Source organism: Apteryx mantelli, chromosome 4, assembly GCF_036417845.1.
Source record: "Apteryx mantelli isolate bAptMan1 chromosome 4, bAptMan1.hap1, whole genome shotgun sequence".
Lineage (NCBI taxonomy): Eukaryota > Metazoa > Chordata > Aves > Apterygiformes > Apterygidae > Apteryx > Apteryx mantelli.
Window position 1 is genome coordinate 73,707,649 of NC_089981.1, and position 112,146 is coordinate 73,819,794.

The window sequence follows — 112,146 nt, forward strand, 5'->3', positions numbered from 1 at the left end:
CCCAGACAAGATGGATGTGAGTCTGGCTGCTACCGGTTAGCAGCCACCTCTGCTCACTGCTCCCCACTGGAGCTGGCAGAACAGCACTGCTGTGCAATCTCAGCCAGCTGGTGAACTGCATTTATGACTGCAAGGAGATGTGCATCCTTACAAAGGAAAATTGAACAGGTCTCTCTCATCAAGGTGTCAAAAATGAATGTTTCAAAGCAATGAAAGTGAAAGGTCTTGGAAACCCTTGCCACCAGAGGGCAAATAGCATCAGCAGTTCCAAAAAGAATAGATTCACACTGTCCATAAACAGATACCAAAGGGAAAGAAAGGTAGGAAGATACCTCCTAACATCCTTAAGTCAATGACAGTGGAAGAAGAAAGGACCACAGGAAGTGGTCAGGTTCTTGTACTCCCAACACAGCACCTCCTTTTGCCATTGCTTGAGACAAAGTATCAACTAGCTGGACCACTGGTCTCACTCCAGTTTCTTGTGGACATTCACTTGCTTAAGTGACATTACTAATGACAACTACATTAAAAAAAATGCCCTGAAATCTCTTGGATTAAACAGACAGTTGATGAAGGGTAACTGTTTCTCCACCATCAAAAAGCCTTTGTCCACAGATGAAGAACCCAAGATAAGGGTAATGTATGGTGCTGAAACATTAGCAGAACACAATTTTTCTGATTTCACATACTGCCATTTTCTACCTTTTATTTCCATGACACTATTGAGATCAAAATCTGTAAGCTGTGCCCTCTAAAAACTGAGGTGAAACTTGCCAAACAGTGAAAGAGCTTTGAACAAATAATCTAAAGTCTAAGTTGGGCCGCAATGTAACCAGACTGCCAAACATCTACTATCTGGTATAGGAGAAGACTCGGTAATAACGCTGAAGATTCGGTCAGTGAGGCAGGACGTAGGAGTTGAATGAGTCAGTTTATGAGAACTAACACATCTGGAGCTGCCTTAAAGTTTAATTCCAAATCCCAGATAATTAAAACTAGTTCCACCTCCCATGGCATCACCTGCCAATACCATTCTCTTTGTGACTGATGAAAAGACTGAACTCACCTAACAGAGATGTAGCTAACAGTCAAACCTCCAGGCTTGATTACTGCATGACTTATATCCATAGCTACAGCCTCGACCAGATGCTTATTAGGGGAAGTAATGTATGCATGGAAAGTAAAGCATTAGGGAAAGTAAGGATAACTCATAGATTCAAATTTGGAGTCCGAAAGTCCTTCAGCATAATGTAAATCCTGGTGAAACATCAGAGAGTTGAAATGCAATAATCACATCCCATTACGGTCTGGCCACATCCCTATATTGATGGCAGTTTTATGGAACCAGAGAGGAATCATTCTGCTGATTTCCTGGTCATCAATTACAAAAGTCACAGAGAACAAAATTGCTGCTTCACTCCTGAAGAGCTATGCCTGGAAGTGACCATGAAAAAGTTTCACCTGGCTCAAATCTCAAGACCCTACCCATTGTTCAACTCATTGTGCTCATCATTTGCAGTGTGTGACATTCAGCTCTAAGACTATCCTGTTACTCTCCACGGATTTAATATCTCATCTTTTTTACCCTGATGCCCTTCTTATCAGGGCTTTGTTTACATTACGAACAAATGAAATCACCAGCCAACTGTGCTACAAGATGGATGTAAGCGGTGCAAATCTGTACTGTTAGGGACCACAATTTGCTATGGCCTCGTTTTAACTCCTAGATGCAAAATTCAGTTTTCCTGCTTAACTTTTTTTCCATGTCCTTCACCCATACACATATTCAAAAGCACCATTACTTTCGAGTAACTTTCTTACTGTCTGTGCAGGAAAAAGTGTGTATTTTTTACATCAGGTGTACTTTACTGTAGTGATAGGGGCAATTAAAGCTCAGAAGAACAGACTACAAACCTACCTATAGTGCTAATGAACAGTCAGGTCTGTGGACTACTCATACATCACCACACCAACAATGTAAAGATTTAGCCACATGTGGGCAATGTGGTCATTCTTGTGCAAGGAAATCTTTAAATAATGTAAATTTACATACCTGGCTCTGTTTTGCCTGCTCCTGGCACCTCCTTTCCGCAGTGGATAGACTTGGTTGTATACTGTATTTCACTGATCCTGTTGGCTCTGCAAAACACTGCAAGCTGTTTCAGGTGTGCAATTGTAGCACAAGTTAAATTTGTAGTTGTCCAGGTGGGCAAGTTAGGACTATCCTAAGATCACATTTACTTACACAGGGATTGGAGATCCTCCTGGCTGCCTAATAAAGAGACAATAATAAGATCATAAATGTAATAAAAAGCTGCCTCTGGCCAACCACTCTCCTTTTAAGTTGTGCTAAATACTTTGCATATGCAATGGAAGATGTGGCACTGGAGACGCAGCCTTCTTAATTCCATCCCCACTCAACCAGAGATTTACTGCCTTCCATAACATAACTATCTGTGCTTACAAAATCAGTATGAGAAGGTAAAGTTGGCTGGAGCACTGTAAGGTTTAAACCTTAGTAAAATGATTTCAGGAGAAAAGTGATATATATGCCTAGAGTATTATCAAATTAAGTGTTTTCTTTACTTGGCTCAAACTTCTGTTGCCATTTAGAACTCTTCTTTTGTAATGCTAATGTTATTAAATATTAAAGTATTAAGTATTTTTATAGCACACAAGGGGCATCCTTCTGTTTTTATGGATGGAGGAATAATTCTATCCCATGACAAAACCTTAGGAAGAGAAGCAGCTGCTCAGTCTTATCCAGTGGGAGCTGTCAGAACATGTGTCTATTTTTCCAATTTTAGCTGAAGTACTGAAGGAAATTGGCATTCTCTATTATTTCTAATGTAAAATAGAGCAGAAAGAAACCCTCCCTAATCCTTTGCAGGCCATGATTAAATAATTAATTTTATCCAATTCAAGTAGGTTCAAAGAGAAGGCAAGCAGAGTACTTAAAACACAGAAAACAATACACATAAATGGCAGAAGAATTCTGGAGGTTATTTTCATATAAAGAAAAGGGTGTCTTTTTCCACAGCTACTTCCTCCTTAAGCCTGCTGACGGGAGTTTGTGATTTAAAAGCACAGTTAGGATCAATCTTGTGCTGTACTTTGTTATTCTGTCACCACAATCTTCTCTCCTTTGTAAGGAATGGATATTTTATGTCATATGCTTGTATTATGACACGTAACTGTTAGAGTTTAACCCCAAATCAAAAATTAATTTTTATGTTGATTTCACAGATTTCTGTAAAAGATTTGTAAAGAAAGTTAAGGTGAACTTACCAATGCAATACAAAATTCTAAAAATCCCACATATTTCAATCTACTTGATATTCAATGTTTCATTTAAAAAAAACAACAAAAAAAGGTTATTGGGTAAAAGGAATAGAATAGCTCAACTAATTAAAATCCAGAACAGAATAAATAGCTCAACTAATTTAAATCCAGAACAGAATAAGTGATAATGCACCAAACTGTAGCTATCCCCTTTTCGTTTAAACTGGAAATATTGATAATGGGATAACAGTTGTAAGACAACAACAACAAAACAGAGACATTCTCTCCCTTCCCCTTTCCAAAAATCAAATCAGTAAGGGATGCTAGGTTTTGTTTCCATTTTTTCATGTGGGATAAGAAAAAAACCACTCTTTGTGTTAGAAAACAGCAAAAATGCAATTTCTGCAAAACTCACTGTTTTACAGTAATTGGCCTTGTTCATGCTGTAGAATTTTGAAATTATGCCAGCAGAAAATAGGGTTTGTGCTTTTTGGTTTGATTTATCTCCTCAAGTTCTAAAATGGATTCTGAAGATACTCCTTCCTGCAAGTCAATGGTGACCTCTATTCTCTGCTGTTGATACCAGCCGTGACATTGTTTTGTCACTACATCACACACTATTTCAATAATGTACTTTGAAATAAGCTGACAGTTATCCAGCAACTACTGTAGGCCAGAGTGTTTTAAGCAAGTTTCTGGTAAGGCAAGGATGTGACTATTCTGCACCCAGTTTCAGAAAATTTAGCTTGAGACTTTCCTCTCAACCAGCCCTTGTCTGGCTACCGTTTTTTTTAGTTCATAGTTGTGAACTCCTGCAGAAAACAGTTACAAATATTTGAACCACACTGCTAATAGTAACATCTGTAATGTGTTATGAGAAAAAGATGCAGGTATGATTATGGAGGAGGAAGTTGGAAGAAAGAAAGAACCTATATTTTAACAGAATCCATTCCTAAAATTGGAGCTGAGATTTAAAAAAGGTGTCAGGTTTGCACAAAGTTTGGTCCCCTCTAAGATGTTATTTGCAGTCTTTTTTCCCAAGTGCTTTCATACTTCAATGACCCAGACTTCATAACTCTAAATAAGGATGTTTTCCGTAGTGCAAGAGAAACTTAATATTTTTAATTGCTTTAGTGTCTTTTTTGACCTCTTCAAACTGTTTTTTACCATTTCAAATTAATATAAAAATGTGATATCAACTGATTCACTCTTTCAGTGAAAGGACTCAGCATTTGATGACTACTGACTAAAAACAATGTTGCTGTTCCTTATTGCGGAGAGCCCTTGCTTAGCAGAAGCATAACTGGAAATCTCTTCCTATCCATCGCTGACTTAAGGTTACTTTAGGCAAATCATTTAATTTTTGCATTTCATAAGCAGCTGGATTTCACAATGACAGTACAAAAGATCTATTATACAATAATTAACAAAGGTTCCTAATACCCTTGTAAAATACTCTTTTATGCTCATTTTTTGCCCAAGAATCAAGAAAAATACCATTTTGCAAAGTATAAAAATACTTAGCTGCTACACTTACGCTGATTCTTGCTAACATGCAGACAATATATATCAGCAAAGAGATAAATCAGTAAATCAGTACAGATCAGCCATAAAAAAGTAATCCAAAAATAATCAGTTCAAAGTATTTACAGCAGATGGAGCTATATATTTTGCTTTGATCATATGTCACATCATATTCCAAGGTAATGTGTACAGTTTGGCCAGGACAGAGAACTGCCAGTGGTACCATCTAACCAAGGAATGGAATTAGTCACTGGAAGGCATTTCATAAATTATTGTAGTGAATTCTCCTGGAAATAATCTTTGTAACATCAATACAAATAGGAACTCAAGAAGATTATTACTTTATATTAGCTGGCTGCATGTTATTGCTGTCTTAACAGAAATCACAGCTCAAGCCTAAGATTTTGTTGATATCTGCCCAGCAAGTTGAAGGTACAAGTACACATGTCCCCTCTAGCTTTTGTTTATCAATCAGGTAAAATAAGCAGTGAAGACACATCACAGGTTTCAGTATACACTAGCAAGCAGAATATGTTCGTGATGTCCAGAGGTTATCCTTAGAAGGCTTGGGCTCCCACACACCTACAGTGTGCATACTGGTCCCTTGTCTGAAATGAACCCTATGCTTGTCTTTATTGCTATCATGATCCATATGGCTATATTTCCTATGTTGCACTTGCATCTTCTTTAAGTTACAAAATGTTTACACAGCAAGGAAAAGAGAAATTATCTTTGTAGTGGCTAGCAGAATGACTTTTATCCCTCATTAGAGAAAATAAATTAACTACAACAGTTCCTATTCTGTGTTTAAATTCCAACTAAAGTTTGGATCCCATACTCTTGCAAAAATTTATTCTGCTCCCAAACTCTGAGGTAACCCAACTTGCCTATTTGAACCTCAGCCCCCATAATCCAATTGCAAATTCCTAATGACAGTCAGCTGCAAAAAATTTACTCAATTTTTAAAAAATCACAAACTTTTTATTCTTCACTTAAGCATCATTCACTACACCAATAAAAGCTACCAGTCTCAAATTATATCTAGAGATTTTAATGTTATGGTACTGAAGTCAGCACTGCCAACAGGACTGGACCCCAATATGCCAAATCCTCAACAGCATTATCAATAATCTCTAACTACCTACAAGCCTTAGATATGGGGGAGGATGGTCCAATATCATCCAGTACCAGCTACTTCAGGGGTGGAGATAAACACATTGAGAGTATGCAAAGTGACTTGATTTTGTAGCAGGAAATAGAATTCCTGAAGTATGATACCCACCAACCTTTAATTATAATTAGAGAAGAAGCACTTCTAACTCCATTCCCCATACGCTGTTTTCTTTCTCTCTGTTTATCCAGTTTAGATATATCTTTAGGAGACAGATCATAGGTCTGATTCTAAACTGTACTGCATCTCTGTTGTACTTTGATTATTTTCCTTTGCTTATATACTTCAAAGGAAACTAAGGTGTAGCGGGGAGAACACAGTAAATATGAATCAGTATTGTGTCTAGTAATTTAGTAATCCACTAGTCCAAACATTTAGACACTTACATAGAAACAGGCCAGAAAAATTGAATGTGAGAACAGTATATAATTCAACACAATTGTTTTTTCTAAGCTTTCCCATGAATCACCTATACAATGCCAATTTCTATGCACTAATAAATAAACAAATCTTCACCTCCATAAAAAAATTGAAGTTCATTCTGTTTGTTGATTGGAAAAAAGTTTCGATTCTTCCTCTAAAATTAAAAGTCACTTTTGGGGTAGGTGCGTAAAGAATGAACTTTATGAATTCACTCTGTTTACTGAGATCTTTCTGCTAGGTGAATATAGTTTCTGGGAATGAAAATGCATAATAAGAAGAAAATAGTGATCTCTCCTGAAATCAGATGTTTGGAGATATTTTCTTGGGGGAAAAGGACAAACCCACAAATAACAGATTATATAAAGGAAGCCTGTCCATTTATTTCAAAATTGGAGATTTTATAAAATAAAGTGGAACTATTCACTAGTAAATACTATTCGTATTACAGAGTAACAATTTCTAAAAACAATTTGTTTTCTATTATACCAACTATACACAAGTATACATTTCTTTCTCACAAAAATTAGCTTTGAGCAACAAGTGCAAACATTCAATTTATACCACTGATTGAGAGCATTCAGAAGAAATGTATTTGAAAGTACTCAAAAATAGACCTTCTTCGGTATGTCTGTGTCTTCTGATACCACTCAAATCCTCCCAGCATTTTTTCTCATTTAAATAACCATCATTCCTGACCACTTGCCAAAGAGAAGCATGTATTTTAAATAGTACATTCCTTACTTACAAATGATTTCTTCACCATAACAGTCCCTCATTAACTCTTTAGCAAACAAGCACTTTACAAATTAAATTTTAACTGGAGAACATTAACAAAAAGGATGAAACAGTTTCTTCAGCATTTACACAGAAGAATATGATATCATGAAGTGGTATGCCAACTAAAATAAGCTTTGCTCAAGAGAAAAGCAGAAGCTGAATTTATCTGGTTACAACAAATATAGAAATATTTGACTTGTATAAGTTATTCAATATTAAAAAATGATGATTTCATTATTCTTCTCAAAAAATGAGCGGCACATAATTTAAAAGTTACTCTACTTAAGGTCAGACCAGTCATTTCTAACTAAATACTAATGATTATTTGTTATTGTCTAGTAATAGCCATGGATCAGAACCCCAATGTATGAATTATTGTTTGGGCACAGAGCGAATATATTCCATGAATCAGTGAGGTTTCAGGAATGCCCAGTGAAAGTAATGAAGCTACTTTGGGAATAAAATACTACGTGACCTGAACACAGCAGTGAAGGCCAGAACCTAGCCTTTCTTGGAATGTTATGTTTTAGTATTTCTCAGAGAGGTAAGGTTAATTATTTTATTGCCCCTTCTAACCTTATCATGAAGAAAGAAGTATACTAATCACCCAGGGGCCAATTTTATGTTCCAGACACATAAGCTTAGACATTTCCCTCCTGGTGAGAAAATGTCACAGTTCTCATTTTCCATTATCAGCAGTAGCAGCTGCCTGGAAGGGAGTCATCAAAAATGCCACTGAGGCAGAAGAAAGTTTTCCATGTCTCACATTCAGAGAAAGAAATAAATACTTTGATGTTCTACAGTTTCAGTTATGATAACCCCAAAACAGACATGGCACTTGAGAATAAAAGGGTTAAATGACAGTTCTACCTCTTTTAATCCTCAGTTAAAGGAGATCATCAGCCCTCTGTGGGCTAGAGTTGTGTGTCTAGAGATGGACAGGGGAAGGAAGCTATCCCCTTCAGAATATGTCTTTTTCATATCATTTGAAGGTGTGTATAAATCCCATCCTCTTGCCTAAATAGCTTCAGCAATTTTGTGCTTTTGGGGGAAAAAAAAAACAAGCTCTAGTGCAATTCCTGTTTCTATGCAAAACTGGAACATGAAAAACTGTAAGCAGGGCAGTTTTAAATTAGCTTTATCAGTTGTTATGCAGAGGGGAAGAATTTGATGTTATTTACCTGACAATAACTGCACAACATGGAAATACAAAAACTTGGAGGGAGGTCCTCCATTCACCTTCACTGTTTATTAGCCCAATTAAAAACAAAATGGGCAACTTATTGTCAGGGTAAGAGCTTTCAACTGTAAAGGTTTGGGAACTTTCACAGACATATTCCAACCAGTAATCTTACCATTGAATTCCAACCATTCATTCCCCCCTCTGTTGCTCTCTTAATGAAAAATGGAAGTACATATTAATTTGCTGGAAAGAATAAGGGCTTGATCCTACAGAATTTATGCAAGCAAATCCTATTCATAGAAAGGGATTAACTAAAGTCAGTGGCACTGTTTGTATAGGTTGTAATTGTTGGGATCCAGCTCTATGGCAATACATAGGCTACTTCCTGGCCTATGTGTTTAAAGCTGATTTAAATCACCTCAGGACCAGATACTGTGGTGTGTGCTTAGCACACAGATGGGTCACATTGACTTCCACAGAAGTCAAGGAATTGAACACATCACTGGATGCATTCAAGTCTGTGCTTGGCAAGAAGGGACTCCAAGTACTTAAAGCTAGCATAAGTCATAATGCACTATTATCTTTTAACTATTACCTCGCTAGATGGCTGAGTATGAGAGCATTTACATTGGTTCAATACATCTTCTAAAGCTCTGATCCTGCAGGGATCAGTGCAGAAAACCCTAACATCTGCACAGCACCCCAGTAAACTCAATGGGACACTACTTGGATAAAGAAATCACAGTCACACTGAGCTAGAATAGACAGACAGTCATGAAAAGATGTAGAGGATTTAAATGTGTTTAGATATCAAATATCAACATGTAGAAATTTCAGCCTTAGGAAGTGAATTTAAGGGGAAAAAATAGCTTAATCACTCAGTATGTTTTGCAACTTTAGCTGAAAGTTAACATCACAAAATGATATATTGCTATGCAAGAATCACACAATTGTACTTGATCATTTCCCATATTTTTCTAGTCTACTGTTCATCAAGAAATCTCCTATTTCCAGTTTCCAAATGGATGATGCAACTGATGAATAGCTTAATGTTTATACTCATTATTCATAATTAATAAATAGGCATATCACATACATAGAATTTTACAGGTACTTTTAAAATGGTTTTACAGTTCTATTAAATATATAGATAAAATAATCACTGCTATATAAAAAAATCTCTTTTAAAACAGCTGAACTCTGAAGCTTTGCATAAAATTCTGTAGATGCATTCATTACAGTCTAGAAACTCAATAAAAATACATTTTAGAGCTCAATCCATCAAAAATATTCATGGCATTGAAAAGTGATTGTCATTTTTTACTGTAATCTGTACTTGCCCTATCCTCGTCCTGATCATTTTCTGCAATTTGGCAAAGGCTACGTTCATTTCCAGTTTACGCGACTGTTGAACTCAGTTCTTCAACTCTGCAGCATCTGCCCCGTAAATGTTTAGGGGTTTTCTATCTTTAATAGTATTTCTTTTCTTGCACTTTCTATAAAATTTCAAAAAAACACTTTGCAGTTAAATTACAGTACTAGAATAACATTGAACCATACTATTATAGTCCTCTCAGAGTCTTTAATGGTGCTGCTGTGAATATCAAACACCTTTTATCTAGTGATCCTCAAGCACTTCCCAACACTTACACTTCACAATACTCTGCTATCCGTAAGTTTGCTTAACAAGAACTGGTTTTAGAAAAGGACTTAACAGATCAGTACCCTTATATATGTGAATTCTGCTGCTAAATCAAATATCAAATGAGGTGAGTTACAGCTTAGCACTTTTCAGAAAGTGAGGCCTTTTATTCAGAAAAACCTCCCTTATTCAGACAGGGCACAGACCTGGTGGAAGATGGATACATGAGTATTCAAACTGACCACCAGCCTTTAAAACCTCAGATACCTGAAGACAGTCCTCTAACAAGCAAGTTAAAAACAAGAGGTTTTGCCACAGTGAACGTTTCACAATCTGGCTTTTAGACTCCAAGCTAAGAATAGGACACAAAGTCCAATAACAGTGTTTTCCAACAAGCAATGTTTTCAGAATAGGGCATTTGGAATGAGGGATAGGGACTTGCACTGTGGAAGAACCACTCATTCGAATAGATGCAGGCTTACAACTCAAAGTGCACATCTTGTTAAGTGGGGGGAGCTGCTGCTTATGCAGGTGTCATTCGTGCAGTTCCAGGTAATGGCAGAACTCCTAAGGAGTACAGTATCTTTTCATCCACAGCTGACTACACCAGTATAATCACTCTTACTGCTTTACTCTGGATTCTCTTACCCATGGCATGGCTGAGTAAGGTAGACTGGTTCTGTTATAGCAAAAAAACAATGAATCAAGCAAAAAAAAAACACCCCAAGTATAGAAAGCTGCTAAATGCCAAGTATAATGGACTTATCTAGAATTATTTTCATCTATTTTGCACAGAAGAAACAATCTCCATCTCTTCATGGGATAGACCTGAAAACACACTTCAGTCTAAACATTGGGTGAGATAATCAAGGCAATTGCTGCATGCTGTTTGACATTTAAACTGCTCATTCCACTGCTTCAATCACTGTTCATCAATGGGAGGGAAGAAGGAAAAGCCTGGGTTTCCTCTTTGTTGGAAGAAAATATTGCATAATGAAATTGCTGGCATCAATGCATTCCCATTCACTTTTTTACTCTTTATGGACATCAGTTGTTTGTTTAGATGAGACACCCAAAGACCTCCTCATTATGATTAATATTCTTACGAGAAAGGAAAGAAGACAGAAGGGAGGTTCTTTTACTTGATTTAACTTTGATAGCTTTAATGTTTTATGAAGAGACTGTAATCCAATTCCAGATAATTTCTCTTGAAGACTAAGAGAATTGCAAAGACCAGAGAATAGGACACAAAGGCTCAGAAAAAGTTGTCAAAAACCAATGGAGCCTATGAAGAGTGGCACATAATGAAGAGCTATTAACACTTTGCCATTGCTACTTGCTACTACTAAAGAGCTGCCATGCTTCAGCATAGTATTCACTGGATTTCAGGATGAAGCTATAAGGATTCTGTATTAAGTTCTGTTCTTTGGGAGAAAAAGCACTAACACTAATGCTTCAAGGATCTATTTTAGCCAAAACATTCCTTTTATGAAGCACATTGAAGTCAAACTTACGAATTTTCAAGAGGAAGCAGCAGCATGACATAGTTTCATAAAGCATACTATGAAACTCAAAATGTGCTGATGACAAATAGTGACTTCACTAAAAGTTGCATGGACAAAAGTTATTGCTATCGAATTGAATTTGAAGATTTCTCTTTCCTCCTCTGGCTAAAACTCTAAATATAATATCCTAAAGTAATCACTGATCTGAATAAAAATTAAAAGATGCCTAAGTGGCACAACTGTGTCTATGGACAAGCCACAGAAGTTTCTTCAGTTGTACTAGAGAGTAAATACAGGCTGTCAGCATTTTTCTGTATCAAGTTTTACATCTGTCATTTCTTCCTCTATTGTTTTGGGCACCTAAAGGATATTTCTAATCCTCTTACTATGACTTGTGCTTCAACATTGCCACAACAAATTAGGTTGCCTATTACTTTTCATATCTTCAAAAGAAAGAAATCTTCATATGATCTGACAAGGGAAAGATGCAAAGAAAAAGGAAGCAGATGCAGTCTCAGAAGTGGGGAGGTACCTTTGTAAAAAAAAAAAAAAAAAAAGAACAGCATCTGTTCCTGATAAAATTATTAAGATTTTGAACACCTTTTCAAAGATGGCCACCATCAGTAACATACAAAAAATATATTTCTTCAGGTATTCTCTACAGAAGAGTCTGGATTAAGAATTCCCCTATGATCTTAGAAGCAGCTAGAATGTATGTTCTTCACACTTCACACCAATTTGTTACTGCAAATTAAACATGACAGGTGCAGGACAACAATGAATTCAAGTCCTTAAAAAACAAACTCTCCTCCCCAAATAAAACCCAACCTGATTTTGTTACTCCACTGGATTGCCATTAGAATTACATTAAATATCCTAGGTTAAGCAAATTCTGTACCTCCATCTCTATCAAAAAAATCCATGAAAAATGTGAAAGAGCATTCTAAGACCTGCCCTTTCAGGTGGGCCAGATTCATAAGCAAGTCAAAAACCACCCATCTTCCACAGCTGTAGGGCCCTATACCAGTAAATGAAGCCAGAAGAATCATTTTTGAAGACTGGAGCTCTGAACTATTCATATTTCTACTGACAATTATCCATTTTTATTTAGCATATTATAAAGCAAGGCACAAATGTACAAAATAGCATCTACTAAATCAGTTTTTTTTAATATATATTTACACAATTGTCATAATACAAAATGTGCTTAGACACAGTCATAGCACAACAGTAGAGGAAATGAGGAGAGCCTGATAATAACCACAAATACCAGGTCCTACATTTATAGTTGTGCTTCACCTGAAGGAACATATTCATATGCAGGTACACAAAACAATCAGACCACTATCTTTTATTTTCCACACACCTCACAGAGATCAAGGTATGTTGTTGACAAGCTGTGGAAGAAGTAAAAGGCAGTAGACCAGCACCCAGAGGAAAACAATGAAGTAGAACAGCTCTCGGTGTTCGACACTCAGAGTCTGCTGAGTCGGTGCTGGAGTCCTGCTTGCTTCCAAGTCCTTCTTCTTCCTGAAAAGAGACAGGACAGAATTTGGTAAGAGGCAGCCAAAACAAAACAAAACAAAACAAACCCAAACCACTGTTAACATGGACTGTAAAGACCAGAAGGCAAACTAAAAGACAGCAGTTTAATGAACCCTTTCAATCCAATCAGTTGGAGACCAAGCAAGACAATGAAGTGCACAATGGGCTTTTGCAATGTGTCTCCTTACGAACCAACATACACAGCTCTTACTCCACTGAAAACTCTGGACAAATTCTCAGGTATTTAACTATATGACATTATAGTAAATTCTTCTGATATAAGCCAATTCCCATCAGTCAAAAAGATAGCCTTTTACTTTCAGAACTATAAACATAGCTGTGGACAACACTTATATTACACTTCTATAATTTTTCTTCTACACTGTTTGAGTATCTGACTTGACAGTAGAGAAAGATTAGACTTGCAGAGGGAAGGCATTCTCTTACTTTCCCCCAAATCAGCTACTTTTATAGCTTCTCATGTCAGACATCCAAAATGTTAAACAGAAAAAGCCCTAGACTTCCAGAAACAAACTAGCAGTTGGGTTTTCAAGGACAACGCCAAAATTCCAACTGCAGTTCATAAAGGCAAAGCCCTATGGACTCTGTCAGTATTACTGAGCACTCACAAAGATAAGGAGAGGGCTTATTTTAAATGGTGCAAGATAGTACACTCATTTTACAATGCCATATGCATCACCTTCTGGGATTTTATTTACCTTTGGAGAAAATTGGCCTGTTTTAGCGAGTCCTTTTTCTGGCTTAGGGCATCCTGCTCGCTCAAATCTTATACTGAATATATCACTGAGTATTAGACAAAACTTGCTCAATATCAGCAGTCTGCAAACAGGCATAACTGTGACAGCTATTCATATTCTTTTTAACAGAAGCATAAGTGAGACTAGGACACTGGGCCCTGATAATATTTTGTGTGTTTTCTGCAATTAGCTGCACCGCCATTTTAACAAGAAGTTCTAGGAAGTACTACTTCACATCAACTGAGAGGGAAAAAGTAAAGCAATGCTGGCTTCTTACATAGATACATAAGACCTACTTCAGAAGGGATACATGCTTTGGGTTCAGCACCATCACAGCTCTAAGTTTAATATATGGTAAAATGCAAAGTGCTTTATCTGAGTTGGAGGCACCCTAAGTTCAAGCTGACCACACACAGAAATTATGGAAGCTCATGGGTGCTCTAACAGAACTACGCTGAAATATCATCTACCCCTAGCACTGACCATGCCATACATTGTCTCAGCAATCTTGCAGACCTGGAAACAGTCTTGGCCAGCACTGCCAGAGGGCCTCATATTTGAACTCCTCCCACTCCTTTCTTGGTCTGAAATGTCCATGTGGGGAAAATGCTTAAAATTTTACTTAGGCAGCTCGAGCCAGAAAAAGGCTGTTTAGCTAAGGTGAGATCTAGCAACAAACAAGCTTTGTATCTCACACCTATGAGAAATATAGGCTTCAAGCTAGTACACAAGATTTCCATTCCAGTCTCCACCATTATAGTTAATTTTCATTTCGCTTTTGTAGCACTGTTAGAAGTACCTAGAAGTTACGGATTCCTTGCAAAAGCATTTGTCTGCATAAAAATCACTCACCTGATGATTATGAGCTTTTCATCCATATTTGTCGTCTTCTGCTCATTTTCACCAGAGGTTTCCTTAAACAAATCAACAAACACACAAACATAAGGGAACACACAGGAATATATTTTATAAAAAGATGAAATTCAGTGTCTCACAAAGACCACTGTGCATGCATTCTATGCAGAGTATGTCTAAAGTTTGCTCAAATTAAATGAAAGTGGTGCTTCTAAATTTATTTCCCACCCGCACATCCACCACGTCAGTCTGATACACAAAAAAGAAAAAAAAAGCGTCGTGAAAAAACAGGATTTTGGTGCTTTCAACTGCTTTTATTCATTTGAATAAAACTCTCCTCATTCATATATATTTCTAGTAGCACTGATAGCATTACAAGACTAAAGCACCTGTGTGAAATCTCAATTTCATTAAACATCAGTGACAAAATTTCTTTAAACTCTAAGGTTAGAATTTAATTTTGTGCTGGGAAGAGACATACTCTTATCCTTGCTCAGTGTGGCCTGACTGCTGTTGCTGCCTCTTCCCTCAAAATTAAAAAAGAATGCATTCAGATGTCAGTTGTATAGCATGCGCTCAAGAAACCAGTATGAATTACATCTGCCATTAAGGATGCAGTTTCACATTACAACTGAACTACTTTAATGGTTAGCTGTTGCTGCTGAAATAGTATAATACACTACTGCTACTACAAAAGAGAGGTAAAGAGCCCAGTTCTGATTAGTAAAAAGTGCATTTCAAGAGAAACTTAGCATTTTGGCAGGGCTGTGACAAGGATGCCTACACACATACAGAAAATGCACAAACTAAAAGAAACTGGAGCAGCAAATAAAGGCAGCTTCAAAGAAGTGAAAAATTGCAGCTATATAATTATGACAAAATAAGCCTAAAAATTACAATAGATTTCATCGTAGTATTAGTTACTCCTTTGTAGGTTTGTTCAAGGTTCAGTAAAGTTCCTATATACATATATTTGACTATACTATATATTTGGGATAGTTACATATGTTTGGAATAATTCAATAAAGCTTTTAAGCTATTCCTGGTTTTGGCACTAAAATTATTAGAAGTTGTAGAGCTATTGTGTTATCACAGAGCTTATACAGAGAGCAATTATTTTTATATAGAGAGCTTATATACACAGTATTTGAATTTTTGGAGTTAAAGGGAAATAGTGAAATAGTGAGAAAAAGATAAATTTCCATATTCTTACCTTCTCAGAAGTATTAGGAAACCTTTTTCGGAGATAAATGCTGGAATCACTGTAACTAGTTCTGAAATGCATGTAAAAGCACAGTCTTTAAATTAATAAATATAAGTTTTGCTTTGATTTCAAAGAGAGCCACTGCAATTGTTTATGTTAGTTTTAGGTTATGCAAAACCACAAGTAGGCATTCTTGCATGCATTAGAATATGGATTTGAATTAATCAGCAACATTATAAACAGTAGTTTTGAGAAAATCTGACCCATAACATAAAAATCCAAATGCCCAAATTTGAATCTTTTCTGAAAAACAGTATTCAATAGGGTTTTTGCACCTTTGGCATCATTTACATTTAAGTGAGACCATATCCCAACTTACCAATTTGATGGTTGACCATTTAAAAAATATTGAAAGGCATTCCATGTCAAAGAAAGCTTGAAGAAGGAGATTACAGGTTTTTGTAAGCAGATTCTTTCAAATTTATTAGAGTGGTTCACTTACAAGCACTGACAAATTACAGTTCATGTCCCACTCAAACACATTGCCTAAGGACTAAATTAGAAGGTAAGAGGGAACAGAAGTGAAAGAGTAAAATGAGCTGAGTGTCTCATTCACTTTTTCACAGATAGAAAAAAGGCCAAGAAATATCAATTAAATAAAGTAGTTCAATGGACTCATAGTCCATGGACTTCATAATCAATTATTTCATCTACATCACAAAAACTCTTTCTTGGAAAAACAGTTAGAACACAGCTGTGTTCAAAATGCTCTGGGATTCCAGTTGGTTTTGTGTGTTTTGACAAACCAAAAAACATCACAGCAAGGTCAAATCAAGTCCACTGGCACTGAATTGCTCGACATGTTTGAGAGCAACACAGGAAGAAGCCAGTGAGTCCAAATACACTACTCCCAAAAGAAAGCTACAAGAAATATCCAAAGGTCAGGGCACGCTTTTTACGACTAGACTCTCATATCAAGGTTAGGTGTATTTAAGACTGAGCTAATGGGAAATACCTGGTAAATTCCTGACAATCAGCAATTTCTTCCAGTTTATCTAGTGATAGAGTAGTAGCCCCAACTTTCGAAATCCATAAGTCTTTGATCACATTTTTTCTTTTTTCCTTCCTTTTACTACTTTTTTCTGGTGTCTTCACAGCTTTTGATAAATCATCTAGATGGTCTACTTCAGCCTGTTTAAATTAAGAAACATTTTCCATTAGACAACAAAACTGATTCCCCACCCCTTGCAGTATCTTAGTGGCATAGTCTACTCAACTGGTAAATTGCACATAGTACAACATTGAAGGTCTCATTAAGCAGGATAAAAAGCAAATGAAAAGCCAAACAGTGCTTCCAGCAAAAAAAAAATCATTTCTTGAAAATTATTCTCAAGTGGACACTTATTCCTGAAAAACACTATCTAAAGTTACTAAGCTGGAAAACATTTAAGACAAAATTCAAAATCAGTGTCTGCAAGAATAGCTACAATAGCACATTGCCTAAATCCAATACACAGAATAGTTACCAAATTTCCCCCCTTCTCCTCCTCCTCCTCCTCCTCCAGTGTAGACAAACCTTAGCTTTACCTACCTGACCTTTCCTACTCAGATTGGTTTAAAGTTTTCATAGGCAAACTTACTCAGATTCAGACAGAAATTGTCTTTATCTGTATCCTTTCTATATCAACAATATTACTTACTGTTCATCTCATTACAGAGCACTATTAAAAATACCCTCTGTAATAATCTTTTAGGCTTATGGATTATGCAGAAGCCTCAAACTGTTTTTAAAACAGCAGTAAAATTCACATTTCTGCAGTATTTTTTGGGCTTATGCTCTGTAGGCTGAATCTTTTAATAATGTCAGATCTCCTCAGGTATCTGTGATCCCATTCCTTCCAATAGAGGGCTGTGGCAAATAGTGTTGTGGGACAAGAAACCAAATATATGTTACATAATTTCTCTAATGAGCTTATACAGCAAATGAAAAGCATTGAATTCAGGTGCTAACTGCCCATATATACACAAGAAATGCTACCATTAAGAAAAGAAAGTACCTCAGGATGTTGGGAAATAGTGGAATCTTGAGGGCTGGTGGCTTTTTTGCCATCTTTTTCAATTTCTTTCTCTTTTCCTATAAGTAAAGCCACTTCCTTTTCATAGGAAGAATTCATGTGATTGTTAGCATCCATTTTTTCCTCCTCTAGGTTCTCAGTACTCATTTCTGATGGAGAGACACCTAGCTCATTTCCTAAATCCGCCTCTGGAGGATCTTCCTTGTAGTTCTGCACTGGGATCCCCTTCTCATGTAAAACATCTGTTACTGATTCAGAATAAGATTTGTCATTTCCAATATCATAATCTTCAAGATGAGGCTCAACATAAGCATCCAAAACTGCTGATATGGGGACATTATAATGTGGATAATAAAATAGATCATGGGGTATTACAGATACTTTTGAAGAACTGGGTAACACTTCAGCTGAAGACTCAACTTCATCACAGCTATCCAGGTCCTCTGGATTTTTAGGTACATCTGAGGGAGAGTCATCAGCTGTTTCATGCAGTGTAGATAGGTCTTGGCTTTTGAGATTAGAGTTATTCAATAAACAATGGTTAGTTTCTGTTGCCTCAAAGACAGGTGATTGCTTTGTATGTTCATTTTCTGGAATTTTCAGTATGTCCTCATTTAGAAGATGAAGAGCATATTTATGCATATCTTCTTGTTTTGAGGTATCTTCTGGTAAAAAACTTGAAGCCTGGGGTTTGGTCTCTTCTACTTTATTTATGGATTCATCTGTAAGAATACCTGAAGTCCAAGATGACGGACTCAGAGAAGAAGTATTGGCTGATAGGCTCTTAGTTTCATTGTCATATTCAGTAGAGGTCTCTCTAGTTAGTTCTTCAGAGTAATCTTCAAAAGAGTCTACAGAATTTTTCTGATCTGTCAGAACAGCTGGAGAAAGGTCATTATTCTGTTTCAGTGGATCATCATATATGCCCCCTTCACTTGGGATCAATTTATCACTAAGAACTTCCCAAGAGGAAACGGATTCAAAACTGACAGATCCTGAAATTTTCAGAGAGGTAGGCCTCTTAGGCTCCTCTTCAAAGGTTTCCTGTGAATCACCTAATGCTTTGCCATTACATTTTTCAGGAACAGTTTCTGACTGGATTCTCTCTGGGGTATCATGAATATGAACCTTTGGAGGAGCAGGATGACTCCTTTCATGGTTAACAGTATACATATTGTCTTCACTTTCACTTAAAATCAAGATTTTGCTCTCCTGTTCTGAAGGTGTGTCTTTGATGTGGACATATGTAGACTCAATTGGAAACTCCTTGTCAGGATCTGTAAAGTCTTCCTGTAAGTGATGACACACCATTAAAACACAAATCATACTTTTTACATTTTACATACATTTTACACTTCCTAAATGCTACAGAAAGAATAATTAACTGGCCCATCACCCCATTACCTTGTGAATAACCAATTAATGACTCACTTATCTTGAAAGTAGGGAAACCAATTTGGCAAGTCAAGTGAGTTGAACAAAGCTCAACATCAAGAAGCCACTTGTACAAGATGATTAGAATGCAGACAAGCCTACTCCTCAGCAGTCAATGTATTAATCTCTCCCTGCTGCACCTACAGAGACAACTGACTTGGCTTTTTTGACACAATCCCAAACCCTGGGAATAAAATAAATCTAACAAGTCCAATAAATCTACTGTGAAACATACTAATCTACTGGTTCAATTATTCAATTCCAATATGACTATTATTATATACAGACATATAAATACACACACACTATACACACACACACACACATATGTAGGCTTTTTCTTTGTCCACTAAAATGCCCACAAGTCTTAATGCCAATAAATCTTAATGCTCACCCAAAATAATAATCTTAAATAGATTATTACAATAATTTTAATTCCCATGACTCTAATAATGACCACCGATTTTATCAGCTAGAAAACGTATACCAACTGGAACCTTCAGTCAACAAATGAGATGAAATAACTTTAATGTATGAACCATGATGTATATGCATGTACTCAAGCACAAAAGATTACCCAGCTACTCAATGGACACTGAGTCCCCTGGGAACCCTTTCAAACCAAAAAAGATTATGTTGAACTAGGTTTATAAGTACAATCAGCATCCAAAATGTTTTTTCAAATTATGTAGATCTCTTCCCCAGTCCTGATATTTCACATTTTTCCTCCAGTTTTCTGTCTCCTATCCTTTAATTTCTCAGTAAGTTTATCTTCTGTATCTCCAAAAGGCCTTTACCAGTCCCTGTTGAGGCCTACTCCTCAAAAGGGACACCTTATTTTTGATAAAGTCCACATTAAAGTTCTCACCCTTTAAGCTGCAATTTACTTCTTATAATGAGTGTGTTTGATTGCTGTACAGACAAGATTCAACCTCTGATATCTTGTGCCTGACACAATATCTGCTAAATTCAGATTGATTGTGGCCCTCAAACTTGAGAAGATAGAAGTCAAAAAAATTCAAAGCCCAACAAATCACCATAGATGAAGGGATAAACTTCAGCCTTACTCTGAGGTTAATATGCCAAAGCAATAAAGTCTTACTTAACCTCTGAAAAGTAGTAGAGTCTTATGTAACCTCTGAAAATTATGACTGGACATAAATTTTTAAATGCATAGTTCTACCTACAGCAGTTTAGCAATCCCCAATGAATGCCCATTTGACTGGATCTGACAAAAATGTGAAAAATTAAAACAGAATATGTAGTTTATTTTAAATAGCTTAGAAAGAAAACCTAGAAGATGAACACAACAATATCTGACTTTAATAAGTACACCAAAGCCAATGAAAAAAATGACACAACCTAAGAGTAAACACGTACCCCTTCCAGCTCTGGGAAGTGTTCCAGAAATTGCGCCACATACGTCACAATTGATTGTTCATCAGGTGATTCCACCATTATATCTATGGAAATAGTCACAAAGTACTTAGCCCACAGTGCTTTAAAACAGGCTTCCAGAGGGACAGACCTTCAGACATTTGTCCTGCCTTCATGATTAGAGAATTAACAGCTACAGACACGCATCTTTTTCTGACAAGACCAGAAAGGTGGAATCCTTTTCACTACTGATGGCATTCTAAAGAGTTCTCTCCATCTCATTCACACCACTTTTTTTCCCACTTCCAAATGCATACTGAACTTCAATCAGGGTCACTTTTCATCCACCTGGATACTTCCATTTACAGCATATATATGTTGCTGTCACTGGACAGTGATCTTGAGGACAGCACAGAGATTTATTTTTAGCGGGATGGCCCATTCTTCTAACAGGTGATCCATGAAAGCACAAATAACCAAACTGTGCTTTCAGTTATAAAAATCAAGGCCCAACACCATAACAGAGCGCAGGAAAAAACACTGCAAGAAGCAGCTCCATTTATATATATATTTATAAGCACATGTATAGTATATATGCTTATATTTATGTATATTTCTATATTTGCACATATATGCATGTTGTAAAGGAATAACTGGGACATGCAAATACATTTGAATAGGTATCTACCCATTTTCCTTGGTATGGCAGTCATACATTTCATCCTGGAGTGATATTTAGTCTTTGTAGACTGTAGGCATTATGCAATGGTGGTAAGGCACTAAGACACCTCTCAGCACATCAGGATGCCAGTTAATGCCTGCTAGTGATGCAGATATCACACAGCATCTACTTATTAACCAGGACCAGTGTGTATAGCTAAAACTAAGGTAAGATCTCTGCCCCAAGTAGCTTACAAACATGACTAGAGGCACAGGACTACAGGCCAGTGACCCATTCATTTTTCTCTTTCTTATCGATCAGCACAACACACTGATCACATCAGCAACCTAATCACTGGGAGGTTTTTGGTAGGTATAACAATGCAATATTCATGAATTCATTATAATTTGAACACTACCCAACAAAGCTGATGTAAGTGTTTTACCTTCTGGCTCTAGGAGCCTAGGAACACCAAGCTTATTTTGCGCTATGCTGAAAGCATCCTCCAGGTTTTCCCGAGCTGATTTCTCCAGTGCTTGCTTCATGTCTACTAATGTAGAATCTATTGCTTTTATGACAGCTAAGAAAGCGAGGCCACTCCTCCAGCTGCTGGCAAAGTCCTGAACTGCAACACCATATCTAAATGGAATTACATACAGTTTACATGAGAGTTGTGCTATAAAATACAAAGTACAGGCACTCATCATTTTCAAAGATTCCTGAAAGATACAGGTAATGTTGTTGAGTTACACCAGTCACATTTGAGATCTTTTTGGATATGGAAAAGCACAAAATACTTTCATAAAACACAAGGATTCACAAACTGAATCAGTATGGCTAACAACAGACATAAACCTGCTTGTAGGAAGTAGTTAGTAAAAACAAAGCTCTCAAGTACTCAGCAACCACATTTAACATTTGCAAAACCAAATGTCTGTCTGATTCCCGATTCTGTGGTGCTCCAGCATTTTAATGCAATATCTTGGGAAGACTGCCAACACTTAAGTATTTAAAAACATAAGCATAAATAATTCACATCTCTGTGTACTTGGCCTTCTATAGCAGAAAATGGTGCTCTGCAAATGCAAATGGGGCCAGTACATGTATAAACCACAAGTGTGTTAGGTGCCCAAAGCTTTGGAGGAAAAAATGATGACCACACTTGCAATGAAATACAGCCCCAGAATAGAAAATTCCATATAGGTCATTGGATAAAAGGATTATGATCAAGTTATGTTTTTAATACAGCAGTTGCAAAATCAGTTTTTCTCCTATTATTTATTTTCAATTTGCACCATTAGACTAGACTGAAAAAGCCTATGGCCTTTACTGCTCTGGTCCTCACTTTCCTCGTGCCACCTTCCCACTAATGATATTATCAGCTTTATTTTGGGACTAAGATTGTGCTTCCTCTGCAGTCTGCTTTGGCAGCAATTAGCTGCAGATCTCAGTGGGACAAGTTTATCTGCATAACGAGCACCTCAGCTTCACTGGAGACAACCAAAGGATGATGTGGCCCACAGGACTAAGTATTTAAGAAGTAAATTTGCATCCTCAACACTATACACAGAGTATTTGTGTTCACAAGCAAATTTGAGCATATAAATCTGTCAACAGACAAAAATACCAAATATCCAGCTATCCAACTTGTGTAAGTTTGGCCCAAGCTCTTTAAAAGCCTCTGGAAGTCATTCCTTCACATAATAGGTAAAATACAGGCAAAGCATTTACACATGCACTATAGGACATCTTATGTTAAAGTTTTTTAACCTGACAATAACTCTGCCTTGTACTCTAACACAAAAGGCTTTGGCTAAAGGATTGTGTTCTTTATTAGAGAAGAGATGGACATATTTGTCAAAGGAACGTTCCCAAAACGTAATACATTCACAAGAAGCAATCAAAGATTCAATTCCTTCCCTTCTCAAATTTGAGGAAACAGGAATTGTAATATGAACTTTGTCCTTCAAAGCACTCTAGAGCACACAGAGCAGCTCTCTTGGCTCTGCTGCTGAACTTAGAAGGCATTCTTAAAGTCTTCCAATATTTTTTGTTTTCAGTTCAACCCTTACTTAGGCCTACCCTCTAAGTAGCACAAAATACCTAATAGATTGCAGAAAAGTCAGGGGTAGGGGTAAGAGGAGCAGAGAGCAATTCTGTTTTAGAGAGTGCCAAGCACATTAGTGCAAGTTAACATTTAACACTCAAATCATGAATCCAGCAACGTACACAGCTTGAAGGTCAGATGGTCTCTTTAGATGCACGTGCATAGTTATATACCCAGTTGCAGTTTGCGCCTGCAAACTTCAAATGTAAAAGAAAAAACAAAAAACAAACAAAAAATAACACCCCCCCCCCCCCCCCCCAGTTCATGGTAATATACACATTAGCCAGGAGAGAGAGAAGACTTTCGGCTTCAAAAGGACAGCTGGTAAAGTACAATTTTCTATGACAGTTCACTAACTTACTTTCTGGTTTTCCTCTGAACCCAGGTTAAAAGGGCTCTGATGGCTTTTCGCTGATCTTTCACTGTAACAGACATGTTTCTCTCTACATTTGGAGTGCTTGGGTGAGATGTGTCCGACTCCGGCCCGCTGGGCCCGGACGACAGGCTGGAAGAGGACGAGTTCCTGTTGAGGTTGCCTGTGAGTTCTTTAATCTGCAATAAAAGATGAAACATGCAGCACGCCAATTTAACACAGGGCCAATAGAGAACTGAATGTTTGTTTTCAGGCAGCCTAGCATACTTTTAAGATAACAGGCCATAAATGAACTTTAAGAGGTAATTATAGGACTGTTCACTGTAACTTTCAACTTCTATTGCACAGACCTAAGAGCCAGGAGCAGCAGCAGCCCAGCTGGCCACCCCAGGAGACATAAAAGGGCAAGATTATCAGATAAAACTGAACTGAACAAATTCATATTAAACAAACAAACAAAAAAAACCATGTTCCTGAAAGAAAAGTGAATTTAACCAAAATCACTCTTTCTCTTCAACAAAATTCATTGAGTGAAACATTTTTAGTCAAGAAACTGTGACCTGCAACAGCACTCCTATCCTTGGTCAGCATTGATATTTGATCCAACTTATTGACTATGCTGCTTTTAGGTCCCTCATGCCCTTTGCTGCCACCTCTCCTCGTGAGTCCTTCTGGCCAAATGGGTGCTGTGCAGCACTGGGTAATTTGAAGTGCTCAGCCACAGACAGATACAGTTCAGCTTGCAGATAGAGATTGTTTTTCAAACCTATAGCCAGTTTAGAGTCGAGTCCAAGAGAATAAAAGAGCACTAGAGCCTCACATTATTTTACAACAGTTGCACAACGCCTTCATCTCTCCCTGTTCATTAGTATTGGGTATTGTCTAGAAGGTCCTTTTCAAAACACACGTAAATTTGGGAGCAGTTTTAATCTGACTAAGACTGGGGCTAAGTAAGATTTCAGATTTAATTCAGTTTTATCAGTTCCAAAACTTCAGGCCCTTTAAGATCTTTTATTTGACCCTCTAGATCAGTGGTGAATTTCTGCCACGCTGAGTAAGTCTCAAGAGATCAGTGATGCTAAATGAAATTGCCCACCATATTGGACCAAATCCAGAAAAGGTTACTGAAAACAAACTGTGACCTGGAACCAAATGCAAGAATTTGGTTCAGATCCAGGGAATCTCAAGTGGAATGTTGAGAAGGCACAGGAAAAAAGGAAAAGGAGCAATTTGAAGCTCTAATTCTGGTCAAAGTAAAACAACTAGAGGCTAAATGGTCTCTTATTTACACCAAAATAATTCCAATAAACTAAAATGAAAGCAGCTGCAGGTATAAAATTAGTGTAGATTAGGAGGAAATACTCAGGTTTAGCGAGCTGAAAGGTGTTCTTTAGGGTTAAAAATCAACTTTAAAAAGCAGTATTCAGCCAGAATAGTTTAATACTATGAAGATAAATCACTTATGATTAAAGTATTCAAGTTTATTACCTGAAAAAACAAGATTATATTCCATATTAGTCCAAGTACCAGAGAGGAATTTCCATCTGCTATTTCTGCTGCATCAATGCTAACAAGTTTTACCTGTAGAAGAGAGAGAGATAATTCAAAGAAACAGTGTAAATGCATAAAATTCACTGGCTTGTACTGAGACTGTAGAATGTGTCCAGAACACTTCTGCCACAGACCAATCAGTCCAAAAGCTTGTGTTAATGGTAATTTGCCCTGGTCACAGCCCATTCTGCTCATTGAACTCTAATCTTAAGCCTTTAGCATGATCTGTGGAACAGGAGTGACCCCCTTTCTGCATCCTCAAGAGCAGAAATGCATTTCCTCCAAACATGGAACAAGATGGTGCCCCCTCCAGTACATCCTATTCTTAAAATGTAGAGGGCAGAGATATGCCTCCTGTCTTCATCTAGCCTAAGGTATTGGAATGTTGCAAAATTTGGACAGGTTGGACAGAATACAGATAAACTCTGGGGAAGAGGACATGACTTGAAGTCACTTCTTATAAAAATTAAAATCCTAATAAGATCTGCCTAGTTCTGTTTCATTACGTATCTCCTTTCTCCTTGCTTATCTCACTTTACACAGCTTGTCACAGAGCTCTGACGAGATCAGTTAGCAAAGGATAGGTTTGCCTAATCCAAGCAGATTCTAGAGTTTCCCACATTGAGCTTTCTTTCACATGATAACACCAGAATGTTATTCACTTAGACAACACAGACTTGTTTTTGGCAAAGGTCATGGTAGAGGGAGGAAGCAAGGAAGTTGTCAATACTGCAAATGACACCCAGACTGAGTTAAAGCCTAGTATACAGCCTATCTATCACTTAGAAATTCTGTACATGATGAATCACTTAGCAGTGCTTTACCCTGCTGCCCCAATTCCACACAAGTGCATATTGACAGGTTCCACCCACTGCGGTTTAATATCTAACTCTGAAGCTCTTGGAAGCCAAGGCATTTTGCCAACACTTCATTGCCACCCTTCACTAACTGGTTTGGTCAAACTGGAAAAGAAAAAAAAAAAAGAAAGAGCAAAATAACCTTTTATCTAGTGGTTTGCAGAACAATTTTCAGTCTTAGCAAGAAGACACCTCTAGCTGTTGTACTTCAAGGTTCAGCTTTTCTTACTAGTTCCAAAATATTTGGCTGGGGAAACCTTTAAGACCAACTGCATTTTAATAGCAGTTGAGCAAATGACACTTAACATTATGCTGTTCTCAATGTCAACTCAGTTCTTTCACTGCTGCTTACATTTGTCAGTACATCCCAGTAGAGATAGCCTATAAAATACTGGCTGCTTACTCTTAAGAAACCAAAAAACTTATTAAAAAGTAGTTGTTTTAGCACTACCAATTAAAAGGCTGACTGTGTCCAAGGAGACCTCCTCCTGCCTGGCCCATGTGTGACGAGTTTCCAGATTGTGACCTGGCGAGGTCCTGGCAACCACACAGGCTCGTAAAACCCAAGAGCAGCTGCTCTACAGTGTATTGATCAACAGAGAGGAAAAAGCTCATCTGCCAGTGTGTCTTAACTGGATTTGGGTGGAAAGCATCAACTGGGAAACTGTTAAGAAATTTGAGAGCTTATAAATTATTTCTCAATAATTCTAGCTGGATATGCACAGCTATGCTTTTAGGGGCAGATCAGTCCCCACTTGTGGATTTTCCAAAGGCAACTACTCTTTAAAAAGACTATTTGTTTTAAAAGCTGTCATTTTCTTTTTATGTATGACATAAAAACACACACACACAACAGAAGTTTTTGTTATCTTTTGTTATCTATCTGATATTATTTGTTACTCCTGTCTACAGAGCAGAGGTCACAAGATGATTCTTTTACAGGTAAACATAAAGGAGTACTATCATTTAAAAGGACATGCCCTAACTCCACATTAATTTGGCCTGTCCCAGGCCTATGGCTTCTTGGTGTACTGCCATTGGAAGATATTGGTGGCAATGCTGACTGAATGACAAGGCATTTTCTGATGTTCTTGTTTCCTGAGCCAAAATTTAGTGCACATGGAACTCATGCACTTATTTTTTAAATCTACAGAGCTTTAGCCAAGTCTCTGTCCAACCACTCCATATTTAGAAGGATATTTCTTCCTACAAGTCAAAGCAGTCACTAATATTCATATGAGAGCAGAATAAATAGTCAGAAATTAATCTTAAAGAGAAGGTTCCCAAGCAGGAAATTAGCAGCAACAGCAATGGCTGAGAAACCAGCCAGAGTATTTCTACTAAACAGTGTATTTCAATAGCAGCTGACAAAGCCATGGCTAGTTGCTGTCACTTCCCAGCTGAGAAAAGAGGAGAAGCAAGACTGTATTTCAGATTCTAGATAAAAGAAGTTTCAGTATAGCAAGAATACGTGGTCCTTCGTAGGGCATAGTCCAATATTAGTTTTCTCATTCTGAAAGATCTGGGTATACCATGTAAAGGAGTCATGTCATATGGCTGGGACTTATCTTGACACTATTACTTTACGAGCAGAGACCTTTCAAGACACAGGACACATCCATAATGCTTTGGAAGAAAGCTCTAGCAGGAGAAATTGATAAGGATCAAATCATTTCAAGCTATGGGCTGTGATCTTGCTTTGTCACTTACAACTGTGTCAGTTTTTAGGAAGTGTTCTTCAGTCAGTGATGTTGCAGTACTGCCACACTGACTATGAGGAAAATTATACCCTTATAGGGTTTTGATTCCAGAAATTATGCATTTATGTCATTTTCTGAGATGTAATTTTCTTTTGCCTTTGACTCATGCTCAGCTGCAGCAGCAGTTTACCAGATATACACATGATCTGTAATACTGAAAATACCTCTAATCAAAGGAAGGAAAGTCATCTACCTTTGAAGTAACTGAAGTCATGCCACTGAGACCCAGTTCCATAAAGATTACTTGCATTTCTTTTTATTTTCTTTTAATATTGGGTTCCTGATCCTTTAATCCTGCTGAACTTTTACATTATAAACTGAACATATAATCCTTGTTTTTTAGACTCTGTAGGTGTTCTCCTTGTGCATTTTTATGTGGCTTTTCAGCCTTGCTGTTAAGGTAACAACTTAAGGTCACAACTTCTTTCAGACAGTACATTCCTCTTATGTACATGCTGTGCATTAGGCTAGTTAATTATATTTGCAAAACATATTGAGTGAAGAAATTAAGACCAGGCTCTGGAAATACTCACATTACTGTCCTCCAAGAACTTAAGTGCTTTGGCTATGTTGTTCAAACGAAAAATGCGATGGGTTGAAGATTTGTATTCATGCATCTATAAAAAAATAAGAGTTTTTAAAAATGATAGAATTATTCACCACATCACATAAAGCTTAAAAAAATACAAACACAGAGCCAAAAGAAAAGCTGAGAAAATCTAATCTATCTATATAAAAGTATTGCCATCTTTTCTGATCAGTGAAGTGCTTCAACTACATGACCTGCCCTGGCTGTAGCAGAACAGGGTTAGCAACCAATTTCCCTGCTCTCCAGATGCTATCACTCTTTTAGATCTCCCAGCTTGATTAATTATGTAATCACTCCCTAACCACGTTCAGTCACAGGATCAAACTTCGCTGAAAATTTATAATAATAGATTTTTTTTTTGTCTTGAATTAAATTAAATGATCCTAATGAGGAAGCATGAGCAGTTTTGCTAGCAGATACAGGAAAGTGGGAAGCAGAAACCTTCGCTTTGGCGGAGTGACACAGAATTGTTGCATGCCTGTCTCCCTGCAATTCCACTTTGGCACACTGTTGTTTTTTTTCCTAGCTGTGTAGAAACAGCTAACTGTCAGTGCAACAAGTTTGGCCAGCTGACCTTCCCTCCTTCCTTGCCCTCCTCCTTGATTGTCCAGTTCATAGACTAGAGTTTGCCATGATGCGTCTCCCCTTCTAATTCCTTTCCAGCCTGGCTTCCAATGCCAGTCTGTGTGAATGCACATGGAGGTATTGCTGCTTCTGCCACAGCTTCCTCAGACTACATTAATATTAAAAAATATGTGGTTCTGAACGCATGACCACATTCAGTGGGTATTCAAGTTGCAGTATGCAGACAGTTCGGCCACTGTGGAGCATCACCAGTTATTTACAAGTGCATCTGCAGTGGTAAGAGGGCTGCAGAGCAAGTCTCTCCTCTTACCCAAAAAGAAGTGTGGTACACACACAGAAGGGAGTATTTGCTGACAAAGTTAAAGAAGAAAGAAAACATTTAAGTCAACTGTAAGTGGTCGCTTATACTTGCACACGTTTCCATTTCTGGCCTGTGGCATTTTATACAGCTTTAATGAAGAAAGATGGAGAAAAAAAGATTCTGATATGTACAACTGTGCCCTTCCAATTTAGACCATATCAGTAAGATTAGAGAAATCTGAGCCAAGATACCAGAACTAAACTAACAACTACACAAAACAAAATCACCAAGCATCAGCAAACCTATTAAGTGTTGTAATTATCTTAGACAAAATAGAAATACAATTTATGGATTAAAAAAATAATACAACTAAACCCAGCAAATTTATTCTTCCTTGGTAAAGTGACTTGCATGATCCCCCAGTGAAATATGTGAGCATTAATAAGTTAAGCCTTAAAAAAATGGAAGGGGTAAAAGCATTTACACAGATCACACACTGGTTTCACCTCCTTGTTATATATTTCCTTGGAGACCTAAGTTGCAGCTCAGGACATGAGACTACAACATAAGGAAATCACAGTGGAATTGCTGAAATGCTTCTTATTATGCCCAAGACGCTGGACCAATTTCTCCTTTGTTCCTTGAATGTTCATATGTTGTTACCTGGAACACACAGAGCTCCATACTAATGCATGTTTCTCCCCCATACATACCAGCTTTTGTCCTGACAGGACTTCCAATAAAGCCATCAAGATTTTGCCATCTTGTATATCAATAAATAAATCTTTCACTTTCAGAGGAGGTTTGCACTGTGAAGAAAAGAAATCAGGTAGCCCTTAAAATAGCATTGCTTGGTAGGTCACCATTATTTCAGAGAGTAAGAAGGAGAATTTTACAAGAGAGATACTAGAAATTAATCTTAAGCTGCAGGAAGAAAGGACCCACTTTTCTTCACATCAGTAGCAATTTTGTCCTAGGTATGACTAAGCTGAAACTGAGATATGAGTACTCATGTAACTGAGATCAGACAGGGAGTTATTCCAGACTTTACATTACAGAATCTCATCCAAAAGACCCTGCCTAGGTACTGAGCACCCAAGGGTTGGATACTGATCCCTCGGACTAGGACAGCTCCAGCAGACATGAATCCCACTTTATGTGGAAAGAAACAAGACTGAGATCAAGCTGGCCACAATATTCTATTATTTCCTCTGTCTGTAAAGTTTCTGGTGGTCCCACTCTGTTTCCAAGTATTTTTAAAGTACTTTAAATGGCAGCTTCTTACATTGTGGCTCTCTCTTCTCAGCAAACTCCTCCAAATGAAACCATCTCCTCACTTCACAGAGGGGTCTGATGATGTGCGCACTGCGAGGCACACAGTCAAATTAACTTAGCCATTAGAGGTAGTCTCAGATGCAGGAATTACCTTCTGGTCGGGTGTCACTCACTCATGTGTCTCTAAAGAGCCAAGACCTTTTGCCTTTAGTTGGGCAATGCACTACTGTTCAACTAAGCACAGCTTCTGGCAACCTGGGACTACACATTTTTGTTTAGTCTTGCATCTAGCCAAGAGTACTAAACAATACTCCATAGCAAAAGGAAAAAAAGCCCCACTCATTTCAAGATTAATAATCTATCTCAAAGTCTCCAAACTCAACCTTTTTTATTTATTTATTTTTAACTTAAAACAAGAACCACCAGAACTTGCAAGATGCAGACTACTCCCAACTATCCCACAACCAGCAGAGCCAGCTCCTCTCAAAAGAAGACTCAGATGGGACGGTCTGTTCCAAAAGGGAACACACCACACCACAAAATGTTCCTGAAGAAGTACAGGAAGAAGACTTCACTCCTGCCTTTACAAAAAAGAAGCAACTCTGCAAGAAGTGCTTCTTTGAGAATAAAGGCAGAAGCAAACTTTCTCAGCAGGTGTCCTTGAGGAATCTCCTGTGATTAGAAAGAGCTTTAGCAACACTCTCATTATTTACATGGATGTGTTTACTGTGACACTTCCAGCAAAAACAGTAATATCATCAGCAGATTTTTACCCTTCCTTCAAAAAAGCATTTTTCTGTGTTGCATCAGAGAGGAAAAAAAATGTATGCACCCCAGAGAAAACAGTTTATATGCCCACAAAGTCTCTAAGACTTGACATGCTTGGCATGGCAGAATTAACAGCACCCTACAGCCTTTTTCATGATCTAATTCCTTTTGTAAATTAAAGGCCTTTTTCACAGTCATACATTTGACAACCCTTTTCGACAGCTTTCAAAATTGCAGTTTGTTTAAAGCTCTAGAGCCTGATTCATGAAGGAATCACATAACACTTTCTTCATTCTGAGAGACCTTTGGGAGCAATTGCTAGTCAAAACATTACCAAGTAGCCTTATTCTCATTTTCCAATGAGATTTAAGAGGATCCTTTCATTTCTTCAGCAACAGACACTGCAGAATAGTGGACTGAAACATCTACATATGTGATGCCTTTCTTCTAAAAGCCTTTTGCTTTACCATGTCTGACACGCAATCACTTCCCAAGAAGTAAAGGGCCTAGACTGAGAGTCAGCTTACAGCCCAAACTTAGTCCCAATTTGTACTTCATGAAATTTAGCCACAGATATTAAAGGCACTCTGAAGCCTGAACTCCAGTCCAAGTTCTGTACGTTGGTCTCATGCCTTGACCCTGCACTAAGCAATGCTACTGTGTCAGCAGTATTAACAATTTTTTTCTGCAATCCTCTCATCCTCATCAGCAGGACAGCCCTTCTCTGGATGCCAGACTATTTGTGTGAGTTAGTACTTACCTACTGTCAATAGGAATAGTAAATTAGGTTCAGTAGTCATATTATGGTGTGATACAGGAGAGATTAAGAAACAATTAAGTCTTAAAAGTATGCTGGGAAGTCTAAAAATTAGTTCTCTAACATAGCTGGATATGTTAAGATCTCATTATACAGGCCCCAGAAAAATGAATGACAAAGAATTATTTTTTCCCATCTGGAGATTTGGGACTGAGCCAGGATCTGAAGAACAGTACATCTTTGGTCGTGATGCTTCTAATACTAGAACTTCCAGTCCAGGGAATAACATAGTTATCATCACCTCAGAGCAACCTGAACCACATTTGATCTTTTGTGGGTAAATTCTACAGCCTCATGATAACACCCAGTAGCATTAGGTACGTACGTATATCTGAGATGAACTAAAACCAGCCAAGCATACATTGCACCTGAAAAGCAATTTTCATTACCCAGAAACCTGCTTTCCGATTCCCCTTGTTCTCCTCCAGACCTCCACATATGCATACTAGTCAACTTTGATTCCAAATTCCAACTACGTTGATTTTAAAAGGAGTTAACTGCAGCCTGTCTATTGGTGTATCCTTGTACCTGACTATCAAGACCATTTGTCAGTCTTACCTTTCCCAAATGTAAGTTTATCCATCTGGTAAAGGTCCTCTTCTGTACATTTTCCCGTTCCACTATAAATAACAGAAACACAAAGACAGCATTTTAGTTTCCAGGAGAGGTGAAGCTTATTGCAAATTTCAAAAACTCATGCACAAAAAGCCAGGAGTCATGAGAGCCCTGTGAATAAAGCAAATGTATTCCATCTAGATCAGGAGACATAAGGTTGAGCCATGGTGTTCTGTTGCGCTTCTTTGCCCAGACATGATCTATCCATTTGCAGATACATTTTAAAGTATGTGGAAAAAAATCTCTCTTAGGTTTGCAATCTTCAATGTAGCATTTAAAAGGTGAACATTTATGTGTGCACAGCTCTCCAATGATGTTAGACTCTGAGCCAGCAGTTTGACCCTTGTTTGTCCATTTACAGGACTACTGCCCTGACACCCTCATGCAAATTGGGCTTGTGTGGATTCCAGTGTACTTACTCGCACACACCATGAAACAGGAGCACATTAGTCAACACGACAATTTTGTCTTCTTGCCTCCAAATGGAAAAGCTTCCTCAAATCTTCCCCATCTTCTAACTAGTGCATTTTAAATCAAAATTCCCAGTCCCTACATCAAAGAATCATTTTATTTATATTGCAATAAGACAAGGAGCGCTTGTTCCTTGCCAGAAGTGCTGTACGCTAGGTGCTGTACAAATAACTCTTGTACCAGCTGAAGAGTTTTTAATCACATGTGCCATTTCCTGAATCCATTTCCATAGTGAACTAGAACAAAAGTGCAAGAGGAATCATATTTCTGACCAACTTTCATTTGCCTTCTAATATAAGAGTAACACATACATTTAATATAAATGAAGTAGACTGAAGAATATTTCATTTTAGAGACAATTATTCTCAAGTGGTTCTCAAATTTCACTTGAATTAAGGAAATCTGGCAATTCACGAACAAAAAAGCATTAAAACTAGTTATATGCTGTATTTCAATTTACTCAAAGAACATACCAAATACATTTTAAAACCGTTTTATGTTTCTTCAGCCATAAGAAAATACCTAACCTACCTACTGGGAAATCACATTCTGTAAAAGTCTGGCTTGTTTTTATTGGTCAGGCTAATTATAGGCTAAGTAGTAGCTTCCGTAAATCAAATTTTAATATTGTTCTTTTTGATCATTTTAACTCAAGGGTCAGCAGCCTCTAATCATATATATAATTGTTTTCCTTATTTTTATGTATTGGAATAGAGCTTTCAGTATGAATTACATCTGTCATTGACAGTCATTCAGGCCTTTTAAGTCCCCTTATTCCTGTAAAACCTGATTTTATGTAAGATTGGATTAAAAAAAAAAAGTCATTAACCTTTAAGTGCTATAGAAAACATGGAAAATGCCAAACTAATTATTGCTGTTGGCTTTTCTTTTAAAATGTTTTAAAAGAATGTGCACAGATTTGAAACAGCGCTCCACAAATGAAATTGTAAATTACATTAGGGCTCCAGAATATCAGCAAAATAACCACAGCATTTACTACCTACAAATTTCAAAATACAATAGATTAAGAGCTGTGTCACATCTTTCGAGAGCTTCCCTTCCTTCAGCAGCCCAACCCCAGAACAGGCTTTCTGTGCACTCGCGCACACACATCTGTACAGTGCAAGTGTTATGTGTCGCACACAGTGAAGGGCATAACTTCGACAATTGATCTGTTTTAAAATTAACCTTTGAGGGCGGGTGGAAGTTAATGTTAAGCCAGATCTACTCCCAGATATGCTTCTTTTTGTTTAAATACACGCGCTGGTGCAAAGGAGAAGGCAGAACACGAGCAGGAACTATCAGTGGAAGAACAGGCCACCTCCTTCTCACGCCACCTCTTTCTTACACTAGTCTGAAATGTTCAGGACTGCTCAGATGGGCAGGGCTAGGTTTCAGGGAGGACCAGAGGTCTTGTAAAATGGGCTGGCTATACAAATTTCCATTGTCGACCAAAATCAAAGAGAAAACACAGAAGGGTACACGGAAGCGAAATAAATGTTTTCTAATTTCAACAGAGGCTTGGTTTCAGTGAGGGCCTATTTTTCACCAATCCCTTTGGCAATCTTAAATTTCAGGGTAAATAAGGATGCGAGAGAGAGCTGTGTTTATTTACAGACTACCCACAAAACTGAGCACATATTGGCTCTTAATTTTGCTGCAGAAATTCTGCCATCAATGCAAATTAGAGTTGCACATATGCCTGAAAGGGTGGGCAAGCCAGGTTGGTATTACCGCTTCAGGAAGTTCATGCACCAAAAAAACCCCAGACACATTCAGGAAACCACATGCATATACACACAGTTTTCTGACGCTGCTCAGTGAACATTTCTACAGCAAACAAACTCTTCCAGGTAAGAGCAATGACCTAGAGCAGACACTGTGATTCTGCAATAGTCTAAAGCAATAGTAACTAGAAGGGGAGGAGAAAGGGGGAGGAAATGTGTTTATAAAAATCCCTAAGGCAGACAAACCCCTAATGCAGTCCATATGCTTGACTGGAGAGTTAATGGGAAAAGTGCAGCACAGGTATTTATTGATGTGTACCTTTAACTGTTATTCTTCTCTAGCTTTGTGGACCTCCCAGTTTTGGTACAGCCTCTCTTCTCCACAACCTTTTCATTTGTGAGGATTGTAGAGACTCTATAAACTTTATACAGTTTCTATAAATTAAATGGAATCTTTTTTTCTCCTTCACACCTACTATTGTGTAAAAGTGTAGAAAATCATTCAAATCCAAAGTTCCTACCCTGTCATATATAGTTTACTGAAACTGCACTGGGTCTACTGGGCAGCTAGAGAGCAATAACACCATTATAAAATAATAATTACACACACCATATGGCTGGCCTGCACACAGATCCAGTGCATTATGCTGGAAAAGAAGGATGCCTGCTGTGAGGGTTGAATTCAAAGATGTAATGCAAGAAGGTAGTAAAAAGTTAGAAATTGCCATTTTGGTTAAGCTCAGCTCACCCTTGACATAAGAGACAATTAAAAATACAAAGAGAAATTCTGCCACCACACAGAAACTGGGCCTGCAGTACTCTTCCAATGATCTCAAATGCAACATGGTTTCACAACCTGGTCTCAGGTGTTGCAAGGGCACAGTATTTATATCAAAGTACACGGGTACAGCACAGGTATTAGCTGCAGTAATTTACTGGGGAAGAAAACCCTACCGGGGAAAAAAGTGTGCTGGTAGGCTGAGGAGCCTACTGTAGCCTATGCACATCTCTGCCTCACTGCTGTATCCTAGAGGACAGCAGAATTTGGTTTGGTCACAATATGTGCACCCAAGCCAGTTTGCAAATAAGGAGTCACAAAGATACATATTCTTGTTTGTCAAATCTTCTGGCAAAGGAAACTGATCTGTCACAGAATAAAACTAAGCTAGTTTAAAGACCACTTGGACAAATTCAAGGCTAAGCTAATATGAACCAGTAAAAGTAAGTTCAGCTCGTTCCCTTCAAGGCACTATTTCCTTCCCTACCAGCCTAGAAATTGCTCAGGCATTCACTTCTGTGCCACTTCTTCTTCCTTCACATCTCTCCTCAAAGGCCATTTTTGTTGGAATACCACAAGAAGCCAATCCCCCAACAGTCTCTACATTCAACAACAAATTGAAGATAGCAAATATTGATTCACTTTTAAATAGTGTTTATTCTGCTGTTGTAGAACTGGTTATGAATAATCCTCTGAGACACACCACCATGGGGCTGGGCATATTGAGGAACTATGAAAAGTGGAAAATGAGTTGAGTGGAGCACTTGCCTGCATCTAATTTCATAGCTTCAGAAAACTGCTTGATTTGCATGCATGGATATTACTCCCAAAGCAAAGGAGAAGGTCACTTAAATCTGCCTCCACAGCTATTAGCATTTCAGCCAGGATATCATTAGCAGATGATGTTAAAATCTTCATAACAGGCTAAGATTCACTTACAACTTCCCTTCAAGACATCTCTTTAACTACTAGTTTTATAACATGCACAAAAGCCAGCTTCCTAGTTTCTACCAGAGATTATAACCTCTATATAAGATATACGTTATTAACATTAGGCAAGTTTTCAATAGGGAAATGGAGGCGTTGGCCATCTAACTGTGAAAGAGGGTGCTTTACCTGCCTTTGACTTCAGAAGTAATAACTTGCCAGGAGAATCATGCCACATCCACTGCATCAATAACCACTTGCCACCACAGAACCAACTCGTATCCTTTTTGGCTCTGGAGGTCAAGAGTTTGGGCACCTGCCAAGATCTTAGATCAGGAGAAATTAGCACTTCTCATTAAACGACAACAACAAAAATATGGGCAAATGTATCATATTTAAATACTTCATTGGCTAGCCTAACTCCAAAATGGAACATGTGTTTCAGACACCCTAAGTCTTTGGAAATGGAATGCAAATTCCTCTACTTCCTCCTTCCTCACTCCAAAAACTCAACTCGCACAGCCAAGCAATCAATCAGTCTCCAATGAACAGCAGTCTCCTTTCAAACCACCCAAGCTCCAGGGCACTAAATTAAATAAAAACTGGATTTTAAATCGGGCTTCACCCTGTGACTCAGCCTAGGTATTTATGATTACTTGTTCATCATAGTATCAGGTTTGAATACTAATTTCTCTGTTAATTTAATGTTCATGAAGGAAGCCAGACTGACATCTTTAAAAATCAATTTTATCTAAAATTGCACATTTGCTGCCCACAATGTTCCAAGCCTCCTTGCCCTACTATGTCTCAAACACTGCAGAGAGTGTTTCCAGACATGAAAGCCCATCTTTTTTTTTTTTTTAACACATAATAATAAGGCTACCAGCAATATTGTTAGCTGAGAATTGCCATAGTTTTTGTTTTAATTTGGTGCATACAAAGACACGGACTGATGGCACTGAATAGCCAAGTTGAATTACTGTCAAACCACCAAAAGAGGTGATGTCTGACTCAGTTTTGCATCTAATAAGCTTCTGTATACAGAGCAGCTGAGACACATGAATCCTAGTATGCTATTCTACCATTTTTGTCTATGCAGATGCAAGTAATTGTACACGTCATCTTGGCAAATAAGGGATATGACTTTATTTACAATGAACAGTGTGACGTTAGATATAGGATGTTGATGTTAGATAATAGCATATCATCAGATCTATAAAGAAGCACAGATCCTTGTCCAGGAGAGCTTTCAGTGTTCAAATTCAATACGGGGATAAAGGTCACATGCAAAAGGGAGAAGGAGGAGGGCAGACGAAAGACAGGTGATGTGCAAGAAGTAACAAATCCTACATGGGGAGGGTGATAAGAGGCGAGAGAAAAAAAGAGAGAAAAAGGGAGGCTGGGTGGGAGAAAGCAACTCATAGCAAAATAAATGGAGAGTTTAAGATGAGATGTGTGAAGTAGGGCAGGAAGAAGTTCAATTAACTTTCTGCCTGTGACTGGTTCATTTGAAGACAGAGTTACATTAAACACAATGAACTGTGTACCCTCTGAGACTTAATTTCTAATATATATTTTTGTAAGTAGCTGAAAAAATAGCTCATAGTATGACATAAGACAACATGTAGGAAAACACATGCCTCACATCTATATGGTGGAATCCAGCTATACTACTCAGTAAGCACTCAGTACTTACAAGAAAAGCTTCATATTTGTAGGAGTGTGAATTTTAATGGCATAATCAGAGCATAAAGAATAATTTTATCCAAATAGCCCAAAAAAGTCATTTTATAAGCTTCTGAATTCCTGGGAATTGTGTATTTTCCTTGTGCTTAAGAAACCCCCAAACAGCTTAAAGGATTAATATAAAATTTCTTTCTGATCTATATAGGGGTTAAAGACTTTGTTGTGTACCATATGCCAATTTGATGTAATTTAGAGCACATGAAATATTAAATCTTAAAAACTCTGGTTTTCTGAAGGAAACATCAACTACACTATATAACATAGAGACTGCTCTCAAGTTACCTCCTATGAAACAGGTCCTCTAAGCCTTCCAGATGAGGTTGTTAAGTTAATTGTTTGTTGAAACTGACTCATTTATTAGGGTCCTTATTAAATTTCTATGGCAGGTGTTGAAAGCTTGAGGCTTTTTTGTTCCATCAAAGTTGCAGAGTCTGAGTCTTACTGGTTCAAAATTCTTTAAAACTCAGGTTGGCACTGCAGAATACAAACGTCACCGGATCTCAGGCATTAGATTTTCATTAGCTGCAGTTAAACAGGCTTCTTTTAAAGTTCAATTTCTGGTTACAGCAAAATATTTACTGCTGCAATTGGTATATCTCATGTAGTAGGATTACACACACTGACCAAATACTGAAGGATGAATATGAGATTCTTAAAAAAAAACTCTTAGTACTTCAATCCTCACAATGTCTGAGATGGATGTTCTTCTTACCACAGCATTACATAGATGAATTTACTTGTAAACTCCATTATGCTCTGGAAGAAAAGTCCCATATAAAATACCACTATTAGAGATGACCAAAATAGCTTCCAGCGAGAGAGATTTATTTTCGCCCACGAAAAGTAATTTGGTAGTGGCAGATGGTAAAGATCCCCCTCCTCGTACCCTTCAACCACAATGTAAACATCTCTGTTCTGATGACTTTTTATAAGCATGGAAATTGTTATTGAACAAATTAACAAATTTTCTCATTTACATACCAGGAATGCTCTCATTAAACAGAACTTGACATTTGCCAAGAAGAGATGCAATTCTGTTCTAAACACTTTGAATGACACAGACATCAACGTTTCCTGGGAATGTGACTGGACCAAATGGAGTAGTAATTGGGTTAAATTCAACGGTTTTGGAAATGTTAATCTAACAAGCAATTTAAGCGTTGATCCAGCACAAGACTTCTCCAGTTGTGCACACCACCTTTTGGTGTGGCATATTACATGCTGTGCAAGGAGCTCAATACCTCCTTTTGTGCATGAAGATAGACAGGATTTGCTGTTACCAGCAATGGCCATATAGGAGCATTGCACATTTCAAAAGACTTGATCCAAGAGTTTCTTCTGGCCTAGGGTTCACTGTGTTCCAATGTTTTCTGCTGTACGAGTATTGATTTTTACAAATGGTTCATCTCCTAGGATTACTGATGTTTCTTTGGGGTATTTAGGTCCCAAGCTGTGTGGTGGGCTGAATGTCCAACACTCAGTTTAGAGCTTTGCCATTGGTCAAGTACTAAACTCTGCTTTAGAGGTCAATGATTAACTTCAACTTCAACCTCTTTTTGAAACTTTTCTACCTAATTGAGTATATCAGGTCTGCTCAAAGATAAGTCAGGAGTGAGCTTCTGAAAATAACAAAGTTATAGTCACTGCATTCAGCCAGGAACAAGTTAGTCCTGACTTGTTGCTAGTTAGAAGAATGACTCTTGAATCAACTTCACACAAACATGATTTTACCAACACTGCCACAGCTGTTTCCCTTCCACTGACATGAGGAACACTGGTACTTATACCAATATCTGTACCAATTTTACTCATATCTATATACCACTCCTAACTGAAGATCTCTGTGCTCATCCTGTAGCATCTAAGAAGAAGAGAAAAGAACAACAGCTTCCAGAAGCCATCTTACCTCAACCAAATAAAGGCAGTAACTCTCAACCAAAGTCCAGTCTGGCTCCATCTCCACTCCTCTGCATTTTACCAAATAAAATCACAGAATCATAAATTACTTACTTGTTATGGCAAACCTAGAATGTCTAGCCTGGGAAACATTCTTTTTTTTTTTTCTTTCCAGAGAAGAAAAAAATCCTTCTGGCTGGATTGTCTTGTTGAGACATCAAAAACTGAAATGCAACAAGATAGTCTGCTTTACATCAGTTCTGACAGCAGTGCCAAAGCCTGAATAATTTGAGTTGAGCAAAAAAACCCAACAAAACCCACACTACGTGTCAGGGATACTTCTTGACATCAGAGACAGATCAGAGCTAGTGTGTGCCCAGATTCCCACTGCTTCCTATATTTGTCAGTTAATGCTAACAGGCTGGTGATTAGCTGCACTTTTATGCATTTAAAAACACTGTAACTGAATTTGTGAGTAGAAGGAAGAGAACGCAGGCACAGGAGGCCGTCAATACAGCTAATTTAAAACAAATCTCCAGAGCAGCTTCCCGAAGTGCATTACAGGAGTCAGTCTGGAAAGCAAAATTCGAACTCTCGCAATTAATAACCAGTACCTTCAAAGTACTGCAAGATGGAACCGAAGCGCTTGTGAGACAATTGCCAGAGACATATAATCTTGTTTGGAATTTGCCTTTAACTGTGGGAAACCTGTACTTAGAAGACAGTAGTTTCATTTTCTAAAATCAGGTAGGGAAAGGCTACTGCAGACATGGCATGACATAGAACTACTTTTCAGAAGCCATGAAATCACAAAGAATTGCCTACTGGAGCTCCAGTGACTTCTGGATTTCTCTTTTCTGCTTTCCCCATTGCCCCCAAACAATCTGGGGACATCACCCAGCTGGTTTATGATTCAAACCAAAAGATGCTTATGGTAGCCTTCCAAACAGGACACCACAGTGCTAGGAAGAGGACCAGAAGCAAAAAAGAAGCAAGCAAAACTCAATCATACATGTGCAGTACTGCAAAAACAGTATTAAAGCCCCAAAAGATTAACCCACTGCACAGGCCAAAACCTACAGATATACTCAGGAAAGGGAGTGGCCTAGCAGCTCGGAGAGATCTCCCTAGTGAAGGAACTACATAATCACACTGCAGTCTGCATTTCCTCCACTTCTTCCTCCCTTTAATGTCTTTTATCAAAGCCACTAAGCAGCACAACAGCAGAAGCAGAATGAGGAGCATGGTGGTCAAATGAACATTAGAATCATGCAGAAGTACATGCAACTCTAAGAGCAAAGGTTGAAGAGATTGATGGAGATTAATATTAATTAGAACAAAATCCTGTGGCTTTGGAGGACTAAGCAGATGCTTTCTCCATTGTGGGCCAGACATGTGGTCTGAAGTAGACAGTAGGAGACCATTCTTGGAGAAATAGAGGGGAAAAAAAATAGTAAGAGATTGGAGTTACAGCATAATATGCTGCATCTCAGAGCACAAGAGCAGCCACTCAGCAAATGCAATTTAAAAATGGATGAAGCCAGAGTGTAGCCTGCCAGAGTTAGAATATAAGGGCTAAAAAGCTGAACTACAATAAAGGTCCATTTTCAAATGCATCATAAAAGGCAAGAACCTAACGGGGACCAGTGGACACTCCAAAAGAATTGCCATATCTTAAAAGACCTTTTAGGAAGCATGCTTCAAGAGAATTGCACCTATTTTTCTAAGAAAAGGATGGCTCCCATAGAAGCAGCAGTGGGCAGATCACGGATGCCAACATGGATTACTCAGCTGAGTCAGTCGTAGCTTGCCCCCAGGAGACTCTGGACTACAGGCCCCTCTCTGACCATAACCCAGGCTTCATGGACCACTGCAACAGAAAGCCTGTGCCCCTCTGTACGCTGGTGAGCATTGCTTTAGACAGTACAGGGAACTATGAGTTGGCAGTCCTGGGTATTATTATAGACAGTGTTATCCAGTTTCCCCATAAAGAAAATAAGATGAAGTACAACAGGAGACTTCTGCCTCCCTGACTGGAAGAGATTATGGGAAGCAATGTTTAAACTCAAGTCAGTAGCAGCCTTTCATTTGCTTCAGCAGGCTTTGAAACCAGGCTATAAAGCGTGAAGATCATTCAGAAATAGCATTGGCAGAGTTTACGCATTAATCAAAACCAGAAGGTGTCAGACAAAACCATACCACCATGGACTGAGCTTGGATTGAGGCCTGCTATAGTGCTTAGGAGCCCAGTTCTTTTTAGCAGTTTCCCAAAACGTGTCAACGTAGCCCTCAAGTGACTGAAGCTCTGGATGGAACTCCGTATTTTTAGCTGTACACCTGAAGTCAGGTTTCAGCAAAACTGTCAGACTGAAAACCCAAGAAAAAGAAACTTGTATAGTGGTTGTGTTACTTTGAGAATCCAAAACTAAAATAGTACCATTCTCTGGTGTTAAAACAAAGCCATGAAAAGACCAGAGCACTAGGAAATGTAGACACTGCATGCATCTTCAATACTAACACTGTCATGCCTATGACTCTTTCATTAAATAGTTCATTTGTAACTTCCAGGACAACAGCAACCTTTCTACTTCTTTATTTTATTGCAACTCTTTTTCAAAATTCAAATGAGAATGTGGCAGGAACCCTGAAAATTAACTTTCTCCTTCATGTCCCACAAGGAATGTCCACCCAGGAGGAAAAGCAAACACACAAAAGAATTTAGGGTTAAGTTCTAAGCAAGTGTTTATGTTATTTATGGACATCTTCGGAAACAGAATTTAGAATTTAGCAGATAGATATTTCTGACATACAGTATTGCTCATAGCAAGACAAGCTTATTTCAAGCAAAAACCTGTTACTACATAGCCATACTCTGTGTTTGCACAGTATCTTCAACCCAGCAAGCTCTGTTTCTGTGAATGTCCTCATCAGGCTTTCACCTTCTCAGGCACAAGACATAGCATTCTCTCTCATTACAAATGAGAAAATGGGAGCACTGACATCTTCAGGGACAAGTGTTTTATCTCTAATTAAGAGAAAATTCAAACAACCCCAGAATGGCCAGCCCTGAGGGCAGGTCTAATTTGATTTCACAGTGATGAACACTGAAATGTAGAGGCTCATGGAGGATTGTGAAGGAATAGGAGCAGGGACCCAGGATGGCCTCACCAGAAGAGGGCCAGCTACTCATTATGCGACAAGCCCTTCCTTTAATACACTCAATGACATTCCCAAGCATCACACCTTTCCAAGAGGCAAGCTTAAAAAAAAAAAAAAAAAAAAAGCTGTTTATGGAAAAAACATGTATTCTGTTGCTTTGAACTGTGCTCAACATGCATAACGTTCCCTTCTGAGATGGATTTAAGAGATATACTTCAAAATGGGAAGTACGCCATTTTATTTGCTGTATTAGCTTGTACTAAGAAGAATGCTAATGAGACATTCCAGAGAAAGGTGGACCTTCAAATATATATCACACTCTATAGCACAAGGGGAATAAAGAGATTTAAAAAAAGGGGGGGGGAGCTTCTGTTGGAAGATCTGTTTTCTGCAGCACTTTGAATGAGTTCTCTACTTTTTTTTTTTTTTAAATGACAAATGATTAAATGATTTTATTTCCAGCTTCAGGTTGCTCTCAGCCACTTCCAAAAGGTATTAGAGAGATCAAGGGAAGGAACCATTCAGTCACAGCAGTCTGTGCTCGGAGGAACTTCAGTCGGAGCTGCGTCATGCCAAAGGGTAGTTTCACATACGTTTTAACCAGTATAGATCAGCTCTGCCACCAAGAGGCTTAGCAAACAGTTCAGCCAGCACCGAAGAAGGCATCAAACAACTTTTTGGCAGCTGGGCTGGCCTACCGTGCACATGAACCCTTGGCCTAAGAGTGCTTATGTGTCTAAACACGACCAGATTCGCTCACCCTCTCTCCCCCAACATTGCTTTTGCACTGCCTTGTGTCTCTCAAGCCAGAAGGACAGGATTCTGACTACTGTGTGTTCCTCACATTTTTAATCCCTTTGCCACATCAAGCCATGAATGTTGTGCAATGGGAATAACGCAGAGCATGAAGACTGACTACATTCCTACTTCCATAGGAGTCAAAAAGCTCTAATCAGTCAGCTCCTGTTCTGCCTCTCTTTTTCACTGTGACAAGCACACCTGCAACTCTCAGCACACAAGACTGCTGGTATGTGCTGAATATAGTTAATGTATAATGCACCCACCTTCTTTAGGCTTGCAGATTTTAACAGAGCTGGTATGTACATGCGCTCCAACAGAAAAATCGCTATTCAGCCTCTGTTGTTCTCCTTGGGGGGGATGCGAGATGGATGGATGAGCAATGGAAGGGGACACTGGGACACTGCTGCTTTCAGGATCACACATGTGAGTTCCTTAAATAAAAAGCAATTTTGCTGGACAATCCAGTAAAATATGAAAAAAGTACTCTGAAAGCTGCCCTGTGTGCAGCCTCTGGCAGAAGTGGGCAAGTCAGCAATACCTTCTTATGAACAGCACTGAAATCAGCCAAGCTAATGCAAGCACGGACATCCAATTTTGGGAGACAAAGGATCACAAGACATCATCTTCACTAAGGCCATGTCTATGCCCAGACCGGTAAGCACCCAGAGGTTTAAAAGCTGTTTTAGTACTACGACAGTTGTCTATTCACAGATGATTTCCAAATCTTATTCAAAAAAAGCATACATTCCTGAATCGCAAAGAGCCATATTAGAGCCATTATGTCTTCACATGGTGCTTTAAGCTGAAAAGATTTTGCAGATGGCAAGGGTTCCCATGTATCAGTTGGTGCCCTGCCTTGCTCACAGTATTCAGCAATTGCTCAGTTTTGACAGGCAGGTTTTAAGGTGAGAAGCTTAACCCTTATGACCATTTCTACTCTTTACAGCTGTACAAAATGACCTAAGGCAAACCAAACATTTCAGCAATCTGAGGCCTGACTCATGGGTTTTAAAAACCTGAGTCTGTATACCCCAGGTGTTGGTCATTTGGGGGTCAGGGCGAAACATTATTAAGTATGCCAAGGACTCCGCAGGCCTCCAGTGTGCATGGCAAGGAGCTTCATCAAAGCAGCCACACAGGGTACAAGCAAAGTCAGACCAGAGGATTTTGTAGTCATAACTAAAACATGATCATACAGTCAATTCCCCTCAGGATGAGAAACACAATAAAATCTTCATAAAGAAAAAAAAAAAATCAGGAACACAACTGCCTGAACGCAGCCTCTTGCATAGCAACAGAGAAACACTAAGTCTTTAAGCACATGATGCTACCTTGAAATTGAGGCATCATTAAAAAAATAAAAGGATTCTCAATGCCAAACAACACTTAGACTTTATTACAGCATGTTGCTAGGAAAATCATGGATACTAGAGTAAGAAGTCTATTAAAAATATATAGAGAGAGAACATGAAGGAGAAAAGGCTCAAATAAAGGCTTAAATGGATGAAGGAATCCCTCTCAGACCTTGGGCAAATTTCCATGATCTCTGTGCTTCTCATCTTTAACAGGGGAATCACTGATGCTTCAAAAGCATCCTGAAATTAAATCCACAAACATTTCAGAGGCATTCAGATACTTCGGTGACAACTACACAGTCAGACCCCGATATGCATAAAGTAAACAATTCATAAGAACATTTTTGTGATGCACCTATGTCACTTACAAGGATCACAATTGCTGTTCCATAAAATCATATCTTTAATCAGCCAGGAAAGGAATGTTAATAGCACTTGATACAACAATACTCCACAATCTTCTGCAAGTTTCTGTTGCAACTGTATAAAATTAGATCCCAGTGCAGAAAATTGTAAAGACTGCAGTACCTTTCATCTACTAACTCCCAAAATATTGGGGGAAAAAAAGAGGTAAAAAATTACAACTGAAATTCATCAGCAGACCATTCCTTCCTTACTCACAAACATTACATTTAAAAGCATGTCACCAGGAAAGTTGGGATGGAAATTTTGTTTTATGTAACTTCACTTGGGAGAAGAAAATGAAACTTTTCATAACTGCATGGATTCTCTTTTGTTTATTTTCACAATTAATAGTAATGATTGCAATTTAGCTGCAAGAATGTCTCTGAAAATATAGCTTCTCTGTTTCAATTTATTTCCGCAGCTGCAGAATTACATTATTTAACTTTTCTTTCTTAAGTGGATTTCCTTTGGCTTTGACTCCCATTTAATAAAGTGATAAGTTTACTGAAAACAGCCTTTGCCATTTCAGTGGATTAGTTCAGCAAAGCCTAACCTGATTGAAAAATAACTTCACTCCACGTCACTGTTCTGCCACTCAGTTCACACTATTGACTGCAGCTGTGTCTGGCCAGCAGGCCAGTTGTTTCACTTTTTGTTTGTTTTTAAATGGCCAAGAATAGCAATACCAACAATACGCACACTTCATTTTCATGTTCTGTGGTTGTTCAGGGTAAGTACGAACCATGAGACTGGGGAGCAGGTCCTTGGGAGAGGGGGAGATCAGGGAGTAGCACAGGTGATAAAGGAAAAGCAAAGAAAGCAAGTACGGACCAAAGGCAGTAACAAAACTATTTACAAAGAGATATGCCAGATGAAAGTATGGGTGGAAATTAAGTAGGAAAAGCTCATCAGAAAATCCCAAGGAACATAGTTTAAACATGACTTGTTGCTATGCCACCACAATGTACAGCACACCTCTTCTAAGGTCCGAGAGCCTTCATCTCCCACTTGTCTCGCATCCTGCAGTGCTCTGGGCACTGCTGCATCCCAGAGAGACTCTTCCTTGACAGTACCCACAACTAAAGACAGGCATCAGGATTTAGCTTTTCTTTGTCTGATAAAACAAGCAGATTTAATCCATAGTCAGTTTTATTTTAACATAAATAATAGTTACTCTGTTCTTTCAACTCTGAGCAGTCTGAAAAGGTATAATTTTAAAACTCTTTTATGGACATGCACATTAACCTTACCTGTGTAAAGCAAACAAAGACCCTTTGATATTAATGGGGGGAGAAGCAACCAACAGGGGCCATTTAAACTCACAAGAGACAAACTCCATCTGCCCTTTCCTACCTTGGCTAGAAAACAAAAATGGAGATAAATGCTGACTTTTTACAAATGCCACTCTGGACTCATATGTCTTTTCGGAAAAATAACAACCTATTTACTTCTGTGTCGACCGTTCATAGAACATAGGATTTTAAAGCTTAATTAATAATTCCTCACATTTATGTACTTTCAGACCACTAATTTCTATAAAAGATTAAAAAGTGATACAAACTAGCTTAGAAGTACAATCACAAGGCAGAGGACATATTTTGTCACTGATAATGCACAGAGAAGAAAAAAACTTTGAGTTTCTGAATAAGTAAACTATAATTTACAAAATAATGACAAGAAATACTTCTACAAGTTCATAGTATTTGTAATTTTAACAGAAATTTCCTTGGTAAAGAACATAGATTTAGCTTATTAAATTAGAGCATACAGTCTTATAGAGAATTTGTCTTGTAAGGGAGTTGTCAACTGATTAAGAGATGAAACTTTGTCTGACTTCAGCAAGAAGAGCTAGTCAAAGGAAAAACTTTTGGCCAGTACATACTGGTCCCTTTTTTCTCTAGATTTCTAGAAGGTTAATAAATTAATCCTCACAATTTTAGGGATGAAGGTAAGAAATTACCATTATACTGATTTTACAAACAAATTACTGTTAATGGACTTGCCTAAAGTTGCACAAGTCAAATTACATCTTGAGCCTTGTTCTTAAAGTCACACTTTACATGGTATGTAAGAATCTGCTTAGAAAGTGCTCATTTGATTTTAGTTGCTATATAGTGGACAGATCTTTATATTCTAGCTGGTAGGGGCCCTTTTCTTAATGAAATCCACTGAGATACTGGACTCCACAATTAAAATAGGTTTTACCATAAAGGTCTGAAACAGATAAATCTGGAGCAGAATGTACTTGCTATAAAAAGTAGGGGGAAAAAAAAAAGGGTCTTTAAACTTACATTTGTCCCAAGAGTCACATAAAATTTCATGTCTCAGGGTTGTCTTCCAAAGAAACTAATGTTTCCCTGGAAACATGTTTCTAAATACAGTTGCTCTACTCTCATCTTGTACTAGCAGTTTGTTCTTCAAGCACAGAGACAGGCTATTCAGTGCTGAGTTTGTACCCCTGAAACTTGCCTGCTCTGGTCAAATCTCGTAATTTCTCAGGATCTGTCTATTTTAATAACTCAGACAACAACAACTGGTTCCAAAATCAAGAATACAAGTCCTAATGCATTAGGAGGAGCCCTAATGCATTTTCCTCCTCCATAGCATAGAAATAGAGATGCTGTCCTGCTGAATGCTGTTCAAATCTGAGATGCCTGGTACTTGAGCAGACACTGCTGGCACTTCAGGAAAGGGACTGTACCCCAATTTAGTACTGGGACACTGGAGCCCCTACCAGTCACTTATAAAAGATCCAGAGGTCCCAGCTATGAAATACATAGACATCCTGAAGAGCTCTGGAGAACCAACGGAGCAAATTTGGGTAGTCACCACACAGGATACAGGAGAAGGATTCTCTCCTTGTTCATGCACTGGTGTTAATCATTTGTCTGTGTCTCCAAGCATGAAGCACACACACTGCTTGGCGAATACTTCACCGTGAGAGCAAGGGGAGAATAAGAAGCTGCATATTACCAGCACCCCTTCTGGTTACCTTGCACTGAACTTCTTGCCAATATCCACCTACAACTCCCAGGCAGCCCTGGTTCTGGCATGTTTCCTAACATGATCTCAAAGCTGCGGTGGGTTTGGCAGAGTGTTTGCTGTTGTGTGTCTCTGCCTAGGAAGGGTTGGCTCTGATAAAAAGTGGGTGGATCCTACCAGCCTTTGACCTGCCTTCTCTACACTTTGCCAGAAATGAAGATGCTGAAAGACATCATGCTTATCTCTTGACTACCTATCTGTCAGATGGACTTTTGGTGACAAAAAATTCTTCTTGCATCCTTTGATGCAAGAGAGGTGGCCAGAGAAAGGATACTGGATCTGAAGAAAGGAAGACTAAGATTTGACAGAACAATTTTTTTTCTCTTTGAGTGAGGTCTTTAATATTTTAAGTGGCACTGAGAGAGACTAACTGGTGGTTGTCTCTCCCAGCAGAACAACTAGGGAGCATCAAATGAAAACATCAGGAGACAGCTTTAAAAACAAAATAAAGGGAGGTGTCTCTTCACAGACATTGTAGTCTATTGTGGAACTCCTCACAAACAGATGCTGTGGGAGCAAAATATTTAGTGAGGGTTTACGGGGAGACAAGTTTGCATGTTTGTATGGCAATCCATGTGCTCATGGGAAGGCAAGAGGTTTGGGCTTGTTTTTGTTTTTTACTATTGCCCACTCTGTCTAACCTACAATAGAGCTTCCAGCACTGCATATAAGCAGGTGACTGTTACAAGGTACAGACAGAGAGAACAAGTTACATCAACTTACACTCCTTTTTGAATGATGTTGGATGATCTCACCCTTAGAGGGGTAGAGACATTAAAAAAAAGAAAGAAAAGAAAAAAACAGAGAAAGAGAGAGAGAGAGAGAGAGAAAATGAGGGAGGAAGGGAGGGAGGACCTGAATAAGACAAGCCTGTTGGTTATCCAGTCCAAGAGCTTTTCACTCACTTTTAGTGGTAAAAAATAACATCCCCAGTTAAAGCCAACTGCTTTAACAAATTACTTTATTAATTTAAAATATATTACCCTATTTGTAAAACAAGTGGCTTTGTTAAACTGAACTGGAAGTTAATAAAACAGCTGTGAAAAATTTCTGCAATATATATCTTACAGGGCATAACTATCACTGAGTCCATGGGTGGGGGAGAAGTGCTGGCCTCCAAAGTTGGACGCACAGTGGAAAAACCCCTACAGTAAGCATGAGAATGAAAGCAAATAAATAGGTCTCCTGTCACACCCTGAAAGCTGCCACCACCCAGCATTCGCCAAGGAAAGTACATTCCACATGCAAGGGCCCTTCCTTACCCAGAAAGGACTGCCACAATTACTCCCAGAAACAGGTCTAATCCATCAGACTCCAAATCTCTATGGGAAAGCAAAAACCAGAAAGTCAGAAGAGTGATGCAAAAATGATTCTCAGCTAGGTCACCAAAGGGATTATTTTTAGACTAGAAATAGCTGGCTTGATGGGGATTAGAGTGCAAAGAGTAGTTATTTTCTCTTACCCACATAGGGAGCACTATTTCACTGAGGCCAACATCTTCTGGAGATTTATTTCTCCACTCCCTTCGCAGTTCTGTTTAGTTCAGCCTGCCGCCTAAATTGCATATGAGGAATCAGAGAATGCCTTATTTGCCCAGTTTACAGTCCCTGCTTTGCCTTGGGCTGAACAGGTTGCATGAACATCTCTCTTCCTCCCCTTCCTTCATCAAGGGAGATTCTTGTACTAAAGGGTAGGTGCTCTGAATAGCTAGGGGTACGGAGCGTGGTCCTGTTAAAGGTTTCCTAACAATGTAATCCCTTGATGGACAAAGGCTACCATTTTATTTATTTGTTTTAAAAAGGAAATAAAACAGTATCAACTGAGTGTATTTATAGGAACTTGCAGCTTCTAGGACTGCCAATACCTACTGGCCAACATACTGGCCTGTGGCACATAAAAGCACCCTGGTACTTCGGAATAAACCCTGAGCAGAGAAGCTACCAGCCAAATGCTAAGCTAAGAATTTGACTCTGATAAATTCTGCCAACTTGATGACTTATCAGGAGAATGCTCTTTTGATTCAAGGCATTGTTGCCTAAGTTCTCATCTGAAAAAAAAAAAAAAGAGTATTTCTTAACTGATGTTTTTTCAGGAATTGCACATGGAGCAATAGAGAAGAACCCCACAGACACCAAAAAGGAATCTGGTTCTTACTGAGTGAACAATTCAATCCCCTAGTGCTGCAACTAGCATTTTCATGACACACACCCTAGCTGCACTTCTGAGCATTTTTTCCCACAAAGCCACCCTTGTTGTCCTCCTGAGGATATGTTCCCTTCAGTATATCTGCCACCACTTGCAGTTTCTGGGTAGGAACTTCTCACAATCTAGTCCTTAAATGTTAAATGATTTGCAGTTGTCTGGGCATGTTCATCAGTTTCTTCCGGCTTGGAGATTCCCTATCCACTTCAGACAGGTGGAATTGTTCCACACCAGAGAACACATCCAGCAATCCATGTATTTTGGAGAAGGCATTTCTTTAGTAACTTGCAGTTTTTCAGATTGTAATAAGGATCCCTCACAGGTCAATGGCCAGTAAGGCACACCTTCAATTTGGCAGCATTCAGCACAGCTCTAGACAACTGTTTACTAATGCAGTCATGGGCTGCCTTCTCCTCGACTGAGACAGGCACCAGCTTTACTCTTTTTACTTAGATATTCTTCTAGTGCTTGGTTCAAAATAGACCAAAACATCCATGAAACCAAGTTAACACCTACAGTTGTTTGCACCCAGTAAGTTCACTAATGATATCAGATGGTTCATCCAGCTCTGCAAATCAGTACTCATTCCTGGTTTAAGACAGTAAAACGTTCCGGCCTCAATAAAGCTGGCAATATGATCTCAGTCCTTGCATAATTTCTGTGCTCTACTCAGTAGATGGATGCAAGAAAGTTTCTTCCTCACTATGAAGCTAAAGACCCAATGAGGCCTAACTGAAATATCCCCGTGTCCTCTAGGTGCCCATTTCTAGAAGCATAACCTTGTGCTCCATTTCACTACCACCACTGTCCCAGATCACCGTCCCAGATTTGTACCCTCTTGCCAATTCTTCTCAAAACTGCAGGCAAACTCACTCCTAACCCAGTTCTGTCAGAATGATCCCTATCTGCTAAACTACCTGCACAGTTACACTGGCAGAGTTGTGAAAGTGGGCCCCAGAAGCCCAGGAAGGGAGACGGCAGGAGCAGCAGGGAGCAGTAACGCTGTGGGCAGGCTTGGCTATAGCCAGAGCACTGTGTCTGCCCAGGGCCAAGCTCTTCAGTTCCTGCAGGCACACAATATTCCCCTGTCTGGGATCTCTGCAAGTCTGAGACACACGTGGCCTGGTTGTCCTTCCCTCCTGCAATCCCTCTCCCCAACTTGCACTGGGGCATTTTTACTTTATGCTTTGTGCGTCACTGTCTACAATGTGCAAAATGGATAAGATGCTACCTCTTCTGTCTTTTTTAATCTCTTTGAGCGCCTTTAATTGCAGTCTGGATGGTTTTTCCACACTAGTGACTGTTATTATTTTATCCTTTCCTTGGAGAGTTCAGCTGCCTTTGCCATTTATAGGCATTTCTCTACGGTTGAATCTGTTCCTACCAATTTTTCCTGGGATATAAAATCACATGTTCAACAGATTATCCCATCGTCCATCCCTCTTCTGCTTCTTGAATCAAGTCAGAAAAGGAAAAACAACCTGCATATCTCCCTCTCCCCAAAAAGTACATTTCAGCCTATGAAAAAGTGGTACAAATACCTTGAATAGCAGAAAGAAATACTTGAGATTCACCAACCTACAATCTCCTCCACCATTCTACCACAAGACTGTAAAATTAGAATATGGGGGTTTTTTTTAATTTTTTTTCTCCTAAGGTCCTCTCTTCACTCAAGTTCAGTTCTTGCTTCCACCTGCACACAAGGATTTTTTTGCCAAGAAGTCCATTCTTTCAGGTAATTTATGCTGGAGGTATACTGTTTCTAGGTATTGAACCTTTGCTTTCCCTTTCTATTCTTTATTTGCTAAATTGACCACTTGAACGCTGTTGTGATTACAGAGTCCCAGAGAATAGCAGGATGGGCTAGTTTCAGAAAGATCCAGTCTAATTCCAAGACCAGTTTGAGGAAGCACTGCAAGGATAGCTTGTATCTCACTAGATGCACACACACTGTCTCGCTGGTGCTCCTCCAAATTCCTTCTTTCTGCAACCTGTGTTCCTTCCTCTAAGTTACATGGAAATTGCTCCATCTTGCTTTTAAGCAGTTCTCGTGGTTGTACACAGACGTGATATTTCTCTGGCTCTTTTTCCTACTTCAATAATTTGACTTCCAGTAGGAATGTCTCTACACCATTGTAACAAAAATCATTTCCTTTTATTCAAGGGAAAGGAAAAAATGTACATGCAAATCACAGGCATTTTATATGTCACTTTTTCTGCATAAGTGTAAAAAGCAGGTAGAAATGCAAGCACAGCAGACCAACGCTGTAAATAATACAGCACCATGAGAGGCTCCTGTACAGAAGCATTCTGTTTTAAACTACCTCAGCAATTTGAAAATAGCTATGTCTGCTACTTCCTTTAAAAAGCATTACTCTCATCAGTAAGTACATTATTGCTCCACTGAGTAAATGCTAGTTATTGAGACTTCCAAAAGGGCCACTGATTCCTGGTCTATAATTTGGGCATGGCACCTTAACAAGATTAATCAGCAGCTCAGAGCTTCTGCCCCCAAATGAGGAAAGTGTTGAAGTGTAATGCACCAAAAAGGGCTGTGCAATTGCAAAGGGACAGACAAATAGCATTTAATACACCAGGAGGATTCTGGATGGAAGGAAGGAAGGGACAGAAGGAGGGATTTTTATATATCATTAAATATATATAAATCTGTGTCAGTATCAACACATCAGATGTTTTATAGTTCCAAAGAAGGAATATCCAATACTACTAACATTTATTGAAACAGTAAGTTTCTATAAGTTTTGGTTAAAGATGTATTATATTTCAGATTTTTTTTTTCAAAGATGGAAAGTATACAGATTTTTATTGATTTAGAAGGAATGGTCTGTTGAAATTTTTACTAACTTATTCTCACTATATAGCAGAATGAAAATTTTTTTTTTAAAAAAACACCTAATCTTGCTAGTTGTAAAGTATCTTTAACTGTGAATAGGGTGTACACCCTGCAGCCGTGTTTGCAGACAGGGACCTTAGGTTCCTCTCCTGGCACTGGAACGGAAACACAGAGAGCAGAGCCATGCCACAGTGAGACATGTGGCGTTCATGGAATTGGACAGAGACCTTGGCATTTTTCATGGACCCAAAGAATTATTTAGAGATTTCAGGTCACCTACACCTACACGCTTTAGGTGCCCAAATGTTTGCCTGTTGCTTAACAAACTGCTGAAATGATTCACTGGATACTTCTTTAGTAATCTGACAGTGTTTTGCTGGACATGTTTTTTATGTGATTATTTTCATCATCTCTTATCCCTTTGCCAGCTTAGTTTTTATGCCAGATTCTGAAACAGCTGAAGTATTTACTTAATGCCTTCAGAAAAACATACCCCTGCTCTTATCAAAAACACATCATTTACATTTTTTGATCTTTCAAATATACAAGACAAGAAAAACAACTAGAAAGAGTGTAAATTTTCCCCTTATTCATTCCATTTCTGTATTTCCCACAATCATTTGTGTCCAAAATACAGGTTTTATAATTTTTTCCCATAAAATCGTTCAAAAAGATATTCCTAATGATCTTTAGCCTTAGGTTGAGGCTAATTTCCCTAAACAAGAGTCTGCCTCCTAAAAGTTTTGCAAAGCAGTCAATTTTTAGTTCATTTTCATTATCTCCAGAGATACAGAGAGTAACTTAATAGCATAAGCAGCAAAGAACAATGCGGTAGTTCAAGAGTACAATAAATCCATCCTAGAGCTTGTAGAAACAGATTTAAAACAAACAAACAAGACACATCATGCAAAATGTTGAACTAATATAAACTCATTCTGTCAGCATTATTATTTAAAACAAAGATAACTTTATTTCTTTGTGCCACCAAGTTTTAGACCATATCAGGTATTGTCTGTTCTCCTGCAGCCAGCACATAAGCATAGAGCTGCCAAACCATTGCACACTGGTGAATTCAGCAGAAGAGTAATTGTGAGACCACATGTGATCTGGATCACGTCTGTGCTGCAGGGTCATACAGTAATAATGTATATTTAACATTAACAACTATGGCCTAAGTAGTTTTAAAATCCTCCGAGTTTTAACAAGCTGGGGCATTATGAAATGCTTCCTTTGCAAGTTACACTATTACGCATGAGTCTGACTGCCACATCCTGGTGTCAAGCATAGGACCAGAAGGAGGGATAAACCTAATTCAAAGTCTGCTCTGGATTTATCTTATATGTTAGCACAGCAAGCTACTGTCCAATGCCAAGGACAGCCTTGGAGTGCCTTTCTCACCCACTACAGGTGTTGGAGAGCAGACCCAGGATGGCAGACCCTGGCCAGCCCACTTTACCCTTGTCAAAGGCAGTCTGTTGAAGCAAAGCTAAAGCCCCCATACACCGACCTGCACTGTCTGGGGAGAGCCTGGATCAGAGCTTATTCTCCAGGGGAGGAATATTCTCAAGGAAGGTAGCGAGAGAGAGACTTTCAAAACAAAGAAGGTTGAATCTACTAGCTTTAATATGAAGTTCATATTTGAATAGCTTTATAATTCAGTCACATGTTGTTCATTATTACCTGGTCTTTGATGCAGTGGACTGTAGCTAAAACATTTTAAAAAAAAATCTCTGTAACTTAAAGGTGAGAATGTAGATGGACCAAAATCTTTATTCTGGGAAAAAAATCTAAAACAGGCATGCATAAATGGAGAACAGTAACTGCCTGTAGCAGGCTTCATCAATTGCATAATATGTATATCATTTCACAACTGCAAGTCTGCAATATCAATCAGGTATCTCATGAAGAAATAAGAGCTAACAGAATGGCGACCTGCTTTGTATTTAGTCTTTCAGTGCTGCCTCACAAAATCAGACGTGCAGTGCCACATCTGTTCTTTTCTACCTCTGTTACGGATTCGCAGTTTACATATCCTGTGAAGGCATGCAAATAGTCTTTTGAACAAAGATTTGCTTAATGATCTACAGAAGCTAAACTCAAATGGCCCGAGTAAAGTGGGAGATAGGGCAGAGTGGTCTCAATATTTCTGTCATGCCATGGCAAACCAGATGAAGGATTTGATCCCAGCTAAAATTAACCTGATGGACAAAAGGGTTTATTTTAATTCAGTTCCTCAATCCAATTCACTGCACAGTCACACAAACACTTGTGTCTGTACAAGCCAAGGGGGGGGGGGAAAGGGGGTGTTATAGCCGTACCTCTCTTGGCAGCAGTACTGGCTTATTTCTATTTAAACTTTAGGTAAAACTATGTCTTAATAGTTCTTGGGCCATTTTATTTAGTCTCCTGAGTCACACACACATCACACAGATTTTTGCTACTGTCCAGACTGGAGACACTTCATAAACAAAACATGAGTCCTCAAACAGGACTGAAAATTATGATATGTTTAATTAAAGATTCAGTGATCCAATGGCTGTATCTAATGGGTGTATTTTTAGAAATATCTGTAGTCCAACAGTTATAGGAGAGGACTGCCAAGATACATGCCACCAACATAAGAGAAGCAGACAAATGAATTTGTCTCTGTGCCCCAGAGTTGCTGACTTTCGTAAGCACTTTTTAAGGTCTCAGGATGAGAGCTGACCTTCTGATTGCATGTCTATGAAAAATAACTGATGAAAACAGCAAATCTTAAAAGCATCTAAAAAATGTGACATATAGCTGCGATGTAAACAGAACAAGTTTAATGACTGTTAATAGTGTGACTGTCCATTCTCTTCTGTGTATTCATAGAGCTGCTAAGTGACACCATGCTTGCATATGAGAGAAACCCTTATCCTGAGAGTTTATTCATTTTATCTCTCCATTCTCTCCCTCATCTTTCACCTCCTCCTCACATGTGATAAACCACAGAATAAGTTATACATACTGTTTATTTAGAACAGTTAAATTACCTATTTTGTTACCGGCTCATCCCAATCCCATTCACATCATTGGGAGTGGAGCAACTTGTTTATTTTTTTCCCCAGTGGCTGAAGACAGAAGGATCCAGAGCCACCTTCCTCCTTGCCTTCTTTGCATTTACCTTTTCTCTCCTCCCATTTTTCTAGTGTTCATTTCCCCATTTGATCTTTGTAATCTTGGTACATAGTTATCTGTACCTCTTCCTTTCTCTGTTCTTTCCTTCTCACAGAAGATAACGCGCCACAGAGATGCAGAAGTAGTTCACTTACCAGACAACTAGTTAAAAATCCAGAACTATGCACAAGCCATTTCTGATGCTACTCTGAGATAGCTGTGGTTCAAATCACTCCAGCTATAACATTTCAGGTTAGGACAAAAATGAACAAAATGCCCCTCCAGCATCAATGCATTGTGTTGCCCAAAGGCAGCTGATGCACTATCTCAGGAGGCCTGATAGAAGGATTTAGTCCTTACTCATGCATTAAATATCAGAATTGCAAAAGGCTGGTACCTCTTAAATCCAGCTTAACCATAAAAGGATCCTCTACATTGATAATTTCAAATCTGAAGGAATGGATAGTTAAAAGTACACTACATACAAGAGTACACTACATACAAGTACATACAAGTACACTACGTACAAGAATGAAATCTTTAGTTAGGAGAAAACAATACCTAACAGATCAAGATTTTCACATATACATATAAGTAGCTTAGAAGAGCCAAAGATCAATCCCTCAGACTGACCTAGAGCAGGCTGGCAATGGGGGTCTGATGTGTAGGATGCACACCCACTGGTCCTGAGCCACTCCTGCCCCAAGCTGGGCAAGACCATCTTCATGCAGGCACATCCCCACCTCACACCGGGCTCTCAAACCCCAGCCATCCTGCTTTCCCCACACTGGTGGCTTATCGCAAACAGATGAAGATTCATGATACTTCAGTTTAAGTTTACAAACTGCTCCAGGATGAACCATGCCACACACAGTTAAACGAGAGCTCTGCACAAGCTGTGGGATTTGACTTTCATTAGGTGTAAGATGCCACATAAGTGGAAATTAAACAATAAACTTACCTTGTTCCAATGACTCAATGCTCCACAAACAGAAGCAGGCTAAATATAGAACATGCCTGCAAAATCACTTGCCATAGGTGAAGCCTGCTTAAAATGCAGCTCATGACAGAGTTGCAAAGCATGTTTTTTACTGCGGTCCCTCACAGCCCCCCCAAACAGGCTCTGTGCTCCTGTGACCAATGCTATCAGAGTTCATTTAGACCAGCTGGGCACATACGAGGTGATCCCACCTCACCAAACAGCAGGAGGGCGGTGGAACAAATGCGTCCTCTGCTCCAGAAAGCCTTGTTTTACAGCCCAGAGGTGAAGACTTGCTCTGCTGCCCACAAACACATGCAAAGTCAGTAGTAGAGTTGGCAGCTGGCACCTTTCTCCTCAACTGCCTGACAGCTTTACAGTGCCCGTGGCACAGTCAGAAGTTCTCTTATCCTTATTAGTGGGAGGAAAAGAATTACAAATACACCTCAGACTGAGAGGAGGAAGGACTTGAGGCAAGGAAATGGAAACGAGGAAGAACACGGAAGAGCTTTAGAAGACAAACTCTTACAAATACTTAACTTACTAAACTCAACCAAAACATCTGAAGACAGCTCGGGGAAGAGTCCTCTGTCTGCCTCCACCTATGACCGAGTCCTCACTATGGTGGGCTGTTTCCATGCCAGTCACAGTCCATATTCCCTGAGGCACAAGCGTTTTGCAGCCGGCACTTGCAGGGCATGGGAACGCCAGTCTGAAGGTCAGCGTGTACTACCCACATTGTGCTCATGTGCAGGTCTTCACCTCTGGAAAGAAAGCCCTGAGCACCCACAATAGTGTATTTCTTCAAAACAGGGTTGGCACTACTGTAACATCTGTAAGATTAGGTGGCATAAAATCACTTGCATTTCCTCCTTCAGTTCTTTTAGAAAGCTGGGCTATTTTAGCCAAAGAAAAGCCATTGTTTTAACGACTGGTAATTACCCATTAACATTTTTCCTGTCTTAGCATATTAATATTATTTCATGTCTGCTCTGGAACTGTAAACAGGCAGAGCTCAGGTAGAGCAGTGAGAAAACCCTGTCCTCGCTGCAGGGGAGGATGACAGCACCCCCTACCTCCTCGGACACACGCACACACAGTGGTCGCCCCTGGCCCTCACAGGCACAGTGGACAGAAGGGACCTCAGGAAGGTTCTGGTCCAAGCTCCTGCTCCCAGTGGGACTGTTGCCAACATCAAGTCATGGCTTTGACTAGTCAAACGTTGACTTTTGGCTTTGGCTAGCCAAAACCTTAAAAACCTCCAGGGGGAGATCCTTCAACCTCTCTCGGCAACCTGTTCCCAAGGGGACTGCTGTCCCCTCCCAGTCAGGGAGCTCTTTCTAATGTCCAACCAAACAGCAAATTGTAGCTACTGCCCCTTGTTATATTGTCTGGCTCTTTTTAACTGCCCTTCAAATAGCTGTAGGCAGTTATTAGATTCCCCCCCTTGGACTCCACTTCTCCAGACTACATAAACCCATGTACACAACATTTTTTCACAGCACATGCACTCCAAGTGCCTTACCATCTTTGCAGTCCTCCACTACACCCTCTCCACATCTCTCTTGAGCTGGGGGGGGTTGGGGTGGTCCAAAACTGGATGCAATATCCAAACGTGGCCTCACCAGTGTCAAGTGGAGGGAAATCATAACTTCCCACAATCAGCTGGCTGTGACCCTTCTACTATAGTCCTGTACAAGGTTTTGCCTTATTTGCAATCAGAATGCACTGTTCGGTCATATTCAAATTCTGTATCCACTGGCATCTTCTGGTATCCACTGTAATACCCAGGTCCTTTTCAGCAGGGCTACTACTCATCCAGTCACTTCCCAGCCTCTACCAATGCAAGGAGTCATTCTGCCCTAGATGCAGAACTTTACACTTTTTCTTATTGAACCCCATGAGGTTCATGGTGGCCTAATCCCCAAGTTTACCGATGTCCCTCTGGATTTAGACTCTGCCATTTGCCATGTTGCCATGTGAGCCGCTCCTCCTAATTTAGCATCACTGACAAATTGGCTGAAGGTGCACTCCATGACTTCATCAGCTTACGGATGAAAATGTTGAACAAAATGCATTGAGTCCTGAGAACTCTGCTCACTACTTGCTGCCAGCTAAATGTCAACCCATTGATCTCTCCAAGTCCAGCCAAAGGTGGTCTGGTCAATTTTCAACCCACCTAACAATCTGTTCATCCAGATTGCGTCTGCAGTATCAGAAGGGCCATTTTCCACCAGAAGAATTTGGCAGCTTTGAATCTTTCCTACACTATCAGAACTGAAAATACACAGACAGGAAGAAAAGCCATGATATTTCAGAATTAAATTTTCACAGTCCCAAAAGACTGGAGACTTAGGACTGCAGAGGTCAGCATTGAACAGCACCATAAATTTGTCAGCTTAAGAACAGCAGTCTATACGGCCTTTAGCTTACTTAAAAAGGATGATTTTTAGCTTACTGAAAAAGGAAAACAATGTTTCACAGAAGAAATTGAGACTACTGGAAGTAGACTGGAGGACCAACAGAACTTCAGGTGCATATTTAGGCACATCTTCCAAGAATTAATTGAGTACTTCCCAAAGTCAACTAATGCCACTCTAGGTTTTATTTACAGAACCAAAGAACATCTTCTATTCAATATGTGGCCTAGTTAGCAGTTAACAAGGTCACAGTTTCAAGAAGATCACAGCACTTGTAGGAAGAGGTTTTGTAGCATTCACAGAAGACACTAAAAGAATTACTAGAATGTAACCCAAAGCTGAAGTCACAAAAGATAGTAAAAATATACTGACTGACTTCAGTGAGAAGAGGGCATTCAGATGAAGAGTCTACTACTTTGGGTGTATGTACACAAATTAGCAATTAGGAGTAATTGCTTTCAGCTGCATTTTGCTGTTTGAAAAAAATACTGATGTGTAATTAACACTAATTTAAGGACAGATGAAAGCCCATATTGGTGCTGGGAGTAGACATGGCTGACACAAGACAGCTACCTCAAACGCAGTTCTGGTGGTGTCAGCCTACTGTGTTCTCAAACCAAACTTAAAACAGCTTTAATCTCCTCTTTGTCTTCTCAGGCACTTCCTGTCAATTAATCTTTCTCCATAGTCAGATCCTCAACAAAGGTACAGGAGAGGAAGAAATCCATTGTGCTTCCTACTGCTCTATGCACACTGCCAGAAATCAGCCAGACACTACTCCTTGTTATCTACATACAGGCTCATGTAATGGCACAGGATCTATTGCACAGATACTAATTACACAACCGAACTTAAAGCGGAAGCCTGTGAAACACTACCCTGAGATGCATGCATTTCTACAGCTATTTAAAAGCAGATAAACACATCCAGACCCAAGATTAAAATGAGTTCACTGGCAGATTTCCTGGCAATTTCAAATAATCTACCCTGACAACATTTCCTGTCTTGGAATAAGAGCTGTCCAGTCCGATGCAGCCCCGGGTTCTGTTCCTCTTCCATCCCTCCAAAAATGCCACAGCGAGCCACAGCACACAGAGTGCCCCTCTGCCAACACAGCGCACTGACACACAGGATAGCCACACAGTCAATTGTGTCTAGATGATCTCCTATTCTGTAAAAGTAGGCCCAGTCAAATGTAAGAATACAAGTTTTTGTCCCATGGAAGCTTAAGTGCAGTAAGTGGCAGGCTGATGGGGGAAGAGAAGCTATTTGCTCTTTACGGAAGTGTGATTCTGTGGCTTTCCTGCAGTTCAGTGAAGAGGTATGCAGGATGAGGCCCCATGCTTGGTCAGGACAGCACTTTAGCCAAAGATAAGTCCATCTCATAAGTACCCTTCCCACCAATTACAACGCAGAATACAGAACACTTTGAAGTGATACCATCAAAAGTCTATCTATTCTAATACTTCTTCCTGTAAAAGCACATGCCTGTTACAGGCTCACATGCATCATTTCCTGACTCTGCAGACTGAATCCAAAGAAATTTGCTCCCAGCATTTGGTTAACCAAGCTGTAAAAGCCTCATGCAGTGTGGTTTATTGTGCATTGTTCAGCAGAGCGATCAGTCTCAAATCACACTGAATCAGACCTAAATGACCCAGAATCTCATCTGCGACAGTGGCCAATAGCACATATTTGTCAATACACAGCACAACAGGGACCAGTTCTTGGCTGAGCTTCAGATTGTCAAACATCAGGCAAGTCAAAAGGTCCAAACCATACATAGATGATGTCTCTGTCCTGCATGGCTAAGGCATGCCCATTTCTGTTAACTATATTACCTCCTGTTAGCTAACGTTGTATTCTTCGGGCGGGGGGGTCCAGTCTAACCAGTGTTTATATTTGCTCAAATGGATGCCTTCGCACCAGGGAATGAATGAGCAATGTTTCTGAAGTTCTCCAACACCACTTCACTGAGCAGCCACTGAGGTTCCCAACTGGGACTTAAGCAGTGACTCTGGTTAACTGCCCAGTTTACTGAAACCACTCCAGCACACCTTTGGGTTCACCACACCTGACCTTTATTAGTGCAGCTGAGCAGACTTAGGCTCCAGAAGTATAAATGCTTGGGTATGTTCACGGGGCTTCCTTAAAAAGAGGTCTTTATAAGTCTAATAATTGTTATTCTGGAGGCTCAATCAGGCATCCAGATTCTTCAGACAGCTCAGAGATTTCATTTGAATCTCTACTTCCTCTAACTCTTATTTCTACAGTATCAAGTTCAGAAGTCATTTATTAATAAAAGGCTAGTCCCTTATAGTCACTCTGAGAAGCTCAAACAGACTCAAAATACAATTAAGACATTTTCATCACCAGCTAGAACTTCACAGTAAATAGTAGTTTCACTGTAAACAGGATTTGCAATAAGCCATTCAGAAATTTTGATGCTTTTTGGAGCAGAGGAAGCCCACAGCACTAATCCTGCTTGACAGTGATTTTCACTTTGGTCCTGGGTAAAAAGTTTAAACTTTTCACATTCCCCCTATTCTACTGATTTTACAGTGAACACCTCCTTACCTGTCACATGCAGTGCATGGCAACCATTAACAAAGCTCCTTTCTGTGCTTCCTCACCCTCCCCCATGACATTTGCAGAAATAACAGTCCTCTGACTTCACTGCACCAGATTCCCCAATATCAGGTTTGGAGAAAGCAGAAGGGAAGGTGTCCTAGGCAGCAAGCAGCAGAGGTGCAGGAAAAGAGGAATTTCCCTTTAGGGATAGGCTGCAGAGAATTACCTGGTTGCCTAGAAACGTGAGATTAACTCAGCTCAGTTTTCTCCTTCCTCCGCACATACACTTAAGGTGAGGCTGTAAATTGGCAACTTGGGAGACACAGGACAGACCATCTGCAGAGTGAGACTCTGGGTCACCACACTGGGTCAAATAGCAGGCGGGGGGGGGGGGGGGGAGTGAGAAGACTTTTCTGCTCTCCCTTCCCCCTCTCCAATATGCGTTACCTTCCTTTGATTCGTAAAGAAAGTTTCTACTAGCTGAGTTTTAGCTGCCAGAACTAGATGCTAATTGGGTAGCTCAATTACGCAGCTCGGCAGCCCAATCTGTGCGTGCCAGAATTTCGGTTCTGATGGCAATCATTTGTGCAAATGCAGTTAGGGTAAAGAAAGTAAACATTCAACAAGAACGAGCAGCTGATATTTAAAGCAGATGATACTTAAAGCAAAATTACGTTAATTTCTGCGCCTGTCAGTAACATTTTCAATGTAAAAACTGCCAAAGCATCAATGATCAGCAGCAAGAAACATGTTTGTTGCCTGTTTGCATATTACAGACCTGGAGGAGCCTGCGAGTAACACTGAAATCCAACTACTGCTTTGCTTACCCACCTTCACGTAACCTGGAAGTAGAAGCCAGTGATCTAGATCAGACAGATCTGGACTTTATCTCATGCAGCCTATGGCCAAACTAGTTTATCATGAAAAAGCACCACCACTAATGCAAACGTTAGAAGGCAGCCCACAAAGTGTGCTGAAGAGCTTTAATGGAGTCTGTGCAAGAAGAAAGCTCTCCCAGCCTGACATAACAGATCAAAATAGAGATGAATTAAGATCTGTCTATAAAATAACAAAAGTAGGAAGAAAGATACTGGAAAGCATCCCTAATTTAGAGGATTTAACATCCATTCACATTCGCAGACATCAGTACTCAGACACTGAGTGGAATGGATATGCTGTACAGTATATGCCAAATATCCTTGTGGACATTTGGGTAAGAGCTAATGATATGGTTATCATTATGCTGGATAGTTATTACAAACTGAGGGTTAACTATTAGCAGAGCTTAATATCAAAAAGAGTTTGATCCAGACTATGTATCTGTACACACACACACACGTACACACATATGAAGCTACTACCCTGAAGCAGTCTATCTCCAGACATGTTCAACATAGTTTAAACATGGACTATGTGGCACATCATGTAAAGGTAAAAGCTATACAGAGACCTTAGCTAGGCTGCTCTTGAAAAGACTAGAATTTAAGTGAACAGGTGCTGTGTGGGCTTTTCACTATCCATGGATGTTTTTTGGCAATACCACTTCAATGGTTGTTTAGAAACAGTTAACAGTGCCTGAACAAAGTCACATTTTAAGAAAATTTAGCTCTGAGATGAGAGAGAGATGGTTTTCAGAGAGGAAGGACTGAAGTTGTCCTCTGCTCCACACCTGTGTGATTTGCTATGAAAACCAATGAGCTTCTACAAGGACAAGTTTGCAAATATCAGACCTCTGACTTTGTTAGAAGTTATTTAATGAAAATGTATTACTTCAAACTGGTGGGATGGGTAAGAGGAAGACAAGTGAACAAAGCAAACTGACAACTTTTTATAAATTAAAGGAATGTCAGATTTAGTGGAATTGTTCCTTCTTCTCCATAGCAAAATACTTACTGGGCCAACAGAAAATATGAATGGATCTCTTTGCCAAATAAATTAGAGCACCTTGCCAAAACATTTGTGTGATGTTTCAGAGAAGAACAACCCTACCATATTCATGATTTTGTTCACTCAATTGTCCTGTTTCCTATAGAGAGAAATTCATCATTAATCTGGCTGAATAAGCAGTTTTACAGATTGATACTTGGTATTGAATCTTCCTTAGGAAAGAAGGAACAAGGAACCCAAACATGGGTAAGCAGAAACCGCTGAACTCAAAAATCACAGCGGCAGATAAGAACGGGCTCTTGTTTAGTCACCTGGTGCGGGTTACAAATTTCACCCGAGACAGTGTCGATGTGTAAGCTTGGAAGTTTCTGGGGCAGACAGAGTGAGCACAAGCCTCCTGTGATTAATAGAAGGGCCACAATCTCCTATAAACACCATGGGAGAAAAAGGAAAGGAGTTTATGCAAGCAAAATGAAACAAAAATAAATAGCTGAGCTGCCTAAATAAGGCTGCGTTTATATATGACAAGGAGGGCTCAGCTGAGAACATTCTGCTCTTTTATTTGCTTTCATACCAGGCGCGGTACATAAACACAGGCTGACATGACCAAGTGCTCCCGCAAGAGGAGTAACTTTCCTTTGACAGAAAGGGATTAGTGTTTGCTGACTTTGTCAAAAGGAAATCAAGATGACCTCTGCCTCCCCCCTACCACTCCTGCCATCCCAGTAGCAGCAGGGCTTACACTGTAGTTTTCAGTGTTTACATTGCTGGCCCCAAATCTTTTTCTGTGTCTGGAGAGTTACAGGGAAGTCAGAAATTGAGCCTAATTCCCTCGCAGCAAATGACAGTCCTCTCATCTTCACAGCCTGGCATTTAGTATTTCACATTCTCGTTTACTGAAAGCAGAGCCTGACCCTGTGTTCACGAAGGTGAGAGCAAAAAGCCTCCTGCCATAGACACAACGGAAGAGCAGATTTAAGGAAGTAACACTGAGAATGGGGAAAATCACTTTTCAGTGAGAAAGCCAATTTAAGAAAAAAATGGAGGGCACTATTTTAAAGCCCAACTTCAATTCATGTGGGATGGGATTCATGTGACCTAGCATTAGCAGAGACAAGCATCCAGCATAACTCAGCTGTCAACCAGAGAAGAGAAACAGCAACCTCGAGAGAGCAACCACTCCCGTTCTCACCCATCCTTGACTGAAAACAGTAATTTTCAACCCATGGCCCACACTGACCAATTTCTGAAGGATTTGTGACCAATAACATGGACAGGTTACTAACAGCACATGTGCTTTAAAATATGTTTTGTATGTATCTGCAAAAGCTTTTTTTTCTTTTTTGAAAGTTCAATAACTGAAGATATTGAAAAACCACCACAGAAGTCTACACGATTAGCCGAAGACACCCGACCTTCAGACAACTAGGAATTAAGTGAGATAAATGCCACCCATTAAGCCAAAACTGTAGAGAGAGTCATGGGAGTTTTACGAGACAGGACAGCTAGGTTCAGGAACCACATCTGGTCACTGAAAAGTGCCACAACTTGAGACCCTTGTCATTAAAAGTTGTAGCTATGAGAAACTCACAGCTTTAATGAGGACTACATCAACACAAGAGATCTTACAGGCATGTAATGCAAGCAGCTACAGTGACTACAGATACGAGTAGCCTGTACTTTCTTCAAGAAAATGTTTGCAGAAATAGTTTCCTAGCTAGCAGTCCAAACTACCTTCCTACCATTTACACTGAAGTTTTCCCAATTGTGGATCTTTCTTTAGTAAATTGAATTGTGCTTTAGTAAATGAAAGCACATTTCCACTTTGACTGCTCTACTAGTCTTCACAAGAGCGGAAAAGGTGAATTCAATGCTGCAGTTGCTCCTGGGAACATAGGATCCTGTAACAAAGTCAACAGCCTGGCCAGGGCTTGCGAAACCTTCACCTCAAAGATGTCTCAGCCTTCACTCATCCTGACTCCATGCAATATTCTTCAAGTATATCTTTTTCATGCATAAATAAGCTAAGGTAGGAAGAACTTCAAATAGGCCTCACCCTACGCAGTCAAATGAGCTAGGGAAAATGCTTGTATGATTTATATTATTTACATCTCAAGCAATAAAACCTCTTGTTTTGCTATATTATACACACTTGAATTACCAACAAGACTGCAAAATGTATAGGCACATTTTATATGTTGCTGTTGTATCATAAAACACTTCTGTGTGACTTTGTTCGGGGACCAGGCAGAACCCAGAAAACTCAGATTATGGCAGCACTCAATGTTTTCCTGCCTACAATTTTAGTTTAATCCATCCATTTGCTACCTACCAAGGACAAAATTTCAGTTTGCAACTGCATTGGTTTTAGTAGTCAGGCTAGCCCCTGACTGTGCCTTTTGCTTATGTGTCATTCTCAGTCAGTCACTGCCGTAATCTTATTTATGTGAAGCCATGCTATTGAAGCAATGGTGTATTTTCAAGAGATTACCATGTATGAATGAAAGAACATAAATCATTTTTATAGTAAATGGCTACAAATTAAAGAACAAAACCAACATATACAAGGCAATAAATAATCTGGATTTATACAAATTAACCTTGAATTTGTTTGTTTCATAGTTTACAGTCTCTGGAAACATAATCACTTGCACTAGGCTGACTTCATTGATTTCTATTATTTAAATAAGCATGCCACAAATGAAAGTCAGAGGTGAGGTAATAGCTTTTATTACGCCAGCAAACAGTAGTTGGAAAAACAACAAAGCCACTTATCAATCAGTCTAATAAAAGACATTACCTCTCCCTACAAATCTTGCCTTGCTTATATCATGGCAACAACTTCACTGCTCAAATATTTATCATCCTAACAGTTAAGTTTTACATTTACTGGAAGTTGTACAGCAGCCTCAGTGTATAACTGATGTTTGCAACAAAACAAGATTTTCAGTGCAAAGAAGTACCACAACATTGGTACTGAAGATAAAGCTTGTACAATTTGGCCAACATGGGCATTGGTTCTGCAAGCTCCTCCACCCCCACATGCTTCAAACCCGGCATCCGTGGAGAATCCCTAGCAGCAAAACGATGGCCCTTGGGACCAAATTACCTCCCAGCTGACATTGCTCAGAATTAACATCGCTCATGTAGGTGGGTTTGTATAGCAGATAACCGATCTCAGGAACTAGCAGGCTCCCTCACAGGCGCACAGGAGTCCTCTGGGACCCCTATGAGGCTGCAGCAACAATTTTCCTAAGTGGTGAAAGCCATTTTTCACTCCACATTCACTCTCATGGCATTAAATTAGGAAAGCATTTCCTGAGAGGCTGGAGGAATAACTGTATCCCGTGGATCACCAGACGAACAGGTAGGGTATAGCTACAGGGCTAGGTAGAGATACCCCTAAGAGTTTAGGGAAGCAGAAGGTTCCCTGGAGCACCCAGAGAGGACTAACAAACTGCTTCCAGGAAACAAGCACATTAAGATATATAACTCTACCTTGTCAGCTGCACAGTAAACATACCCAACACACGCTGAGATGTGGCCCTTTTTAAGCATCCTTGTTATTAAGAAGAGCTCAGGCATCCACAGCAAGTTTCTTGCTGAAACAGAAATGCAAGGAAATATCCATGCATTTCTTTCCTAGCCTATTTTTGTTTAAGGCAACCACATAATTCCTCCTCACTGCCTAAAGGCAATGACAAAAGCAGAAGCAAGAACTACAGACAAATTAGCCTCACTTCCATCACTCCAGCAGGACAGGGCTCTGTGTTCAGCTTTTCCAGCTAAACCACTTCTCTGCCTACGTCTCCCCTGGCACAGCTTCCAGCTGCTGTGTCTGTGACTTAGACCAGCTTCAAATACATTAATCCTGGTAAAAAACACATGCTTGGTCCATCAATCCAAAAGCAGCCTCCTTGCAGTTGTGCCTCCTGCATCCCTCACCCCATCAGCCAGCCTCTCTGGCTGGTGCTGAGTCCCCTGGCGCACTGGGCAGGGTTAACGACACTGGCCATCCCCAGGGGTTTGGTTAATCCACTTTCAGGAAAGTTAATTTGGATTAATTTTTGAGTGTAGTCATGTAGATGCATTCTAGCACATTCCTTAGCTAGATGATATCAAAGTGACGGTGGCTGGTAATTTTGGCCAGGCTCATTGCTCCATAGTACAGTAAATGAACGCTTAATCTGTGTTTTAATAGTATCAGGCAGGCAGCAGCTGTTGTTGCTGAATGCCCAGCAGATTGCTGCTAGCTCTCAGGACCCTCATCAGTGGAGGTACTGAATAGCCTTAAGATGTTATGGTTTGGCAACAAACTTTTTCTAACATGACTTTAAAAAAGGAAGTTTTATGTTGTGAAGAGATGACTAAAAGGCGTTCCTATTCCCCTGCTCTGGGCACTAGGCTGTCGAGTTTTTAAGTGAAAGGAAAAAAAGGATATTATTCGATCTTCAGAAACAGTGTGCTAGAGAAATGGAATGTAGGATACAGAATTAAATGTATAATTCATGGCTTGTGAGAGCCTTGAGGCAAGACCTTTCGGACTTGCTAATTGTTTTTCTGAGAAGTAGGCCAGAAGCTGTAATAATGCCTCCTACATCTAGGCAAATACAGACATAAAGCAGTATTAATATCCATGTAAGGGCTTCCACATCACTACTGTTGCACAGATGTGCTGCTGGCATACCTGACCATATGCCAACCAAACACAAGTACATGGGATATCAGCCTGATCACAGCATCTGTACTTAAAGGCAAGCACCACGAATGCAAAACACTACAACTGTTTGTTTACCACCTGAACCTATGCTGGTATATGTTTCTGAATATTCAGGTTCTTGGGCTGCAGGCAGAAATATTTGTATAAATTGGCTGCAGTCATGTTATGGCCCACTGAGGACCTTCATTATATGCTCAGTGCCATTAGCATGTAACTCTGCACATGCGAGACCACCAGAACTGAGTGGTTCTTCAACTGCAGCAGCCTGATTTAGCACCACTGAGCTCAATGGCAAAAAATTCAGTGGGTGTAAGATCAGATCCCAATTGAAGGCAAGGATATTAATAAGACGAGAAGGGAGGATGAAGGCATGCATAACAACTTACACAGTTACAGAAGTTTGCTCATCTGCATAATTTAGAGGATCTAAGCCATGAACAAAGCATCAAACTCTTTTTTAGTTTCCTCTGCCATAACCACCTCCTTCTTCCAGTCCCCAGCTAACGCCCTTGGATTTTCTCATCTCAGCAGGCAAAAGCATAGGCTTTTATCTACCTACTTCTTCACGCCTCTCCTATCCAGATTCTCTAGTTTCAGAATACGCTATTCCAGCCAATCCTCTGGTAATAGCCCGCCGACTGCCACTAGCCACTGCTGCTTCTACTTTGTTAGACCCCTCCAGAAGTTAGCCTCAAGGATCTTCAAGTGCTTTTTCTATTGCTGTTTTCAATTTGTTACAGAATCCAGTTAGGGTCATTCCCAGTGTCTTAAGAGAGATGGACATGTGTTTAAAGCAGAAGGATCTGCTGTCTTCCCGCTCCTTCAGCTTCTCTCTTTCCCGTGCTTTCTGAGACACTGAAGCAACCCTCCTCTTGCTGCCCTGGTGCAACCACCTTCCCCTGCAGCCTCCTTGGACAAGCCTAATCCCTACGCTGATACTCTGCACCTCTTTTCAGAACACTACAGAATCTCTCTTTAACCACTTTTCTTCTCCCTGTCTTATTATTTACCATTTATCAAAATTAACTTAAAAACTCATTAATAAAATGAAGATCATGATCTTCCATAAAGTGACTCAAGAGGGTTACAGAGGTAAAACTACCATAAAAAAACAGAATCTGTCCCCCAAATGTATGGTCCTAAATCATATTATGTTCAAGAAGCTATTAAGGGAGGTAAGATGATTAGAATGGTTACATTTTTACTGCAAATTTACAAATGTATTTTCTTAAAGATGTTCTATTTCTCAGGGTCAAGAATATGAAAAAGTAGAAGGACCCAGGAGAGGTGAGGAAAAAAAAAGGTGGTCCCTGGTTTAGACGGTTCATCTGGAAACCATCAGCATTGGCTCATGAAACTTGGTAGTACAAATGAAGCTATCGATTATATGATAGTGAAATAAAGTTTCACAGCAAGTAAAACATCCTGGGAATATATTTCAAATGATGTTACAGTGAACAGACAAACTGCTTTGCAACATATTCTGCATAAAAATCTTAACTGCTAATCTGTAAATATAACAGGCCTCACAATGAAGGCAAAATAATTTAAAGACTAGTTCAGAGGTCCGTATAGAAGTAGAATGAAGCTGAGGATCCCAAGACTTAGACTAGGCTCAAAATACTAATTCCTAGGTCTGAAAGTAAATAACCTCTAAGCTACTTTCTAACTGAGGAGTAACACAACCCAAACCAAGCTGTAACCCGTTTAATGTGCGAGTCTCATCTATACCATTTTAACTCTATTAGTAGTGTCACTGTCCTTTACATATTTTCAGAATAAGGTTTTGATATCTGTAATGAGCACACAAGGAGTTTACAGTTTCCCCATTACCAGGCTTTACAGCCCAAATAAGCAAATTAAAGGTAAAGCATGGGAAAAGGAAAGTGAGAGGAATAGCAAAATGTCACTTAATCTTGTGAGTTCCACCTTTAATAACTTTAGATAGCTTCCACATTGGAAGTAAAGTAAATAAACATTAGTAGTAAGTGGTTTGGGGTAAAACTGAAAACCCCTATTTAGTTTTATTTTGTTTTGTGACCTACCCATCTGATCAAGTATAGACAAAAGTTATAAAAAGAGAATAGGTATGTTGCATTTGTAACACAAAGGGCAGTCTTTAATATCATACAAAGAATACTAGCAGAGATGGTGAATCAACATTTTGCAGGAAGATCCATGCACTTCCACATGAATGAGACATGGGCTAGGAGAAGACAGTATTATGCACTGCCATCAGTATGTCAGAAGTGATTTGTTGTCCAAGCTTACCATTCAGATGGTACCAAAAATACTCCAAACTTTCTATGTGCACAAAGGTCTTACTTTAATTAAAAAGATGGTTTAATTGTTCAGAAAACATACTGGTTTCTTTGAGTACTCCCAGTTCATTTTCCACTGCTGAACCTGCTCTGTATTTTGCTTGCAGTGGCTTAACAAGGATGATGTACATTAATTAGAAAACCTCAAAAGGTAGAGTTGGGGAGCAACAGCACAAGAAGGGTAGCTGTACCAAATGGTCATATTCCAAAAGGGGAGAGAAGAAGGAACTGGGAAAAAAAGAGCTACATTATGCTTCCCTGGCTGATATACCAGCAAGGTCTTCAGAAAAGAAATGGTCTCTGGAAGGCATGTCCATAGACCTGCATGCAGGACAGCACTGACGCACAGCTGAGGAGAAACTATGTGATCCATGTTCATATGAAATATGAAATAGCTCAAACACACCACAGGAGTGGTGGCTGCTTCTGTTTTAGATCAGTTTTAACTCTGTGAGGGGGGTTACCCATAAAGGAGCCAGAGCAACAGGACTTTATGCCAGTTAGCAAACTCCCATTTTTATAACACTTTTACTTTTGATGGGAACCTGAAAATCTTCATAAAAAGCTCCCAGTGAAGTAATTGCTTTCTTTTCACTTCAACCCAGTAGACTCCCACAGGTTTCAGTGTATTTTATCTCTTTTAAGTGAATTGTACAGCTTCTCTTAAAAGGCTCACCTTTAAAAAAGCAGCCTAGAAAATACTAGTCTAAATTTGACATAATTTCCTCTATGTTTCAAAGCCAGGGAAGGGCTTTTCTGGAAGAAAGATAACCAAGTAGATTGAAAATCTGCTGCAGAAAAAAAAAAAAAAAAGCAGACAAAAAAGAAAGAAAGAAAAAAGAAAGGAATAAACTGCTGGGAAAGTGTGTGGGTGGTATGATTCTGTCTTTAATCTGACAGGTGTATGTCAGCACTTCTCCACACACATACCTATAAGGGATCTATTTGTTTTCCTCCTTTCACTGCTATAGCTTTCTACTGTTTTCTAATTATATTCCTTATTTTTGGGTTAGCTTCCTGCCAGTCTCTTCATGACATCCAAAAAGCTAACAATTAAAACAGAAGAAAAGCTTAACCTTTTTTCATCAATGCTTTTGTCTTTCTAAGTTCCCCAAACAAATTCCTCTTGAAATTAAAAAAAATAATATCGTCAACCATGCAATAGACTACGTGGTCCAAAAAGAGATTTACACACTGGTAACTAGGGAGCAGGCAGAGGAGGCGGCTGCTCAGCTGATGGATATAAATAGTAAAATCCTAGTCAACAGGATATTATTGTTCTTTGGGGTTCCCAAAGAAGACTTAAGCAATGGATCAGCTCCTACGCACATGCAGAGCTCAAGGCAGGGCCAGCGTGTAGTGGGGAGGTAGGACCAGCCCTGCCCATGAAGGACTCAAGGCTATTTCTAAAGTTACCAGGTCTGAGTGCTTCTGATGTTCCAGTGGGATGAAAGACTGAAAAGGTGGGGGGAAAGGGCTCGGCAAAACACCTGTCATCTATTCCCTTACCTATCAATAACTCATCTCTGAAAAACATGAGGCTAAATAGCAGTGCTTTCCCCTATTCGTGTCTTGAAGGCAAGCTTAGATAGGGATCCACAGACTGATACCAAAGAGTTTGACAAACTGAGAAAAGAAAAAGAACATAAAAAGAAGTCTTCCAGAAGCAGGTCAGAATGACTTATTTATCAAGATGTGGTTCCACAAGACTCCGGCTTCAACAGTGAAGGCAACTTACAGTCTCAGGTATTGCAAAGGTTTCACTATAAACTACCTTTCAAGGTGAGGCAATTAATTAATTAGCCTCATCCCTCTATGGCCTTTACAGAAAAGAAAAAAGAATCTGAGTGCTGTCCTATTTCTAATTTTGTTTCTGTTAACTCTCGGACTTCCTTCTCTCGCAGAACGTCACCTTATATCACTATAATTGTCCTGAGCAGACAGACATCTTTAGATGATCTCTCAGCATTTGGGCAGGATTAATATGTTTCATCCATGCCCTAAGCAAGTTCTCCCTTGGTCTTCCTCTCTACCTCCCCCTGAGCTCTTTCACACATTTCAGACAAAGGAGACATGGTTTCGGGCCACTCTGTTAAAATAACATTTGGATGATTCTGTGAACTGAACTTAAGAGTATGATTTGACAGCAAGTTTGGCTTTTTTTGTGTGTGTGTGTGTGAAAGTAGAACAAACAGTGGGATGGCATCACCCTTTTGTCTTCTACTTTTCCCTACTGGCGAAGAAGTATTTTCTGAAGTCTCATGGTGATCATCTGTATGAGTTACTATTTTATCATCTTCAGGTAAAACCTGGATCGAAAGGTGGGTTGGGAGGTTAATGTAAATTAACAAGTTCTAAAAGTTTAAGATAGACCAGGCAGTATATATGTATTACAATTCATATAAATTATGTGTGTGGATAGATATCACTGTTAGAAGGTGAAGGGGAGAAAAAAGGCATGAAGAGAGGAAATAGGTCAGGTAGCTAGAATGGTCACTTTGAAATTAGAAGATCAAGGTTCAAAGCCTGCCCCACCAAAACTTTCCATGTTCACACACAAAAACTATGTGATTAGGCTATCCAAATAACTTTAAAATGAGTCCTCTGACTTTCATGTGCTTTTGTTACCCAACTTGAAAATAGGGATGTCATCTAGATAAACACATCAAAACCACAAGACATTGAAACACTACAGAAATAGAAATAATTCTCTGTTAGAAGGTATTAAGAACACATTTGAATTTTAGTCAAGACAAACCCAAAGCAGTGGGAAAGAAAGCCTGCAGGCATCAATATTACTATCTGAGTACTAGAACTCAAGCTTGGACCCTCTCTGTAAAACCACAATTATTAAATGCTCCTTCCACCTCCCTAACAATCCTATCATTCTGTAAGAATGCAATATGTGCAAGAACATACACGCATAACAGCATCTGCAAGCCAAAATGAAGTGGGCAGCCCACATGAATCTTTTTGTCACGTGGAAATCATGTTAGCACATTATGCTGTGTTTTTCACGCAGTTCCTGAGAGGAGGCCTGTGTTTAGGCTCCAAATCTGATCGTTAGTGTGATAAATGAAATGAGCAGAAACTCTGGCTTGTACAGCCTGAACTGCAGCAGCTCTGTGGTCAGTCATTGCTCTAAGTTTTGGTTCATCAGTGAAATGAGAATACGAGAGGTCAAGTGAACATTAAGTTTATAATTAAGGGTCTGAAAGACAAAGCTGTCTACCGGCTTGAGCAGCACGAAGTAGTGGTCTCATGTGAGCTTGCTGCAGGTGTCTAGACCACCTCTGCAACTGGCTTTCATCCTCAGCATCTGCATAAAAGTGAAGGGCTGAGCATGCCTGAAAAAAATCTGCTTTAGAGCCAGCTGTGGGAGAGCCAACAACATGTTGTTTAGACCACCCCCAAAATTAAAGGAAGAGTCAAGGGCTTCAAAGGTCCCCACGATCTGACGAGCTAAAGCAAAACCTAAATATAACTGCCTGTGTTCATTAGTTTCAAAAGAGTCTTGAGAGAAACAGGGATATCAGCTTTCCAGACCTCAAGGTTATATCTCCCAGCACCTGAGTTCCTGGTCCTATTCAGGACAAGACAGAAAGCATGTGTTGTCCTTCTTCTGTAGATACAGGCTACCATCTCCAGGGTCACAACTGTTTCCTGACTTAAGAGTAGTCAAACTGGTGCAACCTCAAGGTTCTTAAATTAAAATAAACTCATGATGAGTGATACTGCCAATTGCAGCACTATTGACGAAGGATTTTATAGCGTTGCTTAGTTGTATTGGCAACCAAAACACGGTGCTTCCTTTCGATATGCACAGTTTTTGAAGACAATTAGGTCTCCTACCCTTTTTGATCCTTCCAATAAACATATTATGTTTTAAAGTTTTGAAAGGCCAACAGTAAATACATCAAACAGACTGTCTACCTTCAAAAGAAGAAATGTAGCTTACCCAGCAAAAATTCACACACAGTCTTCTTTCAGCCAAGGTCAATAATTGTATTAACTTCTGTAAGAAGGCTGAGAAAAAGTTCCTTTTAACTAACATGAAATCCTTTTAAAACTTTATAACAGGGAGAAAAGGAAGAACACACTCAAGGGTCCCTGTAACTTTAAATCACTCCTTGTCCTGTCTCCAGAGAGATCTTTAAAGAAAAAAAAATAATCAGAGAGCAACAGGAACTAAATGTTGTTTAATGGCATTCATCGCCAAGGACAGGAAGGCCCCTGCCCAGCCGTGGGATTTTAAGAACAAGGACAGGGACCAAAAGCTTCACCAACTACACTGAAAAATAACTGCTGAAATCACACAGGATTTGTGACAGAATTAGGCTTACTAAGCACGTTGTCGAAAAGATAGAATTGATGGGGTGAAATCTATCTTACCACATGGTTGCCAGAAGCTATGCCCAGTTAACAGAGGATATTCTACTAAATAAACCTAAAAGGCTATATTCCACCCTGCTTACTCACTAAACACTCAAGCAAGGACACTTAAGAGCTCTGCTTGCATCTCCACATCATTATAAAAATGTATTACATAATCTTCACAGGGCCTCTATGAGCATGAAAACATCATCTTCAAATGCTACTTTCAATGACCAAAGCACCACAACAAATAGAGCTGGAGTCTGGATAAGGATCAGACAAGTTTCCTCATTTCTTGGCCTAAGATTAGTCAAAAGATAATGCTATATTTTAGGAAAGCAAATATTATTCTGGATATATACCCTAAACTAGAGGTGCTTAAAAAGACTGTTTATAAAAGTACCTTTATCTCTAAAAGCCAATGAGACTAGCAGGCGCTCTCTGCCCTCTGAGGCCTTGTTCTCGTTTGGGCAGGATTTTTATGATTCACTGATTTTAAGTATTACATAAAGGCATTAGCTGCAGTCCCTCCGGAGCTCTCCCTAGGTCTGGGAGCTCCGTGCTACCAGGATTAGCACAGACAGATCTGGTCTTCTGCTTCTCAGTGGCTCTTCCCCATTTGCCCACTTTTGTTTGCCTTGTTACTCTCCCTGGGCAAAAAGCCCAGACCAATTTATGTTTCCTTCCTTATATATATCCCAGACACTGCTTCTGAAGTGGGCATTTCATACTATGTTATTTATAAATATGTTATATATTTATTAACTTATAATTGGAGTTCATGTTTATAATGAACATCAGCAAGAGCTAGAAAGCTTTAAGCCTGTGTCCAGAAGCAGTCAAATGAAGGATCAGTTTTTAACAAAGTTATCCTCATTGACATTGCTTTTATTTGCAACCAGTGCCTGGACTCTCCTGCCCTTCCCATTTTTCACTGAGCCAAGGGAAGGATAATCAGCCCTTGGTTGTGAACTAGATGAACTATGTATATAAAAAAAAATACTGATATACATTAGGGGTTTCTTTGCAAAGACTAAAATGAAACAGCAATGTACTTATATCTAACCAGTAGCGCACAACAAAAAGGCAGGCTGTGCACGTAACTCATCGCTGTACCACAATCCAGAGCTTCAGCTGAAGTTCGGTCGAAGAATAACTTCAACAGAAGTTGAGGCTGTGATAGAGGCTCTCATAAAGTAGGAATATTATATGGGGGCCTGGTCATCAAGGTGTTTATTGTAGTGTTATTTGGCTTTTTGAAGAAAAGGTTGGAAAAACAGGCTGGAAGAATAAAAATGTGGCTCGACATAAACACTTGAGAGTTATGAGACGGGTAACCTGTCACGTGACCATTAACAGCAACCGTAAAGCTGGGTGGGGAGGAAACAAATGCATGTAGGGAGTTTATTTGATGTTCATTCTCCCCTGTAAATACTCTCTTCTTGGTGCAACGTACAAAATACCTTCTTTTAAGGGCTTCTTGTTAACCAGAGACTGCAACAGCTTCTCCACAGTGAACAACAGCCCCTTAAGAGAGTCCCAGCGCCCCCAAGGCAGGATCCCAGGTGCCAGACCCAAATCTCAGCTCCAGGTAAGCATGGCTGAAACAGGAGCCCCCACTCTGTGGCTCCCCGCTCTGGTGGCATCTGATTTACCACCACCAGGCAAGATTTAGTTTTGTACTTAAAATCCTGGTGCATTTTAAGGCTGTGATGCTGCAATTGGATCTAGCTGGGCAAGCTGCTGGGTACAGGCAGAGCATCACGGACAGATTTCAGCAGGCCTCCAGAGGGACTCATATGCCACAAGCGGTACCAGAGTGAGCGAGGATTTGCACTGTGGGACTCGGTCCGGATCACATGTAAATCCAACCAACTGTGCTTTCTTTAATGGACATTGAGTAGTACAGGAGACTCACGTGCCCAGCTTGGTACACAAAATGTCCTCATTCCCAGTGTTAATTAGGATAGGATTAAGATCCAAAGGGATCCATCCTTTAAAGATACAAGGACTGGGATATAAATATTTCTATCTGAAATCAATCTTGTGGCACATATTTTGTGAGCGGGTCTTTTTTAAAAACAACTAGAATTATACTATCAAAATAGAAAAACACAAAAATTGCCATAATGAAGCAAATCAACAATACTGATCTAGAAGGATCTTTTTTCTGACCATGGACAGTAAAAGATGCTAAGTTAAGAAGTATAAAAACAAGGTAACTCATTGTTCATAGATTCACTGGGTTTGAATTATACAGATATATATCAAGAGTAACTTTCAAGATACTGCAGTACAAAATACATTTTTACATATGTCAGAATTAGTCAAAAATAATTAACAGCATCCCTCTATGTACTATATTATTTTAACAATGATGTCTTGAATCATGCCATTAAATTAAGTAGTAGGTATAGAGATCACAGTTATCTTTTAAGTGTTACTGATAACATCTTTTCAGATTCAATGGGTGGCAGAACCAGAAATCCTCTCTGCCCGTAGGTTACACGTCCACAGGCTTTCGTTCTGCTGGCATCAGGCTGTTGCTATGCTGAGCCTCCTTGGAAGATGCAGATTTAAAGTTGTGATTGTGGCTACAGAATCTCAAACTACAGCTAAAATGTAGCTCAGCTGTTTGCATGGAAATAGGCACCAATTATAGTGAAGTAAAATCTATCCTGCAATTCCACTGATCATTACAGTAACCTACCACCCCTGTACTTAAGTGGGGAGAGATAAAAATAGAATAGCAGGTAGAGAGAAATGTAGAAAAAGACTGTTATTTCTCAAAATGTTCTGTGATGCCATTTACCACACTAGCATTGACACAGATGCAACTAATTATCTGATAATTTCTTCTCCTGAATACATAATTTTGAGACTCTTTTTGACTTCTATATGACAGATAATATTTGGCTCTTCCCCTTTAAACATCTGTCCTTAACAATTATTCTGCAACAACAGTAAGTTTAAACAGCACAGGACATAACCAAATCAGCGTTTAAATGGACACTGACAAGCCACAAGGCCCAAGGTTGTTTCTTCTTTCCCCATAGGAAGCTGTCTTTAAAAAGAAGAAAGGAAGCAAAGTCATTCCTTTGTAGTATTTTCAAAGCAAACACCACAAATATTGAGGATGCAAGTGAAATAACCTTCAAATCTCTTTAGGAGAAAACAAATGGATTGTATTTCTGTCCAAACTGAGTGGAAATATAATAAATAAACAGGAGAAACTATTAGAAGTACATTATATTTTTAATTGGCATTAGTTTTAATACTGTGTTTTGAAGATTTTCATTTTTTAACTAATGCTCTCCAGTTAATTTCAGGAAAGTGATAAAAGTCTGAGATCTCACCAGCTCTCGTAAGTAATGCTGAGGCTGCTCAGCACTTGAATGGCAACTTGCCAGGAAAAGAAACAAAATGGGATGTTGGTGAGTGACAGCAGCAGATTAATCCCAGGCCTCAAGTTACCTCCATGCTTGGAGAATCACAGGCTAAACCAGAACAGTCTCTCTTATGAAGAAGTGTAAATGTAACCTGTGTTAGAGTTCATTTGACTATGGAGCTATTGGGCATGATTTGAATTTGGTGTAATTTCATTCATGCAATGGGACAGAGAGCCCAGACTTCTAATTTGTTAGAGAAATTAGGCATTGACCTTGTTAAAATTGCATGCTGCAACATGCATTCAGTACTTTCTCTTACCTCCCACTGCTTCTTTATTTCGTTGCCAGTGTTTCCTACTTTTGGGGCAGGTAAGTCTTCCTTTACTGTCATTGCTGACAAATACCATAAGTCATAAAATTGCCATTACAGAGACTAGCCACACCAGAAGAATTACATTTCCAGCATTATCTTTGGTTTCTTATCCCTGGATCTGAATCTTTATTTTTGGGTTTCACATTTATAACTCCCAGGCCTATTTAACTTCATTTTTATATGGAATAATATTACTTTGCGGTTCTACAGCACTCCATCTAAGGTTCTCCAGGCAATTTAATCTTTCCAAATGTCACCTTACTCTAGAAGGAGCTCCACTGAAATTAACATGTCTACGGGCAGAATAAATATGGGAACAAGTTACAGAAGAATTAAAACAGTGAACAGTTATAGCACCTTACTTTTGTCAGAATGAATGGATGTATTAAAAAAAAGTTTCCTTCCATTTATAAAATTTCCATGTGCTTGAAAGGCTTGTCAAACTATACCAAAAAAGTTGAATGCTGCTGTATCCTGTAATTAAAAAAAAAAAAAATCACTCCCTATAGTTAAGTGCAAGTCGTCAGTATTATGCTTCATACATAAACGGATAAATAAAGATAAACAGAGAGAAATGTTTTGAAGAGTTGCTGACTGACTTTGAACATCTGCCTTTAGCTGTCCAGTCAGAGATGTGTAAGCCCCTAAAAGTAAAGATATTTAGATATTTAACTCTCACTGAAACTACTAGGAGTTAGGCACCTGTATTACCTCTAAAAACATAGGCTTTGGGACTGGTTATTTCAAAGTCCTGCAAAGCTGAGGTTCATACCAGTAACAGCTACAGTTATTAGTGTCCAAAACTTATAAAAGTCTTGATCCTAAGAATCCAAATGGGAAGACAATCAAATCAGAGGGCACTGAGAGTTTGTGACTGATTCATCCAAAGTTACACATTAGGGCAACAATGGGGAGCCTATGGGGCTGGTACTGATCTTTTTCTTTCAGCTTGTGATCACTTTTTTGCATTATTTCTGACACCACTACAGTATGTTCATGTGTAGCCCTCCAAATGTTTGCAGGCCATGCAACCCTCAGCAAAGAAAGCCTGAGACTCAGGAAACTATTTAAATCTACCAAAATCAAGAAAAATGCACCTATGGATTTCTGTGGGTTCTGGATAAAAGAGTAGCAAAATGAGATAAAGAGTACAGGACTTTTGACTCCTTGCCTAGTCCTCCGATCAATGAATCAGACTTTTACCATCCCAGTCCATATTCTTATAAATAGAAGAAATGAAAATTCAAATCAAAATTACTTTAAAATGGTGGTGATAGCACTCATTTTCCAGAGATGAACAAAACTTCTGGCTATAAAAGTATTCATCTCTGCATATATCATTCCAAGGAATGGAAGGAAAGATATGCACTACTAAATATACATTCAGACTATTGCAAAGTACCGAATTCAGGACAAAAATATCATCTAAAAAAGAATAATTCCTGCTGGGGATGTTGCCTCTTTCCAGTGAGTGCAATTCACCACATAAGGAAGTGTATTTTTGATGATCCTAAATCAAGCTTCCAGGAGGGAAGATTTTAAAATATTCTTGTGTTGTAACAAAATGTTCCTGCTGGTGTTATAATGAAGGAAAGAAAGAAAGAAAAAAAAAAACCTCTTCCTGGCAGGAAATTAATTATTGAACATTCCAGTGCTTGATGATGCGCTCCTACATTCTGTGCAGTCTTTCCATTTTTCTCTCTCAAAATGTAGCAAAATGCATTATGGAGAATATGGAAAAACAAAAAGAGCTCCAGAAAACCAGCTTATCAAATGCATTTAGAAACCAAACAGAACTGGAGTGAGGAATGTGGTTTGTGTGTCACCACACCTGCTGCCTATTCCCTCTTTGCTTCCCCCTCTCCTCTTCTTCATCACATTGCCACTTCTGCTTCTGTGCCCTGAAATTACTTCTGTCTAAGAGGGAAGCTGTTCTCCAGGCTTTTAGCATCACTTACCTGCAACAGCTTTGAACTATCACTTCCTTCACTGGAAAAATAAAATGGAAAATCTCAGTTCTTAATGAAAAGGCAAAATAAAAGCCAATCATCATGTGCCTGTGTCTAAACATCCAGCTGCAGTTCCATTTTTAAAACCATCTTTTTTTTTTTTCCTTATGTCCAGTCAGTTTAGCAAACTTCACCAATGGCTGTCAGTTTTAGTCTTCCTGTGAAAAAGCTGAAAAAAAAGTGCATGCCATAACTTCACCAATCGGTTCTATGACAGAATATATAGTTACTGAACCTACATATGCATCTAGAAATATACTGAATTCAGCGAGCTTATCCTGCTGCCAGAAGCACACCCATGAAAGCAGACGCTTTCCAGTAACTGGCATCCTGGATCCTCAAGTGGTGCTTTTTCGAACTACCAAACTACAGAGGGAACGTAACAGACTGAAACCACAGATGCCAACTGCAGATAGTGTTTTACGTGATCAGTACTCCATAGCTTAGTTAGGACATGATGAAGAACTTTTCATGATAAATGAATAATTTTGGTTTTTTAAAAAAGGCAGCGAGAGTATGGGAAACTACTACAGCAAATGGCTGTATGATGCCCACAGAAACTTTCACACCAGGTAGGCTGCTGAGGCAGTAGCGGTACCGTTTCTCATGGGCATCACTACTGTCTCATGGGGCTTATTGACCTCACGCGCTTCCCTCAGCTGCCAGGCAGGATGTCTTGGACACAGCATGACAGTAATACTGCTCTGGCTTCCAGACCAGAAATAGCTCGTACTTGGCTAGTTCAGTGCACCAGCAGAGCAAGATGGTCAGTCTCCATCCCTACACGCAGACGTGCCAGTGTTTTCATGTGTTGTTCATATCTGCAAATGTTTAGCTGCTGCCTACCACCCTCCCCTTAGAACATACTCCTGTGCATCTGAGACACCTCTTGGTTCCTTATTCACACAAGGGGTCCCAGCAACTGGGACTGGTAATTCAAGGATGCATCTTCACAGATGCAAAATCTTCCCTTGAAAGAAAGCACTTTGGAATAAGACAAAACATCAACTTCATAGCATCTCCCTAAACACAGAGGTACTTGCAAGTGTGACAGCAGCAGTGCAGGAGCAGGAGCCGCAGCAGCAGACCAGCAGTTGCCCTCACCACCGGGGCCCTCTGCGAGGCCCAGAGAGGAGCAGGGACCTGCAGGAGCTCTGTTGGTGCTGGTGGAAACCCAGCATCATCCTGAGCTATTTTTTCATCCTAGCCTCATGGCTTTCCAGCACAGCAAAGCTGCTATTGATTCTGCAACTGATACACAACGATACTAGTGGTGACTCAGATCACATTGTTCTGAGAAAAAAAATTTTGAATTATAAAACAGAAGCAAGTTTCATTTCTTTGCTACATATGAACATAAAAGCATATGCTGGCATTTAATAAGAAACTATACTGAAGAGAAGCGCCATGCTTTGCCACTGAGCCCTTGCATCACAAAATCGCACTCGCCTGAATATCACTCACCATCTGTAAAATGTTTTTCACTTCTAGAAGATAATGTGAGATCTATGTGTTAAAAATAATATATACTGTAAGCAATAGCTATTATCACTTACTTTGGAGCGGCACCTTAGAACAAATGTCTTTTTCTCCCCTGAAATAGCCCACGCAAGGCATAAAACTTCTTAAAACCCTAGTTAGCAGCACAAACAAGGTGACAACTAATATACCTCTTAAAAATTTCTCTTGTATTTTAAGAAGGTAGGGGAAGGTTTTTCCTGAACATAATGTTATTCAGAGGAATTTGCCCTGTAGGACAACATTCTCCTGCAGGACTATAGGAATTCTGGAGAAGGCTGTGTGCATCTGTATAAATGTATCTTAAGTTCCAGAGAGGGAAAAGAGTTTAACTCCTTCTTACACAAATGATTGAAGGCAAAGGGAAAACCAGATTATTTTTTCGAAAAATACATTTTTTTTCTATTCCTTCTCAAAACAAATGCCTATGAATTTAAGATTAACCCTTTTTAATCACTACAATGTTGAGCAATAGGAGATTAGATGCAGGCCATCCATCCAAACACAGAACCAAAAGAGATGGGGCCAGGAGTCAGAGAAATGTAGACTTATGTATAACAAGAGACTGTCAAAACAAGAGGGGAGTCCAATCCAAACTCGCCAGCGCTGACTCCAATCAGACTCTGAATTTTGGACGTTATGAAGATGCAGGTCAAAATGTTGTGGAATAAGTCCATCTGCATTAACTGCATTAACATGACATCAGAGCTGAAAGACTGGCTAATTTGGGTCTCTTTTCAGATAAATTATACATGTTGTATAAACAAAACAAACCAAAACTAATTTCCAGTGACTGCACTGTCTCTTCCAGTAGACAGTGCTTTAATATCATTATGCATAAACAGGAAGAGATGATGATCTGTAATTCAAGTCCATTATTTTTATGGGACATGGAGATACATGGCAGTATTATGCAAATTGTTGATTAAGAAGATTGGTATGCTACATTAAACAAATAGCTTTTCCATGCCTACGAACCAAGGCTGCTTTTTATTGTTACATTTGTTCTTGCTGTCCTTGCCAATCACGACGAGTTAGTTGGAGGGGGCAAACACAACTTCAGAGCAACTATTATATTGATGCTGAACTACATTCAGACCTAGATTTTGTGCCAACGCAGCCTGTGGCAGAACAGGAAAGTATCTTGTAGATGATTTATCCAAAAACTCTCCCCATGTTTATTCTACTGTAGCATATGAGAAGGTACATTAAATTAAGTACTGGGATAGCCCTCAGCTTCCTTTCAAACTGCCTGGATACAGACCTGGAGCCCTGTACTGGCTTCAGCCGAGTATCTCCACACCTCTACGTCGGAGCGATGGGGCAGACGCTGGCTCAGAGTCTGTGAGCACCTTCGCCGGGCTCCAAAACAGACAGGAGCCCCAGGTGCCGTTACCCCGGGGAGGCAGGGGAGGCCCTGCACTGCTTTCTCTGCGCATCGCAACCAGTGACCAAAAAGTGCCTGACCTGAACGTCGGTTCAGACCCCCCACCACGGTCCCAGGCACGGCCCGGGAGGCGGCAGACCCTCCTCGGGCTCCCGGGGGCAGCGGGGCCGGCGCCGCGCCCCGCCGGCTCCCCGCACCCGGGGCAGCTTTGCCCCCCGGGGGCAAACACCGGCCCCGCCGCCCCTGCCCGCGGGCCCCGGCGGCGCCGCCCGGTCCCTCCCGGGGTCACCTGCAAGGCGCGCCCGCCCCGAGCCGAGCCGAGCCGCGCCGCGCCGCGCCGAGCCGAGCCGCGGGGGGCGGCGGGGGCTCCCTACCCTGCAGGTTCTGCACGCGGATGTCGCTGATCTGCCCGATGAGCTCCTCGCGCTGGAACCAGTCCCACTCGTGCCCGGCCATGGGGCAGCCGCCGGCCGCGCCGGCGCCGGCACCGGCACCGCCGCCGCCGCCCTCAGCCGCAGCGGCACCGACGGCGGGCGCGCAGCGGAGCGCGGTGCGGAGCAGAGGAGCGGAGCGGAGCGGAGCGGGGCGGGGGGGCGGCCCCTCTCCGCGCCGCGCCCCGCCCCGCCCCGCGGCCCTCCCTCGCCGGGGGCGGCGGAGCGGGGCGGAGCGGGGCCGGCGGCGGCCGGGTGCGCACGGTGGGGAGCTCCCCGCCTCCCGCCTCCGCCGAGGGGACCCCCGGCCACTCGCCGCGCCGCGCCGCTCCCGGCCCGGCGCGGCCCGGCGCGGCGCGGCCCGGCGCAGCGGTGCCTCCCCCCGCGGCGCGGCGCGGCGCGGCCGCCGCCCGCCCCGTCCGCGCCCCGCGCCCGCCGCAGCCGAGGTGGCCGCGAGCACCCGGCTCTTCCCCCGTCGCCCCCTCCTGCCTCAGGGCGGCCCGTCGGCACTCGGAATAAATAATTACGTCTTCTCGCCGCGGCAGCAGGGGGGCGGCGAGCAAGGGGAAGCTCTTGTCCGTTTTCTGCGGCGGGGCGCGGGGACGGGAGAGGGGGCGTCCCCGGAGCGAGGGGCGCGCGTTTGCGGCAGAAACGGGAGAAGGATGAAGTGCAGAGGGATTTTCCTCGTGGAAATTAAGTACGCGCCGCTATAAATTAAAAGCACTAATGTGCAGTTTACATGCTCATTTAGTCTGCTCTCTCCTGTCTGTTCAGTCCAGCAGATTTCCTTTGTGGTGCATCTTCACATTGCATGTCTTCATTTATGCCATATTTTCATCAAAATTGGACAGTAATTATCAAGGCTCTTCAGCATTCGTAAGATCTGTGCTCTGAAAACTTAGTGAACAGCAGGAGCATTTCCTTTATGTACAAGGCATTTCATTACAGTATATCGCTATTCGTACTTTCATGTCTGTTTTCTTTTCAAACCATGAAGATTATATAATGTAAGCAGAAATTTTTGACACAATCCAGTCAGGCTAGTATAGTATCGTTACTGAGACTAGCAAAACACACAAGCTGAGATCTACAAAGTTAAATATAAACAAACTGGGATTTAGAGATTGTGGCTCTTTCAAGTTGGAAGTGCTTATGTGATCCCAAGCACACGCTTTCTCCACACAGCCGGTTGTTTCACCCTGCTCTGGAATGCAGCACCCTTCCCACAGCCGGTCAGGTGATTTTTCTATCACAAGTCAAAATCAGATGGAGATGGTAAAAAGGCCAAGTCAGCTGTAGAGCATCTATTAGGTGATCTGTGTGTCACTGCTATAACAAGTACCGATTGATGTTCCTACAATCCAGTCTGCAAGAGTCTGGGGCTGTCTGCAGCTTTATTACTGTTTACTGTATGTATCAGGGCTCAAAGGTTTTACACAGATGTAGGCAGACAAATGCCATGCCAAAAAGTTTATGAGCCTGAACGCAAAGAACAGAAGAAACATCCCATGAAAAGGAAAATGCATCAGACTGAGTCCTGTTTGCATAGATCATGATACCCGTCTTTGACTTCCTTTTGCACTGGGAAGACCTGTTTTTTTTTGTTTTTTTTTTCCAGGAGATATCTGAGTGGGCTGAAGACATCAGTAACATGTTCAGAGGTGGAGCTGAGAACTGAGCCAGGGTGGCTGTGGGAAAAGCGGGAGAATGACTTCACATCACAGAGTCATTGCACTGTTGTCTCAAAGGGACCGCTGGATGTCTCTGGTGCAAGCTCCTGAGCGAAGTAGGACTACCGCCAATGCTGGATCAGCTGAGCTTTGCAACCTGCAGGGACAGGGGTTTCATGACCTCTCCAGACGACCTGTTCCCGTCCGCACTAGCCTCCTGGTGAAATCTCCTCATGACCTACAGTCAGTTTGACCAGTTGGAGAAAGGGAATTAATATAAGACACAGTTTTCAATAAATCAGGAACAACCTGCAACCTTCTGCAGTGAAAGGTGTACACTGGGGTTGAGTGATAGGAGCGAAGGTCAGAGGCAGTAACACAGTAACCACCATCTGCCAGCCCTGGCGTGGGATGTTACTGCTCTGATTCACTGCCCTTTGCACATTCATTCTGGGGCTGTTTAATATTTTAAAACTCCTATAAGATATTAAAACTCCTATTTAGGAGGAAGAGAAAGGGGATTAACCCATTCTGTGTAGGAAAACATCTGCTCTCTGCATCCTTGTCCTCTGAAGGAGAACAGCCCGGCAGAATGGCACCGTGCGGAGCAGGCAGCACTGGCTGGGCTCCTTGCTCTTCCCACACCCAGGGGAGGCAAGCGCCCCACAGCCCGGCCTGCCCTTTCCAGTACTGCGCCAGGCAGGACCTCTGCTTCGGCCCACCGGGGGTCCAGGCCCAGCTGGCCGGTTTGGCCACTCTGGTTTCTAGCCCAGTATATTGGCTCCAGGCACCTTCCCCAAACCAAACCTTGTTAACAGAAGCCCTCATAGGTAGACCTTCCACTGAGGTGGCTGAAAAAAATGCAATATATCCAGAACCAAGTGCTCCAAACTGAAAAGCTAAGACTCTAAAATTGTAAGGACACTAAAAAAATGTGAGAAAAAAAGGGGATCCTTGATACGCATTCTTCTTCAAGTTTTCACTTTCTTCTCTGCAACTACGTAGTCTATGAATTAGCTCTAGAAGCAAGTATGAAAACTGAGATCCTCACATAAAGCCGGCACTCCAAACGTTATGTTACTTGTCATAAAATCTGTAAATGCTTGTGGGAAATTATCTGTGAAAATAATACTATATACCTACTAAGGAGTAACTGATTATATACAGTGAAGAGTAAAGAACTTCTCTTAAACAGAAAGTGATTTAAGATTTTATTATTAAAGTTTGTTTGCCTTTTGATGTTTAAGGACAATTCTATAACTGAAAAAGCAGGTTACATTTAATTAAGTCCCTTGGCTCAGACTTGTTACTCAGGGCAACACTGTAAACACTTGGCAAAGACTATAATAACAGGTTTATTAAAAAAAGATTTTGGTCACATATGAGAAGGCAGGGAGTCTAATAGGAAGTTCATGGGGAACTTACCACTGTTCTGCATCACTTTTTTTTTTTTCTTTTTAGTGTAAGCTGAATAAAGATGGTTAAAAGCTTTTACTGTACCACCTCTATTTGTTTCCTTTGTGTATCTTCCTGTGAATGAGTTAAAGAGTTGAATTCTCAGTTTGAGAGGAAAATATATACTCAGCCTCGTCCTAGCATGTTCCTTCACCAGTGCTCGTACCTTTTTTGGCGCTTTCATGAGCCGTGACTCCCTACAGCAGGGCTCAGGACTGTCCTTCCCACGGGTGCATCCAAGTCCCTGAGATGGTGCCACCGCTCTGGTGAGCTCCTCACTCCTGCGGCAGGCACCTCTGCCAAGGAAAAAGGTGATCCCAAGAGGATGGAGGATGTCTGGGTCTCACTGGTCTCCTCACCTGAGGACACACCTGCCCCCCACTGCTACAGGGGCTACAGAGAAGACAAGGATCTCACTCAATTTTTAATATCTGTTTAGTTTTGCTGAAGTCTTATTGGGCAAAGCCTGAAAAACAGAGGCTTTCTTACCCTCTAGCTGAATGAGGAAAAGGGAGGAAAGTTGAAGTCTGTAACACACAGAAAGCAATTCAAATTATTATTTAACTCATATTGTACAGATACAGTAAACCTGACCTGAATGGTGACTCCATTTTAAGGCAATAAATATGCCACTGTAGGCCTCATCAGCACCTCATTTTCCCTGTTTAGTCCATATCTGAACCACCCAGGAGTGCCAACCATGAGAAAAGACTCATTAACTGTGCTGGATGAATAAGTAAGTGAAGATTTTGTTTCTGTTACCCTGTCCTACAGCAACCGCCCCTTAGCCTGGCTCTTCTGCCCACCCACATGTAAACAATGGGAGGTGTACCATGTAAAACAGACTTGCAAAGTAAAACTCAAGAATAGTTTGTGTCAGGAGAAAAATAGCCATGCACAAAAATAAATAAGCTGTAAAACATGAGTGCTTTATGACTTTTTCTTTAAAGGCAAGGAAGAGTGGATTGAAATAAACATTTTAGTTCTCCAGTGAAAGTCCAGTGAGAGCAATCAACTAACTGATAAAATTGATATCAGTAAAATGAATGCCAGTTTTCAAAGATGTGTGACCCATTAAACCAGTCCTAATCTGGGTGCCTTTTAGATGCTAACAGAGCAAGATGTGTGATGCCTGTTGGTCTGCCTCACATGGATGTACTGCTGGGAATAGGTACAAACGCTGCATGTTGACAGGGCTCCCTTCTTCTGCTCTGCTGTGTCTCCTCCTTCCTCAACTCCCAGAAATCCAACATTCAGGCAGCACTGATGAGCCACACCGGTTCATAACAACTGTTGCAACCTAATGGCAATAAATAATTTTTGTGGGATTCCCTAAAGGTTTCTATATGCTTTAACAGTTTCTTCACAGGCTCTCAAAAAAGTGCTAGGAGTTACTGCTAACTGGGATAGGTTCAGCTGAATTAGCTTTATTTGCTTGCTACAAAGGTGACACTTTTTTGTAATAACTTAATAGCAAAATGCATTTTCCAGTGAGCTGTGGTGATTTCAGGACTGAGTCTTTTCGGGCAACAGTGTCACAAGAGGAAGAGAGTTTCCATGCAAGGGAGTTGCATCCATGAGGTCCTTGTGCTTCTGCATGAATGCAGCTAGTGCAGTGGGATCAGGGTCATGTGGGTTGGCCCTGGTCCTTCCGCTGATGTCACTGTTGTGTTTGCTTTGGTGAGGGCGGTTTATTTTAAGGTGTGATTATTTGAAAACATCCATGCTTTATTTCATGGAGGCAATGGGAAAGGTCCTTCCCTGGCCTGAAGGCTGGTTTTCTTATGTCAAAAACCAAGTCAGCTTGGGTTGTGCCATTCTTTTAGGCAGTCTGGAGGTTGGAAGGAAAATGGGGTAGTTATGTAAAACTCATCTGAATATTACATACTTTTGGAGCTGATTTAGTATTGTTGCCATGGGCCTTTCTTTTGAAATCTCCCCCTTTACTAGGGAAAAACCCTTCACTGATTCAAAGAGGACTTGACACAGTAAAAACTCCTTGTAGTTTTGGGGAATTTGTTCATTTTTCTCTTTTGTGTGTCTGTTACTGGTGGATGCAGGATGCAGTTGGCCTCCTCCCTGTGAAGTACTGTGTAATTCTTTCCATTTGGGCCTGACTTGTCCTCAGCCATGTGTGACCAACTGATTTCATGACCTTCAGACTCCATTTCTGCATGTTACAGTGTGTTATGAAGCTTTGCTGCTCCAGTAGATGCCGAGCAAAGATTGTGATGTGTAGCAATAAGGGGAGCATTTTTCTAGGTATAAATGTTGCACACTACCCCTAAAAGCCAAGAAGAAGTCCTGTGAAGTAGGGCTTTCACTTTGAGAGGATCAGAGAGTCTCCTAGGAGTTTTCAACTCTTCCACAACCTGCTCCCATAACATAAGTTTTGTTGTCTTCATCCCATTTGAATCGGTGGGGTGGATATTTTGGTAGATGGTAAATGTTGACTATGAGATCCTGTAGGGATACAAACTCGTGAAGTGGTGTGGGAAGAGGCGATCCAGCCACAGCAGTGGGGAGCTGCGTACAGACTAACTCCCTTTGCTGCACAATCTCAGCTCAGGCTCCCCGGCTAGATTTTTTCTTCTGCCTGAATTATCCTGATTGGAGCAATTTGGGGTATTTCTCCAGTATACACAATAGCTATAAGTCAAGGTCTCTGGAATACCTTTCACTGGCAAATACTGTTTCTGGACATAACTGCAAATATTTAACACTGTTGTCAATTATAAAACCAGATGAGTTGTGCTGCTCAGAGGAATCAGCTGTCTCCAACACCAATTAAAAGTTAATGCTTCAAGTTGAAATGGAGAATGTGTGGTCTATTTTCCACCTCATGAATACTAGACTGTGAAGTACAGCAGCAGTGTTTAAGCACTGTAGCTGCAGATGCTATAAAAATAATAACATTGCTGGCTTTTATATAGAGCTTTCCATCTGTAGATCTCAAATCTTTTGTATATTGCAATTTTGTGTAGTTTCCTGACTTAATCAGTCTGAAACAAAATCTACCAGTCCTGAAATAGTATTTTATGATGTAGAAGACAACCTGCATATTTTTGCAATAAAATATTTGTGGAGGACTGAATTACGTGTGATCTGTTCTGGGTAATTCATCATAATAACAAAATAAAGTAGTTTCTTATAAGCAAGCAAGCAAGAAGATTCCTCTTAAACTGCCTGACCTCTTTCACAACACTGAAGATGTCAAATATTTTCCAAATGCAACACTCAGCTAAACTGCCTGCTGATGCAACTCCCTTCAGAAGAAATTCAACCTTTCTTCTATTTGTTTATTTTTATTAGAATAAGTGTTTCAATTTTACATTCAAGGTCAAGTCAGCTTGTTTATGAAAGAGAGGTGAGAAGCGACTCTTTCCCTGGCCTTGCCAAACAACATTAGCTTTGCAAGTAACAGAAAAATATAGATGCTTTGGATTGAGCGACAGTTCCCTATAACTGATAAATTAGCCGTCTTGCACTAAAAATTTTTTTGAGGTAAGAGGTGGGTGACTCTGATACCTAACCTGTCAGGCTGAGGATTTTGTTGAATTAGATGCACTAATGGCTCCAAGCACTTTAAGAGCAGGCATTTTCAAACTTTACTTGTATTTCACTGAATATTTAATGCCAGAAGCTAGCCTCTGAAAAGAGGTAGAATTAAAATCCAGTAGTCATTCCTTAGCTGAAGGAGGTTGATAATTTCAAAAGTTTGCCTTTACCATGTTTCAAAGCATGACCTTGAGGAGCATTACCACCTGGCACAATAGCAGGCATGTCTTTGTTGTTACTGTAAACGGCAGTTAGAAGTCAAGGCTGGCGATACTTTACCAGTTAACTTGAAGTGTCTATCAGGGTTCATCAACCTCTAGTCAATATGACATTAAAGACTAATCACTTTTAAAATGATGTTAAAGAACACACAGTCAAGACCTTACTTGAGCTAATTTTGACATTCTTGCTTTGCTGAGGTCAGCAGGACCTTCGCTCTTGAGTCGGATGGAGGCAGCCCGGGAAGGATGTGCTTCTAGCAAGAGGTCGCTGCCTGCTCCGTATCACTGTGCATTCAGTAAAGGGGGGATGAGGGCAGATGAGAAAAGGTGTGAGAGAAAACAAACAGTGGTATTTTTAAGTGTTGAGCACCAAAAAGAACTTCCCATGCTCTGTTTGTAGGTATTTATGTTGCCGATATTTCAGGATGGAGATTTCATTAAAGTTGCCTTTCCCCACTCCCAACCTTCCTCTGTATTGCCCAGTGCCTGGATTGTAGAGATGAGAGTTGAGGGGCTGAGATATTCGTTGATGTTTATATACTTATGCATTGTTTTCCCTGGTTTAATAATTTCTTTAAAAAAATGAACAGCAGTTAAGGAGGAAGATAACAGTATGAGGCTTTACCGCTTGGCAAATATTCCTAAGTTGCCTCTGATGGAAATGTTGGTACTTTGCTCCCAAGAAAGGCTCACGAATACATCCATTTATGTTATAACTCCATTGACTTAAACTGGCAGATGATATCATGCCACAAAATTCAACTGCTGTAAATGAAAAAGAAAGTTTGAGGATGGAAGATGCCCTGTAACTCTCCTCTTGGAATAACTGGCAAGAAGAACATGTATTTGGTGCAATCTTGTAGCTGCCAAAACCAACACAGTAATGATGGATTTGAATGGAAGTTCCCTCTAGAAAATAACTCTTTCCAGGACTATAGAATTGTCCATGCAAAAATCTGCCAAGAAAAACTCCCAGATTTGATAAGATCTGGCAGGCTTCCCAAATGTCCAGAGCTTGAAGATTCACAGATTTTCTTCATTATACCTCACATGTTCATACAAGTCTATGACGTACCATGTTTAATTCAAACACACATTTTACGGGAGCTTGTCGAGATTCCAGGATGAGGTGAAAGCATGACCACATGCCATCACACTAGAGACTTTTGCCTCTTGTCTTCAGTGCTTTTTACCTGCTTTTACACATCCTGTTGCATTTTATTTCACAATTGATTGCAAATATGTTTAGCTGTCCAGGAGATCTTACTTATGATGATTGCTGAAATACCATTGAACTGTTTAATGAAGAGGCAAAAGTGTTCTGGTTCCTCATGATTATAGTTCATTTTCTTCTCAAGATGAAAGTACAAAGTATCAAAGAGCTTTTAAATACAGTAGGGACAAGAAAGACAAAAACCAATGGCCAGAAGCTGAAGCCAGACAAATCCAAATTAGGAGAGTTTAGTAGTGAGGCAGTCATCCAGAGAAGTGATGATTTGCCAACTCTCAGTCTTCAGAGAGACAGCATGCCTTTCTAGAAGATGGGCCATAGTTAAGCACAGCACAGCTTATTCAAAAGTGGGTTAATTGGGGGAAGTGTAATGGTCTGTAATATAAAAGCCAGATCACAGGATCTGTCTAATGGTCCTTTGCCTTTAGTTCTGTGAGGCTGATCTTAAAAGGGTATTGTTTTTCTTTCCATTTTTTAGCTCTTACCGAGACAAGGTCAAAGAGTTTTAATTCCATTCCCTAAAGATTTCTACCTTGGAAAATGAAGCCATTGAGAAAAGCAATAGTAGTAACAGCAATTGCTAAGTGATAACACAGTTTGCAGTTAGTGCCCAGCCACTAGGAACTAATTAACTCATTCACAAAGCTACAAAGCTGCCGCCAGACAGTAGAGTGTTCCCTGAGGAACGCAAATGTGTGAACACATCCGCGTTTGTTCAGCGCCACCTCTAGAAGTCTGCTGTATTCGTGCACAAGGAGCCACTGACTCGTGCTCATCTCTCAAACAACTTCACAAATATTCATAACATCCACATAACATTTACAGAGAGAGCCTCAGCAATGCAAAGAGCTAGCAGGTGCCATGCTACTGTGCAACACTTTTAGAAAGCTCATTTCCTCCATTTAGGCACGTTCTGAGAGAAAAAACACAAATAACTATACACCAATAGGAAGTCATGGTCATTTATTCAGAGCACTGGAATTCAGAAGATCTGCACCCTAGTTCAGCTTTGGCTCTGGCTTCGGGCACACATGATCATATGCAAGTCACTTAACTTCTCTAAACTTGTATTTTCTCATTTATAAGACTGGATGCTGTTGCTTGCATTGTCCTACTTCTCCCAGCTCTTGTGAGCTGACATACTCACATGTCTTCACGTGGAGGACATTACAGAGAACCATGTGTTTTTATTATTATCTGTGTAAACAGAAAGCAATGGCTGTATTTTGACTAGTAAAAGTGAAGAGACAGTTGATGAGGGTTTCTTTTCATGCACTTTTTAAAACAGAATATCAGATACGTCCTTGTGCAACTCTTCTTTATATACTCTCTAGAGAAATCCAGCTGGCATGGCATGTGCTTAACCCCTCTACTCTCATTAGAAATGTTTACAAGGGCCATCAATGCAGGGAGATCTTGTAACCTCCATGGATTATGGAAGGGGGTTGCAAATCCAGTGTCAGAAATTCCCGCTATTTTCTTCCCACTGTTGTTGCAGATGATGTTCTCTTAAAAGTCCAGTTCCTGAAGGGAAGAGAATTCCAAATATACTCAATGTTTGGGTGTTTTAAGTATGTTTTTGGCTTCAGCAGTAGTGGAGAAAACCTAAGAAAACATGCTTCAGCCTAAAGGTGATAAGGCCAGAAAACAAAGATAAAGAAAGCAGTTTGTATTGTTTTGTGAAATCTCATGATTTCTGAGCTGATTTCAATGATTTTTGAGCAGCTGCAAGAGCTCTGCCTTTCTTGCCTGGCTGAAGAGAAGTCAGCTCTCAGCTGATAGAAAAAGGATTACATCCTGTTTAATGGTGACTTTGACTTTGACTGCAGATGAGTAGATGTTATTTCTGAAGGAAATATGTGGGGTAGTTAGCTATATTCCTGACAATAGAGAAGGCATACCTGCAACCAGCAGTTATGTCAGGGAGCGCGATATTGTGAGCGGGGATTAGCCCCCACCGCAGTGACCTTCCATGTATAACCACAGCCAGCGTCAAATCTCTCACAAAGTGTGTTTTAGGCACTGTAAAAGCCACAGCTTTATTCAGGCCCTGATCCTCAACCTCTGACATTTCAGTCCTGTTCAAAGAGTTGGAGTAGCAGCTAACAATGCACAATATAACATGTCTCACGCTGTGTTTCTTCCTACAAAACAGCCATTGAGCACTGGTCAGGAGCCATTAGTAGCCAGTTCAAATGCAATGTAAATTATATGAGAACTCATTGTTTTTATAAAGATCACATGCAATTTGTTGCCAAGCAGCCTACACAAATATTTAAAGCCTGCCTCTTTCTTGACACAATTAAAAAACAAAAATAAAAAAAACAGAAATAACAGGAGCTTTTACTTTGTGCCATAACGGCTGAGAGAAAATTAACCTCTTCCCATACAGATCCTGGACATGAGGATGATGGAATTATTGTGACATGCAAGCATTGCATGGGGATGATGCTGAAGAGGACTTGGCTTAGAGGCTGGCTATTTCTTCATGGCTTGGTTTTACATTGTCATACATTTTCTTAATGACACATGGCCTTGCTGATTACCTCTCCTCTTGAGACTAATCTTTTCAGGCAAACCCTGAGGTAACTACTACTGCCCGTCATCCCAAGACCGGCCCACCTTGGAAGAACTACTACTACTTCTGGTCATTGCTTTATCCCTCCCTCCATCTCTGCCTTCATTCAAATCTAAGCATGTGCTTAGCTGTTCTGCAGAATCATCAGACAAGAATAATGTCCAGTCTGTTAAAATGGGATCCGAGTGCCAACTCTAGATTTTTGTGTAGAAACTTGGGAGTAGAGACTTTTTTTTTAAATACTTGCAATTATTTTTACTCCTACCAGACTATGGTTTCACCAACATGAGTTACCAGTCTAAGCTTTTCTGTCTGTGGCAGCAGTCTCTAGGCACGAGCTGTCTAGTCACTCAAGCGTTACCATCCATACCACACAGGAGAGACCTCTTAAGAAAAAGTAGACTAAGTGTAAAAATAAACAATGGCTGTAATCCCAGCTGCATTTTTCCATAGGATCAGGCCTTCACTTGGTATGCACATGTGTGTGTGTAATGGCAATACTCAGAGTGAGTCATTTCCTACCCCAACGACAGCTTGCTGCCCTGGATCAGGGAACCCAGGGTCTGATCCCATGGAGACATTTATGATCTGCATGGGGCGACAATTACGAAGCCCCACGAGCGCTGCGGCATGGAAACAAGGGAAGCGGCACTGGGCAATGCCTGCAGAGCTCCTACGTCCTGCTCTGCGGTGACCTGCGTTACAGAGAGAAGCCGTGGGCCAATCACAGAGCAGCTTTGGGGGAGCTCGGTGATGTCACAGAGCAGCCGTGCTGCACGCAGGCTGATGATTCGCAGAGCAGCTTTGGGGGAGCTCAGTGACGTCACAGAGCAGCCGTGCTGCACCAGGCTGATGATTCACAGAGCAGCTTCGGGGGAGCTCCGTGACATCACAGAGCAGCCATGCTGCACACAGGCTGATGATTTGCAGAGCAGCTTCGGGGGAGCTCAGTGACGTCACAGAGCAGCCGTGCTGCAGCAGGCTGATGATTCGCAGAGCAGCTTTGGGGGAGCTCAGTGACATCACAGAGCAGCCATGCTGCACACAGGCTGATGATTCGCAGAGCAGCTTCGGGGGAGCTCCGTGACATCACAGAGCAGCCGTGCTGCAGCAGGCTGATGATTCGCAGAGCAGCTTTGGGGGAGCTCAGTGACATCACAGAGCAGCCGTGCTGCACGCAGACTAACGCCCCATGCGCGTAAAGGGCAACCCCAAGAACCAGTTCTAAGGGCCAGGAGTGGTTTCTTCTGCAGACCCCATGCACCATCAGACTGCTTTTGGCACCTGGTCAGACCGCCTCCCTATCCCGCTTCATTTGTCAGGCTCAGGCATTGTTCTGCTCCTTGAAACCAGAGGGATGCTCGGACCAGAATCCCGTAGATACAATCCGATTCCCCAAGGCTGTACTATATACGATACATCTCAAATCAGTTTTAAACCAGTTCATCTGAATTGATTTTAAAACTGCCTGCAACCATACTGTAAATGCCTTTTAAGGTGGCTGACCTAATTTTGCTAAACAAATTTTAAAACTGTTTGGAGAGTATCCCGATTTCAGAAATGACCTCATTATTCATAATAGGCTTCTGATCATATAATATCTATTAATTATGATCAGTTTCCTCAAAATATCATTTATTCACATGTTCATAATGATGTAATATCCTGCTGCTTGCATGACTGAGGTAGAACTGAATCACTGAATCACAGAATCACAGAATCGCTGAGGTTGGAAGGGACCTCTGGAGATCATCTAGTCCAACCCCCCTGCTCAAGCAGGGTCACCTAGAGCATGTTGCACAGGATTGCGTCCAGGCATGTTTTGAACATCTCCAGAGAAGGAGACTCCACCACCTCTCGGGGCAACCTGTTCCAGTGCTCTGTCGCCCTCACAGTGACAAAGTACTTCCTCCTGTTCAGATGGAAGTGTCTGTGTTTCAGTTTGTGCCCGTTGCCTCGCGTCCTGTCGCTCGGCACCACTGAAGAGTCTGGTCCCATCCTCTTGACACCCTCCCTTAAGATACTTGTACACGTTAATAAGATCTCCTCTCAGCCTTCTCTTCTCCAAGCTAAACAGGCCCAGCTCTCTCAGCCTTTCCTCATAAGAGAGATGCTCCAGTCCCCTAATCATCTTTGTGGCCCTTCGCTGGACTTGCTGCAGTAGTGCCACATCCCTCTTGTACTGGGGAGCCCAGAACTGGACGCAGTACTCCAGATGTGGCCTCACCAGGGCTGAGTAGAGGGGGAGAATCACCTCCCTCGACCTGCTGGCAACACTCTTCCTGATGCACCCCAGGATACCATTGGCCTTCTTGGCCACAAGGGCACATTGCTGCTTCATGCTTAACTTGGTGTCCACCAGCACTCCCAGGTCCTTCTCCACAGAGCTGCTTTCCAGCAGGTCAACCCCCAACCTCTACTGGTGCCTGGGGTTATTCCTCCCTAGGTGCAGGACCCTGCACTTCCCTTTGTTGAACTTCATGAGGTTCCTCTCCGCCCACCTCTCCAGCCTGTGCAGGTCTCTCTGAATGGCAGCACAGCCCTCTGGCGTATCGGCCACTCCTCCCAGTTTTGTATCATCAGCAAACTTGCTGAGGGTGCACTCCGTCCCTTCATCCAGGTCATTGATGAAGAAGTTGAACAAGACTGGACCCAGTACTGACCCCTGGGGGACACCGCTAGCTACAGGCCTCCAACTAGACTCTGTGCCACTGATCACAACTCTCTGAGCTCTGCCATTCAGCCAGTTCTCAATCCACCTCACTGTCCACTCATCTAGCCCACACTTCCTGAGCTTGTCTATGAGGATGTTATGGGAGACGGTGTCAAAAGCCTTGCTGAAGTCAAGGGAGACAACATCCACTGCTCTCCCCTCATCTCCCCAGCCAGTCATTCCATCAGAGAAGGCTATCAGATTGGTTAGGCATGATTTCCCCTTGGTGAAGCCATGCTGACTACTCCTGATCACCTTCTTGTCCTCCACATGCTTGGAGATGGCCTCCAGGACGAGCTGCTCCATCACCTTTCCAGGGATGGAGGTGAGGCTGACTGGCCTGTAGTTCCCTGGGACCTCCTTCTTGCCCTTTTTGAAGACTGGGGTGACATTGGCTTCCTTCCAGTCTTCAGGCACCTCTCCTGTTCTCCATAATCTTTCAAAGATGATGGAGAGTGGCTTAGCAATGACATCCGCCAGCTCCCTCAGTACTCGTGGGTGCATCCCATCGGGGCCCATGGATTTGTGGGTGTCAATGTATGATCTTACCTTAGCCTCTGGTCCTATAAAAATGCAAATGCCTGCAATAAATGTGCCATGATGGGATTCTCATGGTGGTAAAGTTAATTACATGCATAACTGTTTTCAGAATCAAGATATTAGTTTGCAAAAATATAAACAACTTCAGAGATTTATCTTACTTTATATTTTTTGGCTTTGATTTTCTGTATTTCTTTCAATGAGATCAGAAAGCATAGACTAATAGAAAAATTCTTCTTTTGTTTCCAGTTTGTTTCATCTTGGGTGTCTCATGCAATGAGATTCTGCAGTACCTCCAAGTGAAAGGGATCATTTAAACTCACAAGAAGCAACTGAAAGTAACAAATTGAAAGTAACATTATTGAATGAAAACATACATGAGTAGCTCTTTTTCAGTATGGAAAATGGAGTACAGGATTTGCTAGCCTGGATCAGCCATGAGGGCCATCCAGGCCGGTACTCTGTCTTGGGAGCATGAGGTGACCTGTGCTAAGGGCACCAAAGGAGGCAAGAGCCTCCAGAGCTGGAATAATCCATTCCCTGTATTGGGAGCCCTCCTAATTCCTTAAAGAGACTGGCATAAAACTTGACACATTATGTTTAACACTGCTTATTTTCTGGGCAAAGTTAATTAATAAAGCTCTGGATATTATTGTTACCTGTGCACAGATCTGATAACACTTCAGATTTGGCAATGGGAACTTTTGAATTTGTCCTAGGAGCAGTTTTTGTGCTAAGGCTAGCTGTGTGAAAAGGAATGACATTGATTTGATTTCACCACCTTCACCTTTCAGGTAAGGTCCCCTTTTCTTGGGTTACAAGTCAGGGAAAAGCAGAGCTCCTGATGTATTACTACAGCAGTACGCTCTGTACATAGTTTTGTCATGTCTGTCCTGTAGCCCTTTGGATCTCAGCCTGGTAGCTTTTCTGGGTGGGCAGTCTCCATGCTGGTTGGAGACCACTTTTTCTTCTCCTCTGGCGCTCCTTTCCTGACTATGCATGTACATGCAACCCCAAGATAGGAAGGGCCAGATCAATCAAGTGGGAGGGCAGTGTGACCCTTGCCAGCCCTATGGGGACTGGAGGAGAGGGTAGGAGTGAGGAGGTCCCCTTCTTTCCCACCACACATCTGCCCTCTTCCACCAATCGCCATAACAAACACAAAGGGAAGTCTACAGATAAGCCTCCACACTGTGACTAGCCCAGTAGGCAGGGATCATGATGCAGACCCATTTCAGCCAGGAGACTGGACTATATCATTATAAAGGCCTGTTCTGGCCTTAAAACCTACAGCTCCTTAAGAAATTGCTTGTAGTATAGTAGGGTGATGGCAAGATGGTGTTCTATATGCTCAATGATTAATGCACCACCTGAACATCAAAGGGAACAAGGACTCTCTGCCAGCAAGCTGATTAAGTAAACTTGTAGTCACTGTGGTTGATGCAGAAAAAAAATCCTTAACGTATATGTGTGTGCACCTTTTCTATTTTTTTTTAAGGGCAGCGCTGCTTTCATCTCAGCCAGAGGCAGAGCTGGCCCAACAGCCTCGGCCCAGCACCCGAGCCAGTCCCAGGAGCGGCCAGGATAGGCCACCACGAACTGCCTGAGCTTTGGGCACCACTGCCCTCTCCTGGCTCCTACGCGCATATCTGCACTGACCCAGTCTCGAGTTGCTTCAGGTGATCTTTGCAAACATTTAAATATAGCACTGTTGCATTTGATTATTAAAACAGCACCAAAGGGATATGCTAGGCACTTTACAGAAAAAGGTGCTCTGGTTATAATCCATGCTACTCATTTACAAATCACTAAAGGGATGATTAGAGGTTAAAAGAGAAAGACTAAGGTAGTTCTCAGACAGAGGCTTTTCCCGTGTTTCCTTACATTAGAAAGGGGCCAGGGCCACTCCTGCTTTGCTCCCCACACTCCTGCCTTCCCCATCGTGGCAGCCCTGATGCACGTCAAGGAGGGCCGAGGACATGCCGTCATGTCCAGAGCCTGCAGTCCTGCATACAGGGACACATTTAATGGAAGAGCTTTTTCACAAGTCAGAACCCTTAATTTGAGGACAGCGTAAAGCATTTTCTCATTCCTGTAGTTAACCTGAAACCTCTAACACGTGCACTGCCCGTCTCCTCTCTGTGGAAAACTAATCATACATTGAGAGTTGCAACACTCCCTGAGACCTTGGGGAGAACTTGTCAGCCCAGGACCATGGGGCTATCCAGGGCCTCTCCCTTATTTGTACCTTGAGCAGTCATTTGTGGCAGTGTCAAGAGAGCACAAAGCTCTGCCGCTTACATTTAATAGCTATGTTGCACTGGCATGTTCGACTGTACAAGGTGCAGCTAACTAGAGAGCAGAGCCCTGCAAATTGATTCCCTCTGTCCGTCCTGCTGAGGAGCAGGCCTTTGATATTAACCACATCTCTCCCTCTTCTCATCCCTCACAGTTTTCCAGGAACTCCTGAGGGTGGGAGAAAGCTTCATGCCTGCAAAATGCCAGCCAGCTTTCTCTCTTCAGCCAAGTCCTTCTTCAAGGCTCCTTGCTCTGCCACGGGCACCTTTCCCTTGCGGTATAAGGAATAAAACAAAAAGAGAAAAGGAAGTTCCTTACCCCTGCCCTGCCCTGCATGGGAGCCCAGCGGGAGGAGCAGGCAGCGGATGGTATCACCAAATAGCAACAGCCAGTGCAGCTGAGAGGGATCAGAGGAGAGTGGGAGAAAAGTCCCAATGCGATACATTGCTGTTTGAGGGCGTCTTACAGGTCTAACCTATTGAACAGTGAGAGAAATGTTCATTATTCCCTATATTTTTATTTTCCTTCTCAAGCAACTTCACAGGGCTGGAGGATGAAAAGAAAAATAACCTTCTTAGATATTATTTCAGTACTTTATTTTCTGTTTCAAAGAATCCAATTTATTAAGCAGCAATACCTGAGATTACACTCACCAAGCAAATTCTCAAAGGAAACCTCACCATCTAGGTGTATTTTTCATTATACAATAAACTCTGAACTCCACCAAAGGTGTTTTCTCGTAATGTTAAACTCAGTGCCTGACAATTATTATCCAGCTCCATTTGGTGCCAGAAGTGCATTCAGTGGAGAAGTAATAAATCCTTTCATGCTGTTTAATAAAACAAGAAAATGTGTTGCTCACACTTGGATGCTAGACTTTATTACACAAACACAGCTAAAAAAATAAATGGAGTATTTCCTGTTTAGAAGTGCCTACAAGTCACATGATGTTGATTTTTTCCAGGTGTTGCAATTCTAAATGAAATTTGCACTGAAGTTATTCCTAAAGAAATTAGCGAGTTATTTTAAAACATCATAATCAACATGTTGTTAAAGGTGCAAAACCATTGTAAAAAAATAAAATAATAAAAAGCATTCAGCATACCATAATGAAATTAAGCGTGGAACATGGTGGTTGCCAAATGAGACAAGATTTTTGTGAGACACTTTGCCATCCACTTTAGTGGATGCTTTTCTGAGTTTCCACCCAGAAAAAAAAGCAAATAAAAATCCTATGAGATCCAAGAACCCCTTTCAACTCATCAGTTGATTTCATCTCTTTGTAGGGAGGTGGGGTTATTCTCTACTCTGGTGGCCTGGTCTGGGTTAGAGGTGTCACAGCTATTGTAAAATAAATGCCTGATAAAAATAGATGTCTTCAGTGAGGTGCTCAGTGCTAAAGGGAAATAGCTCTTTAAGCTGGACTGTTTCTTCCTTTCTCCTAGTTTAGATGAAGTAGAAAGTCAGCAGCACACTCCTTAAAAGATAAATTCTACATATTCTGTTCTGTACTGCCCATACTCTCATGGCCTTTGTGAACCTCATCCAGTGACACCATGAAGGACATGAATAATATCTGTCACACACGTTTTGTCCTCTCATCCACTCCCCATTGACAGATTTGTGCGGGCCGCCGTCTCCCTTTTGGGCACTCGGTGGGGGGCATTCAGAGGTGCCCAATAATTTGACTTTCTGTGGGAGACAAGAAGGTTAAATAAAAATGTGCCCCTTACATTTGGGCAAGAAGTACTGAGATTTAGGACAGGCCTTACATCTTTCTGGATTTCTCTCACAGCTCCTGAACAACCACCAGAGTTCAGTTTTCTGCCCAGAACAGCTTTATTCTCATGGAAGAAACTCCATATGCCCGGGCAGGATGGACCCCCCTCTAAGCTTTGGACAGGCCTAAAGGTGTCCTGGGCCACAAACATCCGTTATCACAATCTGTGGTAATTTTTAGGTATGTCATGCTATGAACTTCTCAGCATTGCCTCTTCTGCATTTAATGTGAGGTTGTATCTCTCTCCTGTTAACCTCTTGTTCTGATCTTTCCACGTTAACAACAGTTGAGCACATGTCCACCTTTGGGGTTAATGACTTCTATTGAAATTTCTCCCAGATAAAAATTAGAATTTCTCTACCATTGGGTGGCTCATACCTTTTCTGCAGAGACTATAAGCTGTGCAGCCACAGGAGGCACTGACACTGCACCTCTGTGAATCTCAAAGAAAGAACATTATTTCTGTTGATGACCCCTGAAAAACTCCTCTACTTGAAAGAACAACTCAGAGAGCCACTGATTTCACATACAGTACAACACATCAGAAATGACTATTGCAGTGAAGAGGCTTTCCAGATCACCTCAACTTTGTAACAGGCTATCAGAGCACATTAAGTTTCATTATCAGCTTGACTGATTGAAGACTGTATGGCTGCCAGAAGAGTTGGGGTCATCCCTGTCCCCTCACCTGTCCCAATGTGCCTCTGCTTCCTGGGCCAGCAGCAGCAATTGTGTGGCTGTGTAGTTAGAAGAATCAGAGAACACATCTGAAAATGATTGCTTTTTTTGTAGGGTTGCTTTTCAGCCAGATGAGTTTGCTGATTCAGTTGGCCAAACACCTGCATGATTGCTGAAATGAGAAAGCCTAGCAGGGGCAAGAGGTGGGACGCATCTTTTTAATAACAGCACAATCATCTAGTGGCTAAAACTGATTGCGGCCAAAACTGATTGTGAGCCCGTCTCAGAGACTTTTGCAAGCGCAGCGCTATGTGCATCTCCCTTCTTCCTTTTCTCCCAGAGCTCTCAGTTCAACTTTGCATTTAAATGACTTAATTTTAAACTCATAAGTAATTCCAAAGACAATTGATATTTAATTTTAAGTTAATCATATTCTTAACTTAAGTTTAATAATAAGCATAGCTTTACTCACATGTGCAGTGTTAGGTATGTGTTCATGTTCTTTGCTGAACTGAGAATATTTCTTATGAGAAATATCAGAATTGCATAGATAGAGATGAACTAATTTTTCCTAATGGGTGAATTTGTAAAAATGCATCCTCCAGTTATGAGTTCGTCTTACTAGTCAAGAATTGTTTTATTCTCTTTTTCTTTACTGACAATAACAGGTTTTCACTTGGGTGTAAATTTGGAATTCAGAACATCCCAGTTAAATCCATCAGCAGAATTAGTAAAACTCTCTCTTAACAGAGCTGGTTTTATAAAAGAGTTATCGTTGCGTAAAGTTTTCCCAACTCAGTGGACTTGAATTTAGGCTCTCAAATCTGTATTTGAGCACCCCAAGACACTTCAAAGGTTGTGAGCTCTGCAACTCACACGTCCAATGATACAGAAGGAAGAAAAGCCACAAGTACTCTCTCCATAACTGCGGGGCCAAGGAGGGCAGAGCTCTTTAGTCAGTGCGTGTTCCTCACCGTCAAACAACCAGGTCTCAGCACGACGCAGAGAACGCGTCCGTGTCCTACTGGGGGGCTTGATGATTGTAACTAAAGTAAGGAGTGGTGATAATAATAGAGAAAGAAAGGTGAAAATACTTGGGATTTAAGAGGGATTTCAAAGACACTCCAGGAATACTAAATTTGGGGTATTACACAATTAAGTGAAACCTTCTGCTGGTATAAAATAGATTTTAAAAAATCAGTCTGAGCTGAAGTGTGATGCCATGCTGTTTACATTATATATGAGTAGTAATTGGAAACAGGACATCTGCAGAAATTAACCATTAACTGTTGGGCACTAAAATCTTTAATTGAGTTTGTAAGCCCTTAATGGCACAGTTAACCTTAAACACAGCTCAGTGCACGTCCTACCTGGTTAACACTGGTTAATAACTCTAACAGCTGATAATATTTCACACCCATGAGAGCTCCAGATTAGCAAGAGGCTTGCTGGAAAGAGCTCAGCTCACCGCTCTTTTGGACCACAGACAGAACTGCTGTAACTGGTCTTTGCAGGTTTTCTTCCCTCCAGGCCTGTATGTGATGAGAGCACCCCTACACGTACAGCTCTGTGAACTGCAAACACCCCTGTGTCCTCTGAGCACTTTATGGTATTGCAGCAGATGGAAACTAGCTGGATTATAACTGATAAATCCACATTAGGTGGCCTAAGAAGTAGAAAAAGCAGTTATAACTTGCAGTTTCCTTGGCAGGGAGTGATACTGTGAATAACCCAAAGAGGGCAAAATCTAGCCCAGGGTGTTGATAGCGGTTGGAGAGATCTAGGCTATAAGGAACAGCCTACTACCTGCTAGGCAGGAGTCATTCAGAAATCTTAAAAATACCACACTCTGCCATTAAACCATGTGCCAAGCAAATCCTTGGATCATTACAGTCCAGGCATAGTTCAGGAAGTTAAATTTTAGGAATGTAAGTAGTTTAGATGGATTGGTACAAGCAGTAGAACTAACAAACAGGTGAAAGTAGAATTTTTGCAAAAGCATATACTTATTTGCCAACAACATAATGTAAAAATTGAGAAGTGGATTCATGGGATCTAACTTAGCACTCTCAGTATTAGGTTTCCTAGTTCAGAGCCTTGTAAACAAAAAAATATGTTTTTTTCTGCCAGCTTCTAACATATTTCTAAGCTAATTAAATCTGAAGTTGTTCCAGAAGCATATAAGAAAAAAAAAGAGTAAAAACTCTGGACATAAATAGAATGACTTTTTTGAAGAGATTCAAAATCCAAATGTTTCCAGGAATATTTTTCATGCAATATTACATTTTCATCCAAAAAGCTCAACCATTAAAAAATTAAAATCATGCTTTCTCTTTCCCTTCCCACAATTTCTCAATCTATTCAAGGCACAAATACCAAACAACAAACTCTACTGCCAGGAGAGAATGATTCACTTCAAACAGAAAGTGCTTGTTAACTTGCCAGCTTCAGAGTTACATCCTTCACACCAAGAGTGAGTGTCACAGCTCCTCCAACCTTAGCCTTTCTGGAGAAAGTCAACTGATATCTGTGGTTTGGGTTTTTTTGAGGGTATCCTTGCTCAAACACAGGCAGAACTAGCATATGCTGCCCTTGGCTGATGATCATAAAATCAGGAGCAGCCATGAGAAACGCCTATGGCAGATCTACCTATATGCAAATATATTTCTGCAACAGGGAAGACTTTATCAGGCAGAAAAATGGGCCCATGGTCAGGAAAGTTCTGAAGCACACAAGGATTGATGCCAACAGACCTTTGTCCGAGACATCCCTATTTGTGTATTTTACAATTTGTTTCTATTAGCTCCTGGCAGCTAGTTTTAGTGTTGTTACTATTTGTAGGGAGTTCCCTGAATTACAGCCTGCAATCAGCCAGGAGGATGTGCTGGTGAAGTGCCAGTCTAGGCTTGTCCTGTTCTTACATGCTTTCTGCTAGTGTTTGCTACCATCCACGGCTTGAGGCAAGGCCCCGGACCAGACAGACTCGGCTTGCCCAGTCTCAGCTTTTGTTTGCATCTGATTTTCCAGCAAGGGCAGAGGTTCAGGGAGCAGCGGAGCCAAAAAATTCTGATCTTTGCCTTGCGGCCAGGAACTGCTCTTTTATGGCCATGACCTGGAGCATGTGGCTGAAACCAGGAAATGAAAATCACCTTCTTTCTTAACCTATTCATTTTCCTTTTTAACACACCAAAAAATCTCGCTTATTCCTGAGTAGCCTTATTTGCTGTTTTCATTAACAATGTTAACATGACAATAAGTTTGATGATAAATAGTTGTCCATTTTTCTGGCTGCTTTTCCAGCATATGAAAATTCATAATATGCAGGTATGAATTCAACCCTTTGAGCCAACAGACTGCCTCTGAAATCAATTTTTCCTGTCTATTTATAATAGAAATTCTCTAATCTCTTTTAGTACTTATTAAAAAATTTTGCTGACCAATACAAATAAAACAAAAATCACAGCTCTGTGTAATGCAGGGGTTTGTATTTAATGTAAATCTCTCTCCAATGCACATATTTAGTCCCTCAGAGGCCTCTATTTTGTCACCTTTTACAGATTTGTCTCCTAGGTACCCTCAGAGTTTACTGCAGCTGACATTGCTTCCTGTGGACTTTCGCCTACATGCCGTCTTTAGGTACCTGCAGGGGTTGATCACTTTGCAACCATTATTCTTTTCCTATTTTCCCATGTGTTTTTATGGCAACTTGTGCTGCATTTCTAGCCTAGATGGGGTATCTGGGGCTTCTCTGTGCTTTTGTTAGATGTTTTGTTTTTCTTTCTTTTTCCCTAATGGCAGTTACTTTATTACATCTCAGCCTGTGTCTCCAGGCCTCATGCTCTGGGATTCTTGTTTGGTTTTCTCATGGAGCAGCCCTTTTCCCTTACCATTTCCCTGATGCCTTGTATTGCATTTTTATTACAGCAGAGGCTGTGTCTACAGGTCCTTCAGGCTATTTGTTCTGAGACTTTTATTGGATTCTCAATAAATATGTTTGCCATTGGGGGTCCTTAGCTGGTTTCCTTACCTATTTTATTGAAGCTGTGCTTCCAGACAAAACGTTAACCAGCAATTTCAACAGCAATCTGGTTTCTCTTCTGAGCCCTTGCACAGTTTCTTGCATGTTTGCATTGGCTGAGCTACATCTCCTGCCTTTTTTGATGTTTCACTCACTTTTAGGGCCTTTTGTTGAGGCAGTCTAGGTGCTTTTCTCCAGTCGTCTCCATTTTGCTTGGTAACACAACTAAACCTTTGTGGCATGTGGCAGGTGGAATGGAAACAGTTCAGGATCCTCTGCAAAACTGAAAAATTCCAGATTTTGGGTAGGCAAAGAAAAGCAGATAGTATGCTTGCAAAAAGCCACTCTTTGATTAACTGATCAGATGGTTCTTGTTTGGGTTATGCCATGCTCCGCAGGGGGCATGTATAGGAATGAAGACAGATGAATTTACTGTCTTACAGGCTGATGGATTTATTGTCCTGTGGGGAAACAGTGGAGTAGCCTAGCAGGCACTTCAGCATGGCAGTGATGCTGAACATTTTCAGTGCCTCTGTGGCCCAGCCATGAGGATGTTGATCTGGATTTCAATATCCCAGTTTATTATATATTTATTTATATCTGCGTTTTGGGTTAATTCTATTTCCATGGTTATTTGTGGTATCAAAATATGTAAATTAGAGGGTGGTGGCAAACTCATTCCCTGGACAGGCACATGTAGAAGTGATGCTTGGCAACCTAATTAAGCAGGGTAGAAGCAGAAGCTTTTCGTGCCCAAAACCTAACAATTACACCTGCATATTAGTCGTGCAGGTAATAAGGTAGTGGTATCAGTCCAGGCTGTAACAGCCAGCTGTTCACATCACAGAAATCACTGTTGGAGTCAGTATGTTACTTGGCACCCCATAGGCACTCTTGAGGACAGACAGCAAAATAGCGGTGGGTAATACTGAAGATGAAAAAAATCCATCTCAAGCCTAGGCATGATCTTTTAAAGTATTTTTTACTGGTTTTCTTTTTTTAGATGGGATAAAAACACTTATGTAATCACATTCTGTGGCTGTATTTGTGCCTCCCCATCTGCCCTTCCCACCATAACTTTTGAACTCATGGACGAATTTCAAACAGATCGGACAGAAGAGTAGAAATCACAAAAATATGAAGCTCCTGCAATGCCCATGTTAAATAAACTGCCAAGTAGAGGAGAAAGACACTATTAACAGCCCTGAAAAGGAAAATCACAAGTCATTAGCTTTTCTCTTTAAGACATCAGAGAATCCACACAGTAAAGCGCCATTTTAAATACTTTAACTGCAAGAAAAGTTCAGATCACAGTTCATGCTCTATTAGACATAAAAATACACTCATCATTCAAGTTGTCTTTCCCAGATGAGATACATATCTTGTGCCTAATAAAAGGTAATTCTGACTGAGCTTTTTCCAGTGATAAGGGCATTCATAAAGTCCTCTCTCCTCTCACAAACACATGCTGCAGCTTTAGTATAATTCAGTTTAAAAGCATCAGTCAACTACAAGATGCAAATTCATTTGAAACCAGGTTCTACTTCTTCTGATGCTGACAGACATGGATATTTGCTTAGAGCTAGTTAAAAGCTATTGTATGGCATTTATTTCATTAGTAGCCTCACAAATACTAATAGATTTCTACATTTAACATGCCACATATGTTAATATCCTTGTTTCTGAGGGGGAAAACTTACATTCCGGGACCAGGATAATTGTGCTAGATCACATAAGAAACCAACAGCAGAGTGTGAAGATAGTCTATATCAAACAAGTCTACTGCCTTACCTGGAAGACCATCTCTTCTTCAGCATGAAGCTGCTCAGCAGGGATCGAGAAAGGTGAAACTATCTGATACTGTACTATAGTCTATCTCAAAAAGGGAAAAAAAACCCCACAGCCCAGTAAGACTGACAGCCCTTAATTTGCCTGGAGTCTGCAGGTGATCTGACTGAACCATACCCAGGTTAAAAGCTAGACTGAAAGGACTCACAGGAGCCACATAGATCCAGACAAAGCCACTGGGACACTACCACTAGTGAAAAATCTCATTTCAAAAGAGGTTATTTGTCTATTTTGCCAATAATACTCAAATGCAGACAAGAAGAAAAGTTTGAACTGATCTACAGAAATAAAAATGGAGGCAGTAAATACTTAATTTTTATCCACTCTATTCAGATTAGCACAGACAACTTTGTAATTAGCACTTAGAGACAGCTTGACCCAATAAATCAGTGATTCTTAAACATTTCACCACAAGCCCCATTCCTGCAGACTCAATGGAGGTTGCCCCTCACTTCCTTAAGTGAGCTAGAAACAACATTCACCTCACCCACTGTTAATGGAGTAGCAGGCTCCTGGAGCACCCAGATGCAGCAGAGCCCTCCTACAGCAGGTTTCAGCATCTGGGTGTCTGTGTTTCTGTCCCCAGCACACTCCCAGCAGGACCCAGAGTGCTAATTGCACATCTCCCCCAGGTGATGTTGGTTCAAGAGGGATGCTGGGCTCAGAGAAAGCTCTCCCACCCCCAAAACCTGGATTTCTTGTGAACAACCAGCCTGCTCTCCACAGCCTGGTCATCCTGAGGCTCTCATGCTACTGTTTTGCTGGGTAACTCTGGGCAAGCCATGAGACCCCCTCCTTGTCCCTCTCTAAGTGGGAACAGTGACACGAACCTTGAAGGGGATCTTCTCAGGGAAAAACAAGCATTCATTATTATTTCCATGAACATAACAAGCCAGACATGGGTCACTTCAGATCCTGCAAGAATTTTCTGGCCCCATCTGCAATGAGAAGTTCAGAGCAGCCTTAATCATGCCAAAGTCGAAGTATTTGCTGATGAACTGGATTGCTGCACATCAAGCTTAATTTGTGTAGCTTGTTAAACAGCTTGGACTTGTACTAATGCAAGCTCAAAGCTTGTGCTGTTTACATGTGTAAAGAGGCTGGGTGGCAGGCAAGACTGGAGATGAGAAGATGCATGAACCTCAACCTCAGTGATGACACTGACCTTCTAGGCTGAGAAAGCCAGAAATATCTAACTTGAGTACATGCAGGACAGAGCAAGTTTATCCTTACTTTGTGTCAGAATTCAAGGAAACCACACAATGACAGAGATAACATGCCTTCCTCTAGGTTGCACAGAGCATGTGGGACAGCCTTTAATAATCTTGGTGTGAATGTTGGACACTGAACATTTCAACACAGTCAGGGAGGCTATCATAACTGACAGGTTTTAACAAGAAACATCTTTAGAAAAAAAAGCAAAACCACCTTCTGCTTTTCTGGAACTCTGCTGTCTTTAGTTGCAAATCTCCATTAGAAAATGCAAACCGTTACAGACGGACAGTTGGCATTTCATCTCTCTGTGGGACTGAAATGCTTGATTGCTTTATAATAACAATAAAAACATCAGTCTCATTATGGCTGGCTAGAATGTGGGACACACTAACAATAGTAATTTTAACTTTTCTTAAATGAAAGAGTGTAGCTACGTTCTTAAGGCC

At 40.5% G+C, this 112,146-nt stretch overlaps 1 protein-coding gene across 1 annotated transcript; it reads right to left on the bottom strand.

Annotated features, from left to right (window-relative positions):
• Positions 1-12,843: 12,843 nt before the first annotated feature.
• On the bottom strand, positions 12,844-85,954 carry CLMN (calmin). Its single transcript, XM_067295631.1, has 13 exons — positions 85,841-85,954; positions 32,958-33,019; positions 30,253-30,348; positions 28,598-28,681; positions 25,385-25,477; positions 23,885-24,075; positions 21,862-22,055; positions 20,759-20,841; positions 17,927-19,234; positions 16,885-17,060; positions 15,879-15,939; positions 14,663-14,724; positions 12,844-13,037 (listed from the first exon to the last, which is right to left on the bottom strand). The coding sequence occupies exons 1-13, from the start codon at positions 85,920-85,922 to the stop codon at positions 12,884-12,886; spliced, it is 2,646 nt and encodes an 881-aa protein (XP_067151732.1). The 5' UTR covers positions 85,923-85,954; the 3' UTR covers positions 12,844-12,883.
• Positions 85,955-112,146: the final 26,192 nt, after the last annotated feature.

Bases quoted from the DNA above. Each gene is read 5' to 3' on its own strand.
- CLMN (XM_067295631.1), bottom strand. From the start codon at position 85,922: ATGGCCGGGCACGAGTGGGACTGGTTCCAGCGCGAGGAGCTCATCGGG. The intron at 24,076-25,384 runs GTAATAAACTTG...CTTTTATTGCAG, and splicing joins ATATAATCTTGTTTTTTCAG to ATTAAAGAACTCACAGGCAA. The intron at 17,061-17,926 runs GTACTTTCTTTT...TAATTTAAACAG, and splicing joins CTATTTCCCAACATCCTGAG to GCTGAAGTAGACCATCTAGA.